General features: G+C 44.7%; 1 protein-coding gene across 1 annotated transcript; it reads left to right on the forward strand.

The window, feature by feature from the left end:
* Positions 1-46652: 46652 nt before the first annotated feature.
* On the forward strand, positions 46653-87694 carry Ubl3 (ubiquitin like 3). The gene is made up of 5 exons (XM_075971900.1): positions 46653-47392; positions 80704-80812; positions 82521-82607; positions 85741-85818; positions 86107-87694. The coding sequence occupies exons 1-5, from the start codon at positions 47366-47368 to the stop codon at positions 86157-86159; spliced, it is 354 nt and encodes a 117-aa protein (XP_075828015.1). The 5' UTR covers positions 46653-47365; the 3' UTR covers positions 86160-87694.
* Positions 87695-132433: the final 44739 nt, after the last annotated feature.

Consider the following 132433-nt stretch of genomic DNA (forward strand, 5'->3'; position numbering starts at 1 on the left):
AAGGGGAGCTGAAGGCCAACTAAGCCGCTCTACAAGGATTCCTCCAAGGCTTCTAAGCCAAGTCACGCACGTCTCCTAAACACTTAGTGCCCTGAAGCCTTGCCCAAAGATTTCCCCAAAGAAACAGCAACCAAAGGCATCCTTAATTGTCGTGGAACCTCCAGACCCACTCCTTCGCCCCAGACTCAGCAGCACTAACGCTGGGCCAGTGTTTCATAACTTAGAGTGCACGTTCAGCCAACACTTACAGCACTTATAGACACCCAGTCCATTCATGTCTGACCTCATCACTTCTTCCCAGCAACATCTCAAAGAATGCTATCCTCATTTGAGGACGGGAAGTGAGAGGAATCAAGATACCTATGCAGTGTCAATGATAGGGCTCAGGATATCTGTCTAATGTCAAACTACCTGCAGGGAGCAGAACTAACATTCCGGTAGGTCTAGGGCCTCTAGCCATTGTTCTGAGATTATCCCCTTGAGTTATTCAGCTGTATGAGTGTGGTTTCCAGCTGAGGGATCTTGGCTGTGTTATCGTGATCCTAACCTTGACACTAAAAAACTCAGAACAGCGTGACAGAGGAAGGATAAGAGGCAGCTTATCCACTTCACTAAGAGCTCACTCAGAAATACGGCTGATACTCTCCAAGCATGGGTGACCAGAGCTCACAGTCCTGCGTGTGGTCCCCAGCCCAACAGTACATCTCTGATAAGGTCTGATATGGTTCAACTTCATGATAAGCAACAATGGTTATTATGTAACTGGCCTGGTCTATCTATCAAACTGTTTGAAACAATGGACTCCAAAGAAACAGGAATTTTCCAAGGTTAGGTTAGGTTCTCTCTCTCTCTCTCTCTCTCTCTCTCTCTCTCTCTCTCTCTCTCTCTCTTTCTCTCATTCTTTTAAGACAGAGCTTCTTTGTGTAGCTCTGGCTGTCCTGGAACTCTCTCTGTAGACCAGGCTGGACTTGAACTCAGAGATTCACCTGCCTCTGCCTCAAGATGGATTCAAAGTGTGCACCAACAACAACCTGCTTTACCCAGGAACTTCACACTGGGAAAAGGAAAATGCCCAGCCAGAAGGGAAACTTGTCTGCTGGAAAAAAATTGCTTGGGGTCCTAACAATTTCCCAGATCACCTTACAGGGTGAGCCGGAAGACCAGGCAAGAATGGGCGGAGCCACAGCTTGAAGGTGACTGCCCAGATGTGCATGTCCTTGGCCCTCTATTGAAACTAATCTCACCTCAGAACCCTGAAGGTAGACTTGGTGAGTCACTAGACCTCTTTTTTTCTTCCCAACGTGGCCACATTGACTGACTCTCCCGTTTTTTCCTTTTCCGCTATTAATTTGCTTCTTTAATAGGTTTATCGAGGATGGGTGGCTGGATCTGACTTGGGGCACAGAGTTTGACCTCCCCAAGGTTGATAACAATTACATACATGAGGCTCCTCTAGGGTCACTCCTCAATCTTCTTGTACATTTAACGCCTTTGAGTATCACAGTGAAGTTATAATGCCATAGGATTAGAATCACGTCATTCAGGATGACTGACACAGGGCTCTGAGCCCCCGAAGTTGAAAGATATACTTTAATAGATTTCTATGCACTCATTCATATACACATGTGCTCCATCTACCCCTATCTGAGGGAGCCTTGTAAGCTAACAAAAGCCAACTGCTAAAGTATGACCTGAACTCCAACGTTCCCTCTCCAGTTTGCTGGCATCTGGCAACCAGATGCCAGGATTTTCCAGCTTCATTCAAGTATGCATGGGGTAGATGATTAATCCGTTAACGAACCCACTCAGCCCTGGCAACGCTGTCGTCCCTGCTATGCAGTCGAGCTTGACCGTTCCTGAAATGGATCCAAAGATGCTGAATGCCACTTTTGTCAAATCTCATTGACTCCACAGGCCCTGTGTCATCAGGTTCAGCTCAGTGATTATGAGATAGAATTATTAATGAAATCTGGAGTAAATGAAGACATTGCTCTTCCTTCACCAAGAAGCAGTATTCCTTAAGACACAACGATAGACATTTTTCTCATCAAAATGAAGGGGGAGGGGAAGTCTTTGGTGGTTTTTCTACATATATATCATATACAATATACTATTTTGTAGCTAAATATAGCAACTTAATTATATTTAATTCAAAGATACTTTTTTTTCCAAGACAGTGTTTCTCTGTATAAAAGTCCTAGCTGTCCTGGAACTAACTCTTATAGACCAGGCTGGCCTCAAATTCACAGAGACCTGCTTGCCCCTGCCTTGGAAGTGCTGGGATTAAAGGCGTGCCCCACCACTATCTGGCTAATCCACAGATACTTTAACAAAAATGTTTTTTATTATGTTACAAATACATTATTATTACTAGTCTTTTAGTGTGTAAAATGAATTGTCGCAGAAACTTCTAGTAAGATTTATGAAGACAACACCAATGGTCTAAATATGGCCATGGCTATTAATCTACACAGAACAAAGCAATTTTGAATTCATTTAAGAAAAACAAACAGGGCTAGAGAGATGGCTCCGTGGTTATGAGTGCTTACTGCTCTTGCAGAGGGTGTGGGTTCACTTGCCAGTGCTTACAGCTCCTAACTGCCTGTAACTTCATTTCCAGGGAACCTGGTGACCTCTGGCCTCCTTGGACACCCACATACACATGGTGCACATAAACTCATGCAGGCATACATACCTTTTTAAAAAAATAAAATAAAAAGGAAAAAATAAAAAGCTTAGAATTTTCTTTTTAAATTTTAGTAAGTGAAAGAAAACTAACATACAGCAATAGATTGTTCATGGTGTTTGCCATTTATACAATAAAACTGATATGACATAAACCCCTTATAAAATGTGTTCTAAAGCTATTACCTTAGGCCAGCGGGTCTCAACCTTCCAAATGCTGTCACCCTTTAGTACAGTTCCTCATGTGGCGATGACCCCCAGCCATAAAGCAGCCATATGAGAGAGCTGCTCTCTCATAACTGTAATTTTGCTACTATTATGAATCATAATGTAGATATCTGATATGTAATGGTGCCGCAACCCACAGGTTGAGAATCACTGCCTTAAAACAAAACTTCTTGGTTTTCCTCGCTGCTAAACTCAGATTTTCAAGTATGTCTTTGGCACGACCAGATCGCAGTGATATTTGTGGTCTTTGTGGCGAGTGAAAATAGAAGATAAAGAGTTTAAAGGAACTGTAGGCATCGACAACACTAACCATAGCCACTAAGGAGAAGGCTTTCTTTGCCAACAGAGAGGAAACTGTTTTAACTGTGAATAGATCTCACGCTGAGGGACAAAGGGGAACAAGAAGTGGGCAGAATCTCCATGACGCAATAAGGGACCAGGGCAGTTGTTGAGTTTCTTGTTGCCAACAAGAACACTGCAGTTCAGAGCCAGAGGAAACAGTATGCCATCTGCCAGTCTAAAGCATGAGTAGTGTTAGCTCCCCAAAGCAGACAATGGAGAATGACGCCTGTCAAAGCCCTTCATAGGCCGTGTTTGGCAAAGGGACTTAATCTGACAAACTGCTTCCACACACGGGCTCAGTGAAATCTGGAGGCCCCTGCTCTGACCTGAACTCCTCTTTCTTCGATTCACAAAGGGAATGAATGCTCAGGATTCCAAGCACTATCAATGTGACACCGGCAAGAAATCGGTCGGCAATAGATGTAGCACCCTTTCTGTTGACATTGTCGAGGGGTCAGTGGCATCTTTGTCTTTTGAGGGTTTTGAAAATGCACATGAAGGTCAAGTACAGATTGAGATAAGGAAGTTCTTACGGTCTTGGCAAATTGCAGAGACCTAGCATATGGTGGCAAACCACAGAGCAAGCGTGTGGTGGCCAAGAGGAAAGTAAACCCTTCAGATGTTTTATTTGCAACTGGTTAAACTTTGAATCTTCACTTTCCATTTCCACATTTGATGTTTAAGACAAAGTCATAGATATGAGACTATGAAGGATGTGCAGACTTCATCAAAAATGCCTTTTGATGCTAACGAATTTCTTTCATATTTTAGAGTTTTCTCCTATGCAAGATTTGGTGGGTTTCATGTCTGTATAGGACAATATCAGCATCACTAAGACTCTTTGGAGCTGCAGCTAATAATCTCTATGTGAAAGGAAGGAAGGAAGGAAGGAAGGAAGGAAGGAAGGAAGGAAGGGGAAGGGAGAGAGAGAAAGAGAAAACAGATGAACAAAAGAAAGGAGAAAAAGAAAGAATGAATGAATGAACAAAAGAAAGAAAAAAATGAATGAAAGAAAGGAAGGAATGGGGGAAAACCACAGACTAAAGCAAGCAATGTTTCCAAAATGAAAAGCTTTCTCCTGGTGGTTCTTTTCAGACAAGAAATAGTTCAAGCAAAGTAGAAACAAATGCAGAAAAACTAAGACTAAAGAGGAAAAAAATCATGAAGTCAGAACTGGAATGATATCACTGTAGTTTAGCTGCAAGGGAGTCAGGGACTCCCCGACTCTCTTCTGCTTTAGGAAGGCCTGGTCCAGAGTATGGGAGGATGTCCAGTGATAGGGAATGCTCACAAAGGACACATGTCCACTACAAACAATGATATGATTGGCATGATTCATTTAGAAAGGATTGGAACAGGTAAAGACTGGATATGAGTGACAAGCTAGGGGCCGATGGCTGTAATGCAACAATGAGGTCTCATCTTACATCTGGGGAACACAAGAAAGGGGGAAGCTTCTATAATCACTAATGACATAGAATGACAACATTCAGTGATGATAGTTGGTGTCACTAACATACACAAGAAGGTTAGGAGTGGGTGTCATTTTGAAGAGAAAAGTTGGGTCTAATCTAAGCCATATTCATTTGAGGGGACAGCAGGCCCCTTGAGTAGACAAAGCCAGCCTATGATTGGGGAAAGTCAGCCACAGAAAATGGCACCAGTGTTGAGAGGATGGAACTTAACACCTGTCTTGTTTCCTCTTAAAAACTGGTTTCAAGACGTCTGCTCTCATGAGAAGCAAGGCAGAGCCTAAGCAAAGGCTAAGTCTTATCCAAATAATATTCCTGTCTGTGTTGAGCACTTTTATCTTTCTTTAGATGGTTTCCTTTTCTCTCTATAACTGTGGCTTGGGGGATAGAGATCTAATTATTTGCATCTAGGTGAGAGGAGGAATATAAATAAAGAACCAAGCTTTGGTTTTATTGCAGTCATTTGTCACCTGGTCAGGGACAACATTAAGTCACTGTCGGTGGTCCAAACAGTCCACAGCACACAAGGGAAGTTTTTCATTGGAGCAGACCTGTGGAAGGAGAAGGAGGGGCTTGCTTCCTCATACTAAAGTACTTGCTGCTTGCAGTCCCTCCTAACCTATATTACCCTCCTCCGGTCTTTGACAATGGAGCCCACAGAAAGGGGCTCACCAGAAAGTGAATGGGCTGCTTGTCACCCACAGAGGGTCACCCAGAGTGGTATTTTCTTTTAAATAAAGGGACACTTTTGTTCTGAAGGACAAAACCACGTCAGAGCAGCCTGAGCTGCCCCCACAGAGGAGGATTCTCTGCCACCTCCTCTGCCCTGGCCAAGATGACAGGGCTCTCGGGACTGAACACAGCTGAGGTCATTGATGCCCCACAAAGGACCCCCAAGCCACGGCCTCCCTGGAAAGTGGGAGCAATGAGCTCAGCATGACACAATGTCACAGGGACATCCTTTCCTTGGAGAACTCCTACATGGACTTGTAGATAATACCAGAGTACAGGGTGCCCACACAGCCAATGACCACGCAAGGGAAGGCTCTTAGCATGCCTTCCTCTGCTTCTCCTCATCCTTCTCTTCTCCTACTCCATTCTTTTTCTCCTCCTCCTTCTTCTTTCTTCTCCTTCTTCCTCCTTCTTCTTCCTTCTCCTCTTCTTCCAAAAACTAGGAGACCCTGAACCTGCCCAGGAGGAAGGAAACCCTTGTCATCTGGTCCTCAAGGCTAATGAGGGCAGCTTCCTATAAAAGAGCCTGGTCTCAAGCCGGTGGTGGTGGCGCATGCCTTTAATCCCAGTACTCGGGAGGCAGAGGCAGGCGGATCTCTGTGAGTTCGAGGCCAGCCTGGTCTACAAGAGATAGTTCCAGGACAGGAACCAAAAGCTACGGAGAAAAACCCTGTCTCGAAAATCAAAAAAAAAGAAGAAGAAAAAGAAGAAGAAGAAGAAGAGGAGGAGGAGGAGGAGGAGGAGGAGGAGGAGGAGGAGGAGGAGGAGTCTGGTCTCCATGAGAAATGACACTAGGGATTCTGTCGAGTCTTCCTTAGAACTCCCAAAGGATATGAAGAGAAGCAGGGTGCTTAGGATCCTAGGACACCAACACTGTGCATTTATTTGAAACAGTTACTAACATGATTCTTGAGACAAAATTCTTTACACAATCCCAAAGGCATAGGACAGCTTGGCAGAGCCTGGCCGGCCAAAAAGAGCCAGGATGAGGGCCTCCCTCCGTAGATCACATGACTGCAGTCTGAGCTGAGAGTCAGAGCTGGCATCTTGAAATTCATTGAGGTCTGGACACACTTGCACCGACAACTAAGTACTAAGGTATGCTTCTGGCTCCAATAGGGGATGATCAAGAACCAGCTTTTCAAGGTCGCTTGCAGGGGCTACAGACTTTCAATATCACAGGTTCACAATCCTTCCTGCAGTGTGTTAGCTCCTCCCCCAAATGAAGCGTGTGGTGGGGGAAGAGGCAGGATAAGGGCTAACACAGTGTCTGAAAGTTACAGCCAATTGACTGGAAGTTTCCCCTCTGTCCTTTCCTACCCGATACCAACTGACCCAGGAGACAGATCTGAGGATCGTTATTGGCAATAGCTCCTGACCTCTTTACCAGTGGATGCCACAATAAAACTTGCTTTTGGCAAAAACTAACACTCTTGAATCGGCTTCTCTGCCACTCAGTAGCAAGCTCATATACATCAACCCATAAAACTCCACTTTTATGCTTGTCTCTCTGAGAGGACATCTTGCTGTCAACGGCTCTTATGAATGGTTCTAGATGTAACGACAAATTCTCAAAGGGCAGAGCTTGTCCTTCTAAATTCCATCTGGGTTCCAGACTAGCAACTATAATTTTAGATGAGGACATGTACAGAGCAGAAGGACAAAGATGCTGTGGGCTTTGTCCTCAGGGCTGAAGGAAGATACATGGTCACTGAGCACCAAGGGTACTGAATAGGGGACAAGGAGGTGTGGGCTGGCCGTGCTGACACCAGTAAGTGTCATTCTGGTCCAAAACTGATAAAGAAGAGTTTGAAACCACCAACCACAGAGAATAGCAACATTCAGCACAGTGACTTATACCACTAACAGATATAGGGAAGTTGGGAGCAAGTGCCATGTTGAGGCCTTTCCAGGGACACTAGGAGTCCCCAACAGTAGTGGCACTAGCCTGTCATGTCAATGTACTTGAGGCTAAGACTCAGGGATAGAAAAAACATGTCATGTTTGCTGTAGACACCTGCAAAATGTCCCCAACAGCCCCAGTAGACCCAAGGTCCTGTTCCCTGTCCCTCAGGCACTAGACAAGGCCTAGGAGGAGTCCCTTGTGAGTCTGCAGAAAGTAAGATGGGTCCTGATCTATCTGATGCAGGCTCTGGCAAAGCCTGTGTTAAAGGATGCTTCAGAGTGACAGTTCTGAGTCACCGGCTGGCTGGCTCAAAGATCCTCTAAGAGGGAAAAGTGAAATGAGAGAGACCAGGGGTGGGGCAGGAACAGAAGAGAGGCTCCAGAATGGGGAGCCCTGCTGTGTTGGTTGCATACCAGCTGGAATTACACAAGTGTGTTCTTTACCCCCAACCCCTAAGCAAACTAAACAAAGCTCCCTTCTTGTGTGGTCTAATCCTGTCCCTGGAAGGAGGTTGAATGAACAAGACAAAGGCCAGGATGACCTGGGCTACTGACCTTCCACCTTATCGAGTGTGCCCTGCGCACACCCAGGGTGGTCTGACGGTCTCCAGCCTCCAAGGCAAACCTCGGTGGTCCAAAGTGTCTGCGCACTTCCCCCTCCCTTCAGCAGAGGTTCCCCTCTTACAGAGGCTAGCTGCAAACCTGGCCCTCTGCCCTTAACAGACAGCTAAAGACTGCATCCTTGCATCTGGAGGGACGTTACACAGGGCACACATCTTTTAACCCTCACCTCGGCCCAGTTCCTACAAAGGATGGAGACTGGAGCCCAGAGGAGCTAGGAGACCTGTCTACCATCATCTCACCTACAAACAAACAACAACAAATCTATCTAGCATGACTGGGCCTTTCTGACCTTCCAAGGCATCAGATACAATACTGGCCCCAGTACAGGGTGAGGAAGCTGAGGGGTGGCATTCCTCATGCCCCCAGGCTTGGCCTTCAAAGGGCACAGAAACATGAAAAACAAACAGTCTTCTTCAGAGCCCTCCTTATTGGTCTAGGTGTGTTTCTGCCACAGATAGAAACGGACTGATGTTCAAGGCCACTTTTCCCACAAGACCATTTGCATGCCTTAACTTTGACTATGTCAAGGAAGTCACCAGAGATCTCGGGATGTGGCCCAGGCTTGTAGGGTTTTGTTGCTGTTCTGTTGTGTTTTGGTTTGAGGTTTTTGTGTTGTTTTGTTGCTTTTATTGGTGCGTGTAATGATGTGGATCAAATCCATGCCAACCGCATGCTGAGCCATGGAGCCTCATCCTCAGCTCCCCTTCTGCATTTTTTTTTGCTTGTTTATTGGTTGGTTTTTTTTTTTTTTTTGAGACAGGGGTTCTCTGCGTAACTTTGGAGCCTGCCCTGGAACTCGCTCTGTAGACCAGGCTGGCCTCAGACTCACAGAGACCCGCCTACTCTTGCCTTCTAGTGCTCGATTAAAGGCAGGCGCCATTCTGCGTATTTTAACCAGCCCCAGATAGCATCAGTGCAGGTGGTCTGCAGGCTACAGGCTCTTCTTCCTATCATCTCTGCCTGCCCAAGTCATCCTGCCCATCCATCTTCACACCCACAGCTTCCAAGCTGCTACTAAAAGTACCTTTCTCTCCCCTTCTGACTTGTTCCATGGTGGTAACATTCATTTAACAGTAGCCTCTCCCGGGAACACACGTATCCATCAGCCCAGCAGCATTTCCCACGTAAAAACTGAAGCCTATCTGAATAAGCGTTTTGAGGATGGATCCGGGAGGTAGCACAGGAGCCTCTATCCTTTTACCAGGCTCCCAAAGGACCCACATAACAAGATCCAGGGATCGGGCTACCAAAATCAGTTCTTTGGGGCATTTTCCCCTTCATTGCATGGATGCATTGATTTCCTTGCCAGTCATGTGCATACAAAGAATTGGTTCTCTTATGTCCAGCTCATCCCCAGTGATGACATAAAAATAATAATAATAATAATAATAATTAAATAAACCGAAAACCACAGCTTTCTCTTTAAAGGAGATAAAAGATGGTTTATTCTGTAGCCAAAGAGGAGTTTCCATGGTCCCAGGACACAGACTGTTTTGTTTTTTATTTTGTTTGGTTTTTTTTTGTTGTTGTTGTTTTTCAAGACAGGGTTTTTCTGTGTAGTTCTGGCTGTCTTGAAACTTATTCTGTAGACCAGGCTAACCTTGGACTCACAGAGCTCCGCCTACCTCTGCTTCCCGAGTGTTGGGATGAAAGGTGAGCACCGCTGCCATCACCTGACTACTTCATGATATTTTGATAGTAGCAGAACAAAGGAAGCTATAAGTCAACACACTTTTCAAATACATGCGTGGAAACGTTAGGAAATCGGGACATGGCAAAGTGCGGAAATCTTTGCTGTAAGCCTCAGGTGCCATCTCTTGACTTTCCTAGTCAAAGTTTGGGGCTGGTCAAAGCTAGTGGCAAGATGCTGCATGTGACACTCACAAGGACCAGGCACAGAAGTGGGCAGTGGAGGCTATTAAGGTGGCTAAAGATAGCCCAAGATCAACTGTAGCAAGACGAGAAACCTCTCTACACCCATTGACGGTCCAGCCAATCAGCCTGATGTCAGCTGGTGGTGAGACGTCAGACAAATCAACAACTTTCAGTTCACACGCCTGGTCTTCTTCTCCTGCCACAGGGAGACAGGGCCAACATGCATTAATCCGAGTCTTTCTGGGAAGAATCCGTTCCTTTCTGAGTAAACAGATGCGAAAAGAGACACAGTAAACTAAATGGTTTTCTCTCTCAGGTCCTAAACCGCTCTAAGATTCAGGTAGGAACTGACAACTCCAATGGTTTCCTTTAGCTGTAGGAAATTTCAGAGATCAAGTCTGTGTGTGGTTACGTTTTCCCTGCCCCCCTTCCCTGCTCTTCCAAAGACAGCCTCACATTGAGAACCAGAAAGGGCTGATTCAGCGCTGACAGCCCTCCCAGGGTTCCTCCTTCCTAAAGTCCTTGTCAATTGTGCTGGTATCTATACAGATAAATGTAAAGACACACCAAGCAGCAAGGTCCCAAAGACACTAGGCTATTGTACTGTCCCATTAATTTGGAACAATGAGCAGTTTGGAGCCTGTCTCCAGGCAACAGGCAATGCCAATCACAGTCAGGTGGGATGGGCTGATGAACGCTCGAAGGCAGAGTTCCACTTGGTTATCAGAGAGTCAGAAAAGGTGACTTAGGAGGAGCCTCAGGGTGTTACAAAGTCCTTTAACTCAAAGTGGGCCCTTTAATTATGAAGGTTCTTGCTTTGTTTGCTTTCTTCTTAGTAATTGGCAGATTCATAACAAAATAAACTTTCTCGTATCTGAAAAAGCGAAAAGAAGCCTCGCAGCCAGTCCTCGCTATTCGTGGGTGGGCTCCACAGGCAGCTACAGAACGAGAGGCTATGTATATATACCAAGCATGTGCGGCCTTTCCATTGTTTGTCCTTATTTCCTAAATAACACAACTCAGCAGCCATTTATATAGCACATACTGGAAGTAAAGTATTGGGTACTGCAAGGAGCCAAGAAATGTTTGAAACCTTCAGGAAGACTTGGGTAATTTATATGTTAATACTATACCATTTTATACAAGGAATTTGCATGTTCACAGATTTTGATACCCTGCAAGTATGGAGTTTGGGGTCAGGGGATGTGGAGTCAAATCCCCAGGATACCAAGGGACAGCTGTGGATGCCAAGGACAACCTATAAATATTTTATTTAGGTATCTATTTTAGTAGCTAAATATCAACATAAGAGAAAGTGCTGGACATTCAGACTGATGGTCTCAAAATCTCGACCAGCAAACTTGTTCAGTTTGCTCTGATCATCAGGTCTGGACATTCCAATAACCTGAAAGCAGTCAAATACAAGAACTGGTAGAAGGGTGACTGCCAATTCCTCCTCCTGCCGCACACACTCTGCCTCAGCCTCGCAGCCAGCTCCCCTGCCCTTCCTTCCTCTGTTCTTAGCGTGGACCCCTTGTGCCACCTATCCTTCGTGGCCACCTGTTTTAGCAGTGTTTGCACCACCTGACCTCAGGTTCTCCTTCTGACAGGAAGTATTGGCTTTTCTGGCACATCTGTGATAAGTCAGGAGAGGAATATTCTAGAGTCCTACAATTGGATGCATAGTCACTAGCCACACGTGGCTTCCTATAGTACTTAAGTTTTAATAACATGTAAAGTCACCTGAGCCACGAAAGTTTGATGGTCACATGTAAATGACACAGGACACACCCATTGGGCCAAAAAGTTCTGTTGACCAGCCTTGACTTAACTTGCTCACTCCTGCCTCAACCTCAAGGGGCTGAAGATCCTGACCAATATCTTCATTAAATCTCCCCCCTCCAGTAAAAATGCTACAAAACCCAAACCAATGGAGATTGACAGGATCCTGCTAGAGTCTTGAGACGGTTTAAGTGTGGCTCCTTCTGAGGTCTCCACCATGCCTGCAGCCGCACTCTAGACAATCTGCATCGCCAAACACATGGGCTCTGAGACCACACATGATGAAGATCTAAATCTCTATTTTCCAACCCAGAAAAGTCTAGAGAAGACAATGTGATATCCAGCAAGCAAGCAAGCTCAGGCTGCCTGGTACACACAGAAGACAATACTGTGGCATACATTTGTTGAGAGAGAGAGAGAGAGAGAGAGAGAGAGAGAGAGAGAGAGAGAGAGAGAGAGAGACTGACTTTGTTGCAGGGTCAACTGGCAGAGAGACCAGAAGATGAAAACTTAGCTTTGTCTATGGGATGGGTTGCCAGCAGGGAAATTGAAAGGAAGGGAGAGAGGGGGGAGATGTTGCTTATTGATCAGGTGGTCAGAAAAGCACGTTAGCTTCAGCTCTGCCCAGGCTCAGAGGGCCATCACACATCTCTGCAGATCTCTTGTTCTCTCTGGGAGGAGTTACTCTGTTCTACTTAGGAGATTTTGAGCTGGTGGCATCAAAAGGCCACAGATGAGATGAAGTGGCTTGTTCTGCACACGTCCATTGTTGAAGTTGGCTAAAACAACCTAAGTGCTTTTATATTTAAAGAATGTGTGCCCTGAGTGTGTCTAGGCCTTAACTGATTTCACTAGGAACACTTGACTACCTCCTCCAGGTAGTAGAGAGAACAGAGGGGCCAGGAACAAGATACAACCCCTAAGAACACACTCTCAGGGACTTTCTTCCTCCAAGTAGACCCAATTTCTAAAGGTTTCTGCCACATCCCAATAATGTCATCAATAGATATACCCATTGATTCAGTCTGAGAACTCTCCATCAAATCATTTCCTAGAAGCCCACCCACTGGCAACTGAGCCTTTAACACAGTGAGCCTTTGGGAAAGGGAGACTCCCTTTCCAAACTCTAACAAACGCTATTGGTATGGCCTGGGATGCTCATCACAGGAGTGGGCTTCTGGTGAAAAGATGAATTCAGTCTCCATCCCTCTCTTTGGAAGACTCAGCAGAAAGAGGCTAGACCAAGTTCTCAGCCATTCTAGCTTCCAGGATGAGGAATCGACTAACTCTGTCCCTCAGAAAGTCTGTGATAACCACAGAACACAAACTCAGGAGGAGCCCCCAAAGAACAGTGTCCTGCCCAAGACAGAACTTCATTTCTCCCTTGGGAGGTGTTCTAGTTAGCTTTCTATAGCTGTGAAAAGTCACCGACCAGAACCAGACTGGAGAAAGGGGCATTTGTTTAAATTACGCGACCCGATCACACTCCATCACTGAAGGCAATGAGGGCAGAAACCTGGAGGAGGACCTGCACCGTGGAGAAGGAGCACTGAACACAGGTGTGCTCCCCTGGCTTGCTTGACTATCTTTCTTACATAACACAGAACCAACCTGCCCAAGGGTGGCACCATCTACAGTGGCCTGTGCCCTCCTGAAACAATCGCTTGATTAATGGAATACCTCCCAGACTGCCCTGCCTGCCGATTTAGTGGAAACAAGCCTTCAATTGAGATCCGCTTTTCTCACATGACCCGAGCACATATCAAATAGTACGAAACAACAGCAATGCACACGTGGAAAGATAAAGCTGGCCTCTGGAACTAACACGAAGGTTCCTGGTGCTCCGATTCAGGACCTAAGATCTGCCCCGTAGGAGATAGAAGGCTGGGAGACCTCTAGAAGCTGCTCCCTTTCTCTCCCTGCACAATGCTTAGTCCTATGGCTGTACCTGGCTTCAACAGAGGTTAGGAAGTTTCCTCCTTGTACACACAGAGCAGACATTTAGCGTCCTCGGTCACCTACCTCCTACTGAGCCTAAGGTGCTATGCTCCTCTAAAAAAAAGAAAAAAACTACCTACAGACATAAAAGCAACAGCCCGTGCCTGCTGATAATGAGAAGAGAAGGCATTAAGCCGCGGGTTTTATTCACATCGCCAATATTCTTTCCATAACGCTGACTGCCAAGCCCAAATCTCATCTCCCGAATGCTTATTATTTTTTTTACTGTAAGATAAAAGAAAAATTGCTATCAGTAGGCATGGCCATTACAAATGTTCTTATATATTAAGACAAAGCTCTTGCAAGGCAATAACAATACACTAAAAGCAGGGAATTAGAACATCTAAGTTTACATATAAAAATAACATTAGCTCAGTTGTATTGGCTACGGTATTGTAAATTTCCAGTTACTCAGCTAATTGCAGACTCTCAGACAAGGACGTGGGAAATGGGGAAATAGATGAATGTTGGCATGAGAATCCTATTTTTTTTCTGAGATTGTAACATTGAAATAACTCCATGTCTTTCATTTTTATGCATAAAAGGGAAGAAAGAGCAGGATGGAAATGCCATTGAGTGATACCCACGGTGACAGAGTCCGTGGGGACTTTGATGCTGGAGACTGCAGAGTCAAGAAAGAAGCGGGTCACATCTCACCTGCTGCTAATGCTCTTCTGGGGGTAATGGAACCTCTAAGCTGCAAACAGACAGATTTTTCCCATGAATACCTTAAACACACCCAAAGAGCTCTTTTAAATGGGACTTAGAGGTAACTGACCAGAGTCTCTCTGGCTTTCGTCCCGATGACTGATGGCGGATCTAATCACAGAGTTCCCGTCTTGTGCCCACAACTTCCTGACCTCCTGTGTAAGGGACGCCACCAGGACTCATCAGAAACTCTCAGCAGAACAGCACAAAGCGACCTTGTCCTTTTTTCTAAGGATCCCTGACACTTCCTGCCACGGGCCATCTCTGTGACTTGGCTCCCTGTGGTCCCTCAAACACCACTGGTGGCTGACAGCCCCCAATTTCATGCCCCCAAGGATACAAATTGTACACTTTGGCCAGCACTGTCTATAAAAACGGGGCGGGGGGGGCTAACTAAGGCATGGTGAGTCCCTACCCTCAATGGGAAGGTAGTTCTATAGCAGAGACTTGTGTCCCCTGGCATCTTCGCTTACCTTTTCCTGTAATAATAGACTCCATTGTTTGATTTTGTTGATATATTATTGTTGCTTTATTTATTTATTTATTTATTTATTTATTATTTATTTATTTATTTATTTATTTTGTTTTTCGAGACAGGGTTTCTTTGTGTAGCCTCGGTTGTCCTGGAACTCCCTCTATAGCACAGACTGGTCTCAAACTCACAGAGATCCACCTGCCTCTGCCTCCTAAGTGCTGGGATTAAAGGCGTGTGCCACCACCGCCCAACAAGACCCCACTTTTTTTTTAAAGCTATGTATGTGGCTATCTCAAATAAACACCACTGTTGCCAGGTCTTCTGCGATTAAATGTAATTGCACATGTCTGCCTCTAACCACTAAGTTATAAATAGAAACAGAAGCAAAGCATTATGCCTCCCCCCCCCCTTCCTTTTCATCTGTTGATGAGAAGACAGATGCAGTGGCAGGAGCCCCAGCAGCTATCTTGAGTTAGGAGCTGATGTAGAGGATGGAAATTCTACATGAGGTGAGGGGGAAGTTGGAGACTCCCTTGACACCGGCATACTCTAGCTCAGAACTCACTGCTCAGTACTATAGAACAAGGAAGAAAACACGTATTTTCTGGACCATTTTTAAAAATCTTTCTCACATAAATCCCTGCCTTCTGATGCTCTTGTCTACCTTACCTATCTCTGCACCAGCATCCTCCTATACCACTTCTGGACATGGCTATTTATTTCTTTACCCATTTAGTTGCTTGCTTATTTGTATGTTTTGGTGCTGGGATCAAGCGCACAGTTTTGTACATGCAGGGTATACGCTGAGCATTGAGCGTTGGTACTTGCATCCTATACTCATCCTATATCCCCTTGGGTTCTGACAGCTGACTGGCTAGCTGATGTGATAAGAACAATTATATTACTATAAATGGGGGGGAGGGGTGCTTCAAGGAGTTTGCTCACAGAATGGCTAACCCAGGCATCCGGCAGGCAATTACTGCAGCGGTTGTCAGGAAAGCAAGCTGCTTGGCATTTGGTACAAGAAATACAGTTCGGCAGGCTGTCAGACAGTGTCGAGCTTACATACAGAACATGTCAGACTCGGTTAGGGATTCCAGGGGTTTATCTCAACTTTCTCCTTACACTGCGTACCAGCATTGTTTAAAATGGGATGCACAGAACTCAGGAAGTGTGGAACTCATAAAGATTAAATAAGTGGCATGTGTTTTTCTTCATATACAGAATCTGTGTGTGTGTGTGTGTGAGTGTGTGTGTGTGTAATGTAAACAGGAGGAATTGAGAGTGAAAGCGGATGTAAATAAACGCACACTATACATACACAAGGGCGTCATATTGAGTCCCATTATTTTGTTACTTAAATTTTTAAAAGGTGTATTTATTTTTGTCTTATGTCCGTGCAGTACATGCATACATACAATGCCTAAAGAGTCCAGAAGAGGGCATCAGATCCCCTGGAGCTGGATTACAAGCAGTTGTAAGTCACCATGTGGGTGCTTCGAATCAAACCCAGGTCCTTTGGAAAAGCAGCCAATGCTGTTAACCATGGAGACATCTCTCCAGCCCAAGCCCCATTATTTTGGGCAAAGAACATGTACTAACTAACTGAATGAGCAAGTAAATGAGGACGTATGGAAGCTACAGCTGGAAAGCCTTCAAGTTCCCACACATTTATCACATGAGTTTTCTTCCGCAGACATTAGAAACTGATTGAAAAGAAGGTCCCATATCCAATATGCGTTCAGGACAGTCTTAGCGCCCCCAGTGTACGCACCAGACGGCCATCAGCTCTTGTACTCTGGCTTATAATATCCATAAACCACTCTGTGAAAACAATACTTCCAGACCACCCCTTGCAGCCAGTCCTCCCAAGAGGTGACACACCCCCACCCCAGAGCCTTCTGTTTAAGAATCACACACTACTACTAGATGGCACCGTCTTGTGTTTCCTACTTCTTCAAATCTACAAAACCAAAGCGAGTAATACTTAGTAAAATGGCAGAGTCTGCTTATGTGAATGGCTTTTCTCTAAGATCAGAACTCAGGGTGGGCTGACAGGCCACTATACCAGGAAATACTGGCTGCAGCCCGGATCACCAGACAGACTGAACAAACACGTGCATTTTCTTAGCCTCCATCAGCAGCCTCACTTCCAGTAGCAACAGTAATTTGAGCTCATGTCCCAGACCCCAAGGCAACAGCTTGTGAAAGACATGTAACTATAAACCAACTTCCTTAAAGATATCAGCACCCTGAAACCCCTGCTGACCTTGGAAACCAGGGAAGCCAGCGACATCCACCCCTGCCTCCCCAACCACCCTAAACTCTTATCTTCCTTTCAACACCCCATTGTATCAGCTTCTTCTTTTCTGTTTCTCTTTTACCCCGTTACTCTCTACAGTTACAAAGACAGAAACCTGGCAGAAAATAAAAATAAGTTGCTACCCACTCTATATCTGTCTGTCTATATACAAATAGATGTATATTATAGTACCCATACATATCACATCCATCTTTATATATATGATAACTTCTCTCATATTCAAATTTACCTGTATATGTATGTGTATGTTTATCTTATTTCCTTCCCTCTTATCTTCCCATAAGAAATGTCTGTTAGGGGGAAATCTTGCAGTGGCCTGCCTCTAGACGAAGAGCTAAAGGCTACTGAAGGACGCTGACACCAGAAGAATTCATTTTCCTCAGGGATGAACTTCTAAACTGGCTATCCACTACCAAGTGGCCAGTCCTGATATCATATCCACATGAGCAACACTAAACAGACTCAGCAGGTTATATTTAGATATTTATGTATTTATACATAACATACATATGATACACACACAAACATATATATGCATATATATGCATATATATGAGAGAGGTCATAATTGGGGGCGGGTGTTAAGGAAAGGACTGGAGAGGAAAGGGAAGGGGGAAATAACGTAATTATATTTTAATTTTAAAAATTATATCACCAATCCCAAACCTTAAAGAAAGAAAGCAAATAATCTTGTGTTTAGGAAATCATCTTGTGTTCCTGTTTTCAGCACCTGACTCCTGAGCTCAGCGGACTAGAATGGCCCTTTCTCGAGGTCCGCGTCTCCAGGCACACAGAGCTGAGATGGGGGTCGGGGGTTGGAAACACACCCACTGGTGCCATCAATCTTCCAAGGCCTTGTGCAAGAGGCTAAGGCATGCTGGGCAGTGGTGGCGCACACCTTTAATCCCAGCACTCGGGAGGCAGAGGCAGGAGGATCTCTGTGAGTTCGAGGCCAGCCTGGTCTACAAGAGCTAGTTTCAGGACAGGAACCAAAAGCTACAGAGAAACCCTGTCTCGAAAAATCAAAAAAAAAAAAAAAGAGGCTAAGGCATCCTCCACCATGACTGTTAAGGCAGTCCTGTGGAAGACAGAGTTGCGGTGGATGAGCCAGCCACAGAGCAATGACAACTGAAACTAATTAGCAATGATGTCATGTGGTACATCAGACCTTGAGGTCATGACCTACACGGCTAAAAATAGATCCTAGGTTGGTAAGGACCTGGGCAGGCAGGTAAAGATGTAAGAAGCAAGCCCTGTGAGTGTGTGTGTGTGTGGGGGGGGGGGAGCTGGCAGGGTGAGCCAGGCCAACCACAGAGAGTTTTCAAAATGACTCCAGGAAATTGTGTAGGTGGAAACCGGCTCCTGCCGTGGGCCTTCGGTGATTTCGCAAGGGGGACTCGGTGTGGACACACTTAATTTTCTAGGAGCGAGAAAGCCACTCAAGTGACAAAACAATGACCCTTAGCTCTCAGGACACCCACCTGGGAAAGAGCCTGGAATGTCCTTTGAGATGCATCAGAAAAGAAGAGGAGAAGAGGAGACCGGGCCACTAAGACTCTGCTGGAGGGGAAAATGAAGAAGAAATGAGATTTTAATCTTTCTTCTAAGTCACAGTATGCATAATAATGACTCCCTCGAATCTTTTTGTAAGATGAGCAATAATTTAGATGCACTAAAGTCAATATTTAATTACCCATGAGTTCAAATAATTTTCCCTTTGCTAATGTAAAATTCTCACCATTAGGAAGAAAAATTCAGTTAAAAGGAGTAAGCTTAGGTTTAAATAAAGGCTGCTTTCAAACATGGTTTAACTTGCTGGGTTCATCAAGTCATGGTTTTATGTTAAATAAGACAGAAAATGCCCAGGATATTGGCTTAGAAAATGTTCCTTTATTCTTGTTTCTGAAACAAAATGGCTAGAATTAAGCTTTGACATCTAGAGGCACAAGTCACTGGCCATTCCAAATTCGTCACGAGCTCACTCACCCATACTTTCCCCATTTGGAAAGAAATGGGAATTATTTGAAAATGTTTGGCTTTTAAATTCTGCTGGACCCTTTCCAGCGCTCTCGCCTATCTCAGGGTTCTGGGTTAGAACTCATTCTCCTCTGCAGCCTGGAGAGACCAGATGGACTCAGCCAAGATCTGCGATATGCAACTTGGATTTAGCTTCCCATGCCAAAGGGATCTTCAGTGCTGACAAACCCGCAGCCAACACAGTTCCTTAAACACACCTGCTGCCAACATGGTACATGCAACATGCCCGCAGCCAACAGAACCGTAGCCAACAGAACCGTAGCCAACATAGCATGTGCAATGCACCTGCAGCCAACAGATCTGCAATCAATACAGTCTTGTTAAACATGCCGGGAGGCAATATACCTACTGCCAACACGGTACATGCAACACACCTGCAGCCAACACAGTACTTGCAACACACCTGCAGCCAACACAGTACATGCAACACACCTGCAGCCAACACACCTGCAATCAATACAGTCTGGCAACACACCTGCTGCCAACATGGTACACACAACACACCTGCAGCCAAAACACCTGCAATCAATACAGTCTGTTAAACATACCTGGAGGCAACACACCTGCTACCAACATGGTACGTGCAACACACCAGCAGCCAACACATTACATGCAACATACCTGTACCCAACACACCTGCAGTCAATACAGTTTGTTAAACACACCTGGAGGCAACACTCCTGCTGTCAATATGGTACATGCAACAAACCTGCAGTCAACAGAACTGCAGCCAGCACAGAGCAGTGCAATACAGGGAACATCTGTCTGTCCTTTAGTGACACTGCCACCAATCAGCTGATCTCTGCAGAAGTTACAACAGCTGATCTTTAGCAGGTGGTTGGTGTCTTTGGCTGTTTACAGGGGACTGAATGCTTGCCCAACAGGAGGCCTCCAGACAAATGCAGGCAAGCCCAATTATTTTAGATGCAATCGCGCTTTCTAGCAAATCCTCTTGCTGCTCCTCTGCAAAGTGAAGGATTCTCTTACAAAGCCAATAATTACTTCTTAATGCCCAGGGTTGGCCATGCTGGAATTCCATCCCCCAGGTTTGCTTAAAATGGGCATTTGCTAATCTAAGGGTTGGTCTCTGGGCTTAATTTTAATTAAAAGAATAAAACCAATCAAGAGAAGAGCGTTCTCGTTGCATTCGTGTTTTGGAGGAATTAGTGATAGCTGGCTAGAGATGGAAATGTTCTACTGGAAGGGCATTAAAGGTGAGGGATGAGCGGGTGGGTCAGCAAACCCACCAAGAGTCCGAACGCCTGTGATCATGATTAACAGCACTGGCTGCCCTTGTAGGAGACACGGATTCAGTTCCCATCACCCACATGGTGACTCACCTCCAGCTCCAACAGACCCAACACAACCTCTGGGAATACCAGGTGGGCACACGGTGCACACATATTTATGCAGACAAGTACTCATACACATAAAATAAAATAAATAAATATTTTAAGCATCGACAACAAAGCCCTCAGTATTCTACATCTCACCCAGGGATGGCTAATTCAGCAGCTGAATGATAGCTTGAGCTGGAAAATCTATCTGGCAGGAAGTTACTTAGACTTGGGCAGTCAAGCACATACCCCTCACCCTACCCCCAACACCCACCCTCACCCCCGTTGATGTCCATCAAAACCATTAAGGTGGAAAAAGATGCAATTAGTTGGAGATACACATTTCCCCAACCCAGAGAAAACCATCTTATCAAGCAGGGCAGGTCTGTGCCCTTTAAACTGATCCTTTGTCCCACACATTCCCATGCTCCTGTCCTGTCCTGCTGCCATCAGGCCCTCTAGGGAGGAAAAGAATTTGGCTTTGTCTTTGCTAGACCTTTAAAAGAATGTGGCCCCTTTGTCTAGGGGCTGTTTCTCCTTCACAAAATGCTGATAGAGTTTCTACAAGCTGAAAGAAACCTGGTGGTGAGAACACACAAAGAATTTTCCTTCTCCTATCCAGGATAGGATGCATTGAACGTCATTGTCCCAGGAATGAAGGGCATGTCCAGCTGGTGGCCTAGACCTAGGATGCTTAAGAGGTTCCTTGCTGGGACCCTACTGGAAGAATTATGAAGAAAAGTAAGCCTGCCCCAATATCTGTCTAAAGGGAGGGTTTTAGTTCAATGTTCTTTTAGGTGGTGTGTTTTTAAATGGAAACCTTCATGCCGTCTGCTTAGCTCAACCCAGCTCTTTGAACTTTCCTTTGGGCTTTCTAAACCCTCCCTGGGCTGGGCGGCTTGAAGCTGAGCAAGAGGGCATTTTAGGAGATCAATGGCAAGAAATGGGAGGCCCCTGAGCATCTCCAGGGTAAACGATGTTGTTTCCAGCAATCAGGAGCAAGAGTATTTGAAACAGTTCATTATTTCTGTGACTATGTTAGGAATGCCTCCATTGCTAGAATGCAATGGCTAAGATCACCTTCTAATGAAATTTCAGGGAATTTCATGTCACGGAAATAAGACTCAAAACTCAGGCAGGCAAACAGTGGCGTCTCCCTGTTGACTGATGCTTCTGTCCCACAGGTCCCCCAGCTGTTTAGTCCCAAAGAAATACACAGAGCTCTACATTAATTAAAAAACTGATTGGCCTAGTAGTTCAGGCGTCTTATTAACTCTTATAACTTATATTAGCCCATAATACTTGTCTATGTTAGCCACGTGGCTCGGTATTTTTTTCAGCAAGGCAGTCACATCTTGCTTGCTCTGTGTTTGGCTTCCTCTGTGTCATGTAAGACTGCAGACTGAATCTTTCCTCTTCCCAGAATTCTCATCATCCTGCCTCTACTTCCTGCCTGGTTACTCAGCCTATACTTCCTACCTGGCTACTGGCCAATTAGCATTTATTTAAACTACAAGTAACAGGGTACAGCATCTCCTCCTTTTGTTGGTCCTCAAAACAGAAATGTTCCTGCGGTGGGAGACACGATACAGACATAACTTCCACCCCAGCCTCCAAGAACCTAGTTATGCAACTCCAAAGATATTGTAAAATCTATTTTCAATTTTTATCACATTAATTTATTTATTCATCTGTATATGTGTCTATGTATTTTGGCATGCACCCCAAGGTACATACATGGGGTGCATATACATAAATGTAAGCAAACATTCATATACATAAAATAAAAATAAATAAATCTTTAAAAATAATCACAAATGCAAAAGACCCACATTTGTATTCAATAAAGTTGAAAGGACATAAAACCAGAAAAGAAAATTCTATCCTGAGACCTAACCCTACCGTGACCCCATCCATTATGCTTATTTCTAAACTTATTTTAAATATGGGAGCTCCAGCTAACACGGATAATTTAGCATCTGGCCCTTTTTGCTCCGGTCACCATTTGAGAGCATTGCAACACTTTGTAAACATCACTGATGACTGCAAACTATTTATAGAAAAGCCATGTTACAGTATCTATATTCTTACATATATAACTTGCTCACTTAAAATTGGCAGAATAGTTATGTTTATATTGGTGATGCATACTTCTACTGGGAAAAATCCTTCATGCCACCTATCTGCCTTTTCAACTGAAATATATTAAACTTTATTCCTTATTTCAAACATTTTTGCATTTATTTTATGTGTATGAGTTTGCCTGCATGTATATATGTATGGGTACCATGTGTGCAACTGCTGCCCTTAGAGACAGAAGAGGGCATCAGATCCCCCTAGAACAGGAGTTACAGAGGGTTCTGAGCTACCATGTGGGTGCTGAGAGTCAAATCCAGGTCTTCTGCAAGAACAGTCTGTGCTCTTAGCTGCTGAGCCATCTCTCCAGCTCCTGTATTTGTTCATTTTAACCAAGTTTTAAGAGATACATTAATGTCCATGCCATGCCAGCACTGAGGGAGTCTCTGTATTATCATTATAATTATTATTATTCGTTACACGTGTTTATTTATAGGTTGTGTATGTGTTCATAGAACTTGCGTAAGGCAGCAAGAGGACAATGTTCAGTAGTCAGTTCTCTCCTGCCATGCTGGTCCCAGGATGGAACTTCAGTTGTCAGCATGACAGCATCTGGCCAGCCCCTAAGGGAGTCTTACTCCAACCTTTTGTCATTTTTGCAAAGGGCTGAGTCAAAAAAGTCCCATAGGTATCACACAGAAATCCCCAAAGGTTGTGGTGGTCCCCGTCCAGTTCCATAGAGAATAGAAACCAAAAAGTTAACTCAGGAGAAGTAACGCGTCACATCCACGGCAAACTACAAACACAATGGCAGTGCCCCCACTGTATCGCCGGTGCCACCGGAACGGCTTAGTGCAATCTATGATGTTCCTACAATGGCTGAACTGCCTGACCATGCATTTCTCAGAACGTGTCCTTCGGTGTCTCGTGACTGGACACGGTACACTGCATGCAATGTTAAATGACCATGTATCATTCGAGGTTACACTTTAATAGGAAATACAAAGTTGTTTTTTAAAATATTATTTATTACTTCAGGGAAACGCAGGTGGCTTCGCTCTGGCAAACAACAGCTTAAAGGGGACGCGGACAGAAGAGAGTTCCAAAGGAAGCTTAAGTACGATTTCCATGGAAGCCGAGCATCCGAGGGGACCCTGTTCTTGAGTGAGGGACTCTAGACTCTACCAGGAACTCTGCCGGAATGGAGACTAGAGTGGAGCTCAGGAGCTCCAGCAGGAATGCTGCTTTCCTACTGAAGTTAAGATTAGCACAGCCTAGAAGGGAACACAAAATCAAGCTTGTCAGAGTCTCGCTGAAATCAGCCCTGGCTGACGAGGTCGAACAGACCAGACCCACCCTCACCTTGGGATCGGCGTCACCAGACCAAATGGGACTATTTCTTCGCCTGTGACTAGATGGTACCTTGCGGACCGGAAAGCTGTTTTCACCGCCAGATTCACACATCCCAGCCACAATGCCCTCCCCTGGAGAAAAGTGCAGAGACCTTGGCCAAGGGGAAAGGTAACGTACTTACGTGGTACTGGGGACAAAGGGAAAGCCCCGGACTCTACGCACCCAGATGGACCTGCAGGCAAAAACGATACTGTTTAAGCTGGAGTCCCTCATCATGGCGGCAGGTGTCCTGGGCATCTCTCAAATGTCAACACATAATAGTGAGATGTTACCACTGCGATCCTAGGCTGAACCCCTGTCTAGAAGGAAGAATATTCTAGAGAGATCTTTGTACTCTACCAACTTGTTATATTACTTTTTATTTGAAAAATGATTGTATTAATGTGGTCTGCTGAAGTTGAGAGCTGAAGCTGATCGCCAAAAAAAAAAAAAAAAAGATACATAAGACTGCAGGAGGAGCACCGGCTTGTTCAACCCAGCTGCCAAGATAGCTTAGTCCCGAAATAACTGAACAGAAGCTGTATTAATTAAATCACTGCTTGGCCCATTAGCCAAGTTTCTTATCGGCTAATTCTTACACCTTAATTTAACCCATTTCTATTGATCTGTATATCGCCACATGGCAGTGGCTTACTGGGTAAAATTCCCAGAGTCTGTCTCCAGCGGATCCATGGCGTCTCCCTGACTCCACCCTTCTTCTTCCCAACATACAGCCTAGCTTTCCCCTCCTAGTTCTATTCTTCCTTGCTATAGGCTCAAAGCAGTTCTTTATTAACCAGTGAAAGCAACGCATAGACAGAAGGACCTCCTACACCATAAGACTTCTACCCTGCATCTGTCATAGGAATGGTCTACCAGATAAAGAACTCTACCAGACAGATCTGGAAAGAGTGGGATCCTCCACCCCTCCAAACCTGATTCTCTTTTTCATTAAAGTTTATTTGTTTTATATTAAGTATATGAGTGTTTTGGCTGCATGTATGGCTGTGCAGCACACGCATGCAGTTCCCACAGAGGCCAGAAGAGGGCGTCAGATCCCCTGGTACTAGAATGACAGATGGTTGTAGGCTTTTTCTATGTGGGTGCTGGGAATCAAATCCAGGTCCTCTGCAAGAGCAGCCAGTGCTCTTAACTGCTGAACCATCTCTCCAGTCCCCTCATAATGGATGATCTATTAGGTTCCATTTTCCTCAGCCCAAACTGAATTAAAAATCCTTTCTGTAATGGAGAATAGCTATAACCTAGGGCCACCTCCCCCACCCAGGAAAGAGCTAGTCAAAATGTCTCACACTTAAATTTACTTCTGTCTTAGCTTTCCTTGGGACTTTCTGTCAAGTGGCCACGGTGGTGGTGAACCAAAAATTATACTTCTTTCTTACCCTGTTTTGGTCAAACTATAAATAACTTAATTTTCCTTTGCCAATTTCTGGTTCCTAATTTCTTTCCATACACGACGGGAAACCGTGACAGATCTAGCTGCTGGGTAACATTGCTGGTGGTGGTGTGGCTGATCAAGTTGTCTCTGCCTTAAACACACCCAAGTCACCTGGCCTCATCTGCTTCCTTCCGCCCAGTTAGTCATCATTATTTCCTTTATTAAAAAAGTTAAATTATGAGCCAGGTGCTGTGGTTCATGCCTTTAATCTCAGCATTCTGGAGGCAGAGGGAGGTGGATCTCTGCTGTAGATTATTTAAGTATGCAAAGTTGTGTTACATTTGTTTATGCTGAGGAATATTACTTTAACTGTGTAGAGGTGTGTTGCATTTGTTTATGCTGAGGAATATTACTTTAACTGTGTAGAGGTGTGTTGCATTTGTTTATGCTGAGGAATATCACTTTAACTGTGTAGAGATGTGTTACTTTTGTTTATGCTGCATTTGTTTAGCTGTGTAAGGATATGTGTTCAATTATGTAAAGTTGTGTTGCATTTGTTTCTCATTGCCTGCCTAAGGCACCTGATTGGTCTAATAAAGAGCTGAACCGTCAATAGCTGGGCAGGGAAAGAATGGGTGGGGCTGGCTGGCAGAGAGAAAATAGGAGCAAAATCTAGGCTCAAGAAGAACAAAGAAAGATAACAAGGAGAAAAAGGAGAGGGATATACCCGGGTACAGAGGCCAGGTATCTGCCAGTCAGATACGAGAAGCAGTGAAGATAAGATATACAGAAAGAAAGTAGTTACTGCCAACCACCATTTTATTCTCTGCTCGGATACATTGACTAGCGGTTATAAGTTCTCACCTAGAATATGGTAAACATCTCCAAGTGCTCATATGTTGATCCAGACATACTGCCTGGCCACTACAGTTTGAATCCAGTGTGTCTCTCAATGGTTCAGGTGTTAAAAACTTGATCCCTAACACAATTCAACTAAGAATAGGGTGGGATCTTTAAGGGGTTGGGCCCAATGAGAGGCTTTAGGCCAGCGGAGGTGGGTGCTGGAAATGATAATTGGATAGCAGATTCTATCTTCTTTTTCCTATGAAATGAGCCTTGTTGCTCCACCGTGCACTCCACACTGGGATGTGCTGACTCACAAGAGAGTATGGGCTGAGAACTGTGACATCAAACGTCAAAAGAAACCTTTTCTTCTAGGTTTATTGCCTCTGGTATTTATGTCAGGGACAAAAGCTAACGGGCCAGTGTGAACAGCCAATGGCTTCCCTATGCAGGAGTATCAACCCAAGCCTTTTGCTAGATTGCCAAGAAGCTGCCTGACAGGCTGACCTCTGACCTCTCTGGGGGTACCCAGGCCCTTCACGCACACTTTATCAAGCTCCTGCTTCTACAGGCTTCTGCCCCATCCTGAGTGCACTGAGCCAGCTATTCTATTCCAATTGTATCCCTTGATGGTGGCTTTACTACTAAACTTATACCTTTCTTTTTAAGAAAAATTTTAGATTTATTTCATTAGTGTTTGCCTGCATGTATTTAGGTGCACCATGTGCATGCAGTTCCCACAGAAGCCGGAAGAGGGTGTCAGATCTCCTGAGCTGCCATGTGGGTGCTTGGTACTCTGCAAAAGCAATAGGTACTCTTAACCACTGAGCCATTACCTCACTCCACCCTTTTTTATCTTTAGTAGATTTTTTTTCAGCAACAAGTTTTAAATCACCATTCTTAAATACTTTGTAAAATTCTATCATTTTGCTAAGCCAAGCAATCATAGTGTGCTTTTAACTGTGTATCAGGGCACGGGAGGGAGCAGGTCAGGTTTGCTGGGTCACACTGTAAGCAGTCCTGGCAGAAAGGACAACATTCTACAGAGACATGTGTGCCCTTCCCTTTAACTATCAGGGTGCTGAAGCAACAGATCTCAGGGAACTGAAATTTCCTAACAGTCTCTTCATGGGAGGAGCGGAAAGGCTGAGGCCTGCTCCAGTCAAAAGAGTAACTGGCCTTCTAGAAAGATTCTACACAGTTCTGCTAACTTGTCTGACCACCTTGCAGGCGAGACTGGAACCAAGACAGGTCAGTGATGAGCAGGACCCCACCTTGGCTTAGGACTGCTTAGCTATCATAATCTTTATTGTATTGAACCTGAACCTTATGTTAGGATCCTGAGGATGAACTTGGGGGCAGGGGTCCACTGGGCTTAGCCCTCTTCCTGATGTGACCACGCTGAATCAGTCTCCTTTTTTTCTGGTTTTCACTATTACATGTTTTTCTACTAAGGATCTACTAACGATGATTGGCCAAGCATAGCTTGTTATGCTGCCAGGACCCAGGCTCTACCCCAACAGCTTCAGCAACAATCTCACGGGAACTCTACGACCATCCAGGCTCTCTGGACCTCGGATTTCTCCTTCATCTTCCTGCGTCTTGTCTTCTCGTCATAATGTAACTGTCCCTCTTCAGAGAAGTCCATCCAATTGTTCAGTGTAAACTAACCTCCTCCATCGTTGCTTTTGCTGGGCAGGTTAATTAGAACAGCCAATTAGGTTAGCTGAACTAAAAACACAGGCTAATACAAACAAAAACAACAACAACATTTTTTTTAAGGTTAAAAAAAAATTCCCCAGGGCTGGAGAGATGACTCAGTGGTTAAGAGCACTTGCTGCTTTTGCAGAGGATCCTGGTTCAGTTCCCAGCCTCTACATGACACCTCACAAGTGTCTCTCCAGTTCTAGGGGATCTGATACCCCCTCCTGATGCTTGAGGTGCCGCATGCACACGGCGCACATACATACATGGATGCAAGCCAACACTCATACACATAAAAATAAATATTTTGAAATGTCCTACTTTTATGCCATGGTGAATTATCCCATACAACTTGGCCCTTTCCAAAACTGGTAGGTCTCTATCCCTGATACAAAAGCTCTGTCACATCTTGCTGTCAGCTAAGAAGTTTTTACAAGAATGAAAATAAACACATCGAGGCTGCTATAAATAAGAAGGGGCACGGAGCCAGTTCAGGGGCATTCCAGCGTTCAGAAAGCACAGAAGTTCACCCAGCAGCTGTTTGGGGGCATCAGAGCACACCCTTGACAATGGACTGACTGTGGTTCAGAATTAAGAAGTTTTGTTGCGTACTTGGGCCTCCTGGCTCTCATTGCGTGTCAACCTGAGGCTTCACACATCTGAGCTCCCAAGGAAAACAAGACAAACACATGCCCACAAGTGTAGTAATATGGGGCGGCGGCGGGGCTGCGTCCCCAACACCCCAAGCCGCCTGCCCTGCCCGGCTAGCTTATGCCCCGAAATAATTTCATAGACACTGTATTCATTTAAACACCGCTTGGCTCATTTCTACCTAGCATCTTCTAGGCTAACTCTCCCACCTGGACTGGCCCATTTCTTATCATCTGTATAGCACCAGTCTTACCGGGAAGATTCTAGCCTAAGTCCATCCTGGGTCGGAGCTGGGGCATGGTGTGCGTCTTCCCTGGAGCAGGTAGCATGGCGTCTCTCTCTGAGGTGTCTGCTCCCCAGCGGAGAGCTGTCGAGTCTGACCTCACTTCCTCTTCCTCCCGGCATTCTGTTCTGTTTACTCCACCCACCTAAGGGTGGGCCTATCCAATGGGCCTAGCAGTTTCTTTATTGCTTAACGAATGAAATCAACAGATTGATATATGACACTCCCACATCACTTCCCCTTTTTCTGTTTAAACAAAAAAAGGAAGGCTTTAACCTTAACATAGCAAAATTACATATAACAGTTATCAAGTAAAAGTTACATCAGAAACATTTATACATATAACAAAATTGACCTTAAAATCCATACCAATGCAAATTATTCATACCTATATCATTACCCCCTTTAAATGTAAAAGAACATTTATAAACTATATTTGGGAACATGGGCGCAGTTTTTTCTCTCCAAACTGCTTCCTGCTGAATGGGGGCGTCGTTAATTATGTCTTTCTTGGTATAACCTGTGTGCTAGTTTCATCTCAGTTGGCAGTTGAGCAAAGCAATTTTCTGAAGATGTTCACAGCAACCCTTCAGGAGGACGTGGTCCATCATACCAAATCGGAATAGAAGAAATCCATAGAGTCTCATCCTCTGTGAAAACAAAAGAAGAATCTCTTTTCCAAAGTATCATATCCTTAGATCCAAATTCTGAAATCATACCCTCATGATATCCGTTCTGGTTCCACTGGGCAGCCCATATAATGAAATGTCTCTCTGTACTTAGCTCCTTCACAGTCAAAAATTTTAAAGAAAACACAATGTACATAATCCAGACTCTCTGTGAATTTTTCATTTTTACGCGGCTTATTTTTACTCTATCACTTTACTTTATTCTGTCTCTTTAAAGACTTTACTTTTACTTTTTTCTTTTTAAACCATTAACTTTATTCTCTATATTCTTTTTCTTCTCTCTCCCAAGCCAACGTACATTCATCCAACAGTGTGGCTCGTTTAGCGGTCTGAATCTGTCCTATTGTGAATCTGCAATTTTTTACTATCCAGGAGCACTTTTGATTTGCGCCTTTAAATCACTAGGCGCTTAAGAATCTAAGCTGTGACATTCCTAAGTTAACTTTTTGCTTTTTTGAGCATATATCTGTAGATCAGGCTGTCTTTGAACTCTCAGAGATCCGCCTGTCTCTGCCTCCCAGGCATTGGGATTAAAGGTGTTTGCTACTACACCTTGAACTCACAGAGATCTGTTTGTCTCTGCCTTCTAGGCACTGGGATTAAAGGCGTGTGCTACCACACCTTGAAGTCACAGAGGTCTATCTCCCTCTGCCTCCCAAGTGTTGGGATTAAAGGTGTGTACTAAGACACACAACAACTCTCTTCCTTTTTTTGTTTTTTGCTTTAAGAACTTTAACTTTCAGCTTGCATATATTTTTAACACACAGTAAACCATTTAGAAATTTTCTTTGTCTTTGAATCTCTCTTTACTGTATATCTCTCTGTTTTTTGACCACAAAAGCCTTTAATTTACCAAGCAATATCAGTAGGACTAAAGCCGTGGCTTTGACGGCTGGATCCTTAGCTTCCCAGCCTCATGGCGGATATACAGGCTGCAGCCATGTTTATAGCATTTCAAGGTCCCTGCCAGCCAGCAAGCTACAACAGACAACACTCAAAATCTCTCTCGGTAGCCGGCCCTCCTGCCTCAAACAGTCAGATTCCTGGCAGGATGGCCCAGAAAGCCGGCATTTTTAAACAGCGCAGCTTTTTTCCTGCTGCAGCTGAAAACCGAAAAGCATGCGTTCAGCTTTTCATCAACACCGTTTAAGTGGTTCGTGGCAGGACCTCTTAATGAGCTGCAGTCTTTGCAGCTGAAGCTGAGTCAGGAAGCCTCTCTTAGATGAGGCAGCTTGCTTGCCTCTAGCAAGCAAAGTAGACCAGAGAAATTGTCACAATCAAGAAAACATGCTTTACTCTTTCCCAAGCTTTCTCAGGCTTTCAGTGGACTCAGTTAGCCACACGTCTGGGCGTCATTTGTAGTAATAGGGGCGGCGGCGGGGTTGCGTCCCCAAACACCCCAGCCGCCTGCCCTGCCCGGCTAGCTCAGTCGGTAGAGCATGAGACTCTTAATCTCAGGGTCGTGGGTTCGAGCCCCACGTTGGGCGCCAAATGAAGGCGTAAGTCACAAACAATGCCACACCAATTTGGGTGATATTTATTTAAAGGGGAAAAACTTACAGATCACTGTCCCAGGCAACAGCCCTCTACGCGACCAGGAGTCTAGTCGCCGGAGGAGCAGGAAGTGAAGAGAGAGAGGAGAGGGAAGTGGCCGCTTTTTTAAAGGGAGAGAGACCACGCCCCAAGGGGCTGGTATCTCAGTGGCGATAGGTTGGAGGAGTGGGAGGACCTCCCGCAACACACAAGCAGGTATAATTAGCATTTAATTTTTTTGGAAAAGAGGAACATCTCCAACAATAACAACAGAACCCTCCTCAAAGTATTTTTGGGTCCGCAAATTGGCCCCTTCCAAGAGAGCGACCTTATTTATAGTAGGTGAGTCCGTTAATTTAATTACTGTGTAGTGCAAGCCCAGTGAAACCACCACGTCGGGGGTAAAGCACAGCCCATCACCTTTCAATTGGCTCAGTGGGCTGTGCAGAAGGAATCCTGAGTGGGAGATATGACAGCATCTTCATTAGAACACTTTTAAATGGCAAACAATCTACTTACTCGTGTCCTTGGGTCTGGGCAAGAGAAGAAAGGGTAAAGAGTCACCGGGTCTGCTCAGTTAGAATGCCAGGAGAAGTGCCCAAACCTGCCATTGTTTTATCTTAAATGTTAGTGGTGTAATTCATTTTCAAATAAACAATAAACATTGATTACATTTTTTTATAAAACTTCCTCAAATGCAGAGCCACCTAAGATCATATTGATATAAAGACAGAAACACTTTTCTAGGAAAAAGACAAGTGGATTTGATGAATATATCATATCCTTAGAAGAGACCCAAAAGCCAGCATTTCACTATGTTAATGACTCAATTCTGGATCCTGGAACTTCTTGCCCATTTCATCTGTCTGTGGAAGAGAAACGCTTCCAGGCATGAGGGACCGAAAGGGAAGCCTTTGCTCTGGGGTTTTAACTCAGCTCTGCATTACTGAGTCAGTACAAATGGCCATATGGTGCTTCTAAAAAGATTTTCATTTTCCTTTCAAGACAGTGTCTCACTCTGTTCTAGACTGTCCCGTAGCACACCGCGTACTTCAGTCTGTCCTTGAACCCAAAGAGATCATCTTGCTTCAGCCTCCCCAGGGCCAGGATTACAGGCGTGTACCACATTCTGCTTGAATGGTATTTCTCCTAACTGTGCCCTTCTCCACTATTCTCAAAGAGAAACAGACCTGAACTCTGGGATCTGGAGGGGAGCTGCTTGAGTCTCTAGCCGTCATTTCCGATAGACACATGCACATGTTAGAACAACATGTTACCTGAGGAGACACAACACACTGTGTTCACTCACCCTAGACACGGAACCCACAACAGATCAAAATATGGATACCACCGAGTCAAACTGGGTAAACCAATGAGTTTTATTGAGCTACTTAAGGGTATAGACATGACTCAAAGATGGCTGCATCACCAAAGCCCACCTGAGCACAGGTGACAGCCACAAAGCTGGGAGCCTGAAGCATACTGCACAGCCTGCAGGCAGATCAACCAGCTGGAGACTGTCCTTTTCAAGTGACTCTGGCCTAAACCTCTTCCAGGGGAATTCAATGTCTCTGGCTTTGGTGGTCACATAAAAATGTACACAAACCCGCCTGTATATACAATTGAACTTAAAAACAACAGAGAAACACCCAGCCACAGTGCTACCATCTCTTCCACGAGCACCCCACTGAAGTACACTGCTCTTTGTACTTTAATGTCACTTGGTGTACAATTGGGGTCAGGCAGGTGACAAAAGAGAAAACAACATAGAAAGGAACGTTTGGAGAAAAATCTACCAAGTCCCTGCAGAACTTTGAAACAGCCAGGCTGTGCCTCCTCCAGGGGCAGAGGTCAACTTTGATCTTCAGTCACAAACAGCAACCTCCCACCCACACCCCATTCCAAGCCCATCCCCACCCTTGCACCTCCACAACCTTATCCTCCACCCCACCCCCTCCCCACTTCTGTTTTTCCTGCTTCCGAGACAATGCAACGAATGTGATGAAGGAATGCTTTCTTAACGGGAAAACGGGAAAACGACAGGAGACTCTCAGATGGGGGAAATAAAAAAGAAAAAACAAAGGACACACACACACAAACAAAAAAAAAAAACAAAACAAACTCAACCAATTTTTTTTAACACTTTCTTATCTTGTCTGTTTAACAATCCAATTTGCAGCGTCTTCTTAACAGTTAGCATTCTTTAAATCTTGACAGCAAAGTTGAGCTTTTAGATTCTTTCACATGGTTACCTTATAGGCTAGGATCTAAATATGAGGGAGAGCAGTCAGTTTTTTTCTTTCTGAGACTGGCCAATTTTGTTTATTGTCACATCTTTTTTTTTTAAAGAGATTTATATATTTTATTTTAATGAGTGTTTCATCTGCATTTACACGTTTATCCCAGAAGAAGGCATCAGAACCCATACAGATGGTTGTGAGTCACCATGTGGTTGGTGGGAATTGAACTCAGGACCTCTGGAAGAGGAGCCTGTGCTCTTAACCACTGAGCTATCTCTCCAGCCTCTATTATTACACCTTCTAAGCCCATCCATTTTGCCGCAAAGTTTCTGATTTGAGTTTGGAAGCACTGAGGAACTGGCTGTTTTTTACTCTGTTATAATTCTAAAATGTGTCATTGTTGCTGAATCAATGTTCTTTCAGATTAAAAACAAACTGCATAATAGCCTTCATCGGATCACGGGGGCGGGGGGGGGGCTGCTATCATAGATGTGAACCACAGGCAGATCACCAAGCTGGCCAGGGACATCCAAGCCTGGGCAGGACCAGCGACGAGTACAGTGTTTGCAATGGGCTGTGGAGTTTGCAGATGTGAAAGGTCGAAAGCTATTGGAGTCAGATCGACAGAAAGGAGGCAGCCCTGAATTGGGACTGGGGTCCTTCATATAGATCATTTGGCCCACAGGATGATGGATATCTGTCAGATAATATACTTGTATTCTGTGCAATATGTGTATTTATATGTAGGCTCAAGAAAATCTATAATAATGCCATAGCTATGTACATATATATTTTAATCAGATTCACCTCCCCATTGCCCTCTCTTGTCTCCTTCCCACTCCCACTGGACCTCTTCTTCCCAATGTGTCTTCTACTCTCGAGTATGTATATGTGTGTGTATCTGTATGTGCATGTGTGCATCTGTATTTGTGTGTATGTGTTTGTGTCTGTACATATGTGTGTATGTGTGTGTATGTGTCTCTGTTTTTTGGGGTTTTTTTGAGACAGGGTTTCTCTGTGTAGCTTTGGGGCCTGCCTTGGCACTCATTCTTAGACCAGGCTGGCCTCAAACTCAGAGATCCACCTGCCTCTGCCTCCCAAATGCTGGGATTAAAGGCATGTGCCACCACCATCCAGCTATGTGTGTATATGTGTGACTGTGTGTGTGTTCACATATGTGTATATGTGTGTGTCTATGTGTGTGTGTCTATATGTATGTCTCTCTCTCTCTGTGTGTGTGTGTGTGTGTCCTACTGAGGTTAATCAGGGTTTCTTGTGTGAACATAGGTGAAGAGTTCTTTATTGCAACTAACCAGCAACTACACCACTGAAGAAAAAGACTTCGCTTTCTCTGGCAACCATTAACTTCCACTAGCTCCCCTGGAAGGTCAGGCCTTGGGGCTATGAATATTTCTCCCATCTCTGATGGACTAGAGATGGGTCCAAGCTTCAAAAGCAATAATTTAATATCAGAAAGACAGGAAGGAAGGGTTGGGGGGGGGGTGTGTCTGTGCATCTGTCTGTGTGGGGGGCTCAGTTATTATATTCTTGCCTTGCAACCAGGAGGATCTGAGTTCAAACCTCAGAACCCATATTAAAGGTTAGTGCTATGGCCAATACTTGCAATCCCAGCATTGCAAGGAAGAGATATGGGGATCCTGTGACTCATTGATCAGCAAGCATAGCCTACCTATTGAGAGAGAGAGAGAGAGAGAGAGAGAGAGAGAGAGAGAGAGAGAGAGAGAGAGAGAGAGAGACTATGCCTTAAAACAGCAAAACCAAAAACTTTAAAGTAGATGTTGTTCCTGGGAAACCACACCCAGGACTGTGACTTCCATACACATGTGCACACACATTTATTACACATATATACACCCGAACATGTACACACATACACACACACAAATCAAAAAAGGAAAAATCTTCTTTTTAAATAAAGAGAAACTGTGTAAATTGAAAATGTTTTCTATGTGAAAACTGCATTGCCTTATTTTCAACATTTTGCCACAGATTAGTGACCATTCTGTCTGGTACCTGGGACCTCTGACACCCAGACTTAACTAAATGATATGAGCCTGGGCACACAGGAGCACATTATAGGTGGAGATCAACCTCAGGGAAAATGGTGGGAAAAGAAATTAAGGATGAAAAGATGGGTCTGAAATGCAATTGGCCAGCATCGGATATATCAAGAGATAGACTGGGTAGGATGGATGTGGGTGCTGGAGTTGAGCCATGGGAAAATGCTAAGGAAACAGAAGTTGAACGACAATGTGGAGAGGGAGGCTTAGGACAAATGTGGGCTGCTTTGCTTTGCAATGCGTTGGCTTTGGGATTCCAGCCAGACAAACTCATAAAAGGTCTAGTAGGAAGCCAGGGTGTCTGGCTGAAGCCCAAGGGTCTAGGCTTTGCCTGAGTAGTGAAATCAGACAGTGTCGATGAGATATTGGCAGCTTGTGGAATGGAAGATGTTCAGACTGGCAAAAAGAGGAGAAAAGAAGGGAGGGAGGAAGGGAGGGATGGAATGGGAAGAGCCGACAATTAGCCACATGGATGGAGAACATTCACATCCAAGGGTCAAGTACAGTTATAGACATTAATGAAAGTGGAGAAGGGAGGAAGAGGTGGTCTAAAAAACAAGAAAAGGGGGCCCTCATTTAAACCCCGTGTCACTCTTAAAAGGATAACCATCATGGTGATTTAACATTTATCTCTCCTGCACTGTACTGAATGCCTTCCAACCCACTTCTTTTGGCCCTCACGGCAGCCCTATAAAACAAAGTCAGTTGATGGCCATATTTTACAGCCTAGACGCTCACATTTCACCTAGATTCAGTAAATGTGTCCATGGGACCAGTGAGTGGCAAAGCTGGAATCCATTCTGACTCCAGAGCTCATTCACAGGTGAGGGAGCGGCCCATGATGTCAAGAACTCGGGGCAGTGATCCAAGGGTGACAAAACAGGAAAGACGTCCTTGGTATTTGGCAGTTGAGCATCTTAGCTCATGAGGTAAAGTGAAGTGTGCAGGATGTGAGAAGTTAGATGCTCCTTGACATTTGGGGCTCCTGAGTAGAGTCCCAAAGCATGGCTTTGACCTTGGCTGCTACACTGTTCCCGGGGACACCATGCATGTGGGTGTCAGGGTGACCCCTCCTCTATGCCACCATGCAGGAGCTATGAGTCCCAGAAGAATGCAATGTGTTTCATCATGAGTAGTTATAGAATCACCGTGGATGCCCAAACCCTCAGATGCTCATGCACCCCTATAAAATCTCACAGTATTGTCTAGCAAGCTACACAATCTTCTCATGTACTTTAAGTCACATGTCATATATATGTAAGACCTCACATGGTAGAGATACTGCCCAAGTAGATGTTCTGTGGTATTTAGGGAATCAGACAAGGGGGCGGGGAAGTGTGCACCTATTCAGTGCAAATGCAACTCTGATTCCTTTTTCAAATATTTTTCAATAAATAGTTGGGTTAAACTCTCTCTCCCTTTTTTAAAAAGCCCTCTCAGGTTTTTAAGTGGATCTAGTCCATCACGTTGGGCGCCACTCTGTTGTAATAAGAGCGGCAGAGCTGCGTCCCCAGCACCCGGCCACCCGCATGGCTAGCTTATGTCCTGAAATAATTACGTGGAAACTGTATTCTTTTAAACATTGTTTGGCCCATTAGTTTTAACCTCTTATTGGCTAACTCTTACATATTGATCTAACCCATTTTTAATATTCTGTGTAGCACCACTAGCTGGCTTACCAGGAAAGATCTTAACCTGCGTCTGTCTGGAGTGGGAGAATCATGGCGACTGCCTGACTCAGCTTTTTTCTCCCAGCATTCTGTTCTGTTTACTCCGCCTATCTAATTTTCTGTCCTATCAAAGGCCAAGCAGTTTTTTTTTATTAATTAAACAATGAAACAACAGATAGAAAGATGACCCTCCTCCATCATTGGGTAGCTCCATGAATGTGAAAGCCTGGGATATTGAGGGTGGCTGATTGAGATTCTTGATGTTAAGGATAGGAACAAGAGGGGAGGAGACTGGAGGAGAGCATCCAGAAGTAAGTTAGTCTGTTTTTTCTGTTTGTATTTTTTTTAAAGACAATTGCAACGTGTTTCCATTCTAAGGAGGAGTCCCCTAGTTTGTGTGGGGTTGAGCCAGCTTGCCCACTTTGCTGGCATATTTATCAATCGTGTTCCCTATTCCTCTACCATTTCCTTGGATGAATTATGCATTCTACAGTCAACTCTCAGTGGAAGAGCCAGGAGAGAAAGAAAGCAGGCAGTTGTAAGAGAGAGGAAGGCTGGTTTGTTGGGAAAAGTTTCTGAGACAGAGCGGTTCTCTAAAGCGGGTAGAGGGGAAGGTTCCCTATGAACTACAACATGTAAGGGTGGACGCCAATGGCCAAGCACATGCTCCGAATCCCTACAGTCCCTGACTTGATGCTGTCCTCTGTGAAGTGGGCATCTATTGGGCTTTCAGTTTGAATGTACGTTCCCAGCCTTGTTTGCTTACTGTTTTAGCCCTGAGCTAATCTTCTCATAATACATTCCTATTGATCTTTACAAGGGAAGGCAGACAGCGTGGGTAGAACTATACTGGACTTGAAGGAGTGGGTAAAAACAGTGTGAGGGGCTGGCTCGGCTGAGGTCTTAGCACATGTAAAAAGAAGCAGCTTGCTTCATTAAGACGATTCTAACAGAAACTTATTGAATGCTTATGACAAGCTAGAAAGTGTCCTGAGCTTTAAATCTGAATGATTTTCAAAAATATCTTTATTTTATGTATATATGTGTATACTATGTGCATGCAGTGTCCACTGAGGCCAGGAGAGGATGTCAGATCTCTTGAAGTTGGTGTTCAGGTGGTCTTGAGCCACCATGTGGGTGCTGATCCTTTGAAAAAGCAATCAGACCCTTAGCCTCTGAGCCATCTCTCTAGACTCAAACTTGTATGTTTTGAAGAAATGATCTATTTTAATATTTTTTTTAAATCATTGATTGATGAGGAAAACAAGTAAATTACCTGATGGAGGAGTTAATTTCATTGGTTAATAAAGAAACTGCCTTAGCCCATTTGATAGGCCAGCCCTTAGGTGGGTGGAGTAGACAGAACAGAATGCTGGGAAGAAGGGAAGTGAGCCCGACGCCATGCCTCTCCTCTCTGGGGCAGATGCAATGAAGCTCTGGCCCAAGATGGACGTAGACTAGAATCCTTCCCAGTAAGCCACACAGATTATTAGAAATGGGTTAGTCAAGATGTGAGAGTTAGCCAGTAAGAGGCTAGAGCTAATGGGCCAGGCAGTGTTTAAAAGAATACAATTTGTGTGTTGTTATTTCGGGTAAAGCTAGCCGGCGGCCCGCAGCTCCTTCTACAGTTACCCAGCTCCACATCTAGTAAATGTCAATCATGTTTTGAAAAACAGGCATACACTCTTAGGATATTCTCTCTCTCTCTCTCTCTCTCTCTCTCTCTCTCTCTCTCTCTCTCTCTCTCTCTCTCTCTCTCTGTCTCCTTTAAGTTCATTTCAGGTCCTTTCTTCTCTGTGGCATCAAGTCAAAGGTTGACATCCTGATCAATTAATCATCACTGAATATTTCAGAAAAGATGAGCCTGTAATCTGATAGGCAGGTTCCCGGCAGCCAGCCTAGAGGGTGATCAGCTCTTTGTATCATTGCCCCTGTGATCTGGTGAGGATAGGTTCTGAGCTGGCGTTTCTGTCAGTGAGCTGAAGAAGGGTCATGCTAACTGGATTATTCAGTCTAGGAAGCATGGTCATGAAATCCACACATACACGTGGGCCCTTGCCCAACACGGCCTGACTGGGGAACTGAGTCAGCGGCAACAAAGAGGCCACTCTTTGACTGTAGCCATCTTCCAACTGTCATGACCTCTTGCCAATGGAAAACCTTCAAGAGTAAGCTGGGTTTGGAGAAATGTACCACAATTCTCAGTGCAGCTCTTCGAAATGTCAATATAATTTCAGTAGCTTCATTTACTTATGTATTTATTGGAGCTCAAGCTGGCCTCAAACTTGCTACCCTCCTATCTTAGCTTCTCAGGCACTGGGGTTATGGAAACTTAGAACTCGGTGTCCCCCTTGGTGACTGCAGAAGAAAAAAATTGAATGGGCAGAATAACGATGGATAATAATTCTATCAACAAAAACATAGAAATAAAACACAAAACTACATACCATGGCCGGGATAGAGTTTATTGGGGCCCAAGAGAAACACAATTCCAACCTTAGTCTTAAGGAGAATTTGTTTGCCTAGACCGAGGGGAGTATATTGCTTACACAGAGTCTGAAAATGTCTTGAGAATTTTACGACTTTGGGCATTAACATGCTTTCATAAAATAGCCTTATAATTGTGGGATGATTGCTTATGACAGTGTAAACCATGAATAATGACCATCGTGTCTTATGGTACTAATTTGGTAGTAAATTCTATACTTGGGGACATATTTGTCATGATTTTTTATAAAGCTATGTAATAACTCAACAAATCCAAAGCGCCAAAGGAGTTCCTCTATCTCTGCTTCTCGGGACATCTTAGAGGCAACACATTCTCAGGTGCCTTAAAAGTCACCAAGAAAATGTGACTGCTTCTCAAGAGGTCGTCATTTCCTCATCTGTTTTAAAAAAAGAGGTGGAGATGATGTCACTGCTAAGCTTCCTTCCCCAGCAGGCACTGCTGTTCTGGTGACCCCTACCGTGTAGACAAAGGTGGGGTCATGTCAGGAAGAAACACATTGCGGGACATTGGAATAGGACAAAACACAAGCAACCCTCTTCTAGTGTCTATGGGTTCTTGGACCACTCAGTTTAAACCATTATGTGTTTGTAAAGGTACCTGTGGCCATAGCTCATCGGTCCAAGGAGAATCAAGTCCCACCACTCTTTGCTCTTCCCTCCTCCGTATCTAACAAGACATTGACCTCTCCCTGACACCAGCCAAGTCCCTGTCCCCACTGTCCTTTACTGAGATCCAGTAGGAGATACAGACCAGGTGAAAATTTGAGCACAATGTCATGAGGTCATGGACGCCGCCATAGGAGTAAGCAGTGGCACTTGGAAGGGTAAGGGAAACAAGGCCAAGCACCCTTGAGGTGCGTGACATTCAGGCACGAGGAGGATGAGTGAACAGATGGCTGGCCAGAAGAGAAAGCCTGTGCCAAGTCTCAAGGGGTCCTGCAAGCGGTGCAAGCAGGGTAAGTGGCCATTAGGAGTTGGGGTTTACACTGGGGTTAGGAAAGGCTAGAGGGAGGAGGCAATCACAAGGGACAGTGATTCAAATGAGCTGCTTGGAGGTCACTCTCTGAGAGGAATGGGGGCATCAAAAGGTTTTGAGTGAGGTGGGGACTGTCCTGCTAAGCTGGGTGCTCATAGGAACATGGAGAGAGGCTTCCAAACTCATGGAATCTTTTGTCTCTACGTCTCAGGTCATTGCATAAGCATGAGATGGCTTTACACTTAAATATTTAGAGTGACTCTAGGCTGGCTTGACTCAGTGAGGAAACTTACGTTAACTGGAAAATCTTGGTCTGTGCTAGGTTCTGGGCTCCTGTAGACTGGATCGTGTTGAGCACAATCAGATAGAGGTGGCCCAGGCCATATTCCAAGCCCAGATCTTCCCAACCTCGTGATACGTGGTATGTCCACTGGGTCCCCTCACTCCCAGGCACTGTGGAAGCCTGTCTCTGAATCTTGGGGGGCTTGTCTTATTGTCTGAACCTTTTGTAAAAGGCAGCGAACAGCATCTACAAAAAGAAATACCTCGCAGGAAAACATGGTTCATTTGCCCCTTAATTTTACGCTTGTTTTATTTGTATGTGCAAGCACATGTATGTGGATGCCACAGGAGTTTTCTTTAACCACTCTCCACCTTTTTAAATGTGTGTGTGTGTGAGTGTATATGCGTGTTTTGTGTCTGTATGTGCGTGATGTGGAAGTATAAGAGTGTGGGTGTGAGTACCCATGTGTGACTCAAGAGTTTATGTTCACTCATGTGATATGAAGAGTGTATGTATATGCGCATATGCATGCTTTGTGTGCATGTGTCTGTGTGCACGTGTGATGTACGAGTGTGTGAGTATATATGCATATTCTTGTGTGATGTACGAGTGTGTGAGTATATATGCATATTCTTGTGTGATGTACGAGTGTGTGAGTATATATGCATATTCTTGTGTGATGTACGAGTGTGTGAGTATATATGCATATTCTTGTGTGATGTACGAGTGTGTGAGTATATATGCATATTCTTGTGTGATGTACGAGTGTGTGAGTATATATGCATATTCTTGTGTGAGTATATATGCATATTCTTGTGTGATGTACGAGTGTGTGAGTATATATGCATATTCTTGTGTGATGTACGAGTGTGTGAGTATATATGCATATTCTTGTGTGATGTACGAGTGTGTGAGTATATATGCATATTCTTGTGTGATGTACGAGTGTGTGAGTATATATGCATATTCTTGTGTGATGTACGAGTGTGTGAGTATATATGCATATTCTTGTGTGATGTACGAGTGTGTGAGTATATATGCATATTCTTGTGTGATGTACGAGTGTGTGAGTATATATGCATATTCTTGTGTGATGTACGAGTGTGTGAGTATATATGCATATTTTTGTGCTGTTGGCTCCTGAATGCGCTGGCCTGTGTGTGGTCATCAGATCTTTTCTAGCCAGTGTTCATCTTTCCACCTTGTTGACCGTTCTGGGGGTCAAATGACCCTTTCACATGGGTCACCTAAGGGCAGTGGGAAACACAGATATTTACATTATGGTTCATAATGGTAGCAAAATTACAGTGATGAAGTAGCAAGGAAAACAATTTTATGGTTGGGGGACATCACAACATGAGAAACTGGATTAAAGGGTCGCAGCATTAGAAGGTTGAGAATTACTATTTTAGATGGTCTCTTCCAGCTTATATAACTCAGGCTAGCTGATGACTAGTGAGCTTCCAAGCTCCCACTGAGTCTCCTACAGACCCTTAAGTGACTATATATGACTTTTCCACGGGTTCTGAGAATCTGAACTCGGGCTCCTGGGCTTTGTGGGCTTTTCCGTACTGAGCAATCTCCTTACCCTCTCTCCTCTTTAGGTTTTGAGATAGACTCTCCGAGTCCAGAAATCACCCTTTGGCTACAGTGGCTGGCTAGAGGGTCTGTCTTTCTTCCTCCCCTGCCCCAGGGTTCTGTGAGCACTGGGCTGCTTTATGTGAGTGCAGGTGGTCTAACCCAGGTCCCACGGATGCTTTCCTGACTGAACTGTCTCCCCAGCCTAAGTTAAGTCATTCTATAGATCCAGGTGGATATCTGGGTCTGGTGGGCATGACCGGAAAGGTTCCAGGCCTTTGTGTCTTAGAACAAGAAAGCGACCAGGGAGATAAACTGATGGTCACACAAGCTGGGACAGACTGTTAGGATCGTAGCAGAGGATGGAGCAGGCCGGAGCGGAGCCGCTTAGAAGCACAGCAGCTGCACTGGACAGTGGGTTAGAGCTCCCATGTCACATAGCAGAGGCTTTGGGGCACAGCACAAGCTTTTCCGTGAACGCTCCGTTCGCCGAGCTCAGCATATTGCTTCACGCCTGGCGTGTCTGCTCAATGATCTCAAATCTCCACCCAGGCACGTGAGCCACAGGTCACCTTCAGACACTCTGCAGTGTCTCTGAGTGGCTCCTGCCATTTCTAGGCTGCCCTGGCTGGCAGGTTTTTCTCCTATGCTAATTTTGCAGCCTACTTGTGAGGCCTTCCGGACTTCATTCTCCACCCTCCTCTCCGGCCTCACTTTCATCCGGGTTCCTTGGGAAGACAAAGAGTGGCTTTGGGATGAGACTTGCTTTGGACCCTTTACATGGCAGCTGGGGCTGACTTTGTGGAAATGGTTTTATTGAGATATGACTTATGTAGTCGTATCAATAGTGAGAGGGTCGGTCCATAGATAAGCACACAATACAATATAGCTTATCCATAACAATGAGGGGAAACTTTTCACAGACTACAACATGGATGAACCTGGACGATACTATGCATAAGGAAAGAGGTCATTCACAAAAACGCTCTTTCCCTTCACAGGAGGTACTGAAATAGAGTTGAAAACCATCGTCTAAAGAGAAAGCAGGGAGCGGGGTAGGGAGTTATTGACTACTGAGTATAGAGATGAAGAGGAAAGAGTAGAGGGGCGGCGGGGATGAGTCCTCCACAATGAATGGACGTAATGTCACAGAGCTGCACGACTAAGGCGGTGATGGGGGTCAGGTGTGTTTATGTGTATATTGCTATGGAAAACTAACTTCGGCTGGGCAGTGGTGGCGCTTGTCTTTAATCCCAGCACTTGTGAGGCAGAGGCAGGCGGATCTCTGTGAGTTCGAGGCCAGCCTGGTCTACAAGAGCAAGTTCCAGGACAGCCAGACTGTTACACATCGAAATTCTGTCTTAAAACAAAACAAAACAAAACAACCAAGAAAAACTAACTTCAAAGCCAACGTAGTCTACAGAGCAAGTTCTAGGACAGCCAGGGCTACACCAAGACCTTGTTTCAATCAAACAAAAAATAAAACGAAACAAAAACCTTCTAGGGCAAGAGAGATGTCTCCATGGTTAACACTGGCTGCTCTTGCAAAGAACCCAGACCCAGGTCCCAGCACCTACATAAGGTGGATCACAGTTGCCTATAACTCCATTTTCAGAGGGTCTGATGCCCTTAAACAGCCTCCAAGGACAGCCATAAGTACGCGCGCGCGCACGCACACACACACATACACACACGCAAATAAAATTTAAAAGCTTTTAAAAAGAACTTCTAAACCAATTCAGTAGGTTCTAGAATGTTCACAGTTTTGCAAATTTTTGTTTTGTTTTGTTTGAGACAAGGTCTTGTTGTGTAACCCTGATTGTCCTGTTATTAATATGTAGCCCAGTCTGGCCTCAAAGGGCCTCAAACTCAAGGCAATCCTCTGGCCTTGGCCTCTGAAGTGCTGGGATTACAGGCTGTTATCACCGCACCCAGCTGTGGTCATTGCCTTCACCTCATTTTCTGACATTTTCTTCATCCCCGTACCCCTCCAGAAAAGCCTTTCATCTCCACAGACTCGAGGGTGCTATTTTTGACAGACCACAGTGTCATCACAGATTCTTAGGAGAGCCCTTGGAGATGAGGCTCCCCGGCAGAGGCTCGGAAACTCAGAGCCAATCAGCAAAGGCCACACAACTCGTTTGTGGCAGAGTTAGCTCCTTGATTTCTTGTGAGGTTAGATTTCCATGTCAAAAATGCTGTGTCATTCACTTCCTCCCGAGTGATGCTGACAATAGAGTCTCACGCAGACCATGTTACCCTTCCCTGCTGTGGACGGTCAGGCTCCTCTCCGCAGGTTCTCCCTTTGCTCTCTAGAGCCTGGGTGCCAACAGTAAAGACAGCACAGTCTTTCATGCCTTAATTATGTCCGAGAAAGGTTTCTATAAGTTTCGCTGGTAACACTATTTGAGTAATCAGAAATTCAACCAGGCTCAGTGAGTTCACTTTGGAAAGATGTGGCCTTATACAGAAGGGGCAGGGGCACATAGGATGTCTATAGCAGAAATGCTGGTCTTGGGCTCGAAGTAGGGGTCATTCTATTCCTGGCACTGGGGCTGGTGGAGGGCTTTGCTTTGTTCGGCCTCCTTCTGCCTCTTGCCTTTCAATAGCGCTTAGGTCTGACAGACCCATGCTCGGGGAAACTACGGGGGGGGGGGGAATAGGTGTGAAATGGGAAATTAACTTTGGCGAGGGTTTTCAAATGGTGGAGAAGGGTCCTATGGTTATTAACCACAGAGAAAGAGAGACCATATTAACAGAGACTGTGGCAAGTCACGGAACCCATGGGTGCTCAAAGAGCGAGAGTATGGAAGCCTCAGTGGGTCTGTATTTCTGTGATTCAGGCCTCTAGGAGTGCATGAAATGTCTTCAGCGTGGCCACTCAAAGGGACAGGTAGGTACTCTTGTGTCCTGTTGAGTTCCCATCCGATGAGGAAAAACCTGACTGAGGAGATGGTTATGGGGATGACACAGACTCCTAGACAAAGAGCTCCCTGAGGATAGGGACCACATAGCTCATGGTTGAGCTCTCAATGGCCGAGGAGTACCTGCGGAGAGAGAGAATGAGTACCAACAGTCCGCGTCAGAAGATGTGCTGTTATTTACAAAATGACGTCTGTGCCGTGCATGAAGTCATCTTCAACGGCACTCAGACTTGAGCCCTGGAAGGTAGGCAAGGCTGCTTCACAGGTGAGGTCACACGGCTGGAGGTGGGAGAGGAGGTATCATGTTGAGACTGCCCTTCCAAAAGGCCTGAGATATGAATAAGAATCAACTGCTTACCTGTGGTTTCTCTATCCTAATCCTATATCCGTGGTAGACATGTTTTTTTGCCTAAATCTCCCAACACCAGCATTATATCATGCTGTTTTAAACTCATAAGACAATTACATCACTGGGTTAAACAGGGGTTAGGCTGGCAAGTGGGTGAATCCACATGTAGACTTTGCTACAGATCGCGCATGGTAGCATTATTGTGCCCAATACAGTTTCTGGTCATTTCGATTAGATTGTAGCTTTATGGCCCTGGGTCTTCAGGAAATGTGTTCAAACATTGCCTCTGCTTCATGAGAGCCTTGTTTCTGTTGAACTTTCATGGCCTGATTGGAAATCGATGATTTCTTCAGATCTTCAAACTGTCATGTTGAGGAGACCTAAAGATTCACTCACTCAATAAAATGGTTTGAGACTGCAGGATGTGGAGAACTTTCAAGAATTAAAATGCATGCTCCTGCACCAAGGAGTGTCCTATTTTAACTGTGTCTACGTCGTGCGCGAGGGATTCTCTCCGTGCAAGTTGTTTTCCTCCAACAAGCCCCATGATCATAGCATTTCAGGACATTGGTAGGGCCTAACTCCTGGGCAGAGCTGCTAAGTTAAGGCGAAACAAGGGAGCTATCCTATCCTAGCAACTGTTGCTATGCGGGGGCGTGGCGTCGATGAGAGCGAGGACGCCCTTTGCGGGCCCCTTCCCCTCACCTGCACGAACTACATTTCCCATGATGCTCGGAGAGGGCTCCGTTGTGACGAAGGAAATGAGAGCGGACGGGGGAGGGGGGCCGGGGAGGGGGCGCTATTCCCAAGTTGGTTCTTGGGCTCGGGCCGCCGACACCGCCGCCATGTTGGGCTGAGGCGATGACAGGAGGAGGCCGGGGCGTGTGGGATTGAGAAGTGGAGGAGGAGGCGGAGAGTCAGGGCTCTGAGAGGGAGCTGTTCCCTAGCTGAGGGAGGAGCCCCCGGAAGACGCCGCGGAAGGCAGCAGAGCGGAGGCGGCCAGAGCCCGGACGCGATGCAGCCCCAGCCGCGCGGCTGCGCTAAGGCGCCCGCGGCCTGAGCCCCCCGGCGCTGCGCTCGGCTCGGCCCGGTTCGGCTCGGCACTGCTCGGCTGCCGGCGAAGTCGATGCCCTTGAGCGCGGCTGCGCGCGGCCCGGTTGTGCGGCCCCGCGGCGTGCGCTGAGCCTCTCGGCGGCCCCGGCCGCCCTCAGCCCGGCGCTCGATGTGTAGCCACATAGTTATCTGTACACTTCGTCGCCGGGCTTTAATGAGGACCTGAGTCGCGAGCGCGTGTGAATCACCGCCTGGGCCGGGGAAGGAGGACGGCGCATTTAACCCCCTCCCACCCCGCTCCATGTCCGTGTGTCACTCGGCTCGGTCCACCTGGCGCGGCGGGTCCCGGCGCTGCCACTGCTGCTGACGATCGACTCCCCTCGCTCCTCTCGCCCCAGAACCTCTTGGACTCCCACGGAACTTCTACTTTTTTGTTGTTTTTGTTTTCCCCTCCTTTTTGGAAAAGCTCAGCGACAGACCGATCAGAACTGTGAAGGCTTTTGATTTCCCGTAGCTCCAGCACTTCTGCTCTTGTTTTTTGTTTGTTTGGTGTTTTTTTTTTGTTTGTTTTTTGTTTTCTGCGTAAACCTCTGGGCCACTCTCAAAAGGCAAGATGTCCAGTCATGTCCCGGCGGATATGGTAAGTGAACGATAAGTTCTGACGTTCGGATTGCATTGTGGTTTCGAATCTGATTTAATCCGAAAACGACACCGGCGTCGGGGCGAAGTTCCTGGGGCCGGGGGTGGGGGCATTACAGCACTGGTGGCAAAGCCACCTCGCTTGGCTTGGAGAAGTTGGCACTTCTGGCCTCCCTCCCCCTCCTTTTTTATTTTTTATTTATTATTATTTTTAGGAAACATTGGGTTTTGGTGTGGTTTTGCTTTTTTTTTTTTTAACCACGGGGAGTTAGAAAACAATCATGGCTCGGTTGTTTTCTAAGTCGCCGGAGGCAGGGAAATGCAGCTAGAAGCGAAGGAAATTCCTCTCCGGTTGCTAGAAGGCTCTTTAGGCTTGGATTTAAACGTCTCGGGGAAACGTCAGGGCCAGTGTGGGCAGAGCCGGGGACGGGCGCCGTGCTGGATGCCTAGGGCAGGAAGAGGCGATCTCGCTCAGTGACAGACAAAATCATTCGGGCAGTAGGCGCACACCTGCTACGTTTCAGGGACCGAGGAGCACCTCTTTGGAAAAGTCTTGCTGGGAGCCCTTAGAAAGCTCTGGCTGAATAGCTCTGGCGACCCGAGCTATTTAGGACGTTTTTCGAGTTCAGGCTGATCGCATAAAGGACCCCTTTTTATATAGATATCCCAAGGTTTCTTGGTTAACAGAGATTTAGCAGGGTTACATTTTAGGTTTTTGTTTGTTTGTTTGTTTAAGCCAATGAAACAGCTTATGGAGCCTGGATCACTGGGCGTCGAGAACTGGAAACAAAAAGTGCTCTTGTTTATTGAGCCTTTTCCCTTCGGTTTCTAAAGGTTAGGGTTGTGTGTTGACCGACAGTTACTTTGTAGCCCTACAGTGCTGAGGGGTGGGTTTGTGGGAGTGTGAAATGACACTTTGCAGTCCCCAGGGCATTTAACCGGGAGGTGAATAATCCTGTTCAAGAAAGAATTGAAGTTAATGTAATCATGCCCACTTATGTCAAGTTGACATTTAAATGTATGTGTATTACAGTGTAAAACCAAAATTGAACTTTGCTAATGATTACATTTTTAAAATGTCAAATATTTCTATGGGGGTGGGGAGACCTCTTTTACACGTCTTTAAAAGAAAAGTGACCCTAAACTGTATTTTGACCTTGGCTTAAAGACATTTTGTTTGTTTGATTTTCCACTTAATACCCTATTCAAATGCAAAGGAACCACTGGGTCTGTCTCCTGGGCGGCCTCACAGCACACAGCCTTCGCTTCCGGAGTCTTTAAACTCCCGGCTCCGTCCTTTTAGCTGTTCTTCCTTCTTGACGTGACGTGCACGGAGGGAATGGTCTCTTGCCTGCTAGAGTGGCTGTCACAGTTCCCTTTACACTGTTCTCAAAGTTGCCTGGAGAGGTCTCTGCACCGAACTGCAAATGCTATTTCCCCTGTTTGATGAGTGATCTGTGGGCTCATAGCCTCCGGCAAAGATTTGCTCTTTGTAAAGCCTCCATTTTACATCATCAACACAGTGCAGGCTACACCCACCTGAGTGCCTTTTATTCTGTCAGAGAAGTTGTAATGAAATAGATTTGTGTCATTAAAGCAGTGCCACTACTTTCTTTAGGCCCAGTGACTTTTTTTTTTTTAAAGCGGGGCGTACAACATCTGGCACACATTGAGGTGATTTGGGGCAATGCTTTCTTTGAAGGTTGGAAGCTGTGTTGGGACTGGGGGACTGAAGTAGGGGCACGGTTTTATTAATAGCTGCAATTACAAACTGTAACTACTTGTCTGTTCGAGATTGTGTGTTAAGGCCCTGATGACTCAGTGGTGCTTTGAGATCCCTGATTAAAGGTGATATGCAAGGGCAAAGCAGTATTATGTAATAAACATAGCATGCCTGATGATGCTCTTCAGAGGTAGCCTGACGCTGTGCAGACTTTCAGGCTCTAAGTGGGTTTTGTGTCTCCTGTTCATCTTGCTGGAGGATACGATTGTTTGTGAAGACCTTTTAAACCTCCATCTTACATTACTTCAATTTTACTTTTTCCTCAGAAGTGTCTTTGATTGAAAGTTCCTAGCCTCCCCAACTGTATGTATGTATGTATGTATGTGATATTAAATACTGGCTTGAAGTTGTTGATTTAGTGTTTCACAGTTAAACTCCCCATGCCAATAACTGACAGTTTGAGTTTGCATTAGTGACTTAAAGTGAGGACAGTTTACCACTTTTCAATTTGAAAGCCATCTCTTTACTCCCACAGATATTCCCACAAAGTAACATTTCCTTGCAAACCTACTCTAAATTGATTAGGATAGGAGCTGTCACAGACCTCTGAACTTGAACTTGCAAGTGCAGCATCGCCTTTCTGTTAGGTGCTGTAATGTGAACCTTTCAAGTGTTGACAGCTCCTCCGTGCTACGGAGAAACAAATGTTCTTCTGTTCCTTTACATCTTAATGGTGCTGTCAGCCCTAGGAACATCCTGGCCAGGAGGTGGGGTGGAGCTCTAATGTTAGAACCCCTGCTCTGTTTCATTTGCGGTAATTCCTTCCAGACAGATGATAATTACTAAATCAATTGACATTTGGGTAAAGTCTTCTTATGGCTATGGCTATCATTGTGACTCATTTTGCAACCCATATATTAATACCAGTTCAGATTTTGTAAATAGAATTGTCATTCAAAATTTGCTTTTAAATATTAAGTATGTTTTTGTTTTACTGTAGGAACATTTTTATAATCCAAATTTAGAAGGATAAAGTGCCTTTATCCTTAATACATTTGTTGCACCTTCCATAAAATAATTTGCGAGAAATCACCATTCTGCAGTACACACACACATACTGCGTGTGCACACATGCACGTTCTAGAAACATGAGTGTATTTACAGGAAATGCTGTTTTTTCTTGTCAATAATGATAAGAGTTGGAAGTATATTTACTAATATCTTAGTGTAGCAACCTCTCTGGGAAAAAAGCTGAAAATATCGGAGCAGAATTTCATTAGACTGCATCTTACTTAAATGGTAATTTCCCTTATGTTTTTAAAAACTGAGTTCAGTTTGTGGTCTTCCTTGAGCGTTAGCCATTATTTATGTTTATGTAGTGGCGTGAGCTGCCCCACAAAAAGACATTTACTGTGAAGAGAGGAATGGGGAGAGGATCAGGTGAAGGTGATGACCTCACTTTGGACTGGGAAATGTCTCAGCACGTGTGCACATGTATGTAAAAATGTTTCTTCACTTGTAAGACTACTTAGGACTTTGAACTAGAATTATACTTTATTACTTTATGACATCTGTTACATCAAAAACTATCTGCAAACCATCAGTGAGCCGGGTGTGACAGGCACTACCCTTAGTGCAGTGGTCTGGAGGCGAGGCCAGGCAGATCCTATGAGTTCGAGGCCAGCCTGGTCTACATAGTGAATTCGAGGCCAGCCTGGTCTACATAGTGAGTTTTAGGTCAATGAGGGCTACATCGTGAGACCCTGTCTCAAAAACAGAAAGCAAAAGAAAGTATCTTCAGAAGAAATTGTATGAGGACAGTGATCTCAGACTGTATCTAACTGCTTGCTAGGTTGATGACAGTTATGATCAACAGACATGACAGTTTTGTCAGTACTTTTCATGTGTTTAATAGAATAATTTAATTGTAATGCTTGTTTTATTTCTTTTATTCACAAAAGAAATATTTTTGGAGCCCTCTAGTGGGCAGGAAATAACTAAAATAAGTTTTCTTTCAATGTGAACTTTGATCAGTTTCCTAGGTTAAAGTGAAATGACCTGTGAGGAGGAGCCATGCCTAGAACAAGATCCTGAGAACAGAACTGACTATGGGAAAAGTATCCGAGATAAAATACCAGACTCCCTCCTGCTTACAGTTCCTTTATTGTTTTCTTTCTCCTGCCACATAGAGTGTTTTTTTTTTTTTTTGATTGAAATTGAAATAAAGCGACTCAAGCCCAGGAGTCAAATGAGTACAGCTCACAAGTCCGCAGCGTGACTTGTTGATAGCGCAGCGAGCAGCATCTCTCTGTGGAGTGCTTCTCTCAGGGTTTATTTGACTGATTCCCAGCTTTTGAATTGAAATGGATTTTAGTTCATTCTAGATCCAAGTGGACTTTCCTTTCTCTAAATCATGTCTTTGGAGTTTGTGCTTTTACTTGGTCAGGTGTGGGGACAAGTGTCTTAGATTGTTATGTCTTCCTTGATTTCTAAATCAGATTGTTGTTTAAAACTTTCTGACTCACGGAGTGGTACATGAATTGCCTAGAGAAAAGGAAAAGCATTCTACACCCACTAGTAGATCAGAAGTTTATTCTGTCTGCTGTGACTAGCACTTTGAATGTGGAAAGCACACTGTTAAATATGAAAGCTTGGATGTCCTTACATTAGTGATAAACGGCGCTGGCTCTTCTAGTCTTCATAATGTGGAACACATGTGCTTTGGTTTTCAGGTTCCTTTTAAAGCGGGGAGAGTGTCTCCAGGCCTCCAGACAGGGTTTCTCTGTATCCTTTACTGTCCTGGAGCTCACTCTGTAGAACAGGGTGCCACCAAGTCACAGAAGCCTACCTCTGCCCCCGTAAGTGTTTGGATCAAATGTGTGTACCACTACCACTGGACTATCAAGTTCCTTTCTTTGGGAGAAGAAATTGAAGTGACCTCAATTCATAATAACACGGTCAGGCACCCTGGATTGGTCATTTTTTTCCCCCCACTTAATGAAGGTTGTGTTTTGAAACAGCCAGTGCGATCCTTTTGAGTTGCTGTTTGGATAAAATAGGATGTCATGTACTTTCGTCGTTTTGACTTGAGTCAAGTACTGGCTATGTTGTCCTGGCTGGCTTCACAGCAGTAATCCTCCTGCCTCAATCTTAGTGCTGTGATTATGATATGGGCCACAAGCTTGTCTAGCTGAGTTTTGATGGCTTACAGCCAACATTTGAATGCTGTCACTTGTGTTCCGAGTTTGCTGCAGACTCTGTAGTTGCAAACTTCTGTATGCAAATGTGGGGCCCTGAGCGTTCTGCCTGTTTTGGATCACTGCTTTATAAAGAGAAGTGAGGCAAATCAGTCAAGGTCTGAGAATAAAACGGCTAGAACTTGCTGTCCATCTGGATGTCTTCTGCCCCACAGTGTAGGTAAGCTTTCCGCCTTCCTTCCTCTCTGCTCTCTAGATTAACTGTGAATGGAGTTTGCTGAGGAAAGGAACTCTTGGATGAGGAGGCCAGTAGGCGCATTATGAAGTGCAGCTGCCCAGAGGGTTTTGTGATTGATCACTAGGGCATCTAGTTAACAGAACCTGCTGTTGACTTAGCGTTCTAATGACAGCAGAGCTTTACTCTCAAAGACTTTAAATCCAAAGTGAGAAAGTCTTACTGCTCTGAAGAATCCAGTGCTGTAGAGAGAACATTCCAAGAGCCCGTATGCTAAAAGGCCTTCTCTGCAAAGAACTCCAGTGAATTTTGACTCATTAGAAGCAAAAGGCAAAACTAGTTTGCAAAAATATAGGCCGTCAGGAAAAATGAAATTTTATTAACAATTGCATAAGGTAGCTGACTTCTAAGATAAAGCTGGTAATGGCATGGAGACTATGGTGACTTTATGAGCTAGTAAGTGCTCCTGATCTACGCCTCTTTGTGAGCTAGGGTTTTCATTTTGCCTTAGGACAGCTGAGTAAATATTGCCTTAGAATACTCTTTTTTTCATGCAGTCATATTTTATAAACATCATCTATACAAATAAGGATCGAACCACACTGTAATTTTAAGCTGATTCTAATAGATGTCAGTTTTTTAACTGATTGTATATTCGCAAACCTCACTTTGTTCCATTTCCTGTAGCTATAAGTCTAGAGAACACATGCATGCTGAGGAAGAGGAGGAGAATGGAAGGAGTGGGGAGAGGACCTAGTCCCTTTTTGAAGTTCCCACTTCTCCCAGTGCTCCATTAGGGAATGGAGTTCCTATCCTTGGCTCTTCAGGACCCATTCAGATCACAGCAGGAATTTAAACGCTGTGGGAAGCGGTACGGCTGTTCCTTAAACATGTCTCCTGTCTTGTGAGTAATCAATCCTTAAAGTTCTTAGGAATGTAGTTAATGTGCCAAAAGACATGCTAATCTATTGAGTTGTTGATGGAAAGGGTACCAATTTCATAATTAAAAAAAAAAATTTCTAGGCTTCCAGATGATTCTGGCCATTTCACTATGCCTTCTCCTCACTTCCCTTTGGTTTTTGTTTTAGACCAGATATCCAATGTGTCTGAATAGCCCAGACTCGATCCTCTTGGTTCAACCTCCTGAGTGCTGGTATTAAAGAGGCATTTGCCACCATGACTAGCTGCATTCTCTTTTTAAAAATACGTTATTTTCAGATTTATTTGTTTTATGTGTGTGTACATCACATGCATACCTGGTACTTGAGGTTACAAGAAGACATTGGATCTCCTGAAACTGGATGTACTGATAGTTATGAATCTGATAGCTGGGAACGGAACCTGGCAAAGTGCTCTTAACTGCTGAACCATCTCTTCAGCCTCACATTTGTTAGTGTGCTAACTTATCCATCACATCAAATGTTTACAACTTTGTTCATGGAAAAGGTTGATTATTAGTTTTAATGTCTTATGAAAAATCTTTGGGAGATCTAAGTGTCAAGGTTATATTTACCTCATAAGATGATCTGGGAAATGTTTCTGAATTTTTTTGGAAGAATTTGTAGGTATTGATTTTATTTCATCTGTAAATGTTCCAAGAAATTCAGCAGCAGGGCCATCTGGGGTTTTCTCTGGAGATTACTGGTACTGTTTCTTCAGCACATGCAGGACTCTTAATGTATCAGGTTTTGCTTTTTCAGGCAAAATTCACTTGAATTCCACCTCACCTTGAATTTTTTCAGTATTCTGGTCATTTTGATGACTCCTGTTCTTAAAAATCTATTTGTTTACTAGTAACTTGTGTTTCCTTATCTTGGTGATTTCAGGAAGTTAATTTAAAGTTCATTTTCTGCTAGTTTCTGTTTGATGTTTTCCCTTCTCCTTTAACAGAATTTACCTTGTTATTCTTAGTCATTCATCCATTACCAGCCAGTCCCATTTTAGTTCATACATTTGTTTATGTAGGAAATCTCCCTCTAAATAAAAATTTAGCTAGATCACACAAGTTCAGTCTCTATTCTTTTTATTATCCCTTAATCAAAGTGTATTTAAATTTCAAAAAATAATTCAGTATGCTTTAAGATTTCCACACTGGTGTTTCTGTTGACCTATGAGTTACCTAGAAATGTGTTGTATAGCATTTTAGCATTGGCGACTTTCTATCTATGTTTGGGTTTTGATGCCATGTTTAAAGCTGGTATTACCTGGCTGATATTTTGTCCTATGATTTCACAAAACGGTCATTTGTTGACGTCTACCTGCTTTGTAGTTTTTGGAACCTGGGTATGATGTACTATAAATATCAACTAAGTCAAATTTACTAATCATGCATAATCCATTTTATCTGTAAATATACAGATTTTTTTTTGCTTTGTGATTTTGGGGTTCACACTCTGTAGCTTGCTATTGACTCCCCCCTCAACATTCACTTGAAAGAAGTACGTTACAGTTTCCAGGTTTTACTGACTGTATGCTCTCTCAATCCTCCAACCTTGTCTTGTGTCTGTGAGACTGGATTATTGGCTGAGAATGCATTCATGGATGTTCCATTTTCCTGTTGGAGCAGTCTACTTACAGCCTTTGCCATCTTTCCACTTTCATCCTTGTCCTCTACAACTTTCTTTGGCCTTGAAATAAATCTGAGTATCATCACCAAAGTGCCTTCTCTGGGTTGGTTTTCCACTCCCACCGTCAGTCCTTCCTATTTCTTGCTTTTTTTTTTTTTTTAAAAAAAGCATAAAGTACTTACTCTACGTTCTCTAGTGTGTTTGTCATCAATCCTCTTACTGTCTTCACTGCTTGCTTCAAAGATGACCACGTTCTTTGCCTTGTGGGACTGGGCTAAAGTTACAGTCTTCAATCCTAGATAATTGAAGGACTTTACTACATCTTAGTCCAGTCTACTCCTCTTTAATTCTTTGCTTTATTTTAAACCCAAAGATGTTGTTGTTGAAATAATAGTAACAGTGGTAATAGCAGTGATGCTGTTGTTTAGAAAGTCAGTACTTAAATTATTCCAGCAATTATACTCTGGGATCTTCATTTTTTTTTTTTTTATGTTGCTACATTTGCACATGGGTGATTTTGCTTTCACTTAAAGAAGTCCTTTCAGGGTGGCTTGCATTATACAAGTCTCCTCTGTGTCTGGCAAACAGTGCATCTTCTTTCATCTTTAAATTTAGGCTCTGTAGCTTGAGTGCCCTCAGGGTAGTCCTAGTGCATGTGGCCTGCCTGTGCCTTCAAGTCAGCCTGTGCGCCTCTCATCCCTTTTGTGGCTAGTGTTTCTCTTTGCTGCCTTTGGGATTATTATTTGTCTTTTGTTTTCAGGCTTTATGATCTGTGTAGAGCTGTTTGTAGTAGTTATTTGGTGGTTTGTAGATACCTTCCTTGAGTTTGCCTTTGGCTTGCTACCTTTTGTCACTTGGAAATTTTCCTAGTGTGTGCTCTCCTTTAGTTTTTGAGACAGTCTTTTTGTGTAGCTTTAGGTAGACTTAAATCCTTGAGCCTCCTGTCTCAGCTGAGTGCAACGTTTATAGGTGTGCCTACGTTAAGTAATATTAAGTATATTAAGTCTTTCCCCTTTATACTTGTGTTATATGAATATTGGGTCCTTTCACTGTTTCCATTGTCGCCGCCCCCCCTCCTCCGTGTCAGTTTGGATATTTTCTGTCAACCTGTCTTGCGGTTCATTTATCTTCTCTTTCCAGTACCCAGCTACTCAGTTTTGTATGTGCAATCCTAAAGCACATGTAGGTTCAGTTTCTCATGATGAGCTCGTGTTTTCTTGGATGCATTACTCATTGTTATGAAATGTTTCTATGCTCTTCTTTTTAATTATCTGTTTGTTTTTCCTTGGATTTTGATGAAAAATTATAGAAAATCTAAATAACAGTCTATTTCTCTAGGTAGGGTCTTATATTCTCACCTAGCAGTTAGAAACACAGTCTCAAGTGCATACATCTGTGACTGATATATGACATGTGGCCAAATTTAGCTTCTTCTGATATCCTCTCTTCTGGTGTGTGGCCCTATTAAGGTCTCAGTTGAAGTTTGGTGTATTTACTAAGATGCCTCTCCTTGGTAAAGTCTGAATTTCAAGTATAGTTAGTGAGGCTAGGTGAGAGCCCTTCTTAGCTCACTCGTCCGTCCTTCCTTTCTTCCTTCCTTCCTTTCCTTCCTCCCTTTTTCCCTCCCTCCCTTCCTTCCTTTCCTTCTTTCCTTACTTCTTTTTTTTCTTTCGATTTTTTGAGACAGGATTTCTCTGTGTAGTCATGACTATCCTCACTCTGTAGACCAGTCTGGTCTTGAACTCACAGATATCCACCTGCCTCTGCCCCCTAAGTGCTGGGGTTAAAGGTATGGGCCACTAACCATGGGGTCATCTATTTCTGGCTACTTTGGTAGTACAGAATCCCAGAGCTTGTATTTGTGGGTCAGTAAAATGGATTGCACTCCTCTGGGGCCTTTCCTAATCATTGGTAAGGGTCTGGAGACGATGGCATCTTCCCATGCCTTAGCTCCTGCCTTCTCTGTCTGTGTCTCTGTCTCTTTCTCTCTCTCTCTCTCTCTCTCTCTCTCTCTCTCTCTCTCTCTCTCTCTCTCTCTCTCTCTCTCTGTGTGTGTGTGTGTGTGTGTGTGTGTGTGTGTGTGTGTGTGTTCAAAGAGCCAGATTATTGGTAACAGTGCCGGTCATAGAATGTTGTAGTTTTCAGTGGAAAGTTAGGTATGATGTCACTGGTCCCTTCTAGCCAGTCTTCACTGTTTCTTCTGCCAGTCCTTTAAAGTTTTGTTGTGCGTCCGGTTTTGTTTGTTACTAATATAAAGTGATCTCATTTTCTTCCTCATTAATTTGGCAGCAACATATTTAGATGCCATTGTGCTGGGTAGAGCCTGTCAGTGATTGGAGCCAATTATTTTCCTCCAAGTCTCTTAAATCAATTCTCTTATGTTGTTCTTACCACCTTTAACCTCCAGGAGACTTCTTTCTGTTATTATATGCCTTGCATCATTTTCTCTAGGTTTTCTTTTTGAAAGCCTCATTATCTGCTGTTTTGCTTGACAATGACTGGTCTTCATTCACTGGCTAATAGGACTAGGCTCCCAGCCAGGGAAGCATTCAGGCTTAGGCATTTGGGGTTATAGTCCTGTCTCCTGTCCTGCAGTTGCCCTGCTTGTCCACAAATCTTGCCCTTTGCTGTTCTGCTTTTCTTTCTTTGCTTTTCTTTCCTCCTTGCAGTCTAGTCTTCCCTTTCTGCCTAAAATGTGCCTCTCCTCCTTTGCAGTGTTAGTTTGTCTATAATGTGACCAGGCGTCAGTCACTTAGTACGTCATATGTTGTAACTGTAATCCAACAGAGACAGTCAGTCAAGACTGTCTCCTTGGAGCTGTCTCCTCGGAGAGAGAAGAAAAACACCAGAGTGGCAGGATGGTTTTTCCCTTCAGTGTAAAGAACCCGAGGGACAGAACTAACATTCTGGTTCTGATGGTTCAGGGGTATATATGTAGAGAGCAGTAACAACATTACTTGTTGTGGAAGCCTGCATGAACAAAGTCCAGCCTGCAGGATGAAGGCGGGATCAGGAGTTGATAAAGGATGAGGATGGTGCTCATTGCTCTAGAAGTCAGAGTAGGCACCACAAACGATTGCTCTCAATACAGTTACCTTTATTCTAGCAATTGTAAATATTACTGTTTGCCCATTAGACAGTGTACATATGCGCTTTAATGTGATTTATACAATTAGCCCTCTCAATGAAGTGAGTGGGCGTCTGACTTTTAAAGTGTTTTTAAGTGTGTGTGTGTGTCTTTTCTGTATCACAAAGTTGGGTATTCCATTGTTCTCTGTGGTCAATTTAGTGGTGTAAGGGAGGCTCTGTGATACAGTTGATGTAATCACATCCATGTCTTGTTAACAGGGTAAGGATATGGTAAACATTTCATAGCTTTTTGCTACAGATCCTTTTTTGATCTACATCTTCTTGCTTCACATTACTTTCAGCAATTAAATACATACAATTCAGTGAGCAGGTATTGATGGGCCAATGAGCACTAGTCCAAGTGGTTTATATATGTTAAGTTTCCTACAATTCTCTGAGATACCATTACCCTATTTTACAGGCAAGGAAACTGAAAAGAGATTTTTAAGCAACTTGCTGCTGTGTGATGGAGCCAGGATTGAAAGAAACCCAGGCATTGTTTCCAGAACTTGGTAGGACTCAAGGAAGGTGTACTGAACTATTTATTACGATCAGATAGGCAGCATTAAGTGGCTGAGGGTCTCTCCCTGAGACTGTTGATCTTCGTATACCTCATTGTAGGTTGCTGACATACTGCGGTCACTAGGAACTTTATTAGAACTCTCCCCACAAAGCAAGAAAGCAGGCTGTGTTAGTGCTGTGAGTTAAATAAGAGACCTTGTTAGAATTTACCTAAACATTGGAGACGGAACCTTTTGGGGTTCTTGAAAGACTGACATTTACTTTGTAGTTCCCTATAGAAAAGTTTGGGAGTGGGATGTCCTTGCGTTATCTCCTGTGACAGGTCTCAGATCTTGCTGTCTGTTCCTTGACATTGATGAAGATTGATTATTAATTCTTTGAGTGAAAGCACGTCCTTGGGTTCTTTCTGAATTATTTCTAATTTGCCAATTTGATTCTTTTCTGACTTTATTTCTTTACAAAAAATGATGGCCTTTTTGATGGAAGAATGGTTTTGGAAAATGTGCATAAAAAGAAAGCTAACAAAATGTATGATTATATAACTATATTATAGTTATTTTTAAAACATCTATAATTCCTTGAAAACCCCAAAAAATCTATAGTTCCCTAATCACGCCTTAAAATCATGAACATTAATATTATCAAGAATTTAGATACAAAGCTTATATAGTCACACTTTCTTTTAGCAATTTGAAATGAAGGCTCTGAAAAGTGAAACATTTGAGAATGTCTTTGAGTAGCTTTTGTTTAGGGAGCATTGAGAAAGGGGGAGAGCCTTACAGAGGAAATTTCCAGTTCTTAGGTTTTTATTTAAGTCTGCTGTCTGAGTATGCGAACTGTTACATACTGTTAGTGTTGACCACAAAAACATTTGTTCCATACATGTTGTATGAAATAAGTACTATTAAAATATGGTAACTTTAACAGTTACAGAAATGCATCATTGTTAAGAAATAGCTTTTGGCCATAGAAATATCCTTAAAATGATTGATTGGCGTTATTTGAGAACTCATTAGGCCTCTGCCATTTTATTGGCAGGAAAAGGAAGGAAGCATACCGTGTTTATACTCTGGTCAAGTGACCTAACCCTCTTTTTTCTCTGCTCTGTAAGAGACTAGCTGTTTCTTAAATAATTGATGTGAAGTATCTCTGAATTCCTGTGGTTTGAAGGCTTTATAGATATTAACTTTCTCTTCCTGACTGAAAAGGATGTGTGTGATAGTATCCTTTCCCCTCAGTTTAAATTTAGATGTCTTGATCGTGAAGAAGAAAGCCTGGGAGGGGTGATCTGGTCTTGTTCTCTTACTTTCCTTCCTTGCCCCAGCTAAGTGGTGGTGTAGTGCAGCTTCTGGGGAGTGCATCTGCACATAAGATGTGCTATCCCTGGGACTTGAAATAAGGACCTCAGCTACAGCTTCTGAATGAACCACAATCATTTGCTAAACTGGCAGCTGTGGAGGAGGAATTGAACACATGTAATACACAATTCATTCATGTATGTACGTGTGGATTTGTATTTAAATATTTCATTAAACAAACTTGATTCTAGTATTGATCTTCTGATGATGTAGCCTTTAAAAAGCGTCTATAATTATGCTCTACTGTAAGGCTTGGGGTACAGATTATATTTTTTAAAATAACTGAAAAATCAGCCTAGTAGCATTGGTTGGGCTTTTGTGTTTGGGGAAGCATAGCAAGCAGCCAATAAAACTTGAGTTCTATATCTTGGAAGACAGGCTAGATGATTCCATTTTACAGCAATCTCTGCTCTCCTTCAGCAAAACCAGAGTTATAAAATACACTCCTAGATGTTTTCAGAGGTTAACATGGAGTATCCTTTTTCCTTTTCCTTTTGACGTATTTGCTGGTAGTTTAGACAATTAAAAATTCAGCCCATCGCAAGAACTTTGCAGTTATAGTCCCGACAGATAGCTTCTGTGAGAGTGGTTGTTTCCCAAGATCAGTATCCACAGGTCATGGCTGTTTTCCCAACCTAGACAGCATCCCCAAGCCAGATAGCTTGGAGAGAAGAAAGGGACTATACACAAAATGGCACAGAAGTAACACTAAAATTCTTTGCTATTGCAGTGTTTACAGAAGGACCACAGTTCAAATGATTTCATTCATATTTCATTTACATGTCATTTAGTCTAAGTCAACCCTGCTGACAGTAGGGGGAGGAAATCCCAAAAAAACTTGGCAGGGTTCCCAGTACAGCATCCTCAAAGTGTAGTGGAAATGTCTTTAAGTGTCTACCTGGTAAGGACTGGAGTCATCATTGCATAGTAAATGATGTTCGTGATGACTCCTCACAAAAAATGGTAACTATGGGAGGATGCTGAAATTACCTACGTTACAAATGTGTGTAGATTATCGAACTTGAGGTAGCCCCGGAAAGGAAGGTAAGTCCCTTCCTTTACTGCAGGAAGGAGGGACCTCTAGATGTCGTTGGTAGTTTTCTCTTTAGACTGTAACCTGCTTTGTCAGAGTTGTTCAGTATTTGGGGAACCCATCTGAAGCCTCCATGTGGGTTTATTTGTGTGCAATCTGAGAAGTACATCAAGAATTCCCCCAGATGTTTGTACCCCACAAATGTTGCTACTGCTGTTTGTGGTTGTAGACTGAGAAAACAGCTTGTGTTTGGGGCTAAAGTGGCCTTTAGATGAACAAAAGTAAAATGAGGATTTTTGTTTTCTAATTGCGCATTGTGAATATTGTTTGGCTCCTGGAGCTTTCAAATTTACTTTTTTCAGGACGTTAACAAATTTAATGTCAGAAAGCATGAACTTGGGTACAGGAATTTTTGTGTTAGCATCTTGACTCCATAATAGATTCATGGCCATTTCAAATGCTTGTGTTTGTTTTATAGCATTCCATCTATAGGATCTCAGAAGTCTGCAGTAGGTTGATTCATCAGGAGTGTTTCCCTCTTTGTCTTCTCTCTCAGCAGCTCCTAAAGAGGAGTCTCCCTTGAGCCCTTTTCCTTGAGGGTCTGCTGTGCAGTGTGCCACAGTTGACAGCTGTTTGGTTCTTAGTCACACTGGAGCAACATTGCAATTGCTCCTGAGCTTAGGGATGGGCCACACCATGTCATCTGGGAGCTAATAATAATATTCTTTAAATATTTATTCAACATGTATTTAATGGAAGAGGAAGAAATTGATTTTCTTTTAATAACATTTCTATGCAGAAGCAGAGCCTTCCTGAGTCGTTCCTACCTACCAGTGTGGGCCAGTTCTCTAAAATAGGCAAGACAGCTCACGAGATGTGACAGCTTTTTTCCCCCTGAAGTAGACATTAAAATTGGGTAATAAAATATATTCTGTAAAGACTGTTTTATTCTGTCTGGGGACTTTGACTGCTAGCACATGTGCCCAGTTACTACCAACAGTGCTGCTCTGTCCATCATAAAGCTTTCTGTGCAGACAGCAGCCCCTCATGCCTACTTCACCAAGTTTAGGCCATTGCCACAGGGCCTGACGACACAGGTGTAGATCATGAATGTGTCATTCTTGAGTCCTGAGCCTGGTGCAGTGCTTCAGAGAGGATGTGCTCACCCGTGTTTGACTGACTGTAAACTATCTTGGTCTTTTCTCCTCTGCCCATGTGCAGTATTTGGCCTGGCACCTCAGAAATGAAATTATCATTGTTTTTCATTATGTACTTGCTGTGTCTCTTGCTGTGTAGAAAACGATCTCTTTATGTGAACAACAGGAATTTCTGGTTTATTTTTAGCATTTTTACATTACTGCCATGAATTTCTTTTCTAGATTAAGCTTGCTGTCTGGTAAAATATATTTGTTTTTCTTGATAAAAATCTGTGAACACAATTTTAGGTAAACACTAAAATATGTAACTGTTGACAAACTTCATTGCTTGTAATATTTGAAGAACTAGGTCACAAAACCTGTAGCAAAATTACATACTCTACTTTTAGAAACATTATAAATGGGACCTCAAAGGTACTATTTTCCCTTAGAGTAGGCCAGTTACTCAGAATAGAAGTTAATCTTCTAGAACACATAGCTACTTTTATAATTCTTAATCTTCTAGAACACATAGCTACTTTTATAATTCTGAACCTCATTTCACTAGATACTCAGAGAGTGTCACTAATTCTGTGATGTCTTTTTCCTCTGCTGCTTTCCTCAGGATTCAAAAGGTGGCTCCAGTTCACCTCCCCAAGCACACAGGCACTGCGCTGACTGAAGGCTCCTTTATTCTCATTTGAAACAGTGAATTAAACAGAGTGAATTAAAAAATAGCAGCTTGAGTTAGTGACTACAACTTTTTATGTTTTATCAAAATGTACTTGCCTTTGGCTTACATTGGTTTTTAGTATTTATTCAGATTTTTGTTCCTACTGACAGTAATTTGCTTCTTTGTTTAAAAAAAAAAATACGTGCATTCCCACAAGTTGCTATTTGTTGTCTGTTTCCCCAGATGTGCCAAGTACCTTCTTTTCCTAACTTGAAGTCTTCATGGCCTGCAGTATGGTGTTGTGCAGTCACAACTGCCTTCCTTCTCTGACCTTAGAGTTGCCTGAACAAAGGCTTTGTCCAGCTCCTCCCAAGTACCCTCTTCTAGAAGGCTGTGGTTTCCATTGGAGCGCTGTACGAGGTTGCCTGGCTAAAGGCTTGCCTTCCCTGCCACATGGCCACACAGCCTCCACAGTGAACGTGTTGATGGAGGCCTGTGGCTGCTTCTCATTCCATGTTGCTAGTGTGTCTGTGACAGATGCTACAAAGAATCCTGAATGGATGATGAATACTTACAATATTTTGAAGACAAATTGATACTGAGTTAAATATGCTGTGTTTTAGTGTTCTTTAGGTAACTGGAATTTTTTTTCAGTGCTGTGAATTGAACACATGCTAGGGAGTGTTCCACACTGAACTGTGTCCCAGGCCCTAAAGAAATCTCTTTCCAATGAACTTTTCTGATAGAAAACAAGATAACTCGTAGCTTGCAGTTTACATCTAGACTTAACTGGGGGTTGGAGCCACTGCTTCCTGCATAATCCAAATACAACTATTTGGTGAGTGGCCTACAACCTGAGGAGTGAGGGGTGTGGCATCCTGTGGGCTGACACTCATACAGTGTGCAGTAGGACGGTGGGACAGTAGCCACACATTGAGGTCTTAGTGCCTAAGGATGCTTGCCACCACATCTGATGACTTTCGTTTAATCTCTAGGACCCATATGGTAAAAAGAGAACCAACTCCTGAAAGTTCTCTTCTAACCTCCATTTGTACCTGACATACATGTGCCTTCACATATGCAAAAACATAAATAAAATGTAATTTCTCCAAATTCCTAAGGACTTTGGGAGGTGATTTTTAATGGTATAGAGTAGATCATTAATGACTGTTTTGTGAATTGGCATCACATAAATGGCCTTGCGGCACTACACTGTGATCATGGCAGGCATGACTATTAATCACAACTTGTTTACACTGACCCAGGATGGCTTCAGGATCTGATCCTTAATGGAGTAGTCTGTTGTGTTGCTTTTCTGGAAGCTATTATAAGTCAGTAGGAATTGGCAGAGTGTTGAGCCCTGTTTTCCAGCCTGGCATTAGGTATTTTCTGAGTCTTTTCCTTTTTGAAAAAGAACAGTGTAAAGGTTAATGAGTCAGTCAGTCATTATTTATACATGAAAACTGTCATTAGTGGAATTGTTTTTCTCCACAGCAGTTTATCCATTGGATACCATGTATATAATTTGCTGATATAGGAGGTGTGTTTCTAAAGTGAGTAGTTTTCTCAAATTTTTACTCTTATACACATATGCAAAATTATAGTGTGTGTGTGTGTGTGTGTGTGTGTGTGTGTGTGTTTGTGCGCGCGCGCAGGTACAGCTGACTCTGTGTGCAGGCAGAGGCCCAGGGCCTGGGAGGATGTGTGGTGTCTTCTATCAGTCTCTGCTTTCCCTCTTTGAGGCAATCTTCTTCATACCAAAGCTCTATTTTTGGTGAGGCTGACAACCAGAAAGACCCCACAGCACTGAGGACACAAGCATGACATGAGCCTATGCTTGACTTGTGATGTGGGTGCTGGGCTCTGAACTCAGGTCCTCATGGTTGCACATCTCTCCAGCTACATCTTAACATCTTGAGTGTTAACACTTGTTTCAGCCTTTTTATACAGTAAAATATGGGAAGACAGACTTCTGAAAAGAACTTCTTAGTGGTTCTTCTAGTTGCACTGAGTAGGGGAGATTCTGTAGGTAACTTGCTTTGAGAAGATACATACCACACAGCGTGTTCCTCAAAGAGAAGGGTGGATCGCTGGGTTGTTTCCAAGGATTTAAATACCTTTAAAAATGCCCTCTATTGTGTAACAGCCCTATCTGTCCAGGAACTCACTTTGTAGACCAGGCTGGCCTCAAACTCACAGAGATCTCCCTGCCTCTCCCTCCTGAGTGCTAATATTAAAGGCTTATCCTCAACAATGTAAGATAGAGCTGCAGTGGATATTCCACTTTGAATTCACTGAAGCTGGAGTTTGCCGATGGAAAACAAGGGTAACAATCTTTACCTTGAATAATTATAGGCAACCGTTTCAAACATGGAGTAAACAGTAAATATTATTCCTGCCGTTATCACCACCAATTAAAATACATCAAACATTACTAAAATAATGAAGTTTGTGAATTCTTAAATAGATCCTAAAACTTGGGGTTTTCTTTACAGCTTATTTGATAAGGTAAGCCTTCAGAACATTTTTACTAATTATTTATCAGTAATTTGTAATTGGCATGCCCCTGTTTAAAGAGAGGAGACACTGAACTGTGTTCTCTTTCTACAGTGTGTGTCCCCTTGTCTAGGGGTTTTCTCTAACAACTTTCTTTAGTTTCTATGAATCTAGAATATGAAATCTCAGGAATGCCAGTTGAATTCAAAACATTACCCAGTAAGAAATTAGAAGAAATCTGTAGGCTGGGTGGTGGTGGCGCACACCTTTAATCCCAGCACTTGGGAGGCAGAGGCAGGTGAATCTCTGTGAGTTCAAGGCCAACCTGGTCTACAAAATGAGTTCCGGGACACTGAGGGCTGTTAACACAGAGAAACCCTGTCTTGAAAAAAACAAAATAATTAAAAAAAATAAAGAACTCTGCAAAAGATACCCCTTATCTCCTAAGTGATAGTCTTTATATCTTGGTGTGTTGCAGCAAATGACACCACTAGAAGCTCTTGCCTTCTTTGTATTTTCTAACTGTATGTGCTTTGTGAATGCTTATTCATACTGACATGGTCCAAAGGACCAGTATAGACACTGTGAAAATGTAGGGTGCTGCTAGCTTCTTAAGAGGACCTTATGTGTTTACTGTGGGAACTCAGCCACTGAGGCTTGTGGGAGGCTCAGTCTGCCATGGCAATCATGGCGTTTCCCCTCCTCTCTAAATGGCCCCTGGTGATTTTATTGACGTACTTCAGGGAGGAAGTGCAGTTCTTGTTTGAGTTTTCATTAGGATATTTATTGCCTGTGCTACCATAGATACTGTGAAGAACTGGCTAATAGTGGGAAGAAGAGTAAAAGGGAGCAGAGAACCAGGAGTCAAATGCATTGTGAGTCTGCCCTCAAGGGGTTTGCAGTCTAGTTGTGGAGGTTTAATGTGCATGCCTACTTAATTTGCACTCAGGTTTTACAGGACTAAATGTATGCTAGACCAGGAGGGCCAGATAAGAAGAGTAAGGGGCAGCCATTCTCATGGATGCTAATTACTCTTCACACACAAATCTAGACTCACAACACTGAAGATGTAAGCTTTACAATAAGTTTCTTATGATTTTAATCTTTCAGTAGACACCCTTATATAAGTGTTCCCAAGTGTGTGTGGCTAGTGTGTAATGTCAGCATTGGAATAGTGACAGGACAGTCGCTTACTCTAGCACAGCAGTTCTCAACCTGGGTTACATGTCAGATATCCTGCATTTCTGTAGCAACGCAGATTCATAACAGTGGCAAAACTATAGTTGTGAAGTAGCAGCAAAATAATTTATGACTGGCCACCACAACTTGAAGAACTGTATTAAAGGGTCACAGCATTAGGAAAATGTTCTAGCATCAGAATCATTCTTTCTTCCCTGTCGCACCCAATGGGAAGAAGTGCATCGGGAGGCTCAGCTAACCCTGTCAGACTGACAGCAGCACACAGACACGATGACTTCCTTAATGCTGGGTTTCTCTGGCCCCACACACAGCTGTGCTGACTGCGAGCATCACGTCTCATCTGATGAGTACCTCACTCTTAGTTTTCTTTCAGCCTCCCTCTATCTGACTGACAGATGAGTTTTTGTGTCTACAGCAAACAATTACAGGCCCACAGAAAACAGGAAATAAAATATGGATAACAAGAAAATACATTAGAAACATTTTCTTTACAGTTTATTTCATAAGATGTGTCGTCAGAAAATATTTTTACTGTTTGTTAGTAATTTGTAATTGCTATGTCACTGTTTGAATACAAGGCACCAAATAGTTTTCTCTTTCTGTTGCATGTGTTCCCTCACATGATGCCTTTCTGTAATTTCTCTTTATCTAGAAAATGAGTTCTGGAGGGTACTAGTTAAATTCAGTGTCCTGTAGGAGGTTACAAACAGTCTGCAAATGATACCTCTGCCCTGTAGTGATAGAGTTCAGACCAAGTTATGAGAGTGACATGATCAGATCACTTGTATTTTACCTAAGAGAATTGAGGCCCTGGAAGATGGGAAATATTAAAAACATGTATAGTCTAGAAAATTCAAAGTGCTTAAATGTACAGTTTTATCAGAAATCTTTTATGTGTCTTAAGATTCGAATGATATTAAATTAGTCAATGTCATAGACAAGAGAAGTCTATGAATTTCCTCCAGTCAGCAGAGAAATTTGTGCCTGTATGCATTCGTGAGTTTGCACAAAGTGGGTATGAGTATGTCCCTGTGTGTGTATGAATAGTTGGTCACAGTTAGTAGCACCCATAGCGAAGGAATCTTCGAGAGATTTTGTTCATAGCTTTCTTACAGTTGTTGGAAAGTGTGATTCTGACAGTTCCCCCGCAGCTGGTAATCAGGGTCTTGTCTATAGCAGGGAAGACATTGTTTAGGTTCATGGTAGGTACTGAGAACCTGTCTCTCTTAGGGAGGGAGTCATTGACATAACAGCTGTGCAACAGCTGGTTTTGAGCAGGCAGGAATCGTCTTTATCCCAACAGGCCTCCTGGATCCTGGAGACACTGTAGCAATCTAAGAATTCCATAGAAAAAGTCCCTAAATTCTGATAGAATTATTTTCTTTCTAGAAAAAGGTCTTTTCCTCCCTGGGAAATTATCAACCACCTTCTAACAATTTTCAGTTGTTTTCCTTGAAGAAAGTTTCAAGTGTTGCTGGAAGTGGAAGTTACTCTGCTGAACCCTCATGTCACCCACAGTTACAGCAAATACCCTTAGCCTGCTCACTGTCTCCATGCCCCTTTTTGTTTTTAATTTGCTATTTTAATCTGTCTTGTCATTTTACCTGGAGTCATCAGATAAAACATCCCCAACAAGTAAAGGTGTCTTTGTCCTCTACTTTGTTACCACAGTCAGGAGAGTGGACTGCACAGGCTAGAGGTCCTAAATCACAGGGGGTGACTGCAGTTGTCGAGAGTGGCCACTCCATCACACTCAGCAGCATTTGAGGGCTGTAGTTTCCACATCTGTACCAACTCTTATTTGCCCTTCTCTGTGATTGGAGCCATTCTGGTGTGTTTGCAATGGTTTCTTTTTCCTCATGCTCAGCCATCTCTTCTTGTGCTTCCTGCTCTGTGTACTTGCAATGTTAAACTAGCATTGGACTGTCTTAGTCAGAGTTACTATTGTGATGAAACACCATGACCAAAAGCAAGTTGGAGAGGCAATGATTTATTTCATTCACAGTTCCATATAAAATAGTTCATCATCAAAAGCAGTGAGGGCAGGAGGCAGGAGCTGATGCAGAGGCCATGGAGGGCTGCTGTTTACTAGCTTGCTCCTCATGGCTTCTTTAGCCTGCTTTCTTATAGAACCCAGCACCACCAAGTCCAGGGATGGCACCATTCACAATGCGCTGGACCCTCCCCCATATATCACTAACTAAGAAAATGTCCTACAGGCTTGCCTGCAGCCTGAATTTATAGATGCATTTTCTCATTGAAGCGCCCTCTTCTCTGATGACTTGAGTTTGCATCAAGTTGATATGAAGCTAGGCAGTACAACTACTGATTTTTTCAGTATGATTTCAGTGTTGTGTTCACTAAAATTTAAGATCTCCTGTGCTCTTAAATTTAGTTTATTACGTTGGAAAGAATCTTCAGGTATTTGGGAAAATTTGGTCAGATCATTAAAATATCTGAAAAGGAAATAGAATCTCAGTTTGTAATTGTAATTTAAAGTCTAAGTACTTTGGTGTAGGAGGGGAAGTTTCTGGACCCCCAAGGGACCCTGAAAATCTGATGACCCCTATGAAATGGTACTCGTGTATAACCTAACACATTCTCCATGCAGTGGAATCCCCAGTAGATGCTTACAACAGCTGATGGGAAATGTATGAATAACTGCTGTGTTCTATTGTTTAGGGAGCAATGACAAGGGAAAATGCCTAAGTATTTAATACAGATGCAGTTTTTTCTGAATATTTCTGGTCTATAGTTGGTCCTGTTCATGGAAGTATGACTAGCTAATCAAAGCCCCGATCAGTGATAACATACAGACTGGAATAAACCTAGAGCTCACTTTAAGACGAGGACTGCGTCACAATTTATAACTTTTCTTCTGTAAGTCAGGTTTTAATTTAAAGAACCAAAATTAAGAGAGACTTGGAAGTGACATTTTCTCTGCGCAGAGGCAGCCTTGAGCCCCGTTTCTCCTGTTGCCTCTCCTGGGCCAGTTCTGCCGTGCACCTCCATTTGCAGTGTCTTTGGTTCTTCCGTCTTTGGTCTTTGCTTGGCTGTTGTAAGAGCTAGGAAACAACTCATTTCTTTTGAATTAAAGTGTTAAAGCTATTTCTTTTAGAAACAGACACCTTTCCTACTTAGTATCACTCACAAAATGTACAGAAGTGATCCTAGATACTGATGGTACATCCTTGCTAGAGACTTTGAAGCAGTTTGGGACAAGTTATTCACTTACAAATGTGATTTGAAGATACCAACATGATCCACAAAGGATTATACACGACTTTAAGAGAGTTGTGATTATTCTGAAGCCAATGCAGGCGGACTCTATTCTCACAGTGCACATACATACCCTTTTGCTCTTGCACTTCTGGGTTGGGAGTGGGGGGGCAGATTTCTAACTGTGCTGTTGTTCCATCTTAGTCAGAGGGCAAACCACTGCCTCACCATCCTGCTCTTATATGGAGTGGTTCAACTGGAATTACTGGCCTCAGTTGTCAGCAACTTAAGGGGTCAGTCAGGGAGGGTCTCCCTGTTTCTTTTCACTTGGAGAAGTGTCTTCATGTCTTACTTTTAGCCTTCATTATAGAAAGTCTGACTTTTACAGATGGAGGAACAGTACTCTGAAAGACTCTCCTGGAAACAAACCTGCTGCCTCCATTCAGCTCTATCTTAGGATGAATGCTTTTCGGTGCTACTGAATTTGTCTGTAGCAAGAATGACTTTTTGTTTTGTTTTGTTTTTTAAGGCAGGGTTTCTGTGTGTAACAGGCTATCCTGGAACTCACTTTGTAGACCAAGCTGACCTCAAATTCACAGAGATCCACCTGCCTCTGTCTCCTGAGTGCTGGGATTAAAGGTGTGTGCTATTACCACGTGACCGCAAGTATAGTTTATGAATCAGGGATCTTTAAGTAATAGTCTAAAGCAGTCACCTCCGCTGACTGGCACAGTGTTCATGCTGGGCAACTCTCTTAGCTCAGGAAGCTCCCACAGAAGCACAGTTTTATGCTGTATTTTTCCCAATGATTGTATTTAATATTACATAGTGACATTGATGCATCCATTGTTCAGTTGTTTCTGTCCTTGTTTGTGTCTTATGAGCCTTCCTGTTGAATAATTTGTTATACGTACCCTAAGTATATTTGGATTTTAAATTTTAATTAATGATAATAAATAAAACACCATTGTATTAAAGATAGAATTCATGAATGTTCCAGAGACATTAATTAATAAATAAGAGCCTCAATATTAAGAGCCCATGAGGTCATAGCTATCTGGGGCACCACTAAGTGACAGTATCACTAGTCACAGGTCGATGCAAATTGTTCGTGTAAGCTGAATAGGACTGCAGAGCGCAGGCAGCGTGAAACAATTGCTTTCTTCATAGTCGGACAGAACATCTTCATAAATAGGAGTGCTTGCTAGCACTTTGGAATAATAAGTTGACAGATGTAATGTAAAGAATTAGATGGTTTTTAAACTTCTCAAGAGCAACTGTCTTCTATTATCACTGTGGTCTTTGTCAGAGTTTGCATCCTAGAATGCATGTAGAATAGTGAATTTCTTTTTACCTAGTCATGCTTAATAGCAAAGTAGTAGAAAACGTTACTTTCTTAGTGATTTCTAGTAGATTACTTTCTTATATATAAGGCATATGTCATTGAACTGTTGACACTGAATCTGGCTGTAAGCTGACATCCCTGGGCTGTTATTGATTCACCTGCCCAGTCAAAACCTGTGGTGGTATATGCCTTTAACTCCAGCATTTGGGAGGCAGAGGCAGTGATCTCTAAATTCCAGATTAACCCAGCCTACAGAGTGACTTCCAAGACAGAAATTCTGTCTTATTTATTTATTTATTTATTTTTAAAAATGCCTTCTCTTTTCAGGCAATGACTGTATGGATTATTTAAAATGCATTTCCCCCTATTTTGATCTAATAGCAAGATTTAGTCAAGAAACAATGTGGTCAAAGGCGCCTCATCTCCAAAATCCATGGTATAGATGATAATTATGCTTAGTGCTACCAGAAACAAATTTTTAAGACTGAGTTTTCAAAACTGATAGTACTAAACAAACAAACAAACCAAAAACCTAAACTTACTTTTTTCTAGATAATAAACCCTTTCTGATACTCATTTTTGTGAATTTCTCCTGTCTTCCTCATACACTTTAGCACCAAAGCTTGGAACTTTGTTAATGATTTTTAAGGGAGTACATTTCTAAACCCCTTTTACAGTAAATAATCCTTTTTCTCTCAGAATTTATTCCTTTGAAGTTTCATGGTTCAGAGAAATGCAAGACTAGATTGTAGTTTGTATGTCACAAATTAAAGAGGTTTGTTTTTTTGTTTGTTTTTGCTTCGGAACTTGTTTTCTTAGAAAAAAGTAAGCCCTCTGTGTGACTGAAGACTGAGGTCAGGTATTGAGGAAGTCCTAGGGGATGGGGAGAGTCTTGGCTGTAGTTAAGGAGCACTGGAGCATACCCTCATCTAGGAGAAACCTGGGGTCTTCATTATGCTTTGCTGTTGATGGATGGCCTCTTAGTTCCCTTATTGTCCGATCTGATGTAGCACTGCGAGCTTGGTGATGATCTGAGTATGTTGGAAGAGACAGAGACAAAAGGACAGACACCCCGAAGGGAATGGTGTAGAAGACCTGATGATGGAACAAAACCAAGACAAATTTAAGACTGGTTCCTGAGAGCTCTGCCCCATGTCATGCCAGGATTTACCTGTGTGACTAGGTGGCTGGAGATGGACTGGAAAAAGTACACCAATACAACCTGCTAGAATCATTTGGGGACTACATAAGGAAAACCTCAGTGCCAGTTGACAGTATTTGATTTCCTTTCCTGTGATTTCAGACCAGCTTACACAAAAAAAAAAAAAAAAATGGACTGCTGTGTTTCTCTAAGAGGAGGCAGGCAGGAGAAAGAGAGTTGTCCCCTACTGAAGTACATGACAGTGTATGACAGGGGGAAAGCCTTTCTTGTCCCCAGGGGGTCTCTACTACCGTATTTTTGCCAATTCCCTTCCTCCTACCTTTACTTAGTACTTCAGTACCTAGTTGTCAGGGACAGCTGTCCTGCATATACAGTGTTCTCTAGTGAACTGTGGGATATAAGAATCCTGTTTAGGACAAAGGTTTCCTTATATGTCCCTCCCAGAGCAGGTAAGTGTCTCTCACATCTCTTCCTCAGTTGACAGTATATGTAAGAGCCATGCATATTAAAATCAGTTTGAAGCAACTACTTGGTGTCCTGTGGGCAGATTTTAAAGGAACAGCCTGTAGTCAGGCTTTAACACACTGAAGAACCAGAACTTGATTTCAGAAACATATTTTATAAGTTTATAACATTGGGAACTTTTAAATTTTACATTTCCAGCAGTAATTTGCAAGACTTTTCAAGCATTGAGGCTGGAAGAGATATAAAATACTTGTAAAAGGAAGCATAAGAAGTTAGGCTGTTTGACACACTCCCAGCCCTGGGGAGTTGTAGACAGGCAGGCCCGCTAGCTGGCCAGGCAGCCCAACCTACCCTGAAAGTGCCAGGCCAATGAGACCTGACCTATAAAAGGGGGCAGATTGTATTGTATTTCCCTGTCCTGCCAGCTCCCAAATAATGACACGGAAACGTCCTATTAATTATGAAAGTTTGGCCTATAGCCTAAGCTTGACACCTAAGTAGCTCTTGTAACTTAATTTAGTCCATTTATATTAATCTACATTCTGCCGTGTGGCTCATGGCTCTTACCATTCCTCCTGCACATCCTGCCTGTTCTGCATCTTCTGGCATCTCCCTTGCACACCTTGTATATTTCCTACTTCCTCTCTCTATCTGGAAGTCCCACCTATGCCTTCTGCCTAGCTATTGGCCATTCCACTTTTTATTAAACCAATCACAGCATTCCATCTTCACATAGTGTACATATCCCAGTATGTGCTCTCTCCCTCTACCCCCTCTCCCTCCCTCCCTCCTCCCCTCACCCCCACCCCTCTCTCTCTCTCACACACACACACACACACACACACACACACACACACACACACACGAATACCCAAGGCTTATGCACTGTTAATCTTCTCATAGAATTTTAATTTTACCAGAGTTCCCCAAACTTATTTCAAAAATAAATGTACATTATAAAGTACTTAAAAGAAGAGTATTTTGTAGTAATGTTTAGTGACTTGCTAGGCCGAATATGGTTATTATAATGTTCAGTAATCTATGTTGATAGCTAATTAGTACTTACTATGTAACACATTAGATACTTTATTTTGTACTGCATATATAAAGTCTAAACTGTACATATAAAAACCTCTTTTCTTTATTCTGGTGATAGAAAAATAAATCTACATATTAAAGCAAGTAAGCTAGCCACTGTTACCATCAGTTCATCTTCACGGCTTCTTGTTTGTGTTGTGATTGGAATTTTTATAAATCAATAAATAGTTGAACAATTCAGGAAATATAAAATACTGTTTGGAATGTGATTCTGGAAGTACACACTCCAAGGAAATGGGGAGATATAAAACTTTCTAGAACATAGTTCTCCACCTTCCTAACACTACAGCCCTTTAATATAGTTCCTCATGTTGGGACCTCCAACCATAGAATTATTTTTTCCTACTTCACTATAATTTTGCTACTGTTATGAATTGTAATGTAAATATCTGATATGCCACTCTGAGGAGGTCATGATCCACAGGTTGAGAACCATTGTTCTAGAAGAACTTGTTAAAGACCTTTCTGATCTTTCATCTCCACTTACAATAGGCAGATGTTTCTAGAATATAAAACAGGGTACCTCACTGAGTGGCTTAATATGCAACGTATGATTAGAATCTGTGTCACCTAAGGTGCTAACAGTGTTGAGAAAATCCAATCAGCAGGTGTCAGTGTGGTTAGTCATGACTCTGGGCTTTAGTCTACCAGAAGGTCAGTGAGGTCACAGGCCGGAACTCGGGTGTATTATATATAGCTTAAATACATTCATAGATGTCATGAGTAAGTAAACTGTACAAATATTTTTGTTGCTGCTTTTCAATGGGGAATATAAACACTTACTGGGCTTCTCCATTTCCTCCTTGAAATTCTTTTCCATAACACGGTTTTAGTATTTCATCTGCAGTGATTATACGTTTGAGACTGGGTTACTTATTATGCCCTCCCCTCTGAAGCACACAGAAGCAGTTTGGTCGTAGGCATTGGAGTCTGGCAGAGCTGTGCACTGATATTTAGGTGTGCCCTTGGGATGGGAAATGCTGAGCATCCCAGGTAAAGGACGACCTGTGCAGAGGCTTTGAAGAAAGTAGGACCTTGGCGCTTTCAGGGACCGAGTGAAGATGCCTGTGCTTTAAACAGGCAGAATGATTGTGGAAGAATAAAAAGCAGGGCCCTGGGGACCAAGCACTGTGAGGCACTGCCTCCAGCCCTCCCATAGCTGTGAAGTGGGGCTGTGGTCTCTCTCTGCTTTGGCAATGGGCAAGGTGGGGTGGTTAAATACAATATGAAATGGCACACTATAGGCTTTTCTGTGCTGTGCTCTACTTTGGACTCAACCCATGAATGCCTCCTCTTTGGTTCCTATTAAAGCTCACTCAACCAATCCTTAGTGAGCAGTTCTACTTTTACATCCTGGACAGACCTCCTTCCTCTCTTCACTCCTTGGTGTGTTTCTTGTCTTCATGGCTATGACATCAGGGGCTGGAGAGATGGCCCAGTGTGTAAGCACTTGTACCACTCTTGAAGAGGATGTCTGTTGGGTCCCTGGCACACATACCAGTTGCATCACAGCTGCTGTAACTCCAGCACCAGGATATCTGATGTCTCTGTCCTCCATGGGCACCAGCACTCATGTGCACACACCCACATAGACACTCACGTACATATAATTAAAATAACTCTTTTAATGAAGGTTAGGAAATTCTACTTTCATACTAAAGTTTTCATTATGCAAACACAAAATAGTGTGTTCCAGATGTCTGAGTGGATGGGAAATGAGTTTGTTAAATACATAGCTTTCATATTTTAGTACTATAGAAGTATTTGGATAATTTTTATTTTAAATCAATCTTACACTCTCCCTCATTCTTTGTTGCTTTTATAGAAGCATTAACAGCATTTAAAATCTGCCATTTGTTAACCTTCAGTTCTAGAGAAAGGAAAACCACATATCTATTTTCAATTTACAATATTGTCTTAAGACAAGTCACTGATACAGGCTTGCATCTTTTTTCTAAATTAAGTAGTTATTTTAATGTAATGTATACTTTTAAAAATACTGTCATCTTCAAGTGGAAATAAGAAAAATAATCAAAATAGATGCATGTTAAATCCCATGTACATATTTAAGAAGTTGGGTACTTGCATTATTTGTTGTTTGATTTTTATTTATTTATTTATTTATTAATTAAAGATTTCTGTCTCTTCCCCACCACCTTGAGATATCACCCAGGCTAGTCTTCACTTGCCTCTCTCCCTCCCCCAGTGGTAGGCAAGACTAACTATAGGTACCACTGGAGTACCTAAGTGAAGAAGAAGCGTTTTATTTTGAAATAATTTAAAACTTACACACACGTGTAAGAAATAACAAATCCTGGGTGTCCCTAATGGTAACCCTTTCATAACTATGACATCACAACTGGAATCAGATATTGGTAAGATTCACGGGTGTTCAGACCTGCTACGTCACGGAGATGCGGTAGATGAGTGTATTTAGTTCTGTGTAGCGGTCTCACATGTCATTTCTGGGACGCTGGCACATCATGACCTAGAGCAGGGAGATGCACAGCTCCCTCTGCCCACTTCCATGTATACAGCTCTCTCCTCATTCCTCCCCAAGGCTGGCCTGCTCTCCTCTTCTAGTTCTGTCAGTAGAAGAGGTTGTAAGTGAACTCACACAGTGTAGACCTGTAGGGTCCTCCCCTCACCCAGCAGAATTCCCCTGAGCTGTGCTGAGTGCCTTTAAAAGTGACTTGCTAAGAGGTCATCTAGGGTCGTTCCACTCACCACTTGGCCATGGCCATTTATCAAAGAATAGTGGCAGGGTAGGGCACATGGGATCTGGAGACCCACAGCATGGAGGCAGCTGTGCTTCTCCTAATCTTGTTCCCCAGGGACTTACTGCTTACCCCTTCAGGCTTTCAATCAGAAGTGTGAGTTCCTTTTCTGCTTCCTCTTAAAGGGGATTGTCTACCTCCATAACTGTCTCATTTCCATTGGTCCTCTCTCTAGTCAGGTCTGTCTTCCATTCTTTGACTCGCCTAATTTTTCTATCCTGATCATTTTAAACAAATTATGTGATTAAGCTTTAAATGAGATGTCTCCAAATTTATGTTATCTCAGAGAGGGATGGTGGTTTGAAAGTCTGGGGCCTCTTGTTCCATTGGCCCTGTAGTCAGTGGCTGTGGACCGTGAACAGTCACCAGTAGTCACAGTCATCTTGCCTTGCTTTTCCTCAGATGTAGTTTTTCAGCATGTAGTTCATTTGGAAGCTCTGAATGCCACCTCTTGAGATTTCTGGTACATTCTGCTCCATTCGTACCAAGTCATTTTGTCCCGATAACCATTTATTCGACATGTGCACAAAGTGTGTTGTGCATGAGCTTTAGAGAAGAGTCTTTACCCTGTTGCCATGTGGAGGACTCTATTACCTCCAAGGGGTGGTTGTTCCTGAGTAGATTCTTATTACAGTACAGGAACGGTTAATTGCTGGCCAGCCTGTGTGCTGTGCTCATCTGAGTGGTTGGAATTCAGTATTTTCCTCTGTCGGTGTTAACAACCCCAGACTATCTGGCCATGTACGAGGCAGGTTACACTTCTGGTGTGGGACCAAGTTGGCTATATTAATAAATCATTTTGTCTTCATTTAGAAGCTAGGTCAAATACGTACATGGTAGCATAGAAATGGATTTACTTTGCAGAATATTCATTCAGTGACAGCATGTAGTCTAACTGGCATGTCACAAACTCTGAGGAGTACCCATGCATCCAGAGCACTACCCAGAAGTTATTACTCACCCTTGTGTGTGCTCTGGTATCAGGAATTCTGAGGTGTGGCTTCCTTTATGCCTTCCTTATGATCTTTCCAGTTTGCATCTCTGTGGGGATCCTTAAAGCCAACTGGCTAGGCACCCACAGGTGCCAGGCACCGCAGGTGCTTCAGGCAGCGAGTTACTTTATGCCTTCCAGTGCTTCCATGTGATGTTACCATTTTTGTTTCTAATTTCCTTGACACAGCCTCCATCAGGTTTAGCTGCTTATAACTGTGAGACTGATAAATTCCTGGCCTTGGAGTTGTCATATTCTCTTGCTTCTCTTCTCCAAGATTGAAAAACCATACTTGTATAGTTTTCCCTAGCCACTTTCAGACTCCTCTAGTTTTAGGTGTTTTCTGAAGCGAAGCAGGATACTAAAGGTATGATGATGGCCTAGACAGGTAAGGAGGGTGAGTAGGGCCGTGTAACCAAAGATGTGTGTCCACCCATAAATATCCAGGAAAAGTAATTCTTTTAGATGGTACCAAACACATGTAAAGTGCAGAAGATTCTAGTATTGTGAGTAGATAATAGACAGTTGTGATCTGTGAAAAAGTATATTATCAGCTTATTGGTTCATGATGGTGCAAGTTTTAAATGGGAAGTGCTGAGAACATAGTGTGTATTTGTAGAGTAAGGTGCGCATGTGCGTGTTGTGGTTTCTTCAGCCAAAATGTTTAATTTAGGGCTCGGTGAAGAATCTTGAGAGGACACCAGAAATATTTTATAACTTGCTGTTAAAATGTTACATTTCTATATTCATATGCATAGCTTTTTAAAATATCAAAACAAAAGACTAAAGAGCAGTTTGAGTTGACAGCAAAATTAAGAGGAAGACATAGATTTCCCATGTGTATGTGTCCCCTCTACCTTTTAACAGCCCCCTCAGTGTGTGTGGGGGTGGGGGGCAGTGATAGCTTTTTACTTTTCCAGTCTCAAGAAGAATGTCTTCTTAGGAAAATGCTGGGGATTAACTAACAGTTTAAGTCTTGTAGATGGCCACCTGAGCTTGCTCCAGTGAGACAATTTCTGCATTGCACAGGTTGAGAGGACCCTTATTTGAATGGTTGGGGCCAGAGGTAGAGTTTGAAGCATGCCTGAGATCTGACTTGTTGAACATCCCTAAGCTGAGCATCCACAGTCTGAAATGTATTCAGAAAGGTTCAGGTTTAGGGGAGGGATGTTCAGCATGAGCTTCTTTACAGTAGTGCAACTCATTTTTTTTCCTATATTAAGATTTTTAGTCTAAGTTCATTTTTAAAGTAGCTCTAAATTCTTACTGATATATTGAAAGCTTCTCACTGTACCATAGATTTCCTTTTTCTCTTAGAGTTCCTTTTTCTCTTCTGTTGAATTTCCATATAGTTAGAGTACAAATTCTAATTCAGAGCCTAAGTCCACTCTGTCTAAGAATCCAGTTGATTCTGCATTGTTGGTGAGTATCCATTCTCAAGGGTAGATATCCTACAATTTTCAGCATCTTTTCGGTGTGGTTAGGTACCAGAGGTGGTGTTGCCGTGAGTGATTCAAAGGGGGAAGCAGGAGTGCAGTACTGTGGTAGTGCTGATCCGCTTATATTGACTCCAGGACCTAGAGAATTTCTGATTGCCTTAATTTTTAAAAAAAGTCCATATTAGTAACTGAAGAGGAGAGAAGGTACCCTGGGCCTTGTCACAGTTGCCTTGATCCAGCGACATTCTCTGGTCATATGTAAAGAAGCCAGACTAGAATGTCTAATGTTCAGCTTGGGACCAGACCTAACTTTTTAGTAAGGCCTTTTTAAAACAAGAAAAAAGTGTGTGTGTGTGTGTGTGTGTGTGTGTGTGTGTGTGTGTGTGTGTGTGTGTGTCCATCCATGTCCGGAAGAAGGCATTGAAATCCCTGGAGTTAGAGTCACAGTCAACTCTGAGTCATCTCTCATGGATATCAGGATTCAAACCTGGGTCCTCTGCAAGAGCAGTATGTGCTTTTAACTGCTTAGCTTATCTCCAGCCCCACTAAAGTCTTTAAAATAGAGACAGGAAGATGTAGGAAACCATACCTATATCTGTGTCTTACAGGGAAACGAGTAGATACAGTGAATTTAACAATAGAATAGTGAACTTTTTAGAATATTTGCTTAGTTGGAATACGTATTGGCTTTTGACAAAATCGAAGAGATGCAGAACAAAATTGTTGGATTCTTCTTGTTTGCTTTCATGTTTAGCAACAGGCCCTCTAAGGCTGATGGTTTTTTTAAATTAAGTTATGAATTAAAGCAAATTCTATAATAGCAGTCATAATTTGCAGTTTAGTTGCGGACGTTGTTATATATTCAGAAGCATAATGGTTTGGTTTTCTTCGCGTGTACATGTGTATGGGTGTACATGCACCTGTGTGCTTGCCAAGGCCCCAGAGGTCAGTGTCAAGTGGCTTCCTCCATCCTACTCCCTTATTTTTTGAGACAGTCTTTCACTGAGCTCTGACTCACCATTAGCTTAGACTAGCTGGACAGCAGCCCAGGATCTGAATCTAGGTCCTTACGCTTTTGCAGCAACCAGGCCATCTCCCCAGGACCCTTGACTTTTGGTTTTCTTTTACTCACAATTGTACCTGTGGCATGCTCATTGTAAATAACAAGAAGTAAAAGTTATGTACCAATTCCCGTTATAAGAACTACTCTGAAAGAATTTATGTAAGTAATATGACATGAAAGTAGAAGGGGGTGGGACTTTTGGAGAGGAAGGAGACCTATTAGAGTTTCAGGGGATGGCAGGAGGCGGGGCAGGGACATTTCAGCAGGAGGCAGAAGAAGAATAAAAAGTATAATGACGTATTATGAAAAATGCCATAATGAAACTCTGACTCTGTCTGATGACTTAAATAATAATTAAAAATTGAAATGAAAAACCCAAAATGGCACTGGCAACAACTCAGAATGTTGTGTCAGTGAAAACCTGTACAAACCGTCCTGTTTTCAAGTTGAGATGTCTATTCAGAGCATCGCTGTCTACTTTCAGATTAATTTGCGCCTCATCTTGGTGAGTGGAAAGACGAAGGAGTTCCTCTTCTCCCCAAACGACTCTGCCTCTGACATTGCGAAGCATGTGTATGACAACTGGCCCATGGGTGAGTGCTGGCTGCTTGGTTCTTTGTCCCCAACTTGCTTGACACGTTTTGAGGAAGTACTGAGGACATAATCTGATTCTTGACGGAGCCACTCCCCTAGATTTTGCCTTTCTCACCACAAAGCAGTGAAGGAGCAAGGGCTACAAAGGCCATGTTTGCCTTAGTGCCCGCAGATGGTTCAGTGCACATCCACCTCCATGTGCATCAACTTCATACCAAAACACAGAAGGAAAGAGACTCTTCACCATGGCAGAAGAGTGGGCCCCGTGGGCTCCTCTATGTGGGGCCTATTGAAAAAGAAGCTTGAAACAAACTTGAAACAAAGCTGACCTGCAGTTCATGTTGCATGCCTTCTGTGAACAAAGTCCAGAAAGAGCGAAATCTCTGCATTCTGCTTTCAGCTCCACCACGGTGAACACTTTGGGGGAGTGTCTGTGGTAGCTCCTCCCTGTCTAGTGATGCTCTGCCTTCAGTAAGTCCTTAGAGTTTGCCCATAACGGTTTCCATGATATATGTGCCATCTGGTACCACTGATTTAGCCCATCTCATTTAACTGTTTCCAGTACAAAAGATTGAACCCAGGATCTTGTGCATGCTAGGCAAGTACCCTATTACCAAGTGGTATCCCTTGCTCCCTTTTTTAGAAAGTCTTGCTAGGTTGCCCTCAAACTTGGAATCCTCCTGCTTTAACCTCTCCAGTATCTGGGATTACAAGCATGTGCCACCAAACCGAGTCTGTATAATATGTTTAGCAAAATCAATTCTAGCCTCTTTTCTGTATGGATTAAAGTTACTGTCACTAGTCTGTATAACAAAGGAATGCTTGGCCATACATACTCTGTAAACAATGGTTTTAAAGGCAGTGCATGCAGAGTAATTCATACTGAAGCAAAGTGGATCACCTGATCTTATCTAGAGGATCCAGTGCAGTCAGAATTCCCAGGAAAAGAGGGGGCCTAGAAGAGGACAGGCATAGCACAGGTGCCTGGAAATGAGTAAGAGTTACTCTCTTATGCTTGAGTTCCTGGATCAAGGTGATGTTGTCAAGTGCATGCACATAAGTTGTTTTGAACACTCAACAAAACAAAACCATGGTAGACGCTTGCCTCCCTTCCTTTCCATTACGCTAGACTGTGTCTTTGTTTCCATTATCTCCTACTGAAAGCAAAACCTAGAGTTATTGAGAAACGTAAATAGGAATTCACAAATCTTAACTAAACGCAGAGCTTCAGTTGTTGCAGCAGAAAGCTGATGGGAACTGCCATTGAAAGCATATTCTGCCTGAGCAACAGTCTCTGTGAACTGAGGTCTTCAGATGGTAGTCTGCAGTAGCTACTGGGCCACCCATACTACCAGTTTGTCCCAGCTTCCATGTCATGTTGGTCAGTTGGCAAAGACAACATGACAATACATCCCTCAGCACCTAACATAAGGAGCCCTAAGAAAGTCTTTGAGGAACTTGTTACTGCCCTTGAGCCTGCATTTCAGCAGGTCCAAACACTGAAACATTGTAACACTCTATTAATTACTGATAACGGATATCGATTTTCAAATAATCCCTTTAACTAAGACAAGATTTTCCCCAGCTCATTGTCTACAAGCTGGCACTCTGGCTGCAGTGCCTGGGCGGTGGACACTCTGGGCCATGGAATGTAACAGTGCACAGCCTTGCTGTGCTGCGGGCCCCTAACCAGTTCGTCTCTTTCAGACTGGGAAGAAGAACAGGTGAGCAGCCCGAACATCCTGCGACTCATCTACCAAGGCAGATTTCTACACGGAAACGTCACGTTAGGAGGTAATTGACGTCCTCTCCTGCCATTGTTTATTTTGAATGACTGTGCCTTTGCGTTTACTAAAAGATGACTTGAGAATCAATCTGAAGTCCCCTGCTTTGAGTGCGCCTTCTCCCTGTGAGATGAGCCCTGCCTGCTAGTGTGCAGACTTACTTTGTTACAGGTGGATTCCGTTGAGCTGCCGGATGATACAGTCTGGATGTGATGCTCCTAAGCTAAAACCCATCACAGACCAGGACACACTTAGGACAGCAGCTTTTCATGTGAATTGGGAAATTGCTTGTTGTGTGGGGATAAAGTCAGTAGCTGCCGTGGACACAGTGATCCTCACTTCAATACAGGCACTTTGTCCTTTAAGCCTAACTTGAGAGCTGCACTCTCTTCTTCCTCAGGCAGATTGTTCTTATTCATTTGGTTACTGTGTGTTTGTTGAGCTTTTTTATGCATCTGCACTAATAAACCTCGACAACATTGAATATGACCAGACACATACCTGCCCCCTCTTCAGGTTGCTCTGTTACATGGGACAATAAAGTCCACTGTAAAAAGACTTGAGGGTTAGAGCTGATGACTTTAGTGACTGACAGTGGCATGTTAGTGGACTACTTCCGAGTCTAGGCTCACATGTAGCCTAGTTTGTGACAGGGTTAGATCTGGTCCAAAAACTACTGTAGTCTATAAGAAGTAACTACCATTTAGACGTTGAATTTCTTTGGCTTGCTTCTCTGTTTGTAGTTCTGCCTAATTAGACAACCTTCTGTTGAGAGTTGACAGTTGTTAGCCTCCTGAGTGTTTTGTGCATCTATTAATGGTGGGGCCATCTTTTATTTTTTTAATTCCTATGGTTCAAACAAGACCTTGAATTAAAATTAATAAATAAAAAAAACTGATTGTTGGTTGGATTGACCTCAACTATGAGTGAGTCTTCATCTCCCTCTGAACATTGGTCTCTTAAGCATTTTCCGCCAGCCCAGTGTCCCAGGGTCAGGTTAAAGTTCACAGGTTTTGTGTTAAAATCAAGATGGTTCATTGATTTTCATTAAATTACAGTTTTAAAACTATTTTTTAAAAATTCTTTTAGAATAATCATCAAAATGACTTTTCTCATTGTGACTATTGTGTGGCCACCAGTCTTTTTGGAAGCAAATTAAAGGCCTTGCAGCTTCGTGATTTAGACAGGTGGTGTGGTGTACGGTAGCCCTTGGTTGGCCAGTGTCACCCGGGACTTGGTTAAGGCCGGATGCTAGCCCTCCACAGTCCAGTGCCGCTGGGTGCTTGCTTGGACCTTGCTAGCACTCCACTGTCCGCTTTCTAGGCTGCAGGCTTCCTTTTTTGTTACCTGTACAGCAGTGGCAGGTGTTTTCCAGTATTTTCACAGCTGCTCTGAAAGTGTGAACTTGCTCTGTAACTTGTGAAGTAGATTTAGAGTCACAGCTGCAAATCAAAGGCAGAGGTAATTGTAGGCTTTTTAATAAAATCAAAAATATTTGATAACAGTATTTTTAATTTTTTTATTTTATTGCAATGGGGGACAAGGTACGGGTATGGAGGACGGGGAAACTTGATAAAGTTAGTTCTCTTCTCCAGCTTTACCTAGGATTCAGGATCAAACTCAGGTCGGCAGTCTTCTTGCTGAGCCATCTCACAGCTCAGAGAAAAGAACAACCCAGTTATGGGAAGAGTTGGAGTCCTTGTAGGTGCTGTTCAAGCAGTGGGGGGAGGAGAACTAGTGAGGCTCCAGGCAGGTGGGTAGCCTTCCCTCTGGGCAGGCAGACATAGGAGGAGGGCTGGGCCTGCTCATTCTTTGCCTCTCCCCACCCACTTTAAGACCTGGTTTCACTGTGTTGTGCAGCTTAGCCTCTTGCCTCAGCCTCTTGAGTAGTCAGACTACAGGTCTGTAAGTGGAGACTGTGCATTCATTTCCCGGATGCCCAGACCCGGATAATCACACAAAAACTATATTAATTACACAACTATTTGGCTGAGGCAAATATATGGCTTAGGCATATTCCTAGCTAGCTCTTACATCTTAAATTAACCCATTTCTATTAATCTATGTATCACCATGAGGCTGTGGCTTACTGGTAAGGTTCCGGCATCTTTCTCTTTCTGCCATACCATAGGCCAAAGTAGCTTCTTTATTAACCAGTGGTAATGAAACATATTCACAGTGTAGAGAGGGTTATCCCACATTACAGGTCCATACAGCTGGCTCTGTCATTCTGTGAATTTCTGTGATTCACTCAATTTCAAGTTTAAATCTGTGATCATCGGGTCTCTTTAAACATTCCTGAGTCCCCTTCTTTTGAGTTGTAACCTTGTTAATCACATAGAATTTTACTCTGCTGAAGGAGAGGCACGATGATAGCTCCACTGAGAGGATGATCATCAGCTGACACTCTGACAGTCACTGGGGACCAGAGAGAGTGGGGCATCACCGGGGCACTCTCCTTCATTCTCGTTCACTTACTTACTTTTGTCTGGCTAGGAGTGCAGGGCCTAATGCATGCTGTTCAAGTCTTTTGCCTCTGAGTTACCAGTCCAGCTCCAACACTGATACTCATTAAAATGCAGATTTCTGCACTTAGCCATTTCCTACCAGTGTGACTTCGGAGTTGAAATGCTGGTGGTTGTGTGTAAAGGAAAAGTTGAAATGCTATCTTCTGGATGTTGCCCTGTGTATAGAAAGGTCTTCCGTGAAGGAGGACATTCCAGTTTCTGGCTTCTCCTTCACCTTCTGCTGTCAGCAGCTATGCCTCCTGTTTGCTGTTGAATTGGGTGCAGAAGAGAAGTGCCAGCCATGCAGCTGTGAGTCAGGGACGATGCCCAGACGGCTAGCAGTCGGTAGATCTGCATAGAGCATGCCTTGAAAAGAGGGACAGACTAGTGAGTGAGTTTAGAGGTGGAAGTGTGTGCTTTCTCTCAGATAAGACAGATTCCTGAGTCTTTCCAGTGGTGAAGCTATGAGAGTCACTTGTAACTGTACACTCCCCTGGGGTGAGGAAATGTCTCCTTGTGGAGGAGCCACAACCTGAAGCCATTCAGAAACCGGTAGCGTATCTAAGTGCTTTTATCCCTGACTAGTGATTTTACAGAATGACGTGTATGTAACAGTTTGTCCTTTCTTTTACATAGCATTAAAACTTCCTTTTGGCAAAACAACAGTGATGCATTTGGTGGCCAGAGAGACCCTGCCAGAGCCCAACTCACAAGGTAAGCCTACCCTGGAAGATGCCTAACTTGAGCCATCAAGACATCATGCCTGCTTCCACTTAGACATTCTGCTGAGAAGGAAATTTTCATAGTATATGAACTGAGCTTATGGAGCAAGTAACCAGGTGGTTTTTGAAGCATGCCAAGATGAAAAGATTCCTTATTTACAGGGTTGTAGTATTATAAAGCAAGCTTTGAGCCAAGCTTAGGCTGTTTTGACTATGCCTCTGCATTTGCCTCTCCACCCGAGACCCAGCTGGCTAAAGCAAGCTGCCTTTGTTTCCCCAGGCCAGAGGAATCGGGAGAAGACTGGGGAGAGCAACTGCTGCGTGATCCTGTGATGTGTCGCCAGCATGTGCCGCAGTCTGTTGATGCTGCTGGGACAGAGGAGGTTCAACAGCGTCCCACACCTGTAGGACAGTCACCTGCACATCCATGGGGCTGAATTACTCGGGAACTCTGTCATCTCTTCTTATAAAGTAAAAAGAAGCAAGAACACTCTCATCTGGTCCTTTATTCCTGTCTCTCTCGTCTGTGTTGAGCAGTCTGAAATGCACAGTGGTCTCCAGGGGAAGTCGCCTTGCTGCCACAAAGGCTCATCCGCAGAAGTCAGAAATCAAGTGTTGCAAGTACAGTTTGCAGTGAAAAAAGATTATCTTTATTTTCCTCATCAGCAGAATCTGCCAGCGCCTGTGGTGCCCAGAAGTACCCCATGACAGTCCACATTGGAGGACACTCAGCATCACTGAAGTTAATCACCAGGCCAGTCGCACAGGGAAAATGGAAAGGGTTCCAAAATGCTGGGTGAAGTCTACCAAAGTCAGCCACTGTGGCTGTCCTCACAGGATATCCAAATAGGTGTGACTGTCCTCACTGCAGCAAAGGAAAAGCCATGCCTGCTGCCTGCAGCACTCTGCAGAGGATACCTCTGCTGCCTGCACCCTGAGTCCTCTTGGCAAGGGGCTCATCCAGACAGCACAGAGGCCAGGCAGCAGTGTGTCCCTAGCCTTAATGTGGAGGGCCAGTCGCTCAGGGGCTGTCACTGCGCAGAAACGATAGGAAGCCTCAGCAGCAGATCCGATTGTGTATTTGAATATCAGAAAATTGGAAACTTCCGCCACTGTCACTCACCCGTAACCACGCCCTGCATTATGCTTACTCACTAGGACAGAGGAATCCTTTTAAACAGTCTCCAGATACTAATTTTGTTACTTTATGTAGTTTGCATTTGGAATCAGTGCTTGCAGTTGTATTGAGATCACAAGCTGATTTTTAAGGCATACATGATTAGTAGCACCACTCTTATTTTTACCGATAATTTAAAAATTGATATGCTATAAATAAACAATTTGCACAGCACTAAAGCATGAGCTAATTTCATCTAAACCTGTAAAAAAAGATTTTATATTTTTTTTCACTGGGAAGAAATCTTCCTGGATGAAATTACAAATATGTGTAGATTATATTTAATAAAAAACATAAAATATCTAACTGTAGAATGCAAATATAGATTGGCGTGTAGCATATAGACCAGTATTCCATATCAATAACTTTATCCAGCCTTTTTAAAGATGAAGTTGCAGACTGCGTTGTGTTCTGTATTTAATGAGGGTTCTTTGCTCTTGGCAGCATTAAGTGTCAATGGTCTCGAAGGTCATCTTTGTTTAAATGCAATCAAGTTACTTTATTCATTGTTAATGCGTTGATGAAGAGGCTTTATATGCAGTAGATCTACGAAAATATTGTTCATACTGATCAGAATTAAATTTGTATAGAACAGAGTTTTAAAATGAATGTAAATAGTACTAAACCTTTTCTTTCTGCAACCTGTACTTATTAGACTCCTTCTGTAAACTAAATAAAAAATTGTAGTGCATTTTGTGAGTGATTTAAAGGTCAGTAATTGCTTAAGCCCTGTTTCATCTATCTTACAATTAATTTTCTCCTCTTCTGGGTCTTTTTAAATCCATTCACTTTCCACTCCGTTGCTACCTGGGTGTGCCCCGTGTCTTCATCACTTGCCCAGTTGGTGTGTGAAGCACAGCAGCTGGGGTTCTGTCTCCGTTACCACTGAGACGTTGCATTCAGAAGATGTGTCCATCTGCTGTGTAGGCACTGACTGGAGAAGAACCCAGCAGGTAGCTAGCTGAGCACTCAGACATGATGACTGTATTCTTTTGTAAATCAAGCTACTCGTTAATCATTTTTAATACTTGGATTCTAGTTACTCTCTGTCTTCCCACAGTTAGGGGCTTTCAATGAATTGTGATTGAATTTGGACAGTTACAAATATCTCTATTGGCAAGAAGTAAAATCCTTCACTGAAAACACCAAAAATGTGCTAGTATATACATGAAAACACTGGATTCTCCCTACCGATGGCTAAAATGGCATTGATCATACTCAAGACTGAGATTGTAGGTCTCTGCCTAAAATAGCCACAGCTTCCCTAAGGGTGAGCGGTGCCTAGACCCAGTTGACCCAGTGTGTAAAGAGAGCCTGAGTCATGGGCCTGACCCCAGCACTGTAACTCAGTCATCTGCAGCCTGCAGTGTCCTGATTTAAGTGCTGCATGCAATGGCGTCTTCTATGTTAAACCTCAGCATGCCTTTCTGGTTGGAGCCATTAGCTCTCTCTGCAGGATAAGTTGTATGTGACACCCTCATTCATGCAGAGGTTTTCACATGGCCAGACGGGTCCCTGCTGTCATCTTGACCAGTGCTGCAGCCGTTTCTGTTAGCCAGTGCATGGTAAGCAGTGCTTACTTAATGTGAAAAGAAATGAGAGCTTTCTTCGCCTGTTGAAGAGTAGTCCTCCTGTTTTGAATGGCTTCTATTCATAGTAGTCATAAATATCCTATTTATCTTTCTACTCCTTTTCAGTTTATTTTATGACACTCAAATAAAATTCACCATGGCCCAGCCTCTCCTCTGCTGTTGATCTAAGTGAGAGAAAGACAGCCAGAATTGACCACGCTTCCATACTGTCCTCGCGGGTAACCATCGTGGGCATCCCCCTCCCCCATCCTGTTTTGCGGTCACTCATTAGCAGGTAGCCAGCCAGCAAATTACTCTTTCCATGGCTAGGGTGTGCTGGAGTTGTTGGGCAGAGGCACATCTGTGGTTCGTGATGCCCTCCAGTCCCCGGGTGCCTTCCTCAGAGGACTGTCATCCCATACCTGACATACAGAGCACCGAGCCAAAGGAATCATGAGCAAAATTGGGGAACTGTGACTACTTCCCTATCAGGGTCTGTGTACTGCCACAATGACAAGGGCTAGTCCTTAACTAAGTTTTTATAATGCTGTCTTCCATGTTGACAGTTTTCAAGATGTACAGAGTAGACGTTTGGAGAAAGGAGCATCAATCTCATCGTTCACCAATGAGAAAAAAATTGGCCAAATGTGCCTTTAAACACTCTGCCAGTGGGCGGCTTGCAGGCACTTGTGTAGGTAGGTGTAGCCAGTGTCAGGATGTAGCTACTACACCAGATCACTTCTCACTTTGTGTGTTGGTGTTGGAGCATCTGTGGTGCCATGGGAGAAGCTGCTGAAGCGATTGAAGGAAGTCATAGAATCCAGCTCTGCCGAGGGGCTGGCTACCAGCTGAGACCCCAGGCTCCCTTTCAGAACGCAGGGAAGTTAATGTAGAAATCTGATAGGAAGCTCGGCAGAAGCAGAGCAGTGTCCCCAACTCCCACCACGGTCCCTGTCAAGTGGTTTTTCTCGAGGGATGTCACTTACTGAAGCTCACTAATTGTTTCTCAGAACAGTTGCTGGCTTTCAGTGTCTCTCCAGTTTGATAATACTGCATCCTCGAATTTCAGTACCACAGAAACAGCTGGACTTTGAGAGTGGGAGACATCAGGGGAGCTGATATTTGAGCCTCAGTTTCCCCACCATTAAAGTAACACCTGTTTGGTAGGTTTGGTGTAGAGCTTGCTTTTAAAGAAAGCCATCTCTTCCCAAGAATAGCAGGCAGGTCACAAAGCTGCATGTGCTGGACCAGGACATTCCCTCTAAATTTGAGGAAAGCAGCGTGCACAAAGGCCAGAGGACATCGCAGGAAGGAGTCCAGGCTAGTGTCAAAAGGAAGACAGCAATGAAAACCTGGAGAATGTGCTTGGTGTTGGCAAAGGACGTGACAGTTCCGTGAGATGTGACTGTAGGTTGCGTCCCCAGCTTAGAGCCTGGTGTGTTTCTTAAACTGGATCTATATTGTATTTTAACATAGACCTAGCTGGGTGTGGTGCCTTGTTTGCCTCTAATCCCAGCACTGGGAAGGCAGATCTCTGTGAACACCACACCAGCATGGGCTACATAGTTTCAGTCCAGCCAAGGGTCACATGGTACACCCTATCTCAAAAATATAAATAGATACATACATACAAATATTTTAAAAAATAGACCCAGAGTTGGGATACACTATTGTGTCCATGCCAATCTAAGTGACCCGCACTGCCAACCAGGACCATGGTGACATCTGAACCTGGACTGCTGCCAAGAACCATGTTTAGGTCCATGGTTCAAGCTGAGGTCTGTATTGATGTTCATGGCCCATAGTGCCACTCAGGGCCACATGGACGTCAGGGGCATCAGCCTCCACCTAGAATCAGGTTTGTGTCCAAGGGTTGAGTCTCTGCCAGGGCCATGTAGATCTGAGTATCCCACACTTCCACCCAGGGCCATGGTGTTGCCTGGGCCTGGACCACTGCTAGGGGCCATCACTGGGTTCATAGCCTTGCAGAGTCTGTGATCTGTGCTGATGTCTGTTTCCTGTTACCACCGAAAGCAGTGAGGATAGGGCTGCACAGAGTTGGCCCTGCCCTCCACCAACCATGCCGCTCTGGAGAGCAGGCCCTGCACCTCCCCAGGGCAACACAGTGGGTTGCAGGTTGAGCTGGCCCTGAATATGGTACAGTAGGAGAGTTAGCCCCACAGTCTGTCACGTGGTGGCATGGGCAAGAGAGAGGTATCCTCTTGTCCCTTGCCCCTTATCACCTACTGCAGGTGGAAAAGCTGGTTCCAAGGTCACAAGTGAGAGAGCTGATCCTGCCCTTCAAAGGCTACAGCACTCTGGAGAGTGGGCCCTGCACCTGGCTCAAGTAACATAGGAGAGCTGACCCTGTGAGCAGAGGCCCAGTGCACATGGAAGATCTGGCCCCACCCTTTGCCTACCATATGGTGGCATGCAGTGTGACAATGGTCTTGTACCCTGTAAAGATTAGTCAGTTGGCTGGGCGATGATGGCGCACGCCTTTAATCCCAGCACTTGGGAGGCAGAGGCAGGCGGATCTCTGTGAGTTTGAGACCAGCCTGGTCTACAAGAGCTAGTTCCAGGACAGGCTCTAAAGCCACAGAGAAACCCTGTCTCGGAAAAAAAAAAAAAAAAAAAAAGATTAGTCAGTTGAATTGGTTTAATAAAATGCTGATTGGACAGTAGCTAGGCAGGAAGTATAGGCAGGGCGACCAGAACAGGAGAATTCTGGGAAGAGGAAGGTCTCAGTCTGCAGTCATCACCCAGACCAAGAAGAGGTAAGGTAAGGAAATCTGGCAGGCTGACCAACCCAGCTACTACCCAGGCCCAAAATCAGGACTTTGGGGTAGCTCACCCCAATACCTTATCTGTAAACTGCTGGTGTCTGTGAGGGGGTTGATCCTGCAAATCAAAAGCTACAGGATCTCCGTAACACAAGGCAACAATAGGATATCCAAGAGGAGTCTCAGAGAGGGCCCAGGGCCAAGGATGTAGCAGAAGCCAGAGGCCTTGAATAAGCTCAATAACTCAGTGCAATGAACACTTGTAAGTAAAGATGTATGGACTAGAAGGTATACTGTGGGACTCCCTGGGCACGCTACAGCTTCTATGCCGAGGTTTTTCTTATTTTGTTTGTTTGGTTGTTGGTTGTTTTTTGGTTTTTTTTGGGGGAGGGGGTTGACTTTTAAATTTTGTTTTTGAAGGGAGGATGAAGGGCAGAGGGTGGAAGCGAGGGGATGGGGAGAGGAGTAGGATCGGGATGCATGATGTAAAATCCACAAAGAATCAATAAAAAGTTTTTTAAAAATGAAAAAAACAGGTGAGATAAATCAGTGACATCGTTATCTGATGACTCAGAATCTTGCGGTATCCACCAGAGACGATTTCTCAGACACAGGTTCAAGCCAATAGGAAGTCTTCATTAGCTGACTAGCACCTGCTGCTGGGTGTTCAGAATCCCAGCGTAGCCCCAACTTTTCTCAGGGTGAGCCTGTAAGCGCAAAACCACATCCTGGGTTGACATACTTAGCTAACAAGAACAGTTAGCCAGAAGTAGAACTACAGAAGCCAGAAAAGCAAGGCTAGTACATTTAGAGACTTTTCCAGAACTGTGGGCTTTGACAGGTTAGGTCTTTGTTTTCATTTGGCAGGTGGTGCTGAATGTGAATTTCCATCATTCACATTCAGCATCAGGTGTACTAAGGTCTGTGGCTTAATTCTATCTGGAAGATTTTGTGTACACACACACACACACACACGGGATGCTCATCCCTTCGCTTTCTCCTCTCCCCTCCTTTCCCCTCTTCCATTTTTCAGATAATGTTGCCCAGGTTGACCTTGGACTTCTAGGCTAACACAATCCTCTCTGCCCCACCTCAGTCTAAAGTCCATAAAACTGTAAGTTCAGAGCTGACCAGGCCTGCCTTTTGTATTCAACTTGGTGACTGTCTCGTGTCCCTCTTGCCAGCCCCTTCCTTCATGCCCTACCCTACCCCCAGTTTTTGGGTTCCCTTCCTCCTCTGCCTGTCTGTTCTCCCCCAGCTTTCGTGAACACTTCCGTTTTCCTCCTTTGCACTCATTCTCATCTCTACACGTTTTCCTTCTGTCAGCACTTTGATTCTCAGCTATGTCTAGAGCTTTGATTTTTTTTTTAACTTTACATGCTGGTTCTTTGATTGCAGTTGACTATAGTTTAAAGAAATGGCATGGGCAGAGGGGGAAGGGCAGCTGATGTGAAGGCTCCCTGGCCAAGGCACACCCTGCAACCTCTGCTGGTGCAGCCCGGAACCCCTCCACCTGGCTGGAGGAATGTAGCAAGTGTTCCCACCTGGGCTGGTCCTCAGGCTTCTGGTTGTCCTTCACACACAGGGTTAGCTCTGAAACCTTCATTTCTGCTAGAAAGCCCCTTCTCCCTTTCTGACATCTCTCCTGATGTTCTACACTTCTGTCTTCTCAGCACTCCCCTGGACTCCTGGAACGTGTTCTGTTTGTTCATTTCTCATTCTGCTGGTCAGGAGGAAGGGGGTGTGGCGGAGCCTGCAGATGCACATGGTTCACACAGTTATTTAGTCACTTGCCTTTTTCATTATTTTTATTGGAATATATTAATTTCACAAAACAGTAGGTTTTGTTGTGAGATTTCCATACAAAGCACTACAGATAATGTACTTGAATCACATTCAGCACTCAATCCCATTCCTCAGAAATCTCTCCTTTTTATGTCTTGTGGAGAGCCAAGGAGGTCCTGAGTGGATGTGTGAGGAGAGGATGGAGTCCTGAGTGGATGTGTGAGGAGAGGATGGAGTCCTGAGTGGATGAGGAGAGGATGGAGTCCTGAGTGGATGTGTGAGGAGAGGATGGAGTCCTGAGTGGATGTGTGAGGAGAGGATAGAGTCCTGAGTGGATGTGTGAGGAGAGGATGGAGTCCTGAGTGGATGAGGAGAGGATGGAGTCCTGAGTGGATGAGGAGAGGATGGAGTCCTGAGTGGATGAGGAGAGGATGGAGTCCTGAGTGGATGAGGAGAGGGTGGAGTCCTGAGTGGATGAGGAGAGGATGGAGTCCTGGGTGGATGAGGAGAGGATGGAGTCCTGAGTGGATGTGTGAGGAGAGAATGGTAATCTAAATGAATGTGTATTGTTGACAAGGACCAATGCCTCAGACTCATGGAAATTGGCAAAGTCATCTTCTGGTGTGGATATTGATAGTGTGTGCAAAAAGATGAGTAACTGTAGCTTCCTGCTGCCAGATGACTACTACCTGACTACAGACACCTCACACCAAGGTTAGCTCACCCCTGCCCCTGTGCTCTACATAATAAACTTGCTCAGGCTCCTGGTTTATTGCAAGAAGAGGACTGCTTGTTTGTCCTGGCCACCCAGAGCTGAAATAATCATACAAAAACTATATTAATTAAAACACTGCTTGACCCATTAGCTCTAACTTCTTTTTTTATTATTTATTTATTTATTATTTATACAATATTCTGTCTGTGTATATGCCTGCAGGCCAGAAGAGGGCACCAGACCTCATTACAGATGGTTGTGAGCCACCATGTGGTTGCTGGGAATTGAACTCAGGACCTTTGGAAGAGCAGGCAATGCTCTTAACCTCTGAGCCATCTCTCTAGCCCCCTAGCTCTAACTTCTTATTGGCTAACTCTTACATCTTAGTTTAACCCATTTCTATTAATCTGTGTATCACCACATGGTAGTGGCTTATCAGCTAAGTTTCAGCAGCATGTCTTACTCTGGCAGCAGATCCATGGCATCTCTCTGGCTCTGCCTTCTTCCTCCCAGAATTCAGTTTCCCTGCCTACCTAAGTTCTGCCCTATCAACGGCCAGGGCAGTTTCTTTATTCATTAACCAATGAAATCAACACATAGACAGAAGGACCTCCCACACCACTGTGTTGTTGCACTATATAGTTAGTATACTCCATCAGAATGAACCCAACCCACCTGGTCCCAGCTTTTCTCTCTGTGTGTCTGTCTTCCAGCGTCAAGTCTGTAGACATACGGTTTTGACCTCAAGAGCCTGCATGTAAGAGAAGACATTAATATTTGTCTTTCTGAGTTTGGCATCTTTCACCTAATGCAACGACTTCCAGCAGCATCCATTTTCCCACAATTTCATTGTTCAAGATGGCAGGATAAAATTCTATTGTACATATACCCTATATCCTCTTTACCCACCCAGGTGTATAGGCTGGTTCCATATCTTGGCTCTGAACATGGATGTGCAACATCTCTGTGGTATGTTGGCTTAGAATCCTTTGTGGGGATACCCAGGAGCAGTCTGGCTGGCTCCTATGGAACTTCTACTTTGAGTTACCTCCATACCAATTTCCACAGTGGCCTCGTTTGGCTGTTTGTCATTCCCTGGTAACCTTGTACTTGCCCTTCTCAGTGCTAACCGTCCAAGGGGGTGCCCGCCAGGTGTCAAGTTGTGGAAGAGATCCTAGGAATCTGAGGACAGGCGACAAGGTCTCTCCCTGTGGAAGGTGGACTTCCGCAGGCTCGTTGGCACTGCAATGCCCTCAGCTCTGTTCCTTACTTTCCTCTCACACATTTCTTCTCCTCTAAGACCTCTCGTGACAAATGTAGTACACATGACATGTCCAAAGAAATATTCTCAAAGTCATTTTCTGATGTGGCCCTTCTCTAGCCAAGAAACGAGCCGCAGCTTCCTCCTTCTGACACACCAGTGGGTCCCTGAGCGTGGCTCCTTCTCGTAACCATACACGTCAGCGCTGAATGCTTCAGTTTTCCTGCCGCCTGCGCAGAAAGAGGGTCCCCTCTCAGGTGGCCCCAGGTGAGATTTCCATTCACAGCTGAGTGTGTGGGAAGTGTAACTAAGCAAGAAGCATTCATTTTGCTGCACAGCTAGGTCAGTGGTTCTGGCTGGAAAGTGGCAACTTCCTCCTTAGCAGGTGACTTCTCAGGGTGGTGCCTGGTGCTGGTTACAGGGTCTGTCCAGGATCTATAGTTTTTGTTTTGTTTCATTTCCTTGCAGTGAAGCAATTCAAGACAGTGCATGCTAGGCAAGTAGTATGCTTCTTTCTTCTTCTTTTGTTTGTGTTTCTTTGTTTTTCTTTAGAGACAGGGTTTCTCTGTGTAGCCCTGGCTGTGCTGGAACTCATCCTTTAGAACGGACAGGCCTCGAACTAAGGGCTTCACGTGCCCATGCTGCTTCCTGAGTGCTGGGATTAAAGGCGTGTGACCCCACTTAAGTCATGCGTCCTTTTTATTGCTGGTGCATATTAGTTTAAGCAAGTTGGTGTGGGAGGTCCTGTCTATGTGTTGCTTTTATTGGTTAATGAATAAAGAACTGGCTTGGTCTTTAGCATGGGAGGAGGAGGGTGGAGTCAGGGAGACACTATGGAGCCTCTGCTGGAGATAGACGTGCTGAAACTTTGCTGGTAGGCCATGACCTCATGGTGATGTAGAGATTAATAGAAATACGTTAAATTGAGATGTAAAAGTTAGCCAATAAGAAGCTAGAGCTATCCTCGTTTGTATAGTGGTGAGAAAAACAAAAACAAAAACCAAACAAACAAAAAAAAAAAAAGAAGCTAGAGCTAATGGGCCAGGCAGTGATTTAATTAATACAGTTTCTGTGTGATTATTTCAGGTCTAAGGTAGACGGGTGGCCGGGACAAACTAGCAGTTCTCCCTTTCAACAGCAAATGTCAACCTTAACTGCACTCTGTGGTAGAGTGTTATTTTAACTAGGCAAAGATATGTTACCTCTGCTTATGCTGCAGAATATTACTTACTGTGTAAAGGTGTGTTACTTTTGTTTATACTGCATTTGTTTCACCTTACCTGCCTAAGGTACCTGATTTGTCTATGAAAGAGCTGAACAGCCGATAGCAAGGTAGAGAAAGAATAGGAGGGGCTGGTGGGCAAAGAGAATAAATATGGGGAGCAATCTGGGTTCAGAGGAGAAGAGGGAACATGAGAACAAAGATCTGTTGCCTTGAGATGCTGGAGGCAAGAAGTCTGCAGGTTTTGTGCCTTCTGAGAACAACAAAGGAAGCTTGGCTTGGGACTTCCCTCCAGTTCCCGGTTGCTGACAGGCAGTCTCTGACAGACACACAATGCTAATCTGCCATCACGTTCCCATGGCATCTCCCTGTCTGTCTGTCTGTCTGTTTGGGATCCACAGTAACCTCCTTGTAACTAAGGTAAATGCAATGAGTGACCCTGTTTTCAAGCGTGGTCTGTTGGAGGTACTGGGGGTTAAGACATGGACACATCAGCCTGGGGCACAGGGACCAGCTTCAGTCCCTAATGCCTGCTGTACCAGTTACTTTCTGTTGCTGTAATAAGACACCGTGACCAGGAGTAATTTAGGGGTAGAAATGTTTATTTTGGTTTAAATTCCAGAGGGCCAAGAGTCCATTACGGCAGCAGCATGGCGGGAGCAGGAAACTAAGAGATCACAGCTCCAGCGGGGAGCAGAGTGTGAGCTGGGAGAGGGGAGAGCTAGCTCTCAAAGCCCACCCCCACCGTGATGCCCCTTCCCCAGCAAAGCTGCACCTCCTAAAGGTCCCTTAACTTCCCCAAAAGCCTCCACTCACCCGGGACCTGAGCCTGTGGGGAGATTTCTCACTTGGGTCCCAGGACCTGAGCCTGTGGGGACATTTTTTACTCGGGCCCCAACACCCACTCTGCATCAGGCCCTTGCTAGGTGCTGAGAGCTAGCGGGAGGAGGGGGTCAGCCGTCCATACGCTACTCCAGAGGAGTGGCCTGCGTCTGTGGGACAGCAGACACGTGAGTGAGGTTTTACAGGAACACAAGGAGTGACTCTCAGGGAAATGGCATTTACAGGCTGGGTAAATATCCCCCTTTACCCTGTGTCTAAGGGAGACTCTTTCAGGGCTGTGTTTAAAGTCAGGTGCCTGAGGTATAAGATTACGCGGTTAGAGAGAAAGAGGAAGCCTTACACACTGTTGGGAGAGTATGTACTGATGCAGACTCCATAGAAATTAGTATGGGGGTTTTTCAAAAGGGCTAAAAATAGAACCACCATATGACCCAGCTATACCACTCCTGGGCATTTGTCTGAAGCGTTCCATGCCAACATGCTACAGATTCACTTAACACTTCCATGTGTATTGCTGCTCTATTCGCAATGGCTACGAAATGGAACCAGTCTAGATGCCCATCAGCGACAAATGGAAAACAAACCCTGGGGATTTACTCACATGTAAAGAGGAATAAAATCATAATATTTACAGAAAAATGGAAGGAGCAGCAGATCATCAAGTTAAGTGAAATAAAGTAGACTAAGAAAGACAATAGCATATTTTCTCACATGTGCAAAATCTGTCCACTGACCCATCCATCCTCCCATCCATCCATCCATCCATCCACCCATCCATCCATCCTCCCATCCATCCATCCACCCATCCATCCATCCACCCATCCATCCTCCCACCCATCCATCCATCCTCCCATCCATCCATCTATCCATCCATCCACCCATCCATCCATCCTCCCATCCATCCATCCACCCATCCATCCACCCATCCATCCATCCACCCATCCATTCATCCTCCCATCCATCCATCCATCCATCCATCCACCCATCCATTCATCCTCCCATCCATCCATCCATCCACCCTCCTACTCACCCATCCATCCACCCATCCATTCATCCACCCTCCCACCCACCCATCCATTCCCCCACCCACCCACCCATCCATCCATCCACCCATCCATTCATCCACCCTCCCACCCATCCATCCATCCATTCATCCACCCTCCCACCCATCCATCCATTCATCCACCCTCCCATCCATCCACCCATCCTCCCATCCATCCATACATACATACATCCATACATCCATCCTCCCATCCATTCACCCATACATCAATCCTCCCATTCATTCACCCTCCCACCCATCCTCCCATCCATCCATCTATCCATCCATCCATCCACCCTCCCACCCACCCACCCATCCACTCACCTGCCCATTCATTCATCCACCCACCCACCCATCCACCCACATAGGACATGAAAGTAGAGCAGAGCTTCTGTGAAAGGTGGAAGGAGCAAGAAAAGCTACTGGACTATATTGTGTTCTGAAAATATCAGGGGGAATAATTGGGGATAGGATGGGGCCAGCAAGCCAGCAGAGAGGAGTGGGGAGAGCAGAAGAGATACACACACACACACACACACGTATGTATATATATACATATATATAATAACACAGAGATTTATTAATTATGAGAGCTCAACCTTAGCTTGGGCTTGTTCCTAACTAGTTCTTATAACTTAAATTAACCTGTATTTTTTTTAATCTACTTTCTGACACGGGGTGCGTTACCTCATCCCCGTACTGTCCGTCTTCCTTCCTCCATGTCTGACTGGCAACTCCTCCTTTCTTCGTCTCAGAGTTCTCCATCAGCCAGAAATCCCACCTATGCCTCCTGCCTATTGACTGTTGAGCTTTTTATTACACCAATCACAGCAATATGTATTATCTTCACACAACACTTGGCTGGTCTCTGTTTCTTTAGGCTTGGCTTTAATTCCTGAACCCTACAAGGCCTGGTCATCATTAGCATTTTATTGTGACCCAGGATGAGTCCAGATTGTTTTGAGTTAAAATAAATCCCAAGGCTAGAAAGGCTGGCATAATTCATTTTAGGCTTTGAAAACTATACTAGCCAAAGCAGCCCCTCCAATTTGCCATTGCTATTGCGAGGTTTGATTCTGGCTGTTTTACAATGTTTGGGGAGCAAACAGCCTCTATAAACTGTTTCCAAAGGATTTTTGCTTTAAATATCTCCACAAATGATTACAGTTGTTATCTGTATATTTTACCCATTCAACTTAGCAGCAAGTAGCTTTTATTTGAAACCATAAACAAAAGCAAACTCAGTGCACTGATGGGCCGCATGCACAGCGTGACAAGCCTGAATCTGAACTTGTATTTAAAATTCAGTTTGAGACACACAGCATCCAAAACACCTTGATGCAAGCTGACACACAGCAGTAAGTCCCTATTACCTTGTACTTAGAATATACAACTTTAAAAATAGTCGTGATTTAAAGGTAATTCTTTCAAATATTTATGATACCCTTAAAAAAAATCTGAGGTTGCTGGTCAGTGGTGGCCCATGCCTCTTTAATCCCAGCACTCGGGAGGCAGAAGCAGGAAGACCTCAGTTCAAGGCCAGCCTGGTCTACAGAATGAGTTCCAGGACAGCCAGGGTTACACAGAAAAACCCTGTACTGGAAAAAAAAAAAATCTGAGGTTGGCAGTTCTGAGCACAAAAAGCCAGGGAGGTTTTTTTCAGCCAGACTGCTGCCCCTCCTCCAAAACCCACTGGCTTTTTGTAGGTGTAGAATCCATCAGAAAGCTGCGACTGATGACGGCTGAGAAGGCTCCCTGGCCATTGGGCAGCAGCAGCAATAGCACTGGCTTTGACAGTAGTAAGAGGAGCTCTGTCTAATTTACAAATGAGATTTCCGCAACTGAAAATGCGTCCTTTGTCTTTACCAGAATGAGAACTTTGGAAAAACCCTTCTGCTCTTGCGTTTAGCCAGGAGCAAGCTCGGAAGGGAAGTTCCCAGATCGGTGCCCTGCTCAACATTTCGAAGCACCGTTCAGTTTGTGCAACCCCGATTTTGGTTCCTAAATCCAGCCCAGCTCTCTCACAACCCCAGACCGCTTTGATCCCCTTCCTTCAGGAAGTTCAGAGCTGCTGAATGTGAAAGCACTGTTTCTGTCACAAGAGAGGAAGGCGAAGAGGAAAGGACTTTGGTCACAGCCTTGTGACCTTCATGAGACTCGGCTCTTGGTTCCCACACCCACTAGTGAGGACTAGAGAAAGCACTGGACCGGTCCACTAGAGTAATGGCCATCTGCCCTGCGAGGACTCCTTCCCTTCCCCCTTGTTAATAACTACTGACTGCAGTTTGCATCAGAGTCCCCCACCCAGTCGGGAGGAGAGGCAGTTAAGGCGGTTGGGATGTCCTTCAGTGTGAAGTGCTTACCTAGCTGGTGTGAAGCTTATGTGTGAAACTTTGGTTTGGTCCCGGCAGCACACACTCACACACATATCCTGGAAGAGTGGAGGGGAGGGGCTGCAGACACTTTGATGATCACACCTGGACCAATACGAAGCATCCTCTAACAGACATCATGCCCCTGTGTCAGAGCACCCAGGCCCAGGTGGCCATCTAGTGACCAAGACAGGACAACAAGGTTACCATGTTGTCAACTTCACCTTAGATTTATACTGAACTTTGGACATTAATACTCATATTTTATACATAAAGAAGTTAGACAAAGATCAGTGGAAACAAATATGTACTCCTTTAGACCTCAGAGATTATAAATATACAATAAATAACATAATAGTTATATTTTATTATTCAAGCATCAAGTTGTTAAAGACAGACTCATTAAACGTGAAGAGTTTGGGAGCTAGAGAGATGTCTCAGTGTTAAGAGTGTAGTCTGCTCTTGCAGAGGACCTGGGTTCAGTTCCCAGCACCTACATGGTGGCTCACAACCATCTGTAGCTCCAGTTTCAGGGAATCCCATGCCCTCTTTGAGCTCTATGGGCACCAGGTACATGGTGTGCATATGCACATACAGCAAGCCATTAATATACATAAATAAAATAATGACATGTTTGAAAAATAAAAGAACATGCCACAAAGTGAAAAGCATTTCCTTATCTATAAATGAAAACCAAATGCTCCAGTCTTTTCCCAAGTGAAATCTGAAAACATGGAGTGGCTCACGTATATTATTGTTCAATCATGAACATACTTTTGTTGAAACGTTTTAACCGTTGGAAGGGCTGGAAAAGGCCTTATACGAGTAGAGAAACTGTCAGGAAGTAGCTTACCCCACACATGGCTGAGATTCATCGTCAAAGAATCCCATCTCCTGCCTGCAGCAGGCTTTCTGGAACCACCAGCCCCCAAATGACAACACAGAAGCTTTACTAGTTACGAATGCTCGGCCTTGGTTGACGCTTGTCCCATTAGCTCTTATAAGTTGTTTTAGCCCATTTCCCTTCATCTATGTTTTGCCTCTGGGCTTATTTTAAACCTTTCTTTCATTCTGTATGTCCTACTTTCCTGCTTTATCTGTGTCTAATGGGCTGGTGGCTGCCTGGCTGGCTGTCCCTGCTATCTCCCCTACTTTCTCCCTAAAAGCCTAGATTCCTCCTCCTACTTATTCTCTTTGCCTGCCAGCCCTTCCTAGCTCTCTACTGCCTAGTTATTGGCCACTCAGCTTTTTATTAGACCAATCAGCTGCCTTAGGCAGGCAAGGTAAAACAGATGCAACACATCTTTATGTGGTTAAACAAATGCAGCATAAACAAATGAAACGAGTCTTTGCATAAACAAACATCTCCCTCTTACTCTGCCCAATTCTCTTTGCACAATTTCCTGGGGTCTTTGTTGAGGGACTCTGCCCTCAAGCTGGATTGGTGGTGAACTAAATTTTGTTTTAAAAGGAATATGCTAGCCAGGATGGTGGTGGTGCACATGCCTTCAATCCCAGAACTCAGGGGGCAGAGGCAGGTGGATCTCTGTGAGTTCAAGGCCAGCCTGGTCTACAGAGTGAGTTCCAGGACAGACAGAGCTGTTACACAGAGAAATTCTGTCTCGAAAAACCAAAACCAAACAAACAAAAACAAAAAAAACCCCAAAAAAAGTGGAATATGCATTTTTATCTTTACCCTTTTTGTTCACTCAGTTACAGATGTGGCTTCCAAGCAAGCTTCCATTTCCACTCCAATACTACTCTACCAAGAAAAATTTTGATTGCCATTTTGTAGATTTTTTCCCCTCTTATATCTTCTAAAAAGTAGGTTGTGCTGGAAGCATAGCTCAGTAGGAATCCCTAGGTTTCAGCGTTGAGCTACAAAATGTGAGGACCTGAGTTCGGATCCCCAGAACCCACAGGAAGCCAGATGTAGTAGCACCTCTCTGTAACCCCAGCATTCCTATGGTGGGCGTGGATGCAGGAGAATGCCTGGAACCTTACAAGCCAGCTAGCCTCATGTATGTAGCAGCAAGAACCCCTCCCAAAGGTGCCCTCTGACCTCCACATGCCTGCTGTTGGCAATATGCACGTGCACACACAAACACACACAAAATAATGTTGGGTTTTTTAAATATATTTTTTCCATTTGAAAACAAAAATGAGATGAGATTTTCTGAGCATGTCCTCAGATAGAACATGTGTCCAGCTCCAGATTATTTGTTAGGAAAGCTTCACACACACACACACGCAAACAATGACAAAAAACCATACATAGTTAAGGACTCAAAATCATATTGACATATTATTTTTTTATCATCAGTGTTGTTTTTATGTCCTCATTCCAAAACCACGATTCCTTTTGTACATGTCTACCAAATCTACAGTTGACTGTTGAGGATGTATGGGCAAGATAACACACTATTATCCCTGACTTGGGATAATATGAGGTACAGTGTATAAAAGAATACCAATGGTCATTTGTACTGGGGAGAAATAGCCATTAGAATAGAGAATAGAGCGGTCAACAATGGTTGTCTGAAGACCCAAGTCATACATAAAAAGAAAAAAATAGCAATAGTCAAGAAAATAAGATGTGGTCTTCACAGAGGAGTGGGTGAACACAAAGGCCTTGGTGAAAGGGAGTTCTCTGAAAATTCCAGAAATGTCTGGATGGCCCTTGTGATGGGTGTGAAGGGATCTAGCAGACGGTCACGGGTTGCGTCTGGGAGGTGAAGAGAAGACAGAACAGACAGCACTTTGTTGGCGTTTCTCTTGAGTGTGGAGGGACATCACTGAAGGATGGTAAGCATGAACATGACATAATTCTGCTTCTCAAAGAATCTTTGTGGACCACTGGTGGGAGGAGGCAAGCAAGGCAGCAGAGAGAGCAGCTAGGAGGCTGCTGCCGTCAACGATTTTAGACACCATGGTGACTTCCATGAAGAGCAAAGGACTTAGAACGTGCTGACGGGTTAGGTAGAGGAGAACAGAACAAAAGACTGAGTGCTGGTACCTAGCAACAAGGGACCTCAGGTACCAGGTGGATGCTGGTTCTGTAGTGGAGAGACAGAGGAAAGGGCTTCAGGGACTCATTTGAGATGCCAATGAGACATCTACGTGGGCATACTGATGAGCCGATGACTTAACGAGAAAGCAGAACATGTTAAAAGAGAGAGAAGGGCCAACTGTAGATGGAGGCTGCTTGTTCATTTCCTGGCCACCCAGACCCAAAATAACCACACAGAAACTATATTATTTGCAATCCTGTTTGGCCAATAGCACAAGTGTGTTTCGAGCTAGCTCTTACATCTTAAATTAATCCATTTCTATTATTTTGTATTTTACCACGAGGCTCGTGGTTTACCGGCAAGGTTTTGGTGCATCTATCTCTGGCTACATGGCATCTCTTTGACTCTACCTACTCTTTCCTCCTCTATCTGCTTGGAATTTCTACCTTGCCCTATTCCGCACTGCAATATGCCCAAAGCAGCTTCTTTTTAACCAATGGTATTCACAGCATACAGAGGGGATTCCCACATCAGCCAAGTCTTGCCAGTTCAAGAATTAGGATCAAAATCATGACAGTGTCTTACCTCTGATGCCGAGAGAGATGCTCAGATGGTGCCCTAGTTTGTCTTTGTTGTTGTCAGAAGTACCACCATCAAAAGCAATCTGTGGAGGAAAGAGGTTTGTCTGACTTATTGGTTGCAGTTCATCATCAAGAGAGGCAAAGGCAGGAACCTGGGGCAGGAGCTGAAGCGAGGAATGCTGCTTACTGGCTTGCTTCCTCTGGCTTGCTTAGCTACCTTTCTTATATAGCCCATGGCCACCTGCACAGGGATAGTACCACCCACACTGTCCTGGGCCTTCCTATATCACCTAGCATTTAAGAAGATGCCTCCTAGGATAGCCATGGACCAGTCTGACCAGGGCAATTCTTCAGCTGAGGTTTCTTCTTCCTGGGTGACTCTAGGTTTATGTCAGGTTGGCATCTGAAGCCGACTCAGTGCTGAGGACATAGTCATGTTGAAAAAAAGAGTGACCCCAAGTGTCTAGTCTTGCAGCCTAGACACCCCAAGCTTCCCTTGAAGTTGTCAACATGGAAGTCTGTCCCGTGGTGCCAGTGCAAAGGTAAGTACATGGATTGATTGGTCCAGGCCACGCAGGCATAGGTGATTTTTGCAGACAGCTCTCCCTCTGAGGTACCTTTTCAAGTATTGAGTCTCTTTGGCCAGGTCACCCTTGCCTTTCTCCCATCTCAGAGAGTAAAGCAAAAAGGAGCTACTTGCTTAGATGTCTGTGAATTGTGCTGCCCAGGACCACTCAGTTGGTCTGCTTTTGTTTGTTTTGTTTTTCTTCTTTCTGGGTTGGGAATTGAACCCAGTGTCTTACACATGCAAAACAAGAGCTCTATTACTGAACTACCTCTCCAGCTCTTTTTGTTGTTTGTTTTGTTTTAGACAAGGTCTCACCATGGAACCCAGGTGGACCTGGAACTCAATATGTAGCCTAGGCTGGTCCCAAGCACACAGAGATCTGCCTGCCTCTGCCTCCTTGGTGCTGGAATTAATGTTGTGTGCCCCATTTGGACTAATTCTTGGGGTTTTTGTGGTTGTTGTTGTTTTCTGTGGTTTTGGTTTTGAGACAACATCAGGCCACAAAACTTAGGCTGCCCTGGGACTCTCTATCCTCCTGTCTCAGCTCCCTGGTGCTGAGGTGTGCGCCACCAAGCTCAACCCTGCCTGTGGTAGTTTGAATGTCATTGGCCCCCGTAATCTCATAGGGAGTGGCACTATTAAAAAGTGTGGCTTTGTTGGAGTAGGTATAGCCTTATTGGAGGAAGTGTGTCACTATGGGGGTGGGCTTTGAGGTTTTCTATGCTCACAGTACCGCCCAGTCTCAGTCAACTTCCCGTTGCCTGCGAGATGCAGGACTCTCAGCACTTCTCCAGCACCATGTCTGCCTCCGTGCCACCATGACTCACTATGATGATAAGGGGCCGAACCTCTGAAAATATAAGCCACCCCAATTAAATGTTCTCCTTTATCAGAGCTGCCATGGTCACAGTGCCTCTTCACAGCAAGAGAAACCCTAAGAGAGAAATTGCCCCTACCTTTTTATGACGTTCTCCGTCTCACTGAGTCTCCATCATTTATCACCAAGAGGCTCTTAACTAATTTCTCCTCTTTTTTTTTTTTCTTAAATGGTTCAAAAGCCACTTTTCTGGCTTTCTCATTTAGCCAAAAGTGAGGTGAGACACTGGAAACAGCCCAGAGACATCAGCGGAAGGGGATGAAGAAGAGCGCTTGCTCAGAGTGCAGCTGCTCTTGCAACGACTTTGATTTTTTTCCCCCAAATTTTATTTTGTTAAACTAACCACATTATAGAAAACTGCCAATGGAGGAATATCGACATGTTGAAGCAGAGCGCTGTTTTGGAAAGAGATTACATGGCTTTTATTGAAATCACAGAGTCACTCTGTTGTGTGAGCCATCTGTAATGGCTCGGAGAGAGCGAAGGATGTGTAATGGATACAGGGAACAGAATTTCATTAAAGGGGGGAGGGAGAGGAGGACTCCAGCTCTTAAATAACTTAGGGGCAAAAACTGGGAGATTGGGAACAAGAGAAATAAACGAAACAAGACACAGCGAGGCGAGTGGACGGAGTCTCCCACCACCAAGCAGTTGCGGTCCTCAGCAAATCTGATATTTTCTCTTCTAGTGGGGCAGAGCTTCTGAGGCCCGGGATGGCTCCAAGGTCACTACAAACCACAGTGGAGATACTCTTGGAGCATCTCCTCTGCATCCCTTCCTCCCTCCATCAGTTAAGTCCCACCTCCCAAAGCAGGAGAGGAGGGGGAGAGGTGGGAAAGAGAAACGGGGAGGAGAAGTGGGGAGGAGAATGTGGTTTCCTTCCTCTCCCCTTCAGTGCACCCCACATCTCCCGGTGATACACTGTATCCCTCACCACTCCCCAGATGCCCGTTTCTCACTACTGGGCAGCTAGAAGCCACAGGGAACCCAGGGAAACGCCTGTCTTCTCTCAATCACTTATAGGGAGTTCCCTGTATTCTATGGCAAAGCAGGATCTGTTTTGTTCATTGTGTGCTCCGGTGCCTGGCACCCAGTAGACTTCTTCATAGTATTTCTGGGATGAATAGATGAGTGCATGAATGAAGGCTTCAAAGGTGGCAGATTCGCACATTAGCTCAGGCTCCGTGTTCTCTTGTTCATTTGTTTGTAGCTTTGCTCCTTGGGGTGGGGGATGTAGATGGTGAGGGATTTGTGGCTGGATCCCGAAGCACTGAAACGAAAAGATAAAGCTTGGAACGTCCTCTAACCTGATGGTGCCTTTGATTCCTTCTCAGGGTGGAACCCTCAGCCCCATCTCCTCCTGTTCACAAGCTCCCCCTCCCCATCCTGCCGCCCAGCCTCCCCCTCTTTACTTGATCTCCATTAATTCAATTTATCTGCAAAGCTCTAGGGATTGAACTAACTGGGCCATTGAGGGAATGAAGAGGGGACAGACACAAAAGAAATGACAGACACAGGAAAGCTGGGATCAGGTGTTTTGAACTCTCAGATGGAGAAGCCGCAGCACCCAAGAAGCTCAGTGTGTTTATTATATGCAGTTGAGCTTAGAGGCAGGATTATTACATACAGCTGAACAAGGAGGAGGTATTATTATATACACAGAGACAAGGAGGCGGGGCTGTTACATACAGCTGAACAAGGAGGAGGCATTATTACATACACATAGACAAGGAGGCGGGGCTGTTATAAACAGCTGAATAGGGAGACAGCATTATTACATATAGCTGAAAGAGAAGGCAGGATTAATTAATCTTGGTAGGCACTGTCTCTGTAGGGGAACAGTATTCAGGCCATCCAACAAGGAGGTGACTAGGGTTGGGGGAGTGTCTTAGTTTGTAAACGTAGACTGTGCCTTTGTTTCCCAGCTGCTAAGACCTGAATAATCACCTAAAAACTATATTAATTACAATACTGCTTGGCCAGTGGCTCAGGCATGTCCCTAGCTTGCTAGCTCTTATATCTTAAATTAACCCATTTCTATAAATCTGTGTATTGCAATGAGGTTGTGGCTTACCAATAAAGCTCTGGTGTCTTTCTCCTTTGGCAGCTACATGGCATCTCTCTGACTCCATCTTTTTTCTCCTTGCATTCAGTTCAGTTTTCCCACCTAGCTCTATTCTTCCTTGCTATACGCCAAACCAGTTTCTTTATTAACCCGTGGTAATAAAACATAGTCATAGCATACAGAGGAGAATCCCACATCATTCGTTAAGTTTTTCTTGCTGAGAAGAGATACCATGATCATGACAACTCTTATAAAAAGCAAAAAAAGCAAACATTTAATGAAGGTAATGGCTTACAGTTTCAGAGGTTCAGTTCATTATCATCATGAAGGGGAGCATGGCAGCAGGAAGACAGACATGGTGCTGGCTACATCTTGACCAGAGGATAGCAGTCACACTGAGTGAAGCTGGAGAAAAAGACCTCAAAGCCTGCCTCCACAGTGACGCACTCCCTCCAACAAGGCCACACCTCCTAATAGCGCCACTCCTTGTCGGGGGACATTTTCTTCTAAACCAGCACAGGGTCAAAGCCACAGTGAACATTTTCTGTGCTCACACCTGGTCTGGAGAAAAACTCTGCCATCCGTCTGAGCCTCACCCCAGGAAAGCTGTGCCACCCCCATGGGTCTGAGGCCCTGGCGTCCTTGGCATGGCTGTGCCTGTGTCAGATAAAACACACTCACTCGGGACTTAACAACTCCTTGCAAACCACACGTAGTTTCTGAGGATTTAATTCGGAGAGAACAACCTGAATTTCCGTAGAGGGTTCTTGAAGACTACCCAAAGGAATAACAAGTTTCTAGACAGTGGAAAGCCCAGGACTTAGGAGGTCTTGATTCTTCCGCTTTAAATCATCCCCACCCATCAAGGTGGGCGTGAGTCCTTCGTGAGATCGCACTTGCCCACGGGTCTCTGTCATGAGCTACACTGACTGCAAGGTTGTCTTTCATGAGACACAAACGCCCCCACCTCCAGCCATTCATCCATCGGTTCCAGGAATTCATTCACCAAGAGCCAGTGATGAAAGAGAGAACTGGGATTTAGTTCATCAGCAGCTCACAGACTGGAGAAGACCGCTCAGCCAGACATCCAGAGAGAGAGAGAGTGCCCCAGGATGAGCAAGCCAGCCAGCCAGGAGGGCCATGGGATGCTTCCCTGAGGAAGGAGAGAAGGAGACGCAGAGGTTGTGGGGCGTGGCTCCACAGAGCAGGGTGGGAGGCACACATCCAGCTGATCAAGTAACAGAGAGAGAGAAAGCCAAACAATCTGAGCTGTGTTTAAGGTTACATAGTTTTAGATTTATTATCTTTTGAGAAAGGGGCTCACGGTGTAGCCTTGGCTGTCCCAGAACGAGCTCTGTAGACCAGGCTGGCCTCAAAGACACAGAAATCCACCTGCCTCTGCCTCTGGAGTACTGGGATTAAGGGCATGCACCACCACACCTGGATTAGGTTTATTTTATTGGCTGTATGTGTTTTAGGTGAGTGTGAATACGTGTACAAATGCAGGTCAGGAACTGAACTTGGGTCCTCTGGAAGGGAGGCATACACTTGCCACCACTGAGCCATCTCTCCTGCAACAAGATTGCACGTTTTGATTCTGTATTAGTCAGCTTCCCGCTGCTGTGACTTGAGATATTAGACTTCTATGAGAAAATGTTTATTTGGGGTCATAAATGAACACATTTTGTACCACAGAGAAAGCTCTATGACATCTGCCAGAAGCCACACGTTTGGATTAGCTGCAGGCGATTTAATCATCATGACGAGAGTTCCATACTCACTTCAGGTGTTGCTTGTCAATAGACATAACATTTTTATTTACGAAAGCAGACACCTAAACAGCTAGTCAAGCAATGAAAGTTCCTAGTGCTTTTTTAATGTCTGGTCCGGTACGGCATAAAACCTTTTCCTCTGAAGAAGGGCCAAAACAAAGTTCAGATTAAGTATCTGGATGCGCTCTTTTTTCCACGAGCAGCACAGATTCCGCAGGCTGTTAGGAAACGCGTTCTTTCCACTCGCTGGAATGCACATAGGTTCATGCCGCTTGGTCTCACCCCACAACCTTTCCTGTGGATCTTCGCGAGGCGCTCTCCCTGCATCCCCAGTTGAAGGGCTGGACAAATTTGTGTTTATTTCCTGAGAGCCTTCATTAATGTCATCTGTTATCCAGTCTCTTGCCACCGATAGCAGAAACTTTTTTATATTTCATTTTTTTTTTTGGTTTTTCGAGACAGGGTTTCTCTGTGGTTTTGGAGCCTGTCCTGGAACTAGCTCTTGTAGACCAGGCTGGTCTCGAACTCACAGAGATCCGCCTGCCTCTGCCTCCCGAGTGCTGGGATTAAAGGCGTGAGCCACCACCGCCCGGCTTTTTATATTTCATTTTTGCTTGTGTATTGAGGACGTTGTACCAGCTAAAGGAATTGAAAAGTCCACAGGTTATAAGGTACAGCACTGTTTCTTTTGTTGATTTCACCGCTTGCCTTAGAATGAAACAACACAGAAGGAACTGATCCACATGGTCAATGCCTTTCATGTGGGCATTGTGTTTCTTGATGCAGGTAGGTTTTACAATATTTTCTCCCATTTGTCTTCCTTTCTTTCTTTCTTCCTTCCTTCCTTTCTTTTTTTTTTTTTTTTTTGCCTGTTGTCAAGACAGATGTATCATGATGGATAGTTGATATCATTCGGACAACCCACTTGTCTTACCATGCTAGGAAGAGAATATCACCTTTTCTGGAAAACATTTTCTTTCTTCATTCTTGATGTTTTCATATTCACATTTGGCAGTAACCCTCTCCTCTCCCTAATAGTCTCACAGACTCTAGTTTTGTTCTGTAGCAGCGATCCAGCAGAAGATGTAGCATTGCAATAATTATTTTGGTAAATATGGTGCCGTATGCTAAGATAGGATCCAAGGACTAAAAGGATGTTTCTGTCTGTCTGTCTATCTGCTGCTCATCATTCTCCCTGCAAGGATGGTATATCATCTCCTGTGCACACTCAAACCTCTGTCTAACTCAACAGTTCATTCCCTAGGGAATTCCCTGCTCTGGGGAACAGTAGTTATGCTGGGTTACCCAGAATGGACAGTGTCCTTGTTTTCTTCTGTGGATGAGCAGAACCGCACCACCTGGGCCAAGGTCACAGGCTCATACCCTTGTCACAAACAAGACTAGCCTTCCTCTAAAGTTCAGGCTGGCTCCTGTGCAGAGAGCTGGTTTTGATGACAAGAGAGGAGGCTACAATGGGAGTCTATGCAGGTGGCGGTCACAACACGGACTGGGGGGATGGCCCCTGGAGATAGAGAACCAGGGATTCCCAGGTGTCCCGTGACACAGAGGGAGGATTTAATAAGACAGCAGGTGTGAAAGCGGAGCTCTCAGTCACTCTGACAACTACAACGCTGAGTAACAACCCCGCCCTCAGGGGCCTACAGCAGTGGCATCCTTGACTCTAAGGCTGACGGGTACAGACTGCAGGAGAGGCTCCAGTGTCTCATTCCAGGCAGTGGCTACCAAGGGGCAAGTTGACAAACCAAACCATGCACATGGGCAAGGTTAATACATATACCTTAATGTCCCACTGGCAGGTGGCAGCGAGGGGTGAAGCCCAAAGGCAGAGTGGCAGGACTTCAACTCCGTCCCAGTTAGCCATGGTATTGATGTGTATCAGTTACCGTTCTCATTTATGACACAAAATACCTGACCATAGCAACTTAAGATGGGTAGGGATCATTCTGCCTCACAGTTCAGACCCATCGTTATAGAGTAAGCATGGTAGGCCTTATAGTCATGCAGGAGCAAGGTAGCCGCACATGCATGTAGGTAGATCGGGAAACAAAGAGCTCAAGGGAGAAGCAAGGCTGGCTGGCACCATACAAGACCCCTCCCAGTGGTCCAGGAAGCTCCAGGAAGCCAGGCTCCTGGGTCCTCATCTTCCTTTGGAAGTATCCCATAGCAGATTGGGCACATACAAGGCTTAACAGCACTCTTTGCTTTACCATTCTGTTTACACGCATGCGTGTTTTATGCCCAAATCCGCAAAGTCCCCCAGAAGCCAACAAGGAGACCGAGTCACGTATGTAAATGCAAAGAGCCTTTATTTTATACAAGTTTGCAAACTCCGTCTCTCTACATGTCCAATGTATTGGAATAAACGGAGACCCCCAAGCTCAGTTAGAGTTGGGTTTTTAGAGTAGTAAAGATGGGGGTGAGGGGATTCTGAGGTTCAGGACCCCTGATTGGCTGACATTTGTCTAGGGGTGTCCTGGTGAGTGTACTGGCAGGTGATCCTATCTATAACGGTTGGAACGTTAGGCATTTCCTTTGGATGGTCTGCTCTTGGGTGGTGCTCAGGTAATCTTAGTTTATGGTACTTCCTGCAACCTAGTATTGCTTCAGGGTAAACTACCGAAACTTAGGCTTCTATTAAACTTATTGATGCCTGAGTCCTACTTTGGCAGGTGATAATGGTTGGAGGTAAAGAACTTCCTTTGGGTGATCTGTTTCTATTTAGCTTATCATGGCTGGCTCCTATATTTCCTACTTCACAAGCCCCAATGACAGGACCCAAGGGGTCCTGCTTGTCCCTGGTTTTAAGGAGGTATGGAACTATTTAAATTAATAAATCTATTAATTGACAACTGTGGACCTATTTTTATTAGTATATCAACAGGCACTATAGGTAGTTATCTTGTCCCCCATGCCAGGAAGTTCTCCATTGTCTCGGCCTTTTAACCTATTTTGGGCAGGGAGCATGGGACCACGTGTACTTTTCCACAAATACTTCAAGCTGACATTGGGGCATTGTTATCCAGGTTCAAGCAGGTTGAAAGGTAGGGAGGAAATTCAGGCAACGGGGCACTCATCGGACTCCGCTGAAGGGACAGGGAGCATTCACATCAGCTGGACTGGTCCACCTCAGCTTTCAGGAAGTCCAGAGCTCGCCGTCATTCAGAGCAGGCTGTAGTCAGCAATTGATGCGTAGATAGCGTCTGCCAGCCAAGTGGAAGCCTCCTGAGATAAGTTTAAACTAGGAACAGAAGTTAAAATTTAGAAAAAGAGCAGATAACAGTTGTGTGTAAACAGAAGGAATAGACTCATACCTTTGAGTCCTAGCAAAAACTACAGATTTTGGTTAGAAGCATGTATATTTTTCTACTATCCAGAGAACCATGTATGGTAACTTTAGAATAAGCTAACAAGTTGGCTATAGCTTTGTGGAAGAATCTGGATACCTTTTGCTGTTAAACTGACATTATAACTGTGTCAGGAGTTATATATCGATAGTGAAAAATGTAAACATCCAGGCAGTGAGATGGCTCAGGACGTAAGAGCACATATCCGTAAAAGCCTAATGACCTGCGTTCAATCCCTGCAACACACATGGTGGAGGAGGACAACTGACTCCCACAAGACCTCCTCTAACCTTCACATCCAGGCCACTGTGCACACACACAAGACAGAGCAATGCCAGCGAGCTCTAAGGCAGGTCAGGGCTCACTGAGTTTCGATTGTTCCAGGGCACTGAAAGACAGCAAGGAGAGCAACTGGAAGGTGGGAAGGATTTGCACAATGAGGTGTTAGAAGGAAGAGCAAAACTGCCAGGCAGTGATGGCACTCGCCTTCAATCCCAGCACTCGGGAGGCAGAGGCAGGTGGATCTCTGTGAGTTCTAGGCCAGTCATGGTCTATAGAGGGAGTTCCAGGACAGTCAGGGCTACACAGAAAAACTGCCTCAGGGGAAAAAAAACCTACAAAGTTTCGACCCACATGACCGAGGAACGCGGGCGTATCTGTTGGACAGTGGGTTTGGGGAAGTATTAGTTGCTGTGTTTTGTACTAAAGGATGGATGAAAACAAGTAGACTAGGTTATGAATAGCTCTGCTTTTCCAAACACTTTAAAGAAAATATGAAGAATCAAGGCCCGACTTCAAAGTCTGTGGGTTCCACGCTCTCAGCCTCCCCACACAGCAATTATCCTAAAACTAGATGGTTTGAAAAGCAAAAAGGACTCTTTTCAAGATACAGCTCTATTTAAGGCTTCCGAGGATTTAAAGACAACCCCTACAGACTTCCCAGGCCCTTACGGCTGTCCTTACAGCACCCCGATTCTTACTTCAGGCCAGACAGACAGGGCCCCTTTCAGAAGCCCTTGTGAGTGTAGCTTCTGTCAGCTCCAAAATGATCCCCAAGAAATCTTGCAGTCATATAAGATTTAAACAGGTGTGCATGCCCTCAGCTCAGCTTGACCGAAACAGGGATGGTTCAGAAACGGGAGGAAAACTCTGGGTCTCTACATTTTTAGGGGGAGGAGGCAAGACAAAGAAGTTTTTCACCAGCATGTGTGAGCTGCTTTTACGACAGGGCGGGGCCAGGGACCACAGAGAAGGGCTCCCAGGAGCAAAATGCTGCCCAACTGACTCAAACAGATGCCTAGCTGGATTTCCAGGCTCTGGCGAGCCACAGTCCTGTGCCTCCTTGCGCTGTTTCCCCCACCGCCATAAGCAGAACTCTCTGTTATGGTTACCCGTATGTATGTATGGTTACCTGTATGTTGGGTATGGCTCTTGAGAGGGGTGCAGGTAGCCTGTTCTTTTAGGTTCCAGATACTCACACTGAAGGGAAACCCTCTGAGGAAACTCATTTGCTTCTTGGCTTGATTTAGAAGACAAGATCCTGGCCCTCCAACCTCATTCCCATAAGGCTTTGGAAACATAGCAAGACGTGACTTGTAATCATGCCCAGAGGGCAGTCTATAATAGTTCGTATTTCCAAAATATAATGCAACAATGTGGCTATCTCTGAGACTTCTGCATTGCCAGCTGGCTGCTCCGTCATCAAGAGGTATTTTGCTAGCTCAATAAGCTAACAATATCAGTCCAATCATGAGGGTTTTTTTTACACCCCTTCTTTTTGTTCCATTGTTTTTGATTTTGTGGGTTATTTTGTTTTGTTTTTATCTTTTTTTTTCTCTTTGCCTTTAGGACAGTCTCCTCATGGTTCTGGGATGGCTTCGTATCTAACAGCCGTATACCAAGCATGGAGAGAGAATTGCTTTTCTGTTTTACTTTTAATGTGGTCTGGACACTTCCAAGAGACTTCTGTCTCCTCTGGGAGAAGGGCATCTCAGGTTCATTCCTAACCCGGAGCTGACCACAGGAAACTCAGACTCAAGCCTCTGAAGGGAGACATCACTAGATACAGAAACAAACTGTGGATTCTGTGAACTGGGAGTTTACACAGGAGAGATGACCAGCAACCGAGAGCGACCTCCGCATGGAAAGAAAACAAAGGAACTGAGTCAGTGTTAGCTGCTGGATAGTATGTCAGGAACATTCCTTTCTGCTATTTTTTTTTTCCAACCGAAACTTTCTGGCAAAGAGCTTCCTGTCTGCCATCATCGTCACGATTCAGGCTGAGCACGCCCAGAGGCGCTTCTGTCTGTCTGTTATAACCTTTGGAACATCCGCTCTACCTGAGCTAAGCATGGGTCCAGAATGTATCTATGTGATTTCCCGATGGACCAGATAACAAACCACTGACCTCTCTGGGTCGAGAGCAACACTCTAGAATCAAGCTCTCAACCCTCTTCCCGTGTGCTGTGGCAATGGCTCTTCCTCCACTAGTATTTCTCTGTATTTTATTCCCAGGAACACGAGCCCCTTGCATTAAGTTACAACTGAGTTTTGCGATAGCCAGGGACAAGAACTGGTGTCAGCCTCCCAATGGAGCCGAGGTAAAGTAGGTGCTAGAATGTGCCCTTCCCCAGGCTCCAAAACAAGCCTGACTTGGCCTTTCCTCCCAAAGCTGAGAGGAAGAAGACTTGGCCAGCAGGTGGCCTCCCTGTTTGCCTAAGGGACAGTAGTGACCTGAAGATGAGAGCACCTGGGGAGCCTTGTTGCTGAAATAAAGCATGGTTTCTTTTGTTGAGCTTCATGGAGCTCCAAGCATTCTGGGTCTCAGAATGGCCAGGGCAGCATCTGAGGAGATGGCGGCCTGGCCCGGGAAAGGTCAAACATCAAAGCTCTTTCTTGTTGCCTGGGAACTGGCACAGCTGGATCCCACCCTCAGGATGTTGGTAGAGGGTAGGTCTCTTGTAGGATCTGCAAGAAAAGACTTGTGTTCTCAGATGACATGGGTGTGGGGAACTTTTGTGCCAAGGATACCAGGCCGTGGCCTCGGCATACTGCAGCTACCGGAGGGCCGTGGGAGTAGTTCATTGGCCACCACTCCTCCCGGTGGCCTTTAACCCTAGGAGCTTCTGGGGAACTGGAATGGAGTGGCTACTGGCGGTGCCACCAAGAGGAAATCACAGCTGGGTTGTGTACACAGGCCATAGGAACACAAAGCTTCTGGAACACAAAGCTTCTGTTCAGAGGGGGTGAGGGAGGGAGGGGACCATAAAGGAAGTGGTCTGAGGCCGAGTGGCACGGTCTCTGCAAAGAAAGTGAACTCAAGCGATACTCATAGTGTTGCTGGCTGTGGCTGGCACGTGCTCCCTGAAAATGTGGGCTTAGCCTGGACTTCTGAGGGACTGCTTCTTGACTGGCGTCCATCATCCTGTGCATGCTATATTCAGCTAGTCCGTCTCCTCACTCTGAGATGACACAAGAACTCCCGTAATAGATTCTGAATCTGCTATCTGTGGTGTCTAAAGCACATGTTCAGTGAACAGAGAGATGTTGGCGGTATTGGTACTATACACATATGTCTGCAGGAACACACGCCGATTGGTGGCTCCAAAATCAGCTTGTTGAGTAACACTGGAGTCTCTGCTCTCTAACCTCGTGCCTCCCCAGATCCTCTTAGCAGGGCGTTAACCTCCAAAATCTGTGTCAGAACAGTTTGGAGCCCTTGCCAGTGACTGCCTGTCTTAGTTAGGGTTTCCGTTGCCGCAAAGAGACACCATGACCACAGCAACTCTTATAAAGGAAAACATTTTATTGGGGTGGCTCGCTTACAGTTTCAGAGGGTCAGTCCATTATCATCATGGTGGGGAGCATGGCAGTGTACAGACAGCCATGGTGCTGGAGAAGTAGCTGAGAGTCCTACATCTTGTAGGCATCAGGAAATCGATTGAGACACTGGGCGATATCCTGAGCATAAGAACTCTCAAAGCCTGCCCCCGTAAAGACACACTTCCTCCAGCAAGGCCGCTCCCAGTCCAACAAAGCCACACCTTTTTTGCTACTCCAGTGAGATTGTGGGGGCCAATTACATTCAAAGTTACTGTCTCAGTGCCTCGGGCCCTGCTTGGCTTTTGCCTCTGTCTACATGTCTATGTCTAGCTGAAGACATCTCTGGGCCAGAAAATGGTACAACCCACCTTGCTCCAAGATCTTGATTTTGTTGACAACAACAGACAGTTTTCCGTGGAGGCTCTGTCATCAAGGCCTTGGTGAGTAAGCCTTGGTCCCCACGGCCCCAGCATCACTAACACACTGGACCAGCCAAGGATCACTGACCTCTGAACTCTGTCCACATCCTTTTTAGGTAAAGTAGCACTTCACAGTTCCCTCCAGATGCACAGCTCTGGGTTTTGTGCCTGCATGGTGTGTGAATGAATGAAGTCCTGAGTGGGTGTGTATTCTTGGCATGTCAAGGACCTCAGTGCCTCAGACCCATGGGAATAACAAGGCCTTCCCCTGGTGGCGTACAGATGTTGGCAGTGTATGCAGGAAACATCAAGTGCTGTGGGAATTGACAGAATACAGACCATTGTCCCACACCAATCAAATACAGCTTCTTTCTCCAGAACGACTGCATCCCGAGACTGTTCCCCGATGGACGGCCTACAGAGGTGAGCTAACCTTCCCATCATCCCAGACTATATAATACACACACCAGATTTCCTGGCTATTGGTGCATCTCCATCAGCACCCAGCAACCACCCCATCTTAGTGTGACTCTCATTCCTTCATTCCCCATGACCTGGTCATGTCTATCCCAGAGCCCTGCGTGTTGTGGCGATCTCGGGCGAGCTTTTCACCTACGCGATGAAACTCTTCCCCGAGAGAGCCGGGGGTGACGATCGTGAGAACGTGAGGAGCACTTCATACACCACCTGCCATATCACAAACACTCAGAAGTACCAATCACTGCTCTCTGCCTCTCCCTCGAACCCTTCAGAAAAAGGCCTGGTTTTCCTGGCGGTGTGCACCAGGCAGCTCCCATGATGCTAACAACCTGACAAGCACATTGGCCACACAGTTGAGCTTGGTGCACAGTGTCAGCCTGGGAGTTGGATCTGTTTGCTTCCCTCTACTGTCTAGTCCCTGGCCTTTAGGTCTCGGGGTGTCACTAGTAAAGGAAACGATTTTCTCATTCCATCCGAATCATTGGGGTCTCCGTCTGCTAGGCTCTGCTGTTCCTGTCGATTTGACTAGTCATGGAAATAGCACTATCTAGCCAGCATCTGTCCAAGGATGAGAAACCTTCAGGGAACATTTTTTTTTCTCAGTGAAAAATTTTAGCAGAACCCTTCTGCACAGCAGGGTGCTTGCACTGCTGCCCTCCGCTGTGGCCACACCTCCCCACCCCGACACAGTCCCTCCAGGGGTTTAGCCCCACCACACCACCCCCCCCCCCGCATTACAGTGATTATCTTTCTAGTCAGAATGTGTATGGAATTGATATTTTTAAGCAGAGGATTCCCCCACTCTCCTGCAAGGCCTACAAGGACAAAAATCTCATCCTTTTTGCATTCCCAGAATTTAGTATTCTGGAGCTATTTGTGACTGCATGTCTATGAGGAAACAGGCAGAGCGTATTTACTCAGGTGACCCTCGCTGTCTCATGCACCTCCTAGGGCATTATGCAAGCTTATTTTGCCAACTCTAAAATGAGACAAATAAGCTTCCCTTCCCAAAGCACAGAAGAAATGAGCTCTCTGAAAGCTATGGACTCTGTGATGAATTCTTTGCACACAGAGCAGCCTGGATGTATTCACACTAAAGGAATAGCCCCAGCGCAAAGCAATCCAGAAAGAGCCCAGGTGGAAAGGCGGCTAAATAAGCGGGGCCGTGTCTATATTTCAGGTGACTGCCAGCAAGGAGGGTGAATGAACTGTTGATATCAATTCAGCATGGATGAAAACCAAACTGCTGAGTGGAAAAACTGGTCCTGAGCGGTAACGCCGAACAAATGTTGAGATAATAAGGGCAGAGGAAAGGGGGGCACTGGCGAGGTGTTTCTGGGGATTACCGGGAAGGGAGGTCCTTCAAGGACAGCCGGAGGGGACAGGATGCTGGGATGCTAACTGCGCTGTGGATGGCAATATCCAGGTGGCAGACAGCAATATCCGGGCTGTGAGATTGATCTCTGGGTATTATTTCTTGTGACTTGCAAATCTCAGAACAGCAGCTTGAATTCTAAGGGACGTGGGGTAGTTAGCTCGTTAGACCAGAAGTTATAAATTGCTAGGCTTATTGATTCCCCGACCGTACCAGTTCATTTATCTGCTTCAGCTCATATGCTTTTACATGGATCAGTTCCCATCACTTACCCATGACAGACTGGACGCTGGGAATCTTGAGACCACAGACGGGACCACAGACGGGCAATAAAGGAAGCGAAGTTTGGATTCCGGAAGCACAACCCCACCATTCCCTCCACTGGGTCAGCCAGGATTAGAGAGAAACCCTGAAGACTTGTGTTTTACTTTCAAGAGCATGCACCGTGCAGGGCTCCTTGGGAGGCAAGGGAAATATTCTGGAATTAGATCTTGGTTATCGTTGAAAAAAAAAAATCAGTCATTCCTCCACACCCACAGATTCAACCACTGAGCCAAAGTTTGTTTCGTTCATTTACGGGTGTTTCTTTTGTTATTCCATGAACAAACGAGTCAAGAAAGTGTGTGTTCAACAGTCTCACTTTGGTAGACGGTGTAGGTAATCCCTAGACTAGTTAAGGTCTAGACGGGTATGTGTGCATCCGCTCTGTGCAAATATTTGACTTCCTTGGGGTTTGGCATCCATAAAGTTTCTAGAACAAATGCCCTGATGATAACGAGAGACAACTCTACTATAAATTCTTTAGAAGGGGAAATCTCATCGCTGGTGACTTCGGTCATCTCCATGTTTAAAATCCCTCCTTCCCCCATGGGGTCTGGAAGTAAGAAACGGACCTCTGACTGGGGCAAGACAGCCTCTAAAGTAGTAACAGCTTGCTAAATAAAAGTGGAGACAATGACAAGGATGTCAACGATGCCAGGTGGCAGGAAGGCTGCTGGGGAGAGCATCATAGGGTGTTGACCCTGAGGTGAGAACAGGTGAAACACTGATAGACTACGACTCAGAAGAATGGCTGGATCAAAATGTGAGCCGGCTGGTGGTGGCGTACACCTTTAATCCCAGCACTCAAGTGGCAGAGTAAGGAGGATCTCTGTGAGTTCGAGGCCAGCCTGGTCTACAGAGTGGGTTCCAGTGCAGTCAGGGCTACATAGAGAAACCCTGTCTTGAAAGCCACCCCCTAAAAAGTTTTTTTTGTTTTTTTTTTTTATTTTATTTTTATTTTTTTATTTATTTATTTTTTTATTTATTTTTTATTTTTTTTTAATTTATTCATTTATTAAAGATCTCTGTCTCTTCCCCGCCACCGCAAGAACAATGGCAATGGGTTTCTGATCCTACTGCACGCACTGGCTTTGTGGGAGCCTAGGCAGTTTGGATGCTCAACTTACTAGACCTGGATGGAGGTGGGGGTTCCTTGGACTTCCCACAGGACAGGGAACCCTAAAAAGTTTTAAAGCTAAACCTGATCAATGTTGTTTTACTTAGAAACCCATTCATGGTGGTTTGACTGAGAACGTCTTGCATTTGAACACTTTGTCCCTAGTAGGTGGCACTGTTTGGGAAGGTTGTGGGGCTGGTAGGAGGTGGAGCCTTGCTGGAGGAAGCCTGTCACTTAGGGGTGGGCTCTGACTGTTTCTAGTCTGGTCCCACTTCCTGTTTGTTCCCTGCCTGGTGCGTCTGGCTGAGGCTGTGAGCTCAGTTTCCTGCTCCTACCACCATGCTTGCTGCCTCTGGAACCAGGAATCAAATAAACTCTTCCTTCTGCGTTGGCTTTGGTGGTTTATTTTTCCTTACAGTGGCAGAAAAGAAGCCGATATACCATGTAAACCCACGCAATCATTGTCAAAAGGCTTTAGAACAGAGCTAATTAGCTTCTTTTGAGCATTTAAGGCACATTTATAATTAAAATATGTTTAATTTTCTTCTTAAGCACTTTGGCTGTCCAATAAGCACAAACTCCCCAAATGCTGAAATAATGCCCACAAGATAAACAAACCAACCCCTTCACACAGAGTAGGCATTACATTCTTCTTACAGAAGCTACTGGCTGCGTCTGATGACCTCCTAGAGTCCAGCGGGCTGTCACTGTACACATATTGTATACAGATTATACACAAAAAACAGAACAGACCTGGTGGACCAAAAACACGGTACAAAATGCAGGGAAACTCCAAGCAGACCCTGGGTTGGCTACCTTTGGTCCATTTCAAGCTATAGCAACAGGAAGATGAATCAAGCCATAGCAACATAGCGGGGTAGACCTGTGCCTCAGAACACCCATGCCTCCTTCCTTCTCTGAGTATCCAGGTTCTGTCCTCAACCCAAGACAAAGTGTGTCCTTAAACACAAAGCCTTGCTGTTATGGTTTGGATCTTAAATGCCCCTCCATGCCCCCGGACTTAAGGAAGAAAAGCTTATTGAGAGAGGGTGGAAATCTTCAGCACAGCGGGTCTCAACTTGTGGGTCACGATCCCCAAAGGCCAATGGAAAACACAGATATTTACAGTACAATTCATAACAAAAAAAATTATAAAGTAGCAACGAAATAATTTTATGGCTGGGAGGCCACCACAACAGGAATGTAAGTCAAGGTGATCGTGAGCCTGGACAGCGTCAGGGGCACAACCATCTTGTTTGCAGCCCACAGGCCCTGTGCTCTCTTCCCCCCAGCAGTGTAAGCGCAGCACCAGCTCCATGTAATGGACTGAGCCTGCTCGCCAAGGGCCCAAACCTCCAAGCAAGCTGAGGACTGGCCCTCCTCAGCAACAACATATGTTTGCATTATGATTCATAACAGTAGCAAAACTACAGTTATGAAGTAGCAATGAAATAATTTTAATGTTGGGGGTCACCACAGCATGAGGAACTGTGTTACAGGGTGGCAGACATCGGGAAGGTACATTTGGTGAGAAGAAGTTAGGTCACTGGGCATACTCTTGATGAAGACATTAAAACCCTGGCCCCTTCTTCACTCTCATTTTACTTCCGGGTCACTGAGAGGTGAACAGCCTTGTTTAACCATACACGTCCCTCCATGACGTTCTTTGACAACAAGCTCCAAACCATAGCACCAAGAAGCACGCACTGAGATTTTGAGCCCAGATCGGTCTGATTTATATGAATTACCTGTCGCTGTACTATCAAGCCAACTGTCACAACTATCAAAGTCTCCAGCCGTGGCTTCTGTCCTTGACCACTTTTCTGTGGGCTACCTGGGTTTTCTTCACAGGTTTCCCTCCTCTTTGCCATTCCTGACCATGACTCGGAACTTCTCCAGAGTGCTTGCAATAAAAGGAACGTCAGACCAAACAAGACTATCTTAGGACCAAAGGGCAATTACTCTGCGCAGCCACAGAGGAGTGTGTGAAACCCAGAGCCTACCACAGGCTAGCTCAAAGCCTACCACAGGCTTACCCTTCCACAGAGCAGCTGGGGGGTTAGAAGAAATGACCCAATGTAGACAGATGGGGCAGGCAAACTTGCCCTGGCTCCAGAGCCATCGTGGGAACTTCTCCCCTGCCAGCTTGCAGGTCAGACATCAGCTCACCAGTCACACTTAATGTGATTGTTATTTAGGGAGATAAGTCTGGACAGCTAAAATCCTGTCCCAGCTCAGCTGATGACACTCGGCCCCGTCCCATCTCAAATACGCTTCCAGTACCACTCAGGCATTGGGTGTGGCATATGGAAAGCTGGCGCTTGAGCGGGCATGCTGTTTCTGCTCTCTTTCCACAGCAGGTTAACAAAGGGGTGCCACAGCTGGTTAGAAAGCACACGCCTAAGGCTCTGAACATCACTGGGGTCTGCATGTGGGGGAGGAGTGAGAGGGGTATATCCCTGCTCAGTGTGACTACTAGGAAGAGGGCAGACCATAGGAACAATTGCTCAGATTTTCCAAGGTAAACCCTGGGATGTGAGGAGGAGGGAGAAAGCAGTTCCTGGGACTGGAGACAAGATTTGGTGAGTTCTTGTTCTTACAGAGGACCCCACTCAGTTCCCAGCCATCAGCAACCCTAGTTCCAGAGCATCTGATGCCCTCTTCTGGCCTCTGTGGACCCCAAGTATGTATATGGTGCACATACATACATGCAGGAAAAACACTCCTACACATACAAACAAATAAATCTAAAACAATAAAAACAAAGAAATCCCTGGATGGCATGTGGCTCAGTGGTTAGAGTGCTTGCCTAGCATGTGCAAGACCATGGGCTAATCCAGAAAGGAGGAGGGGGGGATCTGGGCACAGGGCATAGGGGAGGCTGCTTCAGCCTGGACAGGTAGGGGAGGTGGGCAGAGGACCACAGTGTGTGTAGGAAATGCCCCTGAGAGAGTCCTACCAATTCCCTCCCATTGGTCAGCCTGATCAATTAGTTTCTCCCCCCCACCTCCGAATTCCCCCCCCCCCCGCGCAACACACCAATTCCCCCAGCAACACACGGATCAAACAATTCCAGGGACCACTGATGTCACAGGTACACATATCTCTCTTTGAGAAGCTGATGAGCAGGTTCTGTCCTTGAAGGGTCCTCATAAATGCTGCTCCCTGATTGAAGAATTACCTGTGGCTCAAAATAAAAGTTCAGAAAACAATACTCCATCTATCTATCTATCTATTTATCTATCTATCTATCTATCTATCTAATATTTATCTATCCATCCATCCATAATCTATCTAATATTTATCTATCCATCCATCAATTCATCCATCCATTATCTATCTATCTATCCCTCCATCCATAATGTATCTATCTATCTATCCATCCATCCATAATCTATCTATCTATGTATGTATGTATCTATCTATCTATCATGTAATTTATTTCTTGAAATGCTGACCAGGTTACACAGGAGCTACTCGGAGTTTAGAAGGCTTGATCTTTGGGTTTGGCCTGTGGAAGTGGGACAATTGTCAGTAACACCACATCCTTCTCCTTCATAGGCCTTTGTACCAGTGGCTCCTAGATGGAGTTGGGTCACTTTGGTTGATTTTATCCCTTCTGCCTTCAGGCTTGACCAGAGGGTATCCATGCTGCCCATCAGAGGCTTGTAGATGCTCCATTGGCCCAGGGATGATGATGACTCCGCTCTGGTGCCTTGAACCAGGTTTGCCATACCTGGAGCCACATGGAATGTTCTGCACATGGTTTCCTGGCAGCTTGAAGAGCAGCTACCTGGGGAGCCAAGAATGTCAGAGGACAAAGGAAAGCCGTGTCACAGAGTGGGTCGCATTAGCAGCTTGTCACCCTTTACGTGGAGTTCAGCTGGGCACAGACTCCTGGGACCTGCTGGAATTCTTTTGTACAGTGAATTTTAAGGCGTGCTCCTCTGGGGGAGCCAGGGATCCTTGTGAGCTTGGATGACTCTGAAAGGGATGTGCAGCTCTTCTGGGAACAAGACTTCCTGCAGCATGAAGCACCTACCCTGGAAGAACTCTTCTGAATCTATCATTCTGCTTGTTATGATACCGGGGAGATGGTGGGTCCAAACGATGCCTTGCAGACAGAGCTTACGTGGGGAGTTTTACTGGGGGAAAGAAAGGGAGAGGAGAGAAAGAGAAAGAGAGAGAAAAGGGGGCAGAGAGAGGAAGAGAAAGAGGAAGAAGTAGGCAGAGTCCCGCCTTTTAAAGAGACCGGGTACTGCCTGCCTTAAGCAAGGGATGATGCACTCTGCCAAGCCCCCCCCCCCCCCGCAAGGGGCAGGGCCAGGTGTGCCAAAGATGCTGATCCCACCTTAAATATGCTTCATGTTATGCCCAAATCCACGAAGTCCCCCAAAATCCAACAAGGTGACCGAGTCCCATATGTAAAAGCAAAGAGCCTTTATTTTATGCAAGTTTGCAAACTCGGGTCTCTCCGCATGTCCAACATATTGGAATAAACGGAAAGCCCCAAGCTCAGTTACAGTTGGGTTTTTAGAGTAGTAAAGATGGGGATGAGGGGTTTCTGAGGTTCAGGACCTCTGATTGGCTGACGCTTGTCTAGGGGTGTCCTGGTGAGTGTGATGGCAGATGATCCTATCTACAGCAGTTGGAACTTTAGGCATTTCCTTTGGACGGTCTGTTCTTGGGTGGTGCTCAGGTAATCTCAGTTTATGGTCCTTCCTGCAACCAGGTATTGCTTCAGGGTAAACTACTGAGACTCAGGCCTCCATTAAACTTATCAGTGGCAGAGTCCTACTCTGCCAGGTGATAATGGTTGAAAGTAAAGAACTTCCCTTGGAGCTGGGCGGTGGTGGTGCACGCCTTTAATCCCAGCACTCGGGAGGCAGAGGCAGGCGGATCTCTGTGAGTTCTTGGCCAGCCTGGACTACAATAGCTAGTTCCAGGACAGGAACCAAAAAGCTACGGAGAAACCCTGTCTCGAAAAAGAACTTCCCTTGGGTGACCTGTTCATATTTAGCTTATCATGGCTGACTCCTACACTTGAAAGCACAAAGGTGTCTGCCCAAACAGCACGTCCTATAAATCCAAGTGCTCATGGACTTGAGAGCTGTGCTCAGCTCCTTCCTGGAAGGCGCTTGACAGTGGCTTCCTGTTCCCAGAAAGCAGGGCCAAGCTCTTGAGGAGCACAGTATCAGGAAAGACACACGCCAGGTGGGCACAGCCCTCATCTTTTCGCTGTACCAATAACCAGGACTGCTAACGGGCGTTTGGCTGTTCTAAGTACGATTGGGAAATCAATACCTTTTCTTTGTTCCTGATGAATGAATTTAGGGGATGGCACCAGAACTGGAAAAGTTCCGGTGAGTTTCTTCTAGACTCCAAGTCTGGGAATCCTTGCCACTGGCTGGGGGCCTGCTCTAAGTATCTTCCATGTAGAAAAGGATGCATTTGAGCAGCTGGCCCAGAGAGCGACTAAATCTGTCTAGAGCGTAATTGGTGCAGAAAGAGCTGGAAGACAAATTGAGAATGGTGGGTGTAAACAGAAGGAAAGGTGGCAGAAGGGGAGCCAGATGGATGAGCCCAGACACAAAACACACACAAACAAAGGCTGCTAGGGATACCAGGAGGGCTCATTTGCATGTGAGGACCAGAACCAGCTCCTAGGCTGGGGAAGCAGACTGGCCCTAGGTCTGCTCCTGGGACCACCACCGTCAGGTTCCACAATGAACAATCATTACGGCAGGTGGCCCGAATTGGCCTCATTAGTGAGTTCACAATGCAAATTCTCAGACTAATTATTCAATTCTTTAAGGAATTTAGGCTTCAGGAGGACACAGGGGTTGGATCAGAGCCCAAGATGTGTGTGCGTGCATGTGTGTGTGTGTTGTGTGTGGTATTTTGGTTACAGTACACGATTTTTCCTTTTACATAGCTGTATTCTGAGACAGCCTGTGTTTGATTTGCAGTGTGACAGAGGATGACAGGCCTCACCTTTCGTGTGGTAGAACACGTTACACATGGGACCCTAACAGTGCCAAGTCTGTTGACGAATTTCGTTGTTTGATCGAACCTTCATGCAGCAAGAAAGGCTGGGTGGTCAAGAGTAACTGCGGAATCACACTTTAGCTTTCTCGTGAGCAGCAGATGCAGAGTGTCACCAAGCAGGGACACTTCAACGTTGGCTTAGCTTCCACGTCGGCTCAATGCATACTTATAATTAAAGAACAATAAACTTGGCATTTGCTTGCAGACAGTGGCAATCTCCTCCCCTCAAAAGAGCATGGCAGAGACCATCACGGGAGACATGACAGTGAGCCAGGTGTGGTGAACAGCACAGCAATAAATAATTACGCTGCCATTTCCAGGGGCAGCATGCATGACCCACCCAATTAAACCACTCGGCATCTCCTCCTGATGGCCCCGTTGTTCCTGACATCCCTTCCCCATTTGTCTTATCAGCTTTGCTCTCTGCCCCTGCTTTCTTTCCCAATCTGCCCCCCATGCAGCTAGATTTCATGCTTCCAAAAATGAAAAACTAAACTGCCAGTTCTCATTTCTTTGGGGGAAATTGTCTTATTTCTTCTCATTAATCATGAGCGCACTTCGGCTCTAAACAGCATTAGTGACTGAAAGCAAATTAACTGCACTTCCCCTAGAGATGTGGAGGGGTGTGGGGTGCGGGGTGCTGAGTGTGGTTTAGTAATTCCGACTTAGGAAGGGGGCAGCCCGCAGTTGAGGATCTGGGGAGAGGTGTGGATGGCTCCCTGGCTGGCCACGGGTACCCTAGATCCTGTCGATTGCTGTGGCGGAACAATTACAAACAGCGTCTTTCTGGAAGTGATAAATGATATGGTAATTCTAATTAAAGTGTAAATAAAACAGGAGCAAAAGCTTGTTTTTGCAAAAGAAGCTGTACCCAAAAGGCCACCTACTATACAATGTGTAGGGAACAGACAAATCCACAGGGAGAGGTGTATTGGTGGTTACAAAAGGCTGGTACTAGGGAATATTGGGGGTGCCCATTCATGGGGTGATCATTATTCTTTTTGAGGGTGGGATTTCCTTAGGGAAGGGGGAAATGTGGTCGTGAGACTATGCCAGTGACTACACTGTGCACTTTGAGTGGGTAAATTGCAGTTCAATAAAACTGTTCTGCTGAAACAGAAGTTTAGAAATATTAAGACACAGAAATTCCCCAAAGGGGAAACCCAAAATCTCGCTCTCCGTCTTCCTCCCACTGAAGGCTTGCTTCCCACACCCCTCGTTCACCTAAAGGCTTGGTGGAGAGGATGTAATGACACCCGTTGGCCTCCAGAGGGCCCCCGGAACACAATCCGAGTTTTAGGAGCTGTGTTGGGGTGAGAAAAAGCAATTTCTCTATGGTAGTTGCGTGGTTGTGTGGATCAGCCTTGAACCGGTTCGAAGCTGGGCGCAACAGGTACAGGAAAAGTCCAAGAGCCCAGCAACGGCTGGAAGGAAGGCGACCCTGGGTGCTGCTCGCCCACTGCCAATGGGTTCCCACTTAGGGAGGGGAAGGGAAAAAACACAGGACAAGGGAAAAGGGGCGGGCTAGGGGTTTTTAGCCCCGCCCTAGAAGCTAAGTCTTTTGAGCAGCACTGCAGTAGAGTTTGGCCACTAGAGGGCAAGGAAGGACCCCTAAGGGACGACTTGATACTTGGACCCTCATCCTCAGTCTTCCGAAATGACTTAAAATGAGCCTTGGTCCAATCCATGTACCAGCACCTTAAAAAAAAAAAAAGGCATTGAGTTCGGCAGAGGCAGGCGGATTGGATTTCAGTGTGCTCGAGATCAGCCTGGTCTACAGAGCGAGCTCCAGGACAGGATCTAAAGTTATACAAAAAAAAAAAAAAAAAAAAAAGAGAGATGCTGAACTCGAAACTTTGAGAAACCAAAACCGTCCCCTTGATCTGGAGAGCTGGCTCAGGAGTTGAGAGCAAGAACTGCTCTTGCAGAGGACAAGAATTTGTTTCCCAGCAGCTACAACAGGTGGCTCACAGCTGCCTGTAACTTCAGAGCCAAGGGTTCTGCAGTCATATGCATATACCCACCCACAGACCCACAGACACACAGCCGTACACGTTTTCAAAAATAAAATAAATCTTTTAAAAATGCTCAACAGGGAGCTGGACGGTGGTGGTACACACCTTTAATCCCGACATTTGGGAGGCAGAAGCAGGCAGATATGAGTTCAAAGCCAGCCTGGTCTACAGAGCAAGTTCCAGGACAGCCAAGGTTACACAGTGAAACCCTGTCTCAAAAAAATCAAAACCATAACAACAGCAACAAAACAAAACAAAAAACCCTCCACGGTGAAATATATTTTAAAAATTAAGAAAGCCTTTTACTGTGTGTATTTTTGTATCTTGAAGTTCCAGACAGAGCTTGGCACTTAGCAGTGGGCACTGGAGTGCGTGGAAAGATAAAACATACAGAATTAAGTTACACTGGGTGACTGCTAGTTGCAGGTCCAGGGCATTTACTCAAGGTGGCCAACAGAGGGCGCTGTATACCTGGAGGAGCAAGGCGCCGTCCCAGCTCAGCGCCTGTCTGAAGACACAAACTCAGCTCTGCTTGCAACAGAGGCAGAGGTTGCATCATCAAACATGGAGTTAAGGCCAACGAAGAATCCCAACATCCACACGCAAGGGGCTGGGAAGGGTCGGGCATCTTCCTGGCTTGACTGTTCCCTCGGCATCAGGAAGAAAACAGTTTTTCTTCACCGGGAAGCTGTTCAAGAAAAAGAATGAATCCAGGAAACGCCATTGTAAGCTAGACCTTAAGGTACATCTCTGGCCTTTCCCTGGTGTGACACAGAAGCCAGAGTTACACATAAATCCCTATAAACTGTCAGTCGGCTCTCTGCTGGGACTGTCCCCAAGCTGGGCGGAGCTGAGCACTCTCAAGGATTAGCCGCACAAGGAACAGTATTTCCGGCAAATCAAACCGCTCCCCACTCCCTAAACCAAGTCCACACACACAGGGCAGGTGGAAAAAAAGGATACCAAATGAGAAGAGAGCTCTCCTGCCCACCGGGCTGCACGAACTGCAGGTGGGAGCTCAGAAGCAACAGATGGTTGAAGGCTGCATCTTGTGTGGAACTGCCTCTCTTTATTTTGTCCCAACCACATGTCTGTTTCTTCTTTGATTGGTCCTTAGGTTTTGTATCTTTCTCTCGGTGGTAATCAGAAACTCTTCACAAACAGGGGGACAGGCAGGAATCGGTGGAAATGGAGGACAGAATGAGGGAAATCTGCTCTTGAGAGCCCCTGGAAGAAGCGCTTGTCTTGGGGCCAGCGGCAAAGCACAAACCCATGCCCAGGCACGGCCTCTGTGTCTGTGTGCAGCCATCTTGCCTCCTGAAAGGCTGCTCAAGGGTAAACCAAGAAGTGATGAGGTCAGATCAAGTCGCTCAGGGCAGCACCTTGGGGAGAGGGGGGAAGGGTTGGGGAAAAGAGCCTGTGAATTGATATGCAGGAAGGCCAGAAAAGTTTATTTCCTGTGGCGATCACCTGGGTAGAATCTCAGAGCTTGGGGGGGGGGGGGGGGGAGGCTGATATAAAACACCTTAAAAGAATTGGGCATTTACAATGAAAAGAAAGCCAAAATCTTTAGTGGCTAGTGGATGATCCCTCTCTCAATTTCTCCCCCCAACACCCCTGCCCCTCTTGTGGGAGGAAAAAGAGAAAGAAAGTCTTTGCCATAGGCTAAACATCAAAGGCATCACACAAAATGGTGACAGAGCTTTCTTCAGGAGAATCAGGTCTAGTGACGGACGCATTGTTATTGAACCCAGAGGTCACTGCCTGTGCCCAGGTCTAGCTATCCACCCTCAATGAACCAATTTAAAAGCCAAATTAAAAGTGCAAAAAAAAGGAAAAGGGAGATTTAGTTCGTGCAGCCACCCTGGGAAGAGGGACAGAGAGCTCTCCCAAATCCATCTTTGTCTTCAGGGTCCTGAAGTGAGAGTGGAGTTCAGACAGGGAGGCGAGATGGACCGCCAAAGATTGGTGTCTCTCTCATGTTGCAAGGTGGCTGGAGAAGCTTAAAACTGTGTGAAATCTCTCTCTAGAGTGAAGCTTCCCCTCTGGCTGGTGCCGTTTCCTCCTCCCAGTATGAGATTTCTGAGGAAATTCCAATTTTGGGGGGTTTGCGGTGTCAATAATCCGAGAGTCTGATTGAGAGACATAAGTGTCTCTTTGGGGTATTTTCATTTCTGCAAGGCCAGTTGCAACATCACAGAGGCCCTGTCAATCATCCTAACCCATGAGTGTGGATAGAATCTCAACCATAAGATGCCATTTCCACTCGTGGAAAACCTGAGCATTTTTCTTTGAAAAGAACTAGAGAAAGCTGCCTATAAAGATGGCATTAGTCATTTGTGGAACTGTGAAGAATGGTTGATAATCAGATGACGAAAAAGATCAGAATCACCCAAACTCAGAGGTCTCGAGGAGGTAAAGCGTCTTGTTGTGGAATATTAGTTTAAGATAGGTTACATTTGCTTAAGCTGTGGAATATTTGTTTAATGGTGCAAAAATGTGTTGCATTCTTTTAGGCTGCATTTGTTTAACTCTGTAAAACCGTGTTCCATTGTCTGCCTAAGGCACCTGATTGCTCTAATAAGGAATTGAATAGTGAGGCTGGACAAAGGATAGGTGGGGTGGTGGTGGTGCACGCCTTTAATCCCAGCAGAGGCAAGCAGATCTCTGTGAGTTCGAGGTCAGCCTAGTCCACAGAGTGAGTTCCAGGACAGGCTCCAAAACTACACAGAGAAACCTTGTCTAAAAAAAAGTGTGTGCGTGTGCAGAAATGTAAAAACAAAACAAAACAAAAACCCAGAGGCAAATGTAGTTAAAGAGAAACAGGATAATTTAGTTCGAAAAGTTAACTAAAAACAATCCCAGCTAAGGTCAGGCATTTGTAAGTTAGACTAAGTCTTCATGTATTTATTTGGGAGCTGGGTGGAGCTACGGCAGCCTGTGGGGGATAACATGGCTTGTGGAGTCCTGATCTTGTTCCTGTTTAGAGAAAGGTCCCCGATGGGCCCAAGATGCAGCAAGAAGAGAGGGAACGGGCAAGCCCAGCTGGCAAGGAGTGGCTGAACTGGACAAGCTTTGCCCTGGACAACCATCTCCAGGGCCAGCAGCAATCCCTTTCACACCCCAAATCAGATGAATTCCCGAATATCTCTACCTTGATGCTGGCAAAGAGAGCCTCTCTGACCCGTTATCCATGCCCAGGTGCCCCATGCCTTTCTTATTGTAAGTTCATGGCAACCAAGTCTAGTTTTGAGAAGAGAAGTTGGGACAGCAGGCAAAGAGCCGGGGTTCCCTCCATTACCAGTGCCCTCTTCTGGAGGACAGTAACACACTGATAGCTTCAAACAACAGAACTTAATTTTTTTCTACACTTCTAGCAGTCACAAGTCAGCGATCAACATGTCACAAGTCAGAGATCAACATGTGAGCAGGCACACTTTCTCTTGGAAGGTTCTAGAGAGCATAAGCATGTCTGCCTCTTCCAGGTTCTGGTGTCTCTAGTGTCCTCGGCTTTGTGACTGCACTGTTGAATATTCTGGTTCTGTATTCACGTGGTTGCCTTCTGTACGCTTCTCTTGATGTGTTGTTGATCCAGCAGAGACGACTATTTGAACTCAGGTTCAAGCCAAAAGAAAGTCTTTTATTAGCGGGCCAGTGACTACAGTGGTTTTTTAGGATCCTGCATTGTAGCTCTAAGTCTTTCTTGGGTTGAGCTTTTCAGCACAAAAACCACACGCTAGGTTGACACACTTCAGTTAGCAAGAACCGTCAGCCAGGATCAATGTTACAGAAGCCAAAAAGCAAGGTTAATACACTAGGGACTTTTCCAGAACTCTGGATTTTCATGAATTAGGTCTTTGTTTTCATTTTGGCAGGTGGTGCTGCATACACTCTGGGTTCCATGCCCTGAGTGGTTCTTCCCTCATGGTGTCAGTTGTGCTAAGCTGTGGGGGCCTGTAACAAACTCTCCCCTTTCCCTGACAAGGACACTCACCCTTGG

Source organism: Microtus pennsylvanicus, chromosome 1 (assembly GCF_037038515.1).
Source record: "Microtus pennsylvanicus isolate mMicPen1 chromosome 1, mMicPen1.hap1, whole genome shotgun sequence".
NCBI classification, from domain to species: Eukaryota; Metazoa; Chordata; class Mammalia; order Rodentia; family Cricetidae; genus Microtus; species Microtus pennsylvanicus.

Coding starts and splice junctions, on each gene's coding strand:
- Ubl3 (XM_075971900.1), top strand. CDS start 47,366: ATGTCCAGTCATGTCCCGGCGGATATG. Junction 47,393..80,703: donor GTCATGTCCCGGCGGATATG/GTAAGTGAACGA, acceptor GTCTACTTTCAG/ATTAATTTGCGCCTCATCTT. Junction 80,813..82,520: donor GTATGACAACTGGCCCATGG/GTGAGTGCTGGC, acceptor CGTCTCTTTCAG/ACTGGGAAGAAGAACAGGTG.